The sequence below is a fragment of the Momordica charantia genome, assembly GCF_013281855.1.
Source record: "Momordica charantia cultivar OHB3-1 chromosome 7 unlocalized genomic scaffold, Mcharantia_2.0 BLBB01000007.1, whole genome shotgun sequence".
NCBI lineage: Eukaryota > Viridiplantae > Streptophyta > Magnoliopsida > Cucurbitales > Cucurbitaceae > Momordica > Momordica charantia.
In genome coordinates, this window is record NW_028275165.1 from 17724181 (window position 1) to 17868359 (window position 144179).

Here is a 144179-nt window from a genome sequence, read left to right on the forward strand (position 1 = left end):
ATAAATGATTTTTGTATGGTAGCAAATGCAAAAGTTAGTAAATTCATGATAGAAAGAGAGAGAGATTTTAATAAACATAAATTTGAAAAGTATGAGGCTGATAAATAAAATCATTAATTTAAGGTTTAAAAATTATTATCCATCTACTTTTGGTTTTGACTTCATTTTCATTTTATTCTATTTTTATCGTTTTACTTTCCAATTTTTTTTTCATGTTAGTCCATGTATAATTTTGAAACGTTTATTTTTGTCTTTATAGTTTTAAAAGGGGACAATTTTAGTTCATTTATTTTATTTTTATCTCATTTTTTTCTATTAAAATTGTAACACGTTTCATTCTCTAAATTTTTTAAAATGTAGTCATAAATTACGTTCACTATGTTAAAATTTTATAAAATAGAGATTAAATTTGTCACTTTTAAAAAGTACATAAATAAAAATGAACCACGTGAGCTAAAATAAATAAAATTTAAAAATATAGAAATTAAAATAAATCTAAATTAAAAAATACAGAAACCGAAATAATATTTAAAATGGGTACAAATGTGAACAATTAGACTGACAAAAAACCAGATCATGTGGGGAAAGAAAAATCTATAAAAAAAAATTTTAAAGAAGAAAAAAATATAATTAAACATTATAAAAAGCAGCTGATTCAGAGCCACTGACCTTGAACTGTGGCCTTTTTCTTCCTTTATGTCTGCTTCCTAAAGCAAATCTCTCTCTTTGTACTACATTTATTTTATTTTCATTTTTTTACTTTTTTTTTTCATTTTTAAACAGTTATTGATGTATTTTTTTCATGAAAATTTTAGGTCACTTGATCTTAAATTTCATGCTAATGAAACTTAGTAGATGCAACATATGAATTGAAGCAATATCACACAAAAATTATTTTAAATGTAGCTCTTCATGCAACATAGTATTAGAGGAATAGGCTCAACAACAAAATTGTAAAAATCGATAAGTGATTTGAATATAACCAATTTAATTCATCGACTAGCACATCAACTAAATTTGTTGATACAATATAAGAGGGCTAATGTTCTTGACATTGCCATCGATTTTACCTCAATTATCTCCTTCGTACATATCGGTCAAGTAAATAGTTATGTACGTTGGTCAGTAAAGGAAAGCTAGTCATTATGACATTTCTATTTCATGACTTAACTATTTTCTTCGATGACTCTCTAGGAGACGGCATACCAAATGTCATCACGTGGCAGTTTCTCTCTCAGACAAGACTAAAATCGACCACAATTTAAAGTATTTGAAACTCGAAAGACGAGGATAAAAATAAATAAGTGGGAATTGGGTATTTGAAGATATAAACTTTTTGAATTAAAGGTAAGAATACAGCTATAAAAAGCAAAGTCACAAGCATCAATCAAATCCTCAATCAGTGCTTTTGGATTTCTGATGAGGTTGTGGAAATGGAGAAGCTTTGTCTCTAAGATCCCATGCATGGAGTCCCCACCTAATTTCCCTCTTGCAACATTTCTTCTCTATTAAAAAAAAGTTCTAATCACAATAATATTTTTTTTTCTTTTCTTTCTCATTCATTATGAAATAAAAAATACAACATAATTTAAGGTTGATTTTGTTGCTAGTCACCCTTTTTCTTTTCAAAAATCTATTATATTATATTTTAGTTCATAACGACATGCTTGATAAAGTTCTTGTTTATTATTTCCTCATTTTCAATAGAGAAAAATACAATTACCTTTAGGTAACTTTTTTTTCTTTTTTTATTAAATAAAAGATAGAAACATGTCTTATTTTTTGTTCTTTAAAATTTTAAAATAAAAAAAAAGATAAAAATTATATTAAATATTAAATATTCAAAATTTTTATATTATGCCATTTATTTATTATGCACATCGCTTTTATCCATGTTTTGAAAGATAAAAACAAAACAAGAGAAAACAATAAACTTAATTTTGTTAAATTCTAAAATTTTTGCACAATTTTGAAAAATTTTCTTAAAAATGATAAACGAGAAATATGAACCATTACCGAATGCTTATGTTTATCAAAATTTTCATATATTCTATTTTAGCCCCCCACTATTTTAATTTTGCATAAATGCATTGGTAACTTTTAGAATGATAAGCAATAGAGTGAAATTAATGTTAAACTATAGGGATTAAATTGATAGTTTAATTAACTTACTTTTTGGTGCATGGCTGAAATCACTTTGACGGCTAATGATGAAAAAAGTTGAGATTAATTTTGGAGAAAAGTGGAAAATTAAAATGTTGATTTTTCTCCTTTTCTTGGCATGATAATGAACAGTTACATGAAAAGTCCAAGTTACAATTGATAAGTGGGTTTGATAAGTAAACACAACAGTTTAAAGTATATGCATTAATAATATTATTTATTTAATTAGATCATTGATCATAATTCATAATAAAGTTTTCAGAGTTTTTCTATTTATAAAGCTATAGTTGATTTATTGACTTTAAACTTCTAAATTGTTAGCTTGTTTTCCCTTTCTAAATAGTACTTTACTTTCTATGTATATGGTTATTTTTATTTGTAATAATTTTCTATTTATATTGAATTTGAATATGGTTATGAAATTTAGGAATCCAAATATTAAAAATAAAATTCCTAAATTGATTCAACATGTGGAAGCGGGGAATGGAACTCGCAGTCTCTTAATTGGAGATATATGCCAATTACCGTCTAACCATGCTCATTTTGTCAAGTTATTACAAGAAGTAAATATAATAAAATTGACTAAAGTTTGTTAATAAAACCGTAGATAAATCGGACGATGGTAAGAATTTAAAAAAAAAATGTAAAGTGTTGAATTTAATTTGTGTTTGCAAGTTGAGAAATCAAACGCTTTGAGATAAAATTTTCCGTTTCCACTCTCACAAGTAGGAGACAAGTAAATTTGACACCTTCCAAATGTTGATATTATCCAAGTAGGTCCAAATTAAATTCACGAAGACAAAATATATCTTGACTTAAAAAATTTCCGTTGAATGTCAATATGAAATCTTTGAGTAAGGCAGTTGATTTCAACGTTTATAATTGAGACAAATTTAGCGAAACGTAATAGGAAACCAATAATTAAGGGGACAAAAAAGAGAGAAAAAAAACAATAAGTTAGAAAGAGGGAGAGAGATTGTGATCAAACATGATAGTGATATAAAGATTTTTTGCTATGGATAGACCAGATGAGATACAAAGGCATGCTTGGAGGAGAAGCTTTTTGACAAACTTGCAACCATTCTTGCACTCAATAGCTTCATAAAGATCATATTGGAAACATCACCACTTTTTTGTCTCTTAATTATTTTTTACCATTTTGAGGTTGTCACTGTAAATGAACTCGTAAACTCGTAAAGTATTAATAACCTCTCGTATAAGATGTAGGTTTCGTTGGGTTAAATTTGTGAAATACACGAATCATACTCCAATTTTCTAAAAATGATCGAGTGAACACTTTTTGAGAGACCCGTTTTTTTATTCGTTTTATACTCTATGTCAATTCGGACTGTTAATTTTAATTACATTGAGACATAGGGAAAACTATTGAATTAAAAGAAAAGTGTAGCTTTGAGCATGTTTTTTTACCGAACTATACTATTTTTATGGATTCTTTGCTATTCTAATTATGTTAGATAGTTTTTAATTGAGATTGAAAATTTTATTAACAAGTCCAAACATTTTTTACCTACTTCAGGAAGGAAGTGAAAAACAAGAATTAAAAGAATACATTTTTGCAGTCAAAATGAGTACAAAGTGCAAGGCTAAATTACAAAAATATACTCTTTATTTAAAAAATACTCCTATTCTTCCAAAAGTTTCAATACTACAATTGACCTTTCGTAAACATTTTAAAAATACCCTTTAAAGATGTCTAATATATTGAACGAAAAAGTTGACGCGATACAATTTGAAACAACATGACAATCAACATGAAAACTTGCTTGGGACAGTTATAGCCGACACTATTAAAGTGCCAAAGAATGCAAACAAAGTCACCAAGGAAGGAAGTGATTTATGGTATAGACAATTATCCTAATTGAGACATTTTGGATGAAATCAAACCAAAACGAAATATACCGAATCAGGCATCTACAATAAGATACTTGGAGGTACCTCGGTACCATACTAGCTAATGGTTCCCTTCCATATTAATTATGGTGCATTCAAGATTTTATCACGCCAACTTTCCTATCAACGAAAACGTTTGCTCAAAATGTATTTCTAAAACGTTTATTGAAAAGATAAGGATATTTTTGAAATAAAGTATATGAGTATTTTTTTGTAATTACCCGTCTTTGAAAACAAAAATCTTAAAACGAAAAACATTACCAACCGTGCTTCAAATTTATTGCCGAACGGAATCATCCCAAGTAGATAATATGACCGAATTAATGATAGAAGAGAAAAATGTGACGAAAGCAAGAATATAATTAGTAGCCGAAGATGGGACATAAAACAGGGTAAAGAAAAGTGTACGGTAAAAAAGATGAGAATCTGCAAAAATGTATTCTTTTAATTCTTGTTTCTCTCTTTTTCCAAAAGCTTCAGCCTTTTTTTCCCGCTGCAAAATTGCATTGTTGTGGCTGTAACTTTCTTGCCTTTTACTTTCAAAAAGATAATAATTTTACTATTCAACGGTTTGGAATTTTCAATTTTACCTTTGATCGTTGGACTTCTTTAAAATGTGGAATATGCTTATTTGTAATTTTCATAAAATGTCTACCGACCTCCTACTTTGATAATTGTTTTATCTTTGATTCTCTGTTTTTTAAAAAATAAACTTATAAATACTATTCTTTGCTTTTTCATCTATCGAAGAAATATATATTTATATATAATATTAAAATACCATTTTGCTCTATAATTCATTTTGGTTCCTCTATTTTTAAAAAATGACCATTTTAATCTTTGTTTGCAAAATTTTAACACAAATTCTATACATAATCCTTTGAAGTTATTATGGCTACATCTCAAAATATACAGCGAACTGTCGTGTTAAAACTGTGATTGAAAAAATTAGAAAAAAAATGAAGAAACTTTTAAAAGTCCAAGAACGGTTTCAAAAGTATAAGGATTAAAATAGATAGAAATTGAAAGTATAAAGATCAAAATAAGAATTTTAAGAACATATATACCAAAATAAACAAAAGTTGAAACCATCAGAACCAACCTAACAAATTCAGAAACAAAAGTGAAATAAGTTGGGGCCAGGAGGGTTAATCGGAGAAACATATATAGCAAATTGGAAAAAGTATGCCAATATTATCATCCTTTTTTTGGCTCCGATTTCCATTTTCTGTATCTCACAGAGAATAACTTGATTTGGTCACAAAATTGAGGTCTCAACTGTTGTCTAATGGGGGCTCTGTTTCACCAAAGACAAGGAATTCCCAGGTTTTTCTTTCCCTCTCTCATTCCCAACATTTTGTTCTATTTGTAGCACCAAGTCTATAGAGAGGTAGAGGATGATGGAGAAGGTTAAGAAAGAATTATTCATTATTATTATTTTTCATTTTTTATAACTGAGAGTCGGAGCTTTTGCTCCTCTATACCTAAGGATACTCGGGTCCAGACCTTGTCCCGCGCTTGTCCCAAGGTCCGGACCTAGGAGACATCAAGAATTTTTGGTATTAAGCTTACCAGAGGGTTCGAACTCAAGACTTCTAAGCCAATATGACCAAGAGACCTCAAGTCCTCGTCAACTGGACTGTCCACTGGGGGCGTTAAGAAAGCTTTATTAGCCATAAAATCAATCCTAATAGTTACGATGTGCCAGCTAGAACATGACTCGAAATAGTGAAACCAGACGTCAGAACTCTCTTTACGAGTCGTAAATGTGAATCTAAATGCACTGGATAACCCAGCCAACACAACTGAGCCTCAATGGCAATATTTTCTGTTCCAATATTTCAGACCAAGAATCTTGCAGGAATATTAAAAAAAGATGAATAATAATAAATTATGGCACGAGATTCTCTATATAAACATTTTACTAGACAGAAGGAAGAAGCAGCCGAGAGAATAAGCTTATCCAGGCTTTGACCCGCCCCATGTATTACCTCCACCATGACTTACCCAACTCTACAATCATGCTTTCCCCAAACCTACCCTCAGTATTTTACTTTTCAACTGCCGGAGAGGTTTGAGGCAGCACATGAACATCGCTCAGCAAAGACAACTTTATAAGGACTAATGAAAAAAAAATAGGCACTAGCATGCACAATTGAAAACAGAATCACCAAAACACTTAGCTTTTGTGGCGATCCTTCTGACACCGGTTTCGTGGCGAAAGAACCTTGTGTTGGCAGGGGAGACTTGGATTCTGTCCATTATGTTGACTTCCGGGGCCTCGAGTATTGCCTTTGGTAGGGATAGCGCCCACTGCATGCTCCAGATAGCCAGTGGTCTCATATATATCAGGGATCTGAAGTGCCCATCCGTGGTCCATGCCTCTGGGGTCTGGAACCAGTACCTGTGAGCAGCAGAAAAGGAAATAAGGTCAAATGAATGGAATTTGATGAAAGAATAATGGAAAGATATGATGTTATGATGGGAAAATGTTAGAATGTCGTAGTCAGAAATTGAAAAGATTTCACACATGATCTGAAAGCGCACAACTTTGAATCTAGAAGAAATATAAACCAGTGACTGATCAAATGTTAGTATAACTTGATAGACAAATGTGTCTCCAGTTCAACCCTTCTGGTTCGTAAGCTTAAAATTAAAAGCCCTTTGGCGTCCCCCGAGACCTAAACATTAGGTGATTAGTTGCCAGATGCCTCATTGAGTTCAAAAAAGTTCAAAATTCGAGGGGGCATGAGATGAGTTTCTACTGCATATGGAACTGATCTAATATGATTCCTTCAGGTATGTTTACAAAGTGTTGAGGTGTAGTAGCAGGCGTTTAATAAAATTCTTTACAAGTTCAAAAGTATAGTTTTCAATGAATAGTATGTAGTTGAGGGAGGGGGCCCAGGCGGAACATAAGAGAACAGTGATAACAATCTAAGGTGCCACGAATTTGGTCAAAAGAGAGACGAGAGAGATAAAAAAAAAAGAAACTAGTTAGGATTTGAAGTTTTAACTTACCCAAATCCCTCTTCCGACCAGCCAGCAAGGAAAATGCCCTCTGCAGTTTTAAATGCTTCCTCCTCCATACCAGAAAGGATCATCGTAGCTGCAACAGCATAGGTAACACCAGTCCATATTTCACGAGACTGCATGCAGGTCTCATCCACCTTTCCATTAGGATACATTCCATTTACAGCGCCCATCCTGCCTCCTCTAATTTTCATCACGTTGTAGTCGTAGATTTTCTTCAGAGAACTTCTGATTTTGAAGTCATCAAACAGAGGAGGCAAACCAGAGGATGCTGTATACCATTGCCCTGCTAGTTGATCAGCTTGTATAGATTTACTGTTACTACTTGATCCACTGTCATAGTTAAAATAAGAACCATTCCACAGTTTCGCTACCAAAACGGATTTGGCTTTCAGATATTTGCCCTTGCAAGTTTCAGCAAAATCTCGGTCGCCCAGCTGATGGGCCATTGCTGCTGCTGCCTGTAAAGCAGCAACCCACAAACCACCACAGTATGCACTAATACCATGAACAGTCCAAGTATCATAGGTCTGGTCTGGAAACCCATCGTTCTCAATAACACCATCACCATCTCTATCAAATTGTTCGAGGTATTCTATCGCAGCACGAACAGAAGGCCAAACATCAACTCCAAATGACATGTCACGAGTTGCAGCAAAATCTCTATAAACCTGAAGCACGAACTTTGTGTTCAAATCCTTCCACCTGCTCGTATCATGGATGTTGTAAGCGTTCATTTCATTCCAAGGATCATGTGTCCCGAGGTCATGTGGAACAGCACCCCTAACTTTACGGATTCCATATCTTCCGTCAGCAAGAAACTTTACTTTTCTTCCATCCTCTGATAAGACTGCTTTTGCAAAGTCCCGTTGAATATTGAGTTCAATCTTGGGAAATAGCTCGAGAAGGGCAAAGGATGCATAAAAATGCACGTCATATGTGCACCACATCACATACTCTACTCCTTCCAAGTAAAGAAACCTACCAACATCTTCCTCAGGATTTTCCGGGTCCAATACTTTGTATCTTTGACAAGAGTGGTCGTTATAGCCCCTTTTCAATGGAACAATTGACTCATCTTCACTTACATGGGAACTAGAAGTAGAATTTTCATCACCATCAAATTCGATATCAGCAAAACCGTTAAGAGTAGTGGTGGTCGTAGTCTTGGAGACTTCTTCTCCCTTACCACTAACTTTAGCTTCTGTTGCTTTTATATCATCCTTTTTCATTCCAGCTAGTTCATCTTGATCATTTGGCTTTTGTATATCCACCAAGGGAGAATCTATAGATATCATAGAAGTAACACTGTTATATAATAGCCATAAGAAAGATAAGTAGTTACATATTTCAAAATACAAAAGTTAATACGGATGAGTACCAATCCAGACTGTGCCACCAGCAACCAGAAAATAAAGCTCGTTAAACAATGTGAACTTATACCTGCAGAAATTAGATGTCGCACATAAGGTTAAACAATCGATCATGTTCAAAAAGTGGCTCGTGCCCTTACACCACTATGGAATACTGGACCAAAGTATTAGTGACAATAATGTATCGACAGAATTCTAAATAATACATGTTTCTAAATTGATTTCTGGAGTTTCTATCTTGTTTGTGGGTGAAAAAGAAGAAACTAAACCATACTTGATTAATTTTTGGGCACATCGCTACTTCAACATGAATGTTGTTATGAACCCCAATTGAGAAATATAACTTTCCATGGTCTAAACAATAGCCAGCTAAAAATTGATAGCAATCTTTAATCAGCCACAAGACTGACATTTTTTTTCTTATCAATGCAGAAAATTTCAAACATCACCCGTTCCAAAAATAACCTTACATCATTCCTGCCATATCTATAATGACTGAGATTCTAGAAATTTTACAGGCATGAATTAGAGGGAGTTTGTATTGAAGTTCCTCCCTTAAGCAACCAGACAAGAAGAAACAAACTCCACAAGAGACTAAAGTAGTTAACAATGGTATAAATATTACCATTCAGGTAGCCTTTCGTCCATGAGGATAGGCCTCTGCCATTTCTCAATCTCCTCTTCCCATCTTTTATAATCTGTTGATGATTTGAGAAGGATATTAGGTATAAAAAATTTTTAAACGATCCTGCTTGGTTCATTAAATTCACAGCAGCATTAAATATGAAAATTACACGTATGTCAAGAGAATAACAATGTACTGGTTGTCCTGAGCAAAATAATGTTCTAAATGATTATCCAATAAAAAAATATATAAGTCAGAGATGCTAACTTGTAAGTGCATCATGTGCCAAAATTTGAGCAGCCTTTTCAGAAGTACCATAAAACTTTGTGTACCTCCTGAAACACACATACAGCAAGATGAGACTTAACATTGTCCAACATTGGCCAAACATAATTCCATACAGCATTTTGTCATGGCAACACATTTCCTTCATTAATAAGAAAAAAATTCTTATCCCCAGACTACAGAAATGAGAATATACACGAGATATAAATATGGTGAAAAGAGTTCAATGAAATTAGCAGACAGATCATGCCATACATATTTCCTGATGATTCATAACCAAAAACAAAGGTTCTATTCAGTAATTGACCAAATACTTGTGAAAATAAAAATGAAGGAAAATATGCATCTTCCTAATATCTACCTAATATAGACTTCTATTTTTGTATAGCCTCATTCATCTTAATGAAAGTTTGGCTTATCAAAAATACCTACCTATGATATGAGAATCCCTTCAAAAACTTGACTTTTGGAGATGACCATGACAGAGAAAATGCGACAGTGCATTTTCCATGAGGTTCCACCCATGCAGAGGCTGCAACCGCAGCACAAAGTGTCTCCCCAGGTGAGGAAGGCATGCTTGGTCCCGAGCTGAAGTTATCACGATCAAATTCCCCATCCTTTCAACAATATAAGGTGTTTTGAAATACACATTTATTTAGAAGGGTCATGAGATGGTCAATAGAAAGTTAGGAACAAAAACTCATCGGACTGTTTCTAATCACCACACAAGACTACAAATAGAATAAGTTTCTCACCTGCACCATTTTATCCCACATGTCCTTTGCTGTGATGCAACTTCCTTCAGAGAGTCCAAAAGATGGCAAAACTGTAACGCTAACATTTTGCGTCTCACATGCAGCTATGGCAAAGGTAACTGGAGGATTCCCCTTTGCAGTTCTGAAAGAATTGCACAAATCTTTTTAGGCCTATTATACCCACATGTAGACCAACAGGGAACAAAAAGCAGCATTTAAGTTTCACGTTTTAAGAAACAGAATTGGACAAATTGCATTCTTCCTACAATAGGTCAGTGCACAAACTCTTGGTTTTTTTCAAACATTATAGATAATAGTGCAAAGTGAAGTTGTCTTAAATCGTCAAAAATAGGTTTCAATATAATATCTATGAACAACATTGACGTTCTCTGAATGCCTACTTGATTTATATCAGCCAACTTCTAGAAATTTTTTTCAGAATTTTCTTGATACAGTATAGTCCATTGATCAAGAAACTTTAGTTCGAATATAGCACATCACAACAACTCTCAAAGGTACTTCGGAGAACTCTCATTTTTCTTACAATGACAATGACGTTAGCACCCCCCCACCAATTCTTTGCCTGTGTTAAAATACATGGATCAATGAACCAAGATATTGCAAACCAACCGCAAAATAGAGTATAAGGTTTGGTGACTTGCTTGTGATGTAGAAGCACTCCAGCTACTCCATCTTCACCTCTATCGAAGAAAAATGCATCCAAATATATGACGTTAGACAAGATACAGGGAAGAAAGGGATCACAAATTATTGGAATATGTACTCACATAAATGGCTCATTCACATGATCGCCAGATAAATGTGAGATTCCTCCTATTGAATTCTGCAGATACAAGATAATGGTGGGTCATTTAAGGAAACATAGGAAATAGCACACTGCTTTATGGATAAGGAAAAACTCTTACCGCCCAAGTAAAAAGAAGGCTCACTTTTGCCCTTTCACGTCCAGTATTTACCAACTGAAAAATAAATACATAAATAAATATTAAGGCGAAGAAATCAATACTTAGTAAGCCTAACGGTCCAAAAAATTGACCACCATAATTGAGAAGTAAAGCTTAATACCAGAATGCTGCAGTATTTAAACGAGTAACATACAAAACACAACAAATATAACATAAAATGCGCACCATTTCTTACTTTTAAAATCAAAGAACTAGAAAAACAAAAATAAATTGTTAAATAACTATTTCATCCAACATAGAACAACTAACAAAAGAATTCCATATTTAAGTGTAACAAAGAGAATTAAAAGTGATAGAATTATAATACTACAGTTAACCATTTATACTACAATAACCAGCTTTAGCAGGATCGTGAAAAGAGAGTACCCAACATAAATAATTTATAGCAATCAAATCAACGTCAGTTATCTTTAAGACATTCGATGTACAAATGCAGCATTTAATTAGAAGGATCGTGTTAAGAACAATATAAATTCCAATTGCCAGCTTGTAGGATAACAATCTAACTGCAACATTTCACATTGGGTTTGCCTTCTCATAATAAAGGTTCCTAGCCACCTTTGAGCTCAAGGAACTAAACTTATTTTCATTTATAACTAGAAGCATAACTTGTTAAAAGAACTGCATGAGATTATTAATCAAAAACATACTGTATATACAAAAACAGCAGTGGGAAGACTGCTATCTCTATAATTATGTGGTACAAATGGTGATATTTGCCTACAAGAAACTTTAAGTTCTGGATCTGGTTCACCTGAAAGCAATGAGCCATATATCAGTGATAATTCAGGTAGAGCACAGAAACATATGTATACCAGAATAGAATGATACCATCGTATACTGTCCATGCCCTAGGGAACAAAGCATGATATGTGGAATGCTGACCATCAAGATTCCATCCCCACGATGATATTCCTGAGTCCCCAGCTTTCCTACAATAGTGAAAAATGTTCAGAATCTTCCCGATTTTTAATTAGAGAATAAACATGGGCTAAAATTGGAAACAAGTGGTTCCATGATTTGCCAACGTCCAAAAATTTCCCATTGTGATGTAAATGATAGTAGTAACCGAATGAGAACATCAATCTTGCTTTTATCATTTTAGAGATAAAAAAATTTAAGATTTTTCTAGCTCTATAACACCAACAGCCTATGGCCAAAAATTGCTCCTGAATTTCAAGACCAAACAGTGACTCCAAATGTACTAGTATTTTTGTTTCACTCTTGACTACTATTGTAGATACATCATGGGATTACTTGGTAGGTAACTAGGTAAATTACAGTTAGCTCTTCTTTAACTCATGTAAAGAGATCCTGGAAGAATAAATAGTGTCTTCATATATAACATAACATGATGTGCATTGAAAGCTTGGCGTGCAGCTAATAAATAAAGCTGCTAAGAGTGAAGCATTTTACAGAAGTGGACTAGCTGATAGCCTCACCCTAAGCCTTCATGTTGACCAGGAGCCAGAACTGATGCATATTTTTTACTTCCTCCATCTCTTGAAATAAATATCTGCATAACCATAAGGTTTAGAACATATAACCACATTGAAAATAAATACGTGGGTGTAATACAAGTTACTTGGGAAAGAAAACATCGGAATTTTCCTGTTCTTATATTTCTTTTTAGATATTTTCTTAAATACAAATTCAGACATTCTCAAGTTCTCAAAACAATCAATTGTAATTTGTATCCTAAAATACAGTCAGAGGACAGGGCTTTACAGAAAATTGATTGGCCATGACAGGAGAGGCTTCACATGTACCAGGAACAATTTGCCATTGCCTGAACTCGCCTCGAAAACCTCTGGATATACTGCCACTTCTGCATTACATTTTAGAAAATCCCCAAGAGATTAAGAATGTATTATTTGAACATTGGACAGAGAACTATCATGTATCATGCCTGAACATCCAGTACATACCCCATTCCTCCAAGTGGAACCCCTTGAGATGCTGAAGGTTTGCAACTTTCTCGGGTGAATGGATCAATAGGTGCTTTCTGCACAAATTAAACTTTGTTCTCAGTTTAGTCTTTAACTAGGGGTTACTCGCACACACAGAATTAGTATAGAGATTTAACACTGGTTTGGAAGGGATGTTGAAAGAAGCTGTTTTAAGTTACAGAAGATTACCCTTCCATGAGAAGCCTCTTCCCTTACGTAGGACCACAAGCGAATGCCAAGTCGAACCTACAGCAGTAGGATTGCACACCGATCAAAATAAAGAACCATAAAAGAAGATAATGAACTTATAAAAGCTGCACGCACATTCATCAACGAGACATGTGATCTCGCGCAGCAACAAGAAATGTCGAGAAGGCTCATTTACCATTTTAATTGCTTCAATAAATGTGACACTAAATTCTTTAAGAATATTCGCATGGCCATTTAATTTCCTTCTCCAGGCTTGTTCAGGTGGTGCAGCACTATCAAAATCAAACTGAAAGAAAAGAAGATCCAATGTGAACAAATAGCTCCATAAAAAGGACACGGATCAGTCTGCTAATAAAAATGTTCTCTACGGTAGCTATTTAACCAAAAATCGAGTCAAAAATAAATTGTACCGGAAAAAAAATGAAATCATACATGAGTTTCACAAATATTCATGATATTATCACAAAATCAGATAAAACCAATAAGCTTACCAGCTGCAAAGTCGACTTGCTGATATACTCGTCGGGCGGCCATGAGTTCTTTCTACAGTGAAACAAATTCCCAGAAACCATTGTAGATGAGATGCGGGAATATCGCCCAAAACGAAACAGAGGCCCGAATATAAAAAATGCTGAAACTAACGTGACGTAATTCCTCTCGAAATCAAATACTTCTTCCAAGCTAATTGAAGCCACGGAGCTACCTTCAACTCCAATCAAGGACAAGAAAAGCGACAACTACCCGCTCCAAATTGGAGTGTAGAATAGACTTGAAATCAAAACAAAGCCGAAGCAATCACTTCCTTCCTTCCAAATACCTCAATTCGCAATCCTACCGAGCTCCACAGCTCCAAATCCAAATCCGAAACCAAAACATCAGAGGACTGTTGTCCGATTCCACCAACAACACGCCGTTCGAGAAACCGAATTGAATTTCAGTCCACGGGATCAGTAAAATGGAACCGAACCTCTCGGGATTCGCATCAAATTGAGCTTTGAAAAACGAAAGTAAATAATAACACAACGGCTTCGATTGATTGGCGTATGGGTGCGAGATACTAGGAAGAAACGTGAAGGCGTGGCGTGTCGCCGGCGAGGCACCTGTCACCGGAGTCTCAACGGTGGCTGGTTGATCGCCAGGTGGTGCTCAGGCAGGATTCTGATGGGCTGAGTCGGAATACGAACGGAGCAGCTCCGCCTTTTATATTTTCCACTTCCGAAATACTTTTACCGCGTTTGCCGCTGTTTTATTTTTCCTTTTTCGGAGAAAAAGCAGGGAAAGAGAGCGCATGAAAAATAAATAAATAATAAAATAGATAAATAAGTCGGCGTCGGCTATTTTCTTTTTTTTTTTTTTATCCAGTATTTGTTCGTTGTTTACTTGTTTAACGATCAGAATTATTATTTTAAAATATATATATATATATATATATAAGTTTTTTCTTTCGGATATGGATGAGAGGATAAATTTATCGAACACTTGTTTAGTAGTGCAATTCAAAATTAATAATTAAACATAAACTATTAAAAAAAATTAAATACTATTTATTTAGATGTTTTCAATCTACTTTCGACTTTGATTGCATGATAGAAAAGATCAGTCAACCAAAAAATTTAAGCTAAATGAATTACGGTGAATTTAATCATTTATATGAAATGTCTAATACTTCTCATTGTTTTTCAACTTAAAAAATTACACAAGATCCAACAAAACAAAAGATGCGTTCGTTTTTGTTTTTATATTTTCAACTTTTACCTTGACTGGGTCCGATAATGCTCATATAGCATATATTTATTGAATTTTTTAGTACAGCATATGGAGGTGAGGGATCGAACTCACAACCTTTTGATTGAAGATATATATCAATTACCGCTAAATTATACTAACTCTGGCAATATATTCAATGAATTATTTGATTGAGTTGAAAAATACGATAAACCAACTCAATAGTTTTTTTTAGTACAACATGCAGAGGTGGGAGATCGAATTCACAACCAACCAACTCTATAGTTTAATATGTCACACTAACATTTCATTAATTATATTTAAAATTTGAAGACTACAATAAATACAATACTAAAAACTCATAAATTAAAATTAGAAAATGAAATTATATTATTTGAATTTTGAAGTAGTTTAAAATTATAAATAAATCTCATTACTTTGTTGTGGTCCCGTCAAAAAGACAAAAACTGTAAATACCACATATGGCTTCTTTTTTTTTCTTTTCCTTTTTTTTTTAATACCACATATGCCTTGTTTCCTTTTATTTTTAGGGTCGCCTGGTGGGCCTCTTTTTTCCTTTCATTTTTCGTTTTTCCTATTTCCTATATTAGTTTTTCTGTTTTTTAAGCTTTTCTTCTTCAATATCTACCAATCAAATTCAAGTTATTTGCTTTCTGAAAAAAAAAATGTGGATATATTTTTCATGCCATGTGGATATATATAATTATTTTTCTTAAAAATGCGAATTTATATAATTATTTTTAAAAAATCCGGATGTATATAGAAGTATATTTTCTATAAATTTGCAATTCCATTGATGAAAAATTATATTTTTCAAATTATACAAAACTTATAATTTGAAGTTTCTCGAGAAATCTTATAAAAGCTAACATGAGCATACTTCATTTGACTAAGATAGACCAAAAACCTATCTATTCTGCTTCGTATTATATTGAATATAAATTATTTAAAATTTAAAAGGCTATACTACAATAATATTTAAAAAAAATTATCTTACAATATTTTAAAATTTGATAATGAAATTATATTAGTTTTTTTAGTACAAGAGAGGAGGGATCGAACCCACAACCTCACTAAGCTACGTTTAATTTGACATAAATTATATTAGGTTATCCAATATGGTAATAAATTTTAAACAATAAAACATATCTAGGGTTAGATAAATATGTGCATTCATATTCAATAGAATTGAAACTCATAAATTACCACTATTTAAAAAAATTCCTTATATTCATATGATTACTTTCACAAATCAACTTCAAGATTGTAAATTTTTTATCCACCAATATTTTAGTTATAGTCTAACTTGAACACAACTCAATCATCTGAAGTTCGAATTCCGATACTTTAACTAAAAAAAATCATGCACGGCTCGAATTTGAAATAATTATCAACTTTTATTAATTATTTATAAAAAAAACTTTTATTAATTAGCACTTTAGCTTGCCATTAATTTAAGTCCATACTGCAATTAATTTAAGTCCATACTGTCAATCACAAAGCCCTATGTGATCCATTGTCATTAAAATAAAATAAAACTATATTACCAAAGTAAATTATTTAAATTTTCAATTACTAGTTATATTTTAGTTTTTTTTAGCAACTAGTTATATTTTGGTTGCTTCGTAAATTAAGGATTGATGATTAAAAATTAAAAGACAATTAACTATATGACATCCCAAAAATTAATAAATGATTGAAAAGATATGACCATGGAAGTGGTTCAATGAGAAATAAATACCATATCTAATAAATAAATAAATAAATATATATATATATATATATATATATCGTTTATCAACAGAGATAGTAAAAAAACGTTTCCTCTTTACAATTTATAATTAGAATTCATTTTTAAGAAATAACAAGATAATCTAATATTTCCTCAAAAAAAAAAACTAATAATAAAGTTGCATATCATCAACCTTTTGTATAAATGCATTATTTAAATACATATGCACGTATAACGTGAATAAAAAATTTAAATTAAATAAATCGGTGAAATGTCTTTAGAGGTAGAATTTTATAAAAATTTTATTTTTATATGCTTAAATGAGTTAAAAATTAGTTTAAAATCCTATAATCATCTTTTCAAACACTTTTTCCGTTTTTTAAATATGTCGTTACTTTTTAAATTAGCTAGAAATTCAAATTTTATTTTTAATTGTGGAAAAATTTTTAATTCCAAGCTTAAGGTGAATTGACAAGCTTTTATTGCCACACACCCAAAGAGAGAGGAAAAAAAAGTTTTTTCAATTTTGTAAGGCCATTCGAAATTCAGTTTTTTTTTTTTTAAGCACAAAATTCAGGTACTTTATTGAGGGAAAAAAATGATGACGTCAACGACAGGCGCATGCTCCAATAATCTTTCTGAAATTCAACTAAATAGTTGAATTTTTTCTTTTTTCCCAAAAGAAAAAAAGTTGAACTTTTTGTAAAGCCAATAAAATATTGGTGGGTGGGTCACTTTGAACTTTTCTCAAAATTTTTTGCCTCAATAATTTATTCATATATAAATTCCAACTCGTCATAATATTTGAAAAAGTATTTTGTTAAAAGATTGAAAAAAATAATATGGGTCATTTACTCCCTATAAATCGAAATTATCAATTGAAGTGAATGGATAACGTTATTAGAATCTCAATGATCAAAATAAGAATAAGATATATTACAACTATTATACTATTTTCTTATTTATATTTTTTTATTTATAAAAAGATCATAACTGCATGCCTGGTAAATTTACTTGTCTCTGCCTAATCAAAAAATAAAATATCAATTGATTGACAATAATATTCTTAAATGGTATGAAACTACATTTTTTTTAACTTCAGCTGGGACGCTCATGCTCCTCAAATAAATTCCTTGTATTTCTGTTTTTACCACCATTTTTCGTTCGTACATGGACAACACGATTTCCTCCTCATTTAAGTAACGATTTAATTGAGGAAAATTGATGAGACAATTGATGAATTTTTCAAATGATGAGCTCTACCTCTGCATAATAAATATTTTACCAAAGTAGCATAGCGGGAACTCTAATTGAGTCAGTTTCCACCTCTATTGAGTTAAAACCAACTTCAGCAGCTAGGATCAAACTTTCACGTACGACTATACTTTCAACCACATCTACGTTGATGACATGCGAAATCATCAATATTAAGGTCTACATAATTTCACTCGTATAATTTTGAAAAATAACCTCTATTCTATTTCTTCTTTAGATAATATGGATCACAACATCGTATTAATTTTAATTTTCTCACTTTTTTTTCTCTTTTTAGTTTCAACAATGACATTTTTTTCCAAGGGTAAAGTTTCTATAATGTTGTTGAAATCATGTATCATAAACCTAACACTAATTTCAAAGTCTATTCCAATCCTTTATTTTTCCACGTTTATTTAATAATCCATGAATTTTGCACAAGAAACTACTTCGGCCTTTATTGTAAATTTTCGATTATCATTTAACAAAAGTTTAATTTAAACATGTTTAAAGAATGCGACATAACCTGCTACATCTGCCTTCAACCAATTACTTGTGTAGAAATGTATTGATCAAATTATAACAAAAAATATATATATATATGGTTATATTAAGATTATGTAAAATATTATTTTTAAAACATTAATAACGACCACTACGATAAAGAATAAAAACGTAAGAGCATAACTATTTCAATTTCAATTTTTGGTTTTTTTTTCTTTTTAACTTTTAATTTTTTGGAAACAAACTTATTTGGTAAGAAATTTAATTTTCTATTTCTTTAAAAAACAGATTTTTATTTTTCAAAATCACATCTTTGCCTTTTAATGCTCGAACTTTTTTTTTCTTTTAACGTATTTCTTACTCTAATTTTTTTTTTCCAAATTTCCATATCTAAAATATTTACTATTACTTTTTCTATTTTAAAAATTTTCGTTTCTATATATTTTTATTTATTCTTTTTCTAACATGTCACCCCCATTTTCTCTCTCCCAAAAATTAATAGTTTTTAAAACTTTCTACCTTCTCAAAATTTATTTCACGACTTTTCTTTATCATTCTACTAATCTATTTTTATATGAAATATATTTCCAACTTTTATCCATTTGAATCTTTTTGAATTATCTCTCTTTTTATTCATTTTCTCACTATAATTGGTATTTTTTTCATTTTTTTTCCTTTCTCTGACATGCCTTTTACTCTTACATTTTCTCTCTCTAAAAACTTTTTATTTTTGTCTTTAAATTTTCTCACTATTTTTTCTCTTAACTTTTATTTTTTTGAATTTTTTCTTTATCTCTAAATTTACTTCCTCCAAAATTTCTCTTTAAAATAATTCTTTGTATTTCTATAAACTTTTATTTTCACGTCACTACATTAAATGAGGACAAAAATTCTTGTAGGGTCGAGTTTTCGCTCCAAGAAGAGGAAATGCATTTCTGACCATGTCCCGATTCATTTTATTTTTTAATTATTAACATATATTTTAATAGATGTTTTACTAAATAAAATATTAAATTTTCAAGACTAATTAAGTAAATAATAAATTTTCAGTAAAAATATATAAATTATATAAATTATTTATTTTTTAAATTCTTAATATAATTAAAATTCATTACTAAACTGTTAATTTTCCATGAAAATCTACGTCCTGAAATGAAGATTCCTCGACCTGGATCTCTCTTCTCGAAATATGAGAATGGAGTGGGACATAGACTAAAAATTTCGACGAGGTGAGGACAATAATAGGGGAGAGTATCTCCGACTCTCAACCCACCTCGTTGTCATCTCTATTTTACATAGATTTTTCTCTCTAGTATAGCTTTTCAACTTTCTAAATTTTTAAAAACAGAAAATTAAAATGGTTATCAAATATTTTGTTTTTAAAAAAACTAAAAACTAAAAAAGAAATCGTTTTCAAACGGATCTTAAAGGTTTAAGTTGAGATAGTGCAAAATAATTTGAAGTTAAATTATAAGTTTTGATCATAAACAACTTCCAACTTTTTAATTTTGTATATAATAGATTATGGAACTTAGAAAAAAAGTTATCTAATAGGTACAGATGGTCAAATATAAAATAAAAAGATTGAATGAATACCTATTAATAAAAAAAATTAAATGACATATTAAACTATGAAAAATAATTTCTAAAATTTATAAACCATTTAATCAAACTATTTGATAATTTAAGAACCGAACTTATGGTTTAACTTGGGAGCCGTAATTACTAAAAAAGTTATGAGTTCGATCATTACCTCTACATGTGGTACTAAAAGAAAAACTTGAAACCCGTACTTGGACTAAATGGAGGGCAGGGCGTCGACGGATCACCTGGTCCTCAATCTTAGGGCGTGGCGTGGGCCGAGTGCCGACAGCGACGGCTCCTAAAACTGGACCCAATCAGCCGCCGACCACAATAATTTTGAAGGACAGAAGTAGTCAAGACGGCATAATTTTAAATCCTGCAATTGCCCGCGAGGTGTTTGACAAAATGCGCCAACCAAAAAATAGCCTCCATAAGCTATTCCATGCCATTGGACGCCCTCAATTTTTAGCATCCAACAAACTAGTTTTTATAGTTTAAACTTGATAATAAATTAGTTTCTACTGTAGAAAATATCATCTAATCACGTAGTATCAAGAGGTGAAATATTTATTTCTATTAATTAACATAGATGGTAAACACATTTAGTCTTTGTTTATCGATCTACATAGATAAGAGAAATGAAGAAACAGATTAATCTTAACAGGATTTTACATAGTAGGGACGAAATCGTTAAAAAATTTAGAACGTAAACATATTAAATTGTTACGGATTAAGTTTATAGACTAAATTATTACAAATTTAAAAATATATGGATTAGATGATTAGATAAAGTTTAATGAAACTATACATGTCAAGAGTTGGTTTTTAACGTCTCTTTCACCTATTATAATTGTTAATTTCCTTTTGGCTAAATATATAATTTGTCTCTTTATATTTTAAAATTTCCGATTTTATTATTAATGCATTAAAGATTATTAGGTTAAGTCGTATTCTAAAAAAACTATTAAAATTACTTGGGGTAATTCTTATGTTTTAGATTTGTTTTGTTTTTCAAATATTATGGATTTTTGCCAATCATTTGTTTACCTCGGAAAAAAAGACCCATTTGAAATCTTAACCCAATTTCCAAGAGATATGAAGAAGATAAATCTTTTTTGTTTGGTTTTTAAATTTAGCTCAAAATATTTAATTTTTTAAATAAGATAAAGTAGATTACTAAAATAAAAAATGGAAAGAAAAATAGTTTTTTAGTTGGATAATTGTTGGAATAAGACACTAAATCTTCCACTTTATTTAGTACACTAAATCTTAAACTTAAAAAAGTAATAATAAATGTCTTCTTCTCTTGGTTGAATATATATATAACCAACTATTTTTCGTTTTTAATTTTTTATATTTAAAAAAATCAAACGGCTATTATAGTAGTTCAATCCCTTTGATGCAGTAGTTTTAGCGACTTAGACCTAATAGATAATGGGTTGGTAGCATCAATATATAACATAAAAAGAAAACAATTTGATAAAAGATATAAATAGTATTTTTGGTGTGAATTAATTGTAGCTGTGCCGACATGTCACCTGATCCCACTTTATGCACAAGATTCCTACTTTTAATTTGAGGAAAAAAAAAAAAAGAAAGAAAGAAAGAAAGGCCAAAGAAATAAAAGCCAAAAGAGACTAAAAATAAAAAAGCAAACATTTTTACTTTATCCCACAAATAAAAAATTAAAGTGGTTGCCTGCCGTGGAGGTATAAATTAAAATTATAATGTCCATTCAGTATTTCCAATAAATTATCACCCGCTACTTTTTTTAGTTGAATAAAAGTAAAATTTAAAATTTTGATTTTTTTATTTAAGATATATGTTTTAACCGATTCAACTTCGTTTAGATGGATTAATTTAAAATATTAATATTTAAATAATTAATGATATATATACTTTTTAGTATAGGCGGATAATTTAGAGGAAATTAAAACTATAAAAAATATATTGGTTCTTCGCATAGAGAGGTACTGAGTGCACTTCATTTAGCCATAAGATGAACATGTTTTGAACTCAGGCCACGTTTACTTAACCGCGATCGTAATAGAAAATAATCGTAATGAAATCAATCGGAATCGTAATGTTATTCCATTGATGTTGTTTATTAAAACTGTCTGGAGCCGGAATCGGAATAAGATATATGACAATTACTAATATACCCCTTCCTCCTTTTTAGCCAATTACAAATATATTATTGTGCTAATCTTTTTTAAATTACAATAATAATAAATTTTAATTTAATTTATTAATGATAGTAAATATTTCTTATTATAACAATTTATCTACTGTTAATACATAATGAATAATTAAAATAAAATTACATTAAATAAAATATTTTTTATTAGAACAAAACTTTAATAAAACATATTATTAATTTTTATTATTCTAATATTTAAAAATAATAATATCTATTTAAAAAATATATATTAATTAATATTAATATTATATAATAAAATAACATCAACTAATAAAAATTGGAATATAAATAGAGAAGAAATTATAAAAATATAAAAAAATTAATTAAAAATTATATGGATCTAATCTATAGATGGAGAGAATGAGTAAAAGTGGTACATTAATTATAATATATATGTGGGGTCTATGGAATAACAAATGAGAATGAGATTGATGGAGTTGTAGTAGTGTAATGAAATTACAGAGTTTGAGGTGGGTCAACATTTAATAAGGGAATCAAAGTTTTTATTACGACTGATTAATTACCGGTAAGTAAATGGGCTTTAAATACAATTAAACTAATCACCTAATGACCACAAATTGACTTTTCTGCTCTCCAAGAAAAAGTGACACGTGTCAGGTGTTACAGCTGAATGGAAGTGGATAGCCACGTTGGATGCTCTCTTGGCTGACACGTAGCAGCCATGCCAATGTCCTGTAAAGCGCAAAAATGTGGTGGAAAACATCAAGTCGGCACATATTTGAATTTTAAATGTTTGTGGTGTCAAATGGACCGAATGATATATCAAAACGGTTCAAATGCGGTACAAATTATAAAATTGTTTTGTATCTACTCTCAATTCTTTTTCTAATAATTAATAATTTATGAAATAAATTTTAAAATTTATAATATTTATTCGAAACAAAATTAATAGTTTAAAAATCTATTAAAATAATTTTTAAGTACTAGATGGAAATTCGAATCCAAAATATTTTAATTAAAAATAATTGTTAATTATACTGAACTATTGTGTATTTTGACTATTAAAATATTTGAAAGCTGAATCTATTATATTTATAGAATTATTGAATATTTTTGAAAGTCTACAGATTTATTAACTACAAAAATCTTAATACAATATTTTATTTTATAGATTTAATATTGTGATTGGAGTGTGAAGATTTTATTATTTAGGTTTTAACTTAATGTGTTATATTTGGTTAAAAATATCGATGAAAACTACTATTTTAAATAAATGTGACATAAATAAACTAATAGGTCACATGAAAAATAAGTTTTATTTTTTAATAATTATATTCAACTTCTTCCATCCATACCATTTCTATTTCTAATTCCGCCAAGTTTTCTGGTTAAAAAATGGAAAATCCCATTTTTGACCTTTGAAACCAACAAAAATAATTTCTGTCCGTGTGGGATTTGATTTTTACATAAGGCCAATTCAACACCAAGATAATGGGCCCAGCCCATCTTCATATATCCAATAATTTATACCTTCTATTTAAAGCGAATTTGAACTAGGTTAACTATCTATCTTCGCTTGATCCTATATTCAAAATTTCATTTAAAATATTCTTATATAATATAAAATTATTTAAAGATGTATTAAATTTAATAATGAATTCATCAAATTATACTATAAAAATTATAATCATTTTTCTCAAAAAAAAAAAAAAATATTTATAATCATGGGTAAATTTTTATAACAAAAAATTAATTATAACTGTAATTATCATAGGCTCGCTGGTCTAAATGGACGAGTTCAAATTCCAATGACCACTAGTTTTGTATACTTCAATCTAATAGATTGATCAAAATGTTAATAAGGAAGTAATGTGCATGAATCTAAGATTATTATATTTGTGATCATTATTGTATTTTAAAAAAATAATTGCTGCTAACGAATTTAGGTTGACGGTTAAAACATCTGGCTCTGTATTGCATTTTCTATTTAAAAAATCTAATTGTATATTCACAATTTATTTTAAATTATATAATATTTTCAATCAAATAACAAATTGGGGTGGTGGCGCAGTTGGCTAGCGCGTAGGTCTCATAGCAATCGAGTAATCCTGAGGTCGAGAGTTCGAGCCTCTCTCACCCCAAAAAGGTTTTTTTCTTCCTTTTATGAAAATTCCTCAAAATACTTGTTTAATATTATAATTCATAACTTGTAATTCTAATTAAAATAATTAAATAATAATTAGGTGAAAAGGTTTTAGAAGCGTCGGAAGAAAATCGGGGCAGAGACCGAGTCCGCTTCAAATTTAAATTTTCAAAAATTTCCGTAGAACGGACTCCGTAATTTAACGCGCAAGCAAAAAACATTATTCAACGCCCCCTTCGCCATTGACTTCCAATTCCCCTTCAATATCTCTACTCTCCTCATTTCAGCGCAACGCAAAAGCGATACAGAATCCAGAAATCTCCATCGTTGTTTTGTTCTTGAAGCTGCTGATCGCCGATTGTTCTGTTTTTTTTTTTTCTGAATCATGGCGCAACAATCTTTGATCTACAGCTTCGTCGCTCGAGGAACGGTGATTCTCGCCGAGTACTCCGATTTCTCCGGAAATTTTCCCAGCATCGCAGTTCAGTGCCTCCAGAGGCTTCCTGCTGGTAACAACAGGTTCACGTACACCTGCGATGGTCATACCTTCAACTACCTTGTCGACAATGGATTCAGTATGTGGAAATTTCTGCTGTAGATTCTGATATTTCAATCTCTATCTACTGTTGTTGTTATTTGTTTTCGAGATTGTTTTTTTTTAGTGGTTTATTTGATGGCTGGAATTGAGCATTGAGCAATTTATCTTGTGGCGATTTGGTCAACTTGAGGACGACCTCTGATTTTATTGGTGTGATCATAATGAATACAGAGGGCTCTGTTTATAATGACCTATCTAGAGCCAATTAACTATAGTAATATGTATATTACTCCTAATCATGTATAGGTAATATCTAATGTGTAACGTTTGATTTTATTTTTTAGTTTCAATTAGGGAATTTTCTTGATACATGAAGTGAGAAGTTTTGAGAATATGGTGTCTGTTAACAAAATAATGTGATGTGTTGTGATGTGTTGGTTTGGTTTCACGAGGACTATTAATTTAATATTTATGAGATGATTCCCGAGTTAAAGTAAGAAACAGTTAGATTTTTTCTTTAATTCTTAGTTCTGAACATTGATGCTCTGAATTGTGTTCGAAAATTTAAAACCCGTTCTGTGTTTCCCATTGTTTGAGCGGGCAATTTTAACGTTTCCATTTCTTGTTTAATGTTATAGCGTATTTATGCAGTTCCAATTGAGGCTGTGTAGTTCAACCTCATTGTGTTTCTTTTTGCATCGTGCAAAGAACTTGGTAGCTCCAATTTTTCTTTCCCGTGTACAGTTTTAACGTTTTCGTTTCTCGTTTGATGCTGCAGCCTATTGCATAGTTGCAGTTGAGGCTGCAGGAAGACATGTTCCAATGGAGTTTCTTGAGCGGATAAAGGACGACTTCAACAAGAGATATGGCGGAGGAAAAGCTGCAACTGCTGTTGCCAAGAGTCTGAGCAAGGAATTTGGGTAACATATTGTTGTTCACTTGCTTATATCAGGTGTGCTTTTGGTTCCTGATGGAAGTTACATAATGCCTTGGTGAACAATGTTGCAGACCCAAAATGAAGGATCATATGCAATACTGTGGAGATCATCCTGAAGAGAGCAGTAAGCACATGCAAGTGAAGGCTCAGGTTTCTGAAGTTAAAGCTGTAATGATTGAGAACATTGACAAGGTAAAAAGGAGCTGCAGATTTTCAGTCTTAAGACATTTTTAAGCTTTAAGAGCTGGGTGTTATTTTGATTTCTTAATTTTTGATGTGTTCATTCTCCTGCTGATGTTTGACTGCTCCTCCTTCATACTGATTATTCTTATTTTTGAAATTTGTATATGATACAAGTATCTGGTGGGTTGCTGCATTTGTTCTACAGGTTATGGAACGAGGTACAAAGGTGGAGGAATTGGTAGACAAAACCGACAATCTTCGTTCACAGGTTAGCCTTTTAAATGTTTCCGACGTGGTCAGAACTTTCCAAAGTTTAAGTGGGGTGAAGTTGTTGTTTTATTAACATATTTGAACATATCAGCATATTACTTGAATGTTACTTTACGTGCGAGATTCAACTCATTCACTCTTAAAACGAGATAATTCACATGTCTCAATACATTAATAAAATAATAATTTAAGGAGAATACCCTTTTTTTTTTAACAAATTTTAACAAAATATTTTTGAAATTACCTATTTGAGAATTTTCAATACATTAAAAGTGAAATTGAGAACTTTAAAAATATTGGTGATCAAATTGAAAGTTTCCTGGAAGATTAGGGAAATTTTAATATATTTAACGAAAAAATAACTATGCTCTAGCCTATTTATCTAAATTTGTAGGTTTAGAAGTGATTCAATCGTTTGATATTTTAAGTTGTCAAGTTACTTTTATGATTGAAGCTGAAACTTACTATTTGATGCTTGGTTTTGAAGGCTCAAGATTTCAAGAGGGGTGGAACTCAACTAAAGAGGAAGATGTGGTACCAAAATATGAAGATAAAATTGGTTGTGTTCGCCATCCTCATTATCTTGATTTTGATCATAGTTTTGTCCGTTTGTCGTGGTTTTAACTGCTAGAAAAACGAAAAAAATATTTAGATGTTGACTAATTAGTACCTATCTTCATTCTGACCACCACTTAAAATCTGACAGCTCTTTTATTTTTTGAGAAACAATAAAGTCAATCCTTTTATATTTTTCTCTCCTACTTGTAAAAATTTTAATGGTGGTCAGTAGAAAATAGATGGTGACTCGTTAGCATGTAAGTATTATTAAAAAAAAAAAACATTGTAGAGAGCATTTTGATGCTCTATTAGCCTTGTGTCCCTTTATTAGTCATTAAGGCTTTTGCCTTTTCAGTGCATTGTATAGTTACTACGGTTTGATGTATGGTTTTGTGTTTTTTAATTAAAGTATAGCCATTTTTAGATTGTTTTTTCAGTCTCAATTTTTTTTCACAATATCTATGTAAAAGATTAAAAGAATAGCAGGTTTTGTTATTATTATTTTTTTTTGAGAGCTGTTTTGTATAATTTAATTGGCTAAATATATTACAAAATTCCAATCTCGAGAGAAACAAAATAGTTTCGTCCATATGGACCTTCATAACCGAAGCCGATGGATCTGTAATATAATCATAAGGGCCCATTAATTGGGCCTACAGATAACTTCTCAAACCTCAACGTTCTTTGATAGGCCCAGTTACATCATTGAGGAGGTGAAACGTAGGCCCAACTTCACGTAGATGATAATAGTTTGGGCCCCCAGAGATCGTTTCAAACATGGGCCTCTCATGCCCGGTATTGGATCCGACTCCACAATTATCGTCGCCGAACAGGGCCTGGCAGAGGAGGCTATAGTAATAGAGTATTTATGCAAAGTTTAGGGAATAAGAAATAGGTATAAGTCGAGAGTTCTAAGATTCGTTAGATAAAAAGATTGAAAATCAAAAAACGACACAAATAAAAAAATGTATTAAATACAAAATTAACTGCTTTATTAAATACATTGATTTTTTTTAGATATTTCAAAATTAAATTGGAAGCAGTTGATGTTTTTAGATGGATATTTGAAAAAAATTAGTAATAGAGAAATAAACTTCATTTTTATTTTTGAGAAATGCAAACATTGTCGACCATCAAGAAAGAAGGTTTTTACAACATTATGTAAACAATCTAAACTTTTGTAGTCAAAACGAAGTGTTTCTGAGTTCGAATCTACGTTGTTTTGAAAAAAGAACAGAGTTTTATTATTGTTATAATAATTCAGCCGTAACAAATTGAAAACGGTTTTTTTTGTTATGAAAAGTTTCACTGCAGGGAAAACTGGTTCCCCGATCCAAATGACGCCACGTGTCACTTCCGAGACCAGACGGTCTCCCGGCCCTTATTTCTCAATGCACAATAGCAATTAGCCAACCAAACCACCACCACTGACATCAGAAAGTCAATTCAGTCCTTTCTCTTCCTTCTTCCAATTCTCTACTCCACTGCTTACCAGAAGAAGAACAAGAACAACAAGAAGAAGGTTCCGCCATGGACGCAGCAGCACCACAGCTCGTCTCCTGCGGAATCGACACCATTCGCCGCGCATTTCCATCGTGCCTTCCGTTTCCGAGAACAACCGTCAAGTCCCGCAGGCGTGCCGGTAAGGTTCTTGCGGTTGCGACTGAGCCGAAACCGACGCGGACCGATTCGTCCAATTCTTCGCCGAAAAGGTCTAACAATGGATCGGCCAGGTCTCCTCCGGCTCCAAAAGCAGTCAACGGAGTTTCCACTGTAATTACTCCTCGATGAGCCTTTCTTTTTAGTGGTTTTGAGTTTTTCTGGAGCTGGTTTGTTCCTACTTTTTTAGTTCGGAATTGAATTTTATTAGGATTCTAATGACAGAAATGTGGAGTAGAATGATAGTTGAATTTGCATATTTTCTTAGAATTTGAATTATTGCTTAAAGAACACTGAGATTGAACAATTGTCCTGAATATTTGACGAAATATTAAGTAAAATGTAAACAAAACTTCCTAGTGTGCATAGTTGTCCAGAGTCCAGAGCTTACTGGTCTAGAAGAAGTTAAGAGTGGCGAACTAGTCCGTAGACTTGATGGTTCTAATATTTTCTACCGTTCACGTTGAGATAGAATAGTTTGTAGTTGTTAGATACCAATTACCCAAATATTTCCTTTTTATCATCCAACGTTAAATGGATAAATTATCATTTAATTTTTAACTAGAATAGTTTCATTGCGACTCCTTGTCTGTCAAGGAGTACTTCTCATCAAGAGTTTATGTGCATATCGATGTGCCTCAAAATTGATTAAACATGCTTCAAGTCTTTTATTTTTCGTGGAGCGCTGCTCTGATATTAGCAATGGCAGAAAATTGGAGACGTTTCAAAGGAAATTAAAAGAGTCAGAGCCCAGATGGAAGAAAATGAAGAGTTGGCAATACTCATGAGAGGACTACGGGGACAGAATTTAAAAGATTCCCTTTTTGCAGAGGATAATGTTCAGCTCCGTCTTGTTGAGGTATGAATGCGTGGTTCTTTTATTTTATTTTTGAGGCAATACTCTTGTTGAGGTATAGGTGTGGGGATTAACGTACAAATTTTTTCTCTCTCATATATTGTGCAACATAGTTTTGTGGTCAACTCATGTTTGATGTGTCTATGAAATTAAAATGAAAAGACCTCAAGACCTGAAGTGTAGGTTTGAAATATGGAAGCGAGATATATACAATTAATTATTCAGATGCAAAGGGAGTAAAATCAATATTGGTAACCAAGATTGACTTTAATCTTGTTGTATATGCACAAAATTGTTGTCCATCTGCTCCCGAACTCATGAGTTTGTTTTAATTGCTCATTTATTTATTTATTTTTTGCATGCACCTAGAATATATACAAGGTCTTCACTTTCTTTTTGAACTTCTAGAGACTGTTTTTGGGAATTTGGTCTGATCTGATTACACAAGCTTTTCATCTAGGCATGGTAGGAACCCTTTTCTGATAACTTTTAGTTTGTTTGCTTTAGCTAGTGAATGATTAGTTACTTTGTTCCTGCTTGGACAGTTGAGTTTGTAACTGCCTTACAGGCATCTATACTTGAGCTATTGATTAGCTAATTGGCAAAAAATTGTTAGTTCCATCAGTCGGAACCACAAGGAATCCTGAGCTGAGGCAATATTGGCTTGATGAAGAAAACCAAAGGCCTTTGATAGTGAAGTTTGCACTGGAGAGTTTGGAGCTGCTATTCTTGACCAACAAAAATGGTCTTCAATTGGGAGTTTTTAATGAAACGATTCCTCCTAGTTGAGAATATTATGAATCGGATTCATTGATCAGTGGTGAAAAGCAATAAAGCATTAGACATTACAATTAATATTTTAAAGATGACGTGGATTAGATCTTGATGAGGTAGAACCATTGGGCAAGTGTCATGACCAAGAGAGAGGAAAGTTTGGGTGCAGTGCAAGAGAACTTGAGGGATGAAGTGGGAGCTAGTACTTCTCCTTTGTCATTTGGGCATGGAATCCTTTCTAGGTATTGATTTGAACTACTTTAAAGAAGAAGGAATAGAAGGTGGAGAAATCTCAAGAACTGAAAGAATGTCTAAGTTTTTAAGACTTCGGCAATGTCAAGAACTCTTGAGATTTGAAAATGAAGACAGACCTTCCCATATTCCATGGGCAACCAATAATGGAAGTGTTTGTTTGTATTTTTTTTTTGATAAAAAAATTATATCTATATTGTGGGACTTGAATTCCAGCACAAACTGAGTTTACCTATAATATTCTGATTGACTGTCGTACCGGCATATATCTTTAATTGTGAAAAGTTCACTTAGGAAGAGGTAAAATCTGCTATTCTAAACTCTGATATATTTTCGTGACTATTGTATCCATCATGTCGGAGTTGATTGTCTTTGTTACAATAGACTTGGAAGATTATGGATATGAATTAATGTATTATCATTTTGATGTTTTGTTTGGTCCAAATAGAGATGTGGAAGTTGATAGTCAATCTTTCCTTCTTAGGAATAATTTCCCATTAGGGGAGAAGCTGCTATGGGGCTAAACACCTTTTCATGGAAGTTGTAGTGTGAAAAAAATTAAATTGGTATGGCATGAAACTCATATACTTCTCTTTGAAAAAGCTTTAGCAAGCTCATTTTTCAAGGTGATTTTTTTCCCTTTCCTATTGTATGTGTTTAAATATTTAATTTATTCTACTTTAGGTAGATGAGAGCAGTGAGTTTTTGCCCTTGGCTTATGATCCTGCTAGCATATCTGCATATTGGGGGAAAAGACCGCGTGCTGTTGCAACAAGAATCGTTCAGTTGCTTTCTGTAGCTGGAGGCTTTCTCTCACATATTGCATGGGATATCATAAACAAGAAAATTAAGGAGGTATATCTTCATTTCTCTGATTTTCTCAATTATTATTTCATTATATTATATTCAGGTGTGTGCAATGATTATGTATAGTGATTAGTGAAGCTTGGGAATGAGAATATGGGCTATTGGCATGATGGGAGTGTCTGAATGTGGTTACTGGTTAGTAGAGGCAACTATCATACTAGATGGAAGGATTTAAGAAAACTAGAACATCGAGTACCATGACCTATGAAGCTTGAGAGTGATAATATGGCCTCTTGTTTCCCTTTGAATGTTTAGATAGGAGTGATGATTGGTTATATCAGAATTATTAATGATTAAAAATAAAATAGTTATTAGACCATACTACAATTGAGGTTAAAAAAGATAAGTAGCACTTTTCCCATTTTTATTGTTGTCTTGATCTGCATACCCTACGCAATATTTTATGTTACAATTTCAGAACGATCTTTACCATTCTTTGAATGCTATCCAAAACTAATGGTAATTGATCAAACTCCCTGGTAGTAAAAGTAAACTAGTATCACCTCCACATTACTAAAATTTGTATGCTTCAATAGGATGCAAGTGGAGCTTTCCAATTCTGAATTATTTTATGATGTACCCATGGTTGATAGTGACACAGTATGCACCATCTGTATTGTGTGTTCCCATCGATTGAAATACTTCATGATTCTATATGTTGTTCGAATCACAAATGTAATGTATAGGTCGTTTTAGTTCATGAACCACTTATACTGTGGAAAACAAAATCTCTTGATCTGGAAAAAGAACATGAAATTTTTAGATTTTTGCTTACCTAAGTCTAATATTGGAATCTGCTTATATTGAAGTTAAAGAGGTAGGAGACTCAGGTATATTGGAATCTGCTTGTATTTTGTTATTATTGGTAGAACTCACTATTATTCATAAGAGCGAAGTGATACATATCCAGGGGAAAGAGTTGAGGGCTCCCCGTACTCTACTAGCTCCTAGATCACCCACCTAGGTAGTACAGACACAGGCATTTGACACGACATGTCCTATATGACTCCACACCTACACACTGCATTCCCATGTTTACACCACGACTAGCTAGTTACATGGTTCCCACAATAACAAAATTCTCATCTAACTTATGACTTGCCCCCTTCGCTCTCTGCCTACAGTTTAAGTTAATGGTATGCGGTCTATCAATCATCTATAATTAATGTAAAACAATTAAATATAAGATTGAATCTTGTGATACACGATCACTATTTAGAAAAATACATATTTTACTTGATCTAACAACCATGAATATACCGCATATGTTTATCTTTATATTTAATCATACCAATAACCTCTTTTTACGTTTTGATTCCTTTTGCAAATGAAACATTTTATTTCAGAATGAAGTTGAAAGGGCCATTGAGTTGAGGGAAATTGTGACCTCTTTGGGTCCAGCATATATTAAGCTAGGTCAAGCTCTGAGCATTCGACCAGATATACTGTCACCTGTTGCAATGACTGAGCTGCAAAAGCTTTGTGATAAGGTATGTAAAATAAAGATGGTATAGTTTAGATCATCTGAATTTCCTTGTTAGAATTAACTAATTAAGCGCAGTAAATTGAAATTGACAAACATAATTCAAAACACAAATTTAATCTTTTGTTCGTTATTACATGGGAGGATAAATTCTAGTCTTTGATCAATATACTTTATACTGCAACATAATTATTTTACTGAAATAATATGGGACTCGTTAGCTAACACAATATTCTAAGGGATTTAGGGGTGCTGACCAAATCTCCGTAACGTCAAAGCGCATACTTAGCTTATGATATCAGAAACAAAAAATTGATATTGATAAACTTTTAATATGCTTCTTATCAAAAAAAAAAAAAAAAACGTTTACTGTGCTGCATCCTTTCCATGTTCTCGGTGAAATGTATTCTAAGTCCACTTTCTAGACATCTCCACTTGCCTTTTAGTCCTTGCAGTGAACATTGGCTATAGTATTCCTGTGTTGTTAATTAACGTAATTCATGTGAAACAAAATTATTCCTTGAAGTTCTTATAAAAAAAAAATCCTTGAAGCATAACTACATTGGTATCCGTTTGAAACTTTCTCTGCGATATAGATGACAATTCTTATGACACTAAAATCTTATTTCGTACTTGGTAAACTAAGATTAATGAGTAACTAATTTCTAGTATGATGCCATTCAGCAAACAGACTGTATGTGTCTAGCTGTTCAGATATTTCTGTTCTTTTAATCCAAATATGGCATGGAGACTGCACTTTTAATGTTATATTGTCAATTGTCATTAAGTTAGAAAGGAACGTATTCAATTACTGTCTGTTCTTTTCCCCTTATTTGAAGGTCCCTTCATTTCCCGATGATGTTGCTATGGCTCTCATTGAAGAGGAGCTTGGTCAACCATGGCAGAACATCTATTCTGAACTTTCTCCTTCCCCAATTGCTGCTGGTACGGACACTTCTGATCAGACATTTGCTAGTATCAATTATTCCGTCTTTCCATTGTGAGATAGTGATCACTCCTGTTTTTTTCATCAATAAAATGGCAGCTTCTTTAGGACAAGTATATAAGGGTCGTTTAATAGAAAATGGAGACTTGGTGGCCGTTAAAGTTCAGAGGCCTTTCGTTCTAGAGACTGTAACTATTGATTTGTTTATCATACGGAATTTGGGCTTGGTTCTTCGAAGGTTTCCTCAGGTACTATTTTCAATGAGAATGAAGGGGGAAATAACTAAGTAATCTCTTAGTTCTAAATGATGGAAATAATTTCAATAATGCCTTTTGATTTCTCTTTTCAGATCTCTCTTGATGTGGTTGGCTTGGTAGATGAATGGGCAGCTCGCTTTTTTGAGGAGCTAGATTATGTGAATGAGGGTGAAAACGGTACACGCTTTGCTGAGATGATGAGGAAGGACCTTCCACAGGTAAACCTAGCAACCTGTTTACTGTGATTCTCTTACACGCAGACATGTACAGTATTGATACTTTAGATTTTATACACTTGTAATTTTTAGACCGCGCAACATAACATTTTAAGAGAAGTCCAGTACTTCTATTTATTTTTAGTATTCGTGAGTGTCGAGGCCAGACCTAACTCTATTGTATTTTGGTTGCCATGGAAACTTGTAAGATATCAAATCCTAGGTAGGTGATACTCCTCCCCTCTAATCCCTTTACTATTTACATTGGCCCTTATTGACCGCTAGGTCAACCCACGATGGTCGAGAAGTCTAGTATTATTTATACCGAAGGAAATTTTATAATAATATTACCGTATATTACATGTGTTGTGTCAATTAAGATTTTACATCTTGTGAATAACAATAACATAAATAAACATCATATCTTGTGTATGCAATATATACATTCAATATTAAATATTAATGTTATTACAATCATAGTTTTCTAGTATCTTCATATCATTTTATATAATTAAAAATAAAAAAAATTTCATTTGATTTTAGAAAAAAAAGACCAAACTTATGATTTCTGGAGCAATATAATTCTTGATTTTCTTATGAAGCAAATGCCATATTATTTTTAGAATATGGGAAAATCCGAAATTCTGTGTCAATGTGTCTGCCAAACAAAGACTCCATAAGGTGAAATTGCATGGTCAGCTTTATTATTTTCTCCATTAGGTACAAACTTCATACGGATGGCCTAGAAGTATGATCCTTTCGCTGTTCTTATTTGGTCCTCTTTTCACTTAAGCAGTGCTTGCTTGCCGTAAGCTTTTGTGAATTTTACCGTCTTGTCTGAATCTGAAAGCAAGCTTGGAAGACGGGAGGTTTGTTAGAAATGTTTTCTAAGTTCTGTAGGTTGAAGGAGGTTTACTAATATTGTTGTTTTATTTGGTACTAATCTTTTTATTTTTTTAATTTTATTTATTTATTATTATTACTTTTTTTAACGAGAAATCAAGCTGTCATGGCAAAACATGAAAGAAAATGTAAGGACGTACAAAAACCAGCTCCTAAAAAAGAGTGAGCCTCTCTTTGATTTTACAAAATTGGAGAGTTTTTTTTGTGATTAGTTTCCTTTTTGGGAGGGGCTGCCTTGACCCCTGTGCGTAGGCTGTTTTGTTCTTTTATTCTTTCTAATGAACTGTTTCTTATCAAAAAAAAAAGAAAACAAAAAGAGTCCAAACTAACAAACAGACTCCAATCCAAAATAGTTAAAGTCTAATTGATAATTACCTGGTTTAGTAACTGAAGCCCACAAAGAGGTATTAAATCTAAAACCTCACAAGCCTCTTCCCAAGACTCTCCATCCGTCCAAAAATTCTACCATTCCTCTCAAGCCATAAATCCCACGAAATAGCAAAAGAACAAACCTGCCAAAGAACTTTCCCCTTATCACGAAAGGGATGCAAATGGAGAACCTTCTCTATCATAGAACAACAATTCCTATTACGCACTCACAAGATCTCAAAATCCAAAGCAAAGCGACTTCCAAAGAAAGGTGAAAGAAGGGGCATCAGAAGGAGACAGAAAATACATAAAATCTGGAAACAGTTTACTTTTTAACAGTGGATTAAGGTAGCTGACTATGTCATTTGGTAACTGGTTAACTAAAAAATTGTATTGACTAAATTACAAATCTATATCTGGAACTTTTATTTACATTCCAAATCAGCGCTTAGATGAACCTGGTTAGATCAAGAATGAAATACTATAATAATTAGTTTCCTTTTTTGTGACAGAGAGGCTTTTAAATCACAAATTATGAAATATCCAATACCATTTATATACTTATTTTCTAATAGTTCAGTGTTGATAATTAATTTTTCTCATGGTTTTAGGTGGTGGTTCCAAAAACATACCAAAAATATACTTCAAGGAAGGTCCTCACTACAGGATGGATAGATGGAGAGAAGCTGTCCCAAAGTACGGAAAGTGATGTTGGGGAACTTGTGAATGTGGGAGTCATATGCTACCTAAAGCAGGTAATTTACTAGATCTATAAGTTTGTGCATACCAATTCCTTTGTGACGACCATTTCAAGTAAAAGAAGGTTCTTGGGTACAAACTTTTGTGCTATTCTTTGAAAGCTTAGATTGGTCGAAATAGAAGTCTTTTTATGTACTGAAAGAAGTTTTGATGTTATTTGGGATCTTATTCGTTTTATTTCATCTTCCGGGAGTTCCTTGAAAATATTGTGGTAAGTACTCCATTTCTTTGTTCATACTAAGGAGGTTCTCTCCGACCATTAAAGAAAAAAAAACCTTCTCCTTTCAGGAACGGATACAAACACTTTTTACACCTCACATAAACATAGGCTTAGTTTGGGATTATTGTAGCTTCTTAAATAATTGGTGTCAGCTGTGCTTTTAAAAATTAGCTTTAATATGAAGTAAATTATTGTTTGGTAAATCTTAGTTTTGAAAATAAAAATGTAGGTCATAGTATTTGGTAAATTAATATTAAATTGTTACGATTTAGCTATAATGACCAAATCAATCATACATTATTGTGTTGATATTTAATCTTCAAAATCTTTTATAAGATAATTATTCAAAATTTTATATGTAAATTACAGATTATATTTTGTTTATTTTAAATTATTTGATTGTTTCAGAAAAATATTTTAAATCATTTGACAGAAGATTAAGGTAAAAACAATTGTATCAAACAAAATGTTAAAAAAATTTAAGTACAAAGAAGTAAGATAAGAATGTTAAATTAAATAAGATGGTAGAAGCAACAAATTATTTTTTTATAAAAAATTGATGAGATAAATAGAATAATAATATTTAAAAGCCTGTTGGTAAATACACCTGATTCTTAGGAAAGTAAATTTCAAAAGTGGCTCTTAACTGGATTTAAAATATCAACAAAAAATGATTCTATTTAAATTATGAAACGATCATTTTTACCAAATACCAAAAACAGTTAAAATTATTCAACAATCACTTCTAAGGCCTGAAAAATCAATTCTAAACGGAGCCATAGGGTCAAATTGAAATTTTTGAAGTCTCGAATCAATAAATATCCTCATAAGTGACTAATATTCTTTTTCCTTCTTTTCATGGTAACCTTCTTGGAATGAAGTATTTAGTAGTTGGTGATGTAGTGTAGTAGTCTCTACTAGGATAATCTAGATCTGGTTTAGCGTTTCTCCAGCAACACTAGTATATTTGTGTACTGTGCCTCCTGGCTCTCTGTCAATTTGGTGTGGACTTCATAGTCCATTCCATGTTTTCATGTCCTAATACTCCATTTACTATCCATATTTGAATTTAGAAAAAAAAAAGAGGAAGAAGACTTAATAAACTGGTAGGTGCCATGTTTATGATGTCTTAGTACAATATACTGGCATACTTATTAGTGGTTAGATTAAAATCAAGAAACTCTGGAATGTATCAGTCATATACAAGAAGATTTCGCTTTGGCTTTGTTAGTCCTGGCTTTTTTTTTGACATCTTTAGTTGGGCTATCTTTTTAGACCCTTTTGTAATATTTTCATTTCTTCTCAATGAAAGCTTGGTCTTCTATATATATATATATATATATTCTTTTTTTTTCCTTTGTGTGCGTCAGAATATACTGCTGCTGTTTGATCTTTCCTTCAATTTTCTAACTCGATAAAATTTACTTATAGTTACTTGACACTGGATTCTTCCATGCCGATCCTCATCCTGGGAATTTGATTCGCACTCCAGATGGAAAGTTAGCCATACTTGACTTCGGTAACAAACTAAAGAACACAAAAAGACTTATTTATTTTCTTGTTAAAAAAGACTTATTTATTTAATACATATAAAGTTCAGTATACATGTGCTCTTCCAATCAACTGCAACTTAGATATCTCAGCATCGTTTTATGCACCTCCTTCGTGTATGAAATATATCTGATAATTAGTTTCTTTATCATGAACATTTTCATGGTTCTGAAGTGACTTGATTCTTATTTGCTGTTTCAGGTTTAGTTACAAAATTAACTGATGATCAGAAGTATGGAATGATTGAAGCAATTGCACATCTCATTCATCGAGATTATTCAGCTATAGTCAAAGACTTTGTTAAGCTAGGCTTTATCCCAGAGGGTGTTAATTTGGAACCAATCTTGCCAGTTCTAGCAAAGGTTTTTGATCAGGCTCTTGAAGGTGGAGGTGCAAAAAATATCAACTTCCAGGAGCTGGCTTCAGATTTAGCTCAGATAACATTTGATTATCCATTCCGGATACCTCCATACTTTGCTCTTATAATTAGGGCGATTGGGGTTCTTGAAGGAATAGCTTTAGTGGGAAACCCTGATTTTGCCATTGTCGACGAGGCATATCCTTATATTGCACAGGTACTTTGTGTGTGTGTGTGTTGTTAATGATGATGATGCAAATTAGATATCTATTATCTTTTGTCCTACAGAAATAAATGTTGTGTGCTCATGGTAGTGGCGGTATTCTTTTGTGGTTGATCTACTATTAGATGACTTTTAGTAGTGGAATGCAAATATATCTATAACAAGGATAGAAGGGCTGTTTCATGGTGTACGTTTGTTGTTTTGCTGAAAATAGTGAAGCTGAAAGGATAACTGCATATTTTTCTTGCAGATGATGTTTTGGAACCTCCACTTTAAATGTTAATTAGGCTTTTTCCATACATACAATGAGTTTCAGTGCCTCTGCACTTGGAGAAAAGGTCTATTTTCAAGGATGCTGTAATAAATTTTGTGCGTAAAAATACAGTAGTTGTTGAAGATACCATTTGAAGTGGCCTTTTCGTCTTTATCTAGTTTGATTACAGGCTCATGGAAACTAGAAACATATTTGGACCACCATTATTAACCACTTGTTCCTAGCCAAAATATTTATGGCAAGGTCTTGACTGAACTCTTAACTCAATTCCATTTGGGTCTCTTTCTTCTCCTTTCTTTCAGAGACTTCTGACTGATGAGTCCCCAAGGTTGAGGAGTGCTTTACGATACACAATCTATGGGAAGTCTGGAGTATTTGATGCTGAGAGATTCATTGATGTTATGCAAGCCTTCGAGAATTTCATAACTGCTGCTAAAAGTGGTGGTGGAGAGGATCTAAATGGAGATATGGCTGAGCTTGGTGGTCTGAAAAGCCAAACAGCATCTGCCTTTCGGCCGTTTCCTCAATTTCTTCCCGCCCCCCGCGAATTCCAGCAAAAGCAACCAATTGAAACAAGGGCATCCTTAGCCTTTCTGCTGTCTGAGAGAGGGAACTTCTTTCGAGAATTTCTTCTTGACGAGGTATTCTCTAGAATCCTTTTCAATTAATTTAGATATCAGCTGACGTTTTTGGATTAAGTAGTGATTTATTCATCTTTAACATGGTATCAGAGCGGGAGGTTCTGTGTTCAAACTCATTCATTGTTGTTTCATTCCCATTTATAATGATTCCACTTGTTGGGTCTTGTGTAATTATCAAGTGAGAAATGAATTAAATTTACCCGGCCCATCATCTTAACCCAACTTTTGGGTTAAGTGGTAGTTTATTCATCCTTAACCTTGTTACTTTTTTTGGCCCTAGAAATGCTACTGCTGAAGTGTATTTTTCTATCCAATGTTTTGGGTCTAACAAGTAAACTGTCAGCCTATTTAGAAAACTAGACTTCTGAGCTTTACAGAGTTTTGCTTTGTCACTTTCCTATTTTGAGGTCTAAACAAGCAATGTCAACCTTTTTCTTGACAGTGAAAATGTTTCTATTTTACTATGCAGATTGTGAAGGGCATTGATGCAGTCACAAGGGAGCAGTTGGTACGTTTAATGTCAATCTTTGGACTTGGAAATGCTACACTAACACCAGTTTTTAATATGGTTCCTTCCATTGGACCATTCAAACCCGTCGCATTTCTACCCACAATAACAGAAGAAGACAGAGTCATACTAAATAATGTTCAAAAGATTCTCGAGTTCTTAACAGCGGGAAGTTCAATTTCAGCAACACCTAAGGAGGTACTTGAAAACTCGAGTCAAAAGTGAATAACATATAGTTAAAAGAGTTTTGATCTTTCTTTTAGCTGAGTGTATACTTAATGTTTTTCTTGTTCATCCTTGCGGGTACAAACAGGGTGCAGATGTTGTTCGAGTTTTTCAAGAGCTTCTTCCAGTTTTGCCCGGCATCTCAGCTACTGTTCTTCCTGAGGTGCTCAGTCGATTATCTTCCCGGGTATTTGCCCGGTTGATTCGTGATGCAATGTTGTGAGGAACTTGCACGATTCTACGGCTGCAAATCATATGAATTTACCACACATATTATAGATATATAGATATATCTGTATATATATAATATATATATATATATACAGGTGACTTACGTAGCCTAACCTGATCATCTTTCAGGCATTTTCAATGCTTAAATGCTTTGAGAAATTTTCTTTCTTTTTTATATTCCATGTACAGCGTTCACTAACATGAAATGTAGTTGGCACTTCTGTTGAAAGCCAAATACTATATATGATGAAATAGAAATTTATTTTGACAGAGTCACAAAGACACTGTTTTTTTTTTTTGATACACACAGAGACACTGTTTAATGCCTACTTAATCTGCTAACTTTTATTCCTAGGAGGATCCTCTTTAAAATTGCGTTATTTTTGGTGCTTGTAATTGTCAATGAAGCTCACTTCTGATCTTATTTGAAGGCCAAATGTCTACAGGTTTCGATGATAGTAATGTGGGGACAACTGAAACGAAATAAGGCTGAAAGGGCAGACAAACAGGGGAGACATATCAACAATTGACTAGGCATCAAATTATATGTACGAGTTTCTTGAAAATAGATTAAGACTGTTGAAAGAATCAGTTTTAAGTATATCCAAATTCTCTTGTGCCACTTTTTTTATGAAATAAGTCAAGTTTGTAGGTTTGGAAACTACACACAAAAAAGATACGTCAAGTATGTAGGTTCGAAAACTACACAGCTCAAGCTTCTCTCAGCATGCAAGAAGAAAAAGATGCTATTTTATATGGTCAGAAGATTCTACCCTTGGAGGTTAGAGATTTGTTTTCTTTTTTGAAATGGAGGTTAGAGATTACTTTTTCAAAAGATCAATAATCTTATAATATCTCTTTTCTCGAAACTTTATTATAAAACTTTTGAGTTTTTATCATTCTTACACTCCAAGTATATGAAAATTATGTTTCATCTAGACTTAGTAAATACACATGGTTCCATAAGCACACAGTTCAGTTGGTTCAAAATTTTTATTCATGAAAATCTTAATCAATGGAATTGGCAATCCACCCCCTGCTTTTCTGTACTTTATGTTTATGCATTCATCATCTACTAAAAACATGCACGTGAAGAAAGCAAAGCCAAAACAGCGTGGAGAAGGAAACGACAAAATGCCCATCTTGCTATTTGAAACGAACAAACAATCAATGACTTCACCCAATAAAATAGCCAACCAAAACCAAAAGATGACAAAAGGAAGCCCATTTTCTCTTGATTTCAGCCTTTCACCACACCAATAATCAGTGCTGCGCTAAAGCGAAAGAAAACAACTTGTAGTGGAGGCATGATCATGATTGTGCTTCCCCCTGTGTCAAAAGGAGGCCAAAAAACACCTCATTTCAGACTTTCCCCACTCTGTTTAAGTGCACAGCAAACTGTAATCATTATGATAAAAACTCCACATTACTTTTTGTGGGAAATCCCATTTCCAGCATGCCATCTGTTTGATCAAATGCCTGACTACTGCTCTGACCATATTCATCCACAGGGCTCCGACTCTGGTCATGGTTTCAGCGGATCGGACCAGCGAAGAGCGGCGTTACCTTGTTGATTGCACTCCTGGCGGCGTCGGCGGCGCGGAGCAGGTGCACCGCCGTAGTGTGCTCTTGCTATGCACCCTCCGGTAGCTTCAACAACAAAGGCGAAGGAAGCAAGACGAGCACTTTTTACAAGACGCGTTCTTTTGCAGAAAAGAGAGATGGGGTCGGGCAAAACTTCCGTAATCATGAACTACAAGATGGGAGTGGAAATGGGTCTAATGGGGTTCGTGTTGAATTCCCAAATCTCAAGAGCAATCTGAAGAAGAAGACAAACGAGGAGGAGGAGGAGGAGAAAATTTTCGCTACAGAAACAAGGAAAGTGAACTGGCCAGATGCCCATGGCAAAGATATTGCTCATATCCAAGAGTTTGAACCGAGGTATGGGTTTGTTTATGTCTGGATGATTGATTTGTCATAATATAATCATTAGCAAAAAATTGGAGATTTTTGGTCATAGACAGGAAATTTGAGGCCTAATGTAATGGGGCATAGCATGTTGGTAAGAGTTGGAATGTGGGGGCAGAAAATAGAAATATAATGGCCTGTCTTTTACGATTAAGCTTCATGTTGCATTTGAAAACCATAACTCATGATCAAAATCTGTCTCTGAGAATTAAAAACTTGTATGTGTCTGTGCTAATTCTGCAAGTTTCTGTATTTGGGTTCTGTAACAGTGTGTCAGGAGATGGGGAGCTTGAGGGAGTAAGAAACTCTTGTGTGTGCACAATTCAATAAAACAAGAAAAGAAAAAGGTATGTTTTCCTTTCCTTTCATGCATCTTTCTTTCAATAACGAGTGCAACCTGATGCAATGACTGAAGGAAGTGTCCCTCATGTTCTAGTTTGTCAAGCCATAACCTGACACAGAGATTTTAGGCCGTAGGATAGATGATACAAGGGCCATATTTAAAGCCTGAAGGTTCCAAAAGAAGGGAAATCGGCAACATTAAAATTACCTTCTGGGGAGGTCTGTTTGGTTGCTTCAAAGAATAATATGGCTATGGTCCTAACCAATAAGTACTACATTTTGCTTGTAGGGATACCGAGAAACTGATGTTATAACCTCCATTAAAGCCTTCTAAACAATACAAGAATTTTAAATGTATTCTACTCGAATAATTGGGATATGTTTGATTTGATATCATGTACATTTCGAGGGGCAAAGTTACTCTTTGGACACTATTATTTAAAAGGGTTATTCTCCTCGTTTAACAAACTGGGTAGAGAAATACTATGGATGCAGTTCTTTGACGAGTTCTTTCATTTGTTTGACTAACTGCCGTACAAAATTCATCTATCGAACGATCACCGGGTTGACCTAGTGGTCAATAAGGGCTAAATAATAAAGAGCTACAAGAAATGGGTTGAAACTATGGTTGTCACCTATCTAGGATTTAATTTCTTATGAATTACCTTGACAACTAAATGTAGTCATAGGATTAGATTGTTGTCCCGTGAGATTAGTTGAAGTGCGGGCAAGTTGGTCCACATATTAAAAAAAAAATTTCCAACTGTGGATGTATTTGGATTTAACCATCTGACATAATCCTACAACTTGTTTATAGTTTGAACTGATAGTACCTAAACATAGGTCGGATCCCTTTTTTCTCTTTTTTTTTTTTAGTACAACCACACATGGAGGTAGGAGTTTGAATTTTCGACCTTTTAATCGAGGATTTATGCATTAACTACATACTAATTGGATCTTTTAGATATTACTGTTTGTTCCATATAATGAGGTTGCTTTTTCTGATCCCAATACTATCTGCCTTTTCCTTATCTTGTCCCCTTGTTGGATCTCCCGCAACGATTCAATTAGCCATGATTTGATTCATGAGAAGGTTTTAAAATGAAACCAACTCTGACCCACTATACTACTATAGAATAGTTTTATTTCTCTCTCTTTTTTTCCTTTTTTCTCTCTCTTTAAAGTAAAATTACATATTTGGTCCCTATATTTTCACATATATGTCAATTTTGATTCTTGTACTTTAATTTATTAATTTCAATTGTCTCTACTGTTTTCTTTTAATACCTATTATAGTAACAAGGACCAGTAATATTAATAAATTAAAATGGCAGGATGAAATTGAAAAACCCTAAACCTTAAGTCTACCATTTTTACATTGTCTTGAGGTCCGTACATGACTCTAAAATATTCAACAGAAATAGGTTTTGTATATTTGCTTCACATTCCACATCTTTTGTTAAAGTTAGAATGTAACAAGAATCCAGCGAGCTATAACTTTTAAGAGTATAGCTTCTAAAAAAATCCCAAGATAACTAAAACACTCTTATGGCTACAGAAATGATTTTCATCGATACAATGAGGACGTTGACAGATATACGATCACAAAATGTTCAGAGGTTTTTCTATTCAACTCTATCCTTATATTTGTTGCTTCAGTCACACATATCTTCTCTTTTACTTCTAGAGCCTATAATTAATGAGTTTCAGGTGAATTCTTTTTACCTATACTATTGAGGTATCTATCTCTGATTAAAAAGTCATGAGTTTGAAAACAAATGTGATTGTTCATTGTGGTCCCTTGCAATAGCTCTCAGGAAATTGAACAATTTTATTCACTGATCCCAAGTTTTCTGGTGTTGTCTTTGGCTCGTCTCCTTCTGCGATACGCACTTGGTAGTTGCCCCAGGTTGAAAGATGATCTATTTTTAAAACTAATTGGCATTTGAATCTTATTTTTAAAACTATACATATTTGCAAATATTTTACAAAACGAAACATCAATTCACATCTACCTCGCTTTAATAAAATTGCTGAATCATCACCACGCTGGAGTGTCACGGCACAGTTTATTATTATTTTTTTTTAAAACGAAGTAGAATTTGAAATTAGAACTTCTTAAATATTATGTTAAATTACTATTTTATATATATTTTTCAAATGGTAACTATATAATATATATACAAAGTCCTCAAATATAATATAAAGTTCCAATCTAGATAAAGAAAGTCCCATCACCAATGGCAAACGGACCTCCAACGAAACGGAAAGCCCATTTAATCATAAGGCCCATGATTTGGGCCTCTAAAAAGCCACACTACGAAGCACCACAGTTTCAACAGTGAGCCCAGGCCCAAATCCAAACAACACTCCCCACTCGAGCCCTTCCCCTGTGGTCCTAAGCCCATCTTCATTGGACTTCTTCCTCATCTCATCCAAAATAAACAACACGCACGCGCTCGACATGTTCCCGTACTCCCTAAGCACGTGCCTCGATGACCTCAACTTATCGGGCCCAAGGCCCAATTTCGCCTCAATTTGGTCCAAAATCGCCGGCCCACCGGGATGCGCGATCCAAAAAACCGAGTTCCAATCCGAAAGACCCAACGGCCCAAAGGCCTCGACGAGAATTCTCTCGATGTTACTGGACACAAGCCCAGGAACGTCCTTGAGGAGGTGAAACGTAAGCCCAACTTCACGCAAATGGCCATCGATGGCCCCATCGCTATCGGGCAAAATCGTTTGGGCCGCAGAGATGATTTCGAATATGGGCCTCTCGAGCCCAGGAACTGGATCCGAGCCCGCAATGATCGCAGCGGCGCCGTCGCCGAACAGGGCTTGGCCGACGAGGCTGTCGAGATGGGAATCGCTCGGCCCGCGGAAGGTGACGGCGGTGATTTCGGAGCAGACGGCGAGAATCCGGGCGGAGCGGTTGTTTTCGGCGAGGTCTTTGAGGAGGCGGAGGACGGTGGCGCCGGCGAAGCAGCCCTGTTGGTAGATCATGAGGCGCTTGACGGAGGGGCGGAGGCCGAGGAGCTTGGTGAGGCGGTAGTCGGCGCCAGGCATATCGACGCCGCTGCTGGTGCAGAAGATCAGGTGGGTGATGTCGGAGACCGGCCGGCCCCATTCCGCGACGGCGTTGACGGCGGCTTGTTTTCCGAGCTTCGGGACTTCGGCCACCGTAATGTTTTGTCTGGCGTCGAGAGACGGCGCTTCGAAAGCGCAGATTTTAGGGTTTTGTTTTAGGAGCTCTTCTGTTAAGTGCATATAGCGCTTCTGGATCGTTGATTTTTCACCTGTTTTTGTACACAGCCCCAGTTAGTTCACTTTACTCTATAATTAAAAATTCAATATTTTCTTTTACTTCTCACTTATTTATTTATTTTTAATATGAGTTAACAATACATGGGTGAGATTTGATCTTCCACATATATATATATAATTTGAAACTATAATGTTTTAAGCAGTTGAGATATGCTAAGTAGTAAAGCAAATATATTACGTGTAATATAATTTTTCTGTTTGACAAATACACAAATGACTTAGTTTGTATGAATAAAAGTTGCATAATATACAAACAAACATCACTCGAAAGGAATGATTGGCTTATGAGAATTTGAGTTTGTATAACTTAGGTTAAACTTTGTAATATATGCTTGCTAGGTGTGGAAGAGTGAGCCTTGGTCTATAGAGTCTTGTGGGAGAAGCTCTTAAATTAATCCTATGGTTCAAGGAGGCATTTTTTTTTACAGTTATTTAATATTCCAACTCCCTTAATTTCAAGATGGAGCGAAATTACATGTAATATGACGTGTTTCATGTAGTTTGAGTTTAGCGTGTGAAATTAGCAAACTCATAATTTTGGATAAAAAGCAAAATTTAAATATCACTAATAGCTTTGGACTTATAACTTCATACTCTAAAAACTTAAATGGTAAGTTAAGAGTTACGTGAAAACAAAAGAGAGAAGATGGTGGTATGTCTTACACATGCGTTCGAACTTCTGTTTGAGTTCAGTTTTATGTTCATTGTTCGTGATACGGAAGTAGTAATCAGGATACATGCTTTGTTGCAGACAGTTAGGTGGAACTGCTGTTCCTATAGCCATGATAGTTGTAGGCCCCTTCGCCTTTTGAGCCTTCAAAATCTCGTTCACCGCTGCCATCTTCTCTGCTGCTCCGATAGCCGGTGGCGGCGACATTGGTGGTGGAAGTGTGTTATTTCACAGTTTTATGGGGACAAAAGAGTTTGGTGTGAGATTTATACTTGTAGTACAGAGTTTTTGGTAGACTATGGCATGTGCTTCGCTCGTGACTTTTACATGTTGTGCTCTTCTAGAAGGTTTGTTTATTTTAGTTTGTATGGAGAGGCAAAGAGGCCAAAAAAAAACAATAATAATAATAATAATAATTGTGTAAAAGGGTGTGACCTATAAATATGAAGATTGGGTGGCAGACATAAAACTTGGATGATTTATTTTTTTATTTTTATTTTTTAAGGGAAACAAGTAAAAACCTTTGAGGTTTCTCAAAATGGGCTATTGGGCTGCAATGTTTGGTAATTGGCTCATAGACTAAATGAATAGACTCATAATGACGAATTTTGATTTGATTGGTAGCAATACAAATTTTCTTTTTCATTTTAATAAAGATCATAATTTGATATCATATATAAATTTCAAATTAAACAAATGTTTTTGTTGTTTCTTGATACAAACAACATGTGAGGTCAAGAATGACCTCACAATCGTTTGATCAGAAATATGTAAGTTGAACGAAACGGATCTGTAACCAAACTCTATTAGTTTCTTCAACACTTATATGTGATTTTTGAGCTTTTCAAACGATTTTTTTTTATTTTCAAATCTGTATTAGATCTTACTAATTGATTTATTTTTGTATTGCATGAGTGGGAGATTTTAGAGGGTATTATGTGCCCGAGCTATACTTCGATTTGGCATTTCATTTCTACATTTTATTAAAACAACATCAAAGCATTCCTATTATTTCATTTCGATTATTGGAAAGTAAACGGTTATGTGTTATAAGTGTAAACACAAATCATCTTTCTTGTTATTTCTTTATTTTTAATTGCATTATTATAACCTCTAAAAATTCAAATATGATAATTTTTTTTAAAGTTTTGGAACAAATTAAAAATGAAAAAATTTGTTTTTGTTGTGACAAAAATTTAATACATTTGTAAGAATGTTCTTAAAAAAATAGAAACAAGAAACAAGTCAGTTGTAAAATACTTAAATTTCTTAAGAAAATATGAAACGAGGAACAAGAAACGTTACCAAACGGGTCTTAAGATTTTAAATATGAACGGGCTTATAGCCCATTGTTCCTATAAAGGATAGGTGGGGCTGAAAGCCCATTGTCAACTAAAGCTCAATAAGATTTACTTTCCATTTTCTTTTGATGTTACTTTTGCATAAAATTTTAAAAAATAATCACATAATCGAGTATGTACTTATACAGTTTCTTTTCATTTGAAATTTTATTAACACCCTTATATTTAACCATCACACAATATTGTTATAGTTAAAAAAAAAAAAAAAAAATTAAACTGAAACTTTTGAAAAAGGCATAAAAAATCCTGTGCCATCTGTAACACTATTTACTTACTTTTCAATCTTCATTTTGACAGAAAAGCTAATAGAAGAATAATTTGGAAAGAAATGTAAAGTTTTAACAGTAAAAATATCAAAATGTTAAGAATTTTGAGATTATAACATTTTGAATATGTCATAACCCTATCAAAAATAAAAATTTTAAAAGTTTAGGAATATTATTAAAATCTATCCCAAAATTCAAGAGTATTTTGTATAATTTAACCGCTTTTAATAAATTACCGACCTAGACCTAGCCAACATTTTAAAGAATTCACTTATTAAATACAAAGTTTAATTTTCTAGTAGACCAAAAAAAAGTCTTATTTTTTTAAAAAATTAACTTTATACCTATTATAAACATTTTGAATATGTCATAACACAAAATTGAACTGTTGAAAGTTCATGATTTTAACCTTTATAATTTTGATCGAGAAAGAAATTATTATCAAATAGAAACCAAATATTTTCTCAGTTTTACTGAAACCTATTCCCAAGTGAAAGCTCAAACGCTTGAACAGATCAAATTGTTTTAGGACCTAACACGTTCATGAACAAATATATAATCACTTCAATTATTAACTAAAAAATTCACCAATTCATATGATCATAGGTCCTTAAACAACACTACGACCTTTGACACCATCGCTTCTGAGACATTATTGGGAGGAATAACAACATTTAGGTGTAGTGAAAAGTACATTACAGTCTTCTCTTATCGAGCATCCTTCGACATCAGATTCTGGTGCTCGACTTTTCGAGCATTGCACAACTCATCAACTGCATCGCCCCTCTCGAAAACAGCTGCTGCGCCCATTCCCGTCCCTGCATTTTAGTTGATACGATAACTTGTCAGCCTCAGCAGCAAATGACTGCAATTAACCTAAAAAAATGCATAAAAGTACCTATGCACATCGAAATAACTCCGAAGCGGCAGTCCTTGCCACGGCGCTTCATCTCGTGCAACAGAGTAGCGACACAGCGGGCACCTATAAAATTAACCAACCAAGTTAGTAAAACAAAAAGATGAAACTTGAGATATTGATAGACATCCCACAATATAGATGACCATCACAGTTGTTTCATTTAACCATGCTTGCTCCCTTGCAATACGTCCAGGTATATGATGCTGAAGTGTTAATCACACTCAATAATTAGAAAAAAAACAATAGACTTGTCTCATAACTATTTCGTTTTAAGTTTATAATGTTTCAAAAATATGTTGTTTCTTCCTAATCCTAATTTTTTGGTATGTTATCACATCTCTTCAAATCACATTTAAATTCTTAACTAAAGTTTAAGAAAAATAAGTTCTTTAAAAGTGGTCAAAACTTAAAGTACCTGTTGCACCCAATGGGTGCCCAATGGCCATTGCACCTCCATTAACGTTAACCTTCTCTGGATCAATTTCCAGCTTATTACGGCAGTACACAAATTGTGATGCGAATGCCTGCACAGTAGTTCATTTACAAAGTTTGAGCGTATTCAATTGTCTGAAACCCAGAAAACCCTCACAGTATAATACCTCGTTTATCTCAAAAAGGTCGATGTCATCAAGCTCAAGACCGGCAGCCTTGACTGCAGCTGGGATAGCAACAGCTGGACCTACACCCATGATGGCCGGATCGACACCAACAGCAGCAAAAGTCCTTGATTGGTTAAGAAAATGCAACTTTTAAGTACGGGAAATGTTCTTTCCGCAGGACTTGGCTGAGATTCTACTAAAAATGCAGAAATCCAAAGGCTCGATTTTCAATGTAAATACAACTTTCATTCAACAAATTGAATCACAATCAATAAGTACCATTTAGTCTTTTGTTTTGAAACAGAAGCAAGGAAATTCTCAAGAAAAGCCAACATGGAAATATGCCACTAACGCAAGGGGGAACCGGACATCAGAGAAAGCATAAACTCAGAAGATATGATGCGAGAAATACAAAACTCCCTCAGCCCTAAAAAGAGGTTAATGACAAGGAAGCACAAAAACGATGTCTTTGGCCTATAATTTCCGGAGGGAATGTCCGTACCTAAAGATGCCAAGAATGGGTAGTCCTTTTTGCATTGCTACACTTCTCTTCATGAGGAGCACGGCCCCAGCACCATCACTCACTTGACTAGAATTGCCTACAGAATTACAGGCAACAAAATATCAATTTAACATGTCAAACTAAGTTTACCAACATAATTTAAATTGCTATCTGATAGAATAAAACACCTGCAGTGGTGGTTCCATCTTTTTTAAATACAGGCTTCAGCTTTCCCAAATCTGCCAATGAGGCATTGGGCCGAATTCCATCATCAATAGAGATTGTAACAGGTTTCTCTTCACCAGTTTTAGGGTCAACGATCTGTTTGAATTAAACAAATACCAGGGCGCAAAAAGATGAATCAAATTCTTCCCAACATGTGCATGAGTGTAAAATGATGCCAAAACCATATTAATATTTTAAATACCTTTGTGCTCACAGGGATAATTTCATCTTTAAACCTACCAGAGGCAGTAGCAGCAGCAGCCTTTCTATGAGACTCAACCTGAGCACATAAATAAGAAAATCCTTACAGAAGGCCACTAAATAACATTAAAAGAAAAATGAGAAAACTATTTTAACATACTGCAGCCTGATCTTGTTGTTCTCTAGTGACACCAAAACGATGAGCAACATTCTCGGAGGTTATGCCCATGGGAAGCAGGCAATTCTTAGCTTGTTCAAAGATCTTTACCTGCCATGATTAAAGATAAATTGTAGCCACTATACACGAATAAAGAATAATTTCAAAGACACTTAATGAATTAGGAAATACAAAAATTGGGGAGGAGGGCGGGGTCAGGAATATACTTTTGGATTGACTGCTCCATCCCATGACATTGGATTGACAGTCATGGACTCCAAACCAGCACCAATGCCTGCACAAATAATTGCATAAATGTTAAGTTCTTGATGTCTATGGAACATTCTAAAACACAAAATAATTGCTATTTAATGATACTAGCAGTAGATTAACGTCTTACCAATATCGTAAAACCCCGCTCTAATAGCAGCAGCTACATCTGCAACAGCTTGCAACCCAGATGAGCATTGCCTATTGACAGTTCTCACGGGCACAGTTTCTGCACAGCACAATCACATGCCCAATAACAAATGAAAAACCAAGCGTCAAATGCTTGTAAACAATAATTGACAGGACAACATACCAGGGAAACCAGCATAAAATGCAGCCATCCTGCATTCGCTCGCTCTTTGGGACCCGGGTGCCAAAACACTACCCACGATAATGTCCCCAACTTCACTTGGGTCGAGATTGGTTTTGTCAATCAATGCCTGCACAAGACCAGCATAAGAGAAGTAATAAACTAAGCATGCCAAGTGTAAAGAAGAAAATCACTAAATAAGAAGAAAAACAAGTTGCATAAATTTCTGTGACAGTAAATCACTCCATAAACTTCAAAGACCAAAAAAACAAACCTTCAAAACAGGTGCAAGAAGATCATCGGCGTGAGTATCCTTGAAGCCACCACGTTTTGATTTGCAAAGAGCAGTCCGATACGCTCTATTGAAAATAATGTGCACAAATGTAGAATTGAAGTAAGTAGATATTTCAATCATTTCAAGTTCATCAGCTCAACCAATCCAAACAACGAAAACCCATGATTAAACTTGTAATTTGTGAAAATCAATAAATCAACCAGCGATAAGAAGCAACTTACGCGACGATCACCACGTCATCCCCAAAAACTGAACTCCTCTGATACGCAGCACTGTCCCCAGCTAAACACGCAGATGCCTAATTTAATTAAAGAGAAAACTCCATTAAAATCCTTAATTCAACCTCAAGAGCAATGACTCCTAAACATTCACCATTAATTGCATCATTACAGATCTCCGCACTTAACTAACACATCCAATCGATCAAATTCTAATATCCTAATTTGTTCTCCGCGACCATTTCTAAGGCATACTAGCAGATCCAAAACAAGCTAAACAACACAACAGAAGCACCAAATCGACAAATTACAGTCCATCATACCGATAACAAAGAATCATGAGCCGGAACGGAAGAAGATGGCCGGAGATGCTGCAGCAAAACCTTCTGCCTGTTGATTGCCTTCTCCATCTTTGCCCTTTCCTCTGGATTTTTACCTCAGACGGAGCGATCGAGAAGAAGAAAAATCGAAATCAATGATCTGTTGTTTCTGTAACCGTCTCTGGATATATAGATTTTAATAAATAGAAAAAAAAGTGATAATTAATAATAATAATTAATTAAAAGCGAGAGAAATGGATGAGATGAGTTTGAACAAAATTTGTTCGAGTCAGCAGCTAGCCAAGGAGACGGATGATTTTACTCTTTCTCTTTCCCCACTCTCACTCAGCGCGCGTGTATCTCAAATAACAAGTTACCTTTATTTTTTCCTCTCTCTATTTGGACAAAACTTATAAACGAGAAAAATAAGAAAATTATCTTTAAATTATTGAAATTTCAATAATGGTACACCACTACATTTGTAGAATTGTGTTGCAATTATGTTGTTATAATCAATGTTTTATACGTGGATCGGGATGAAATCATTTAATTTTATGAAAATATCGATAAAATATCTAAGTTGGATATTATTGAAAAAATAAAAATAAATAAAAAAATCAAAATAAATATTTGAATGACCAAATTAATCTTTTACTATTTTTAAATAAGTTAAAAATGAGTAATGTTAAAATTATGTTCATGTTAACATTATTTTGTTGATAATTTTTATATTTTACTGATTTTTTGCGATATTATGAAAATGTCGATTCACCCTTCATGTCGACGTCGAATCCACATATATGATAAAAATACCGACGTGTGGACCAAAATTTAATATCCTTGTTATAATTTAATTTGTTGAGGGTATAATGGTAAGAAATTTTGTTTTTCAAGAGTGGTCTTCGAACTTTTTGCTTTATAATCTATTTATAAAATTTAAGATAATTAAAATTTGTTCTTGGTACATTACTCTTTTACAAATTATTAAATTGTAATTTAAAAAGAGGTTAGGAATAAAATTAAAACGCTAAATATACCATATAGTCTATAATCTTTTAAAATTTTCAAATTTATCTCGAAATTCTTAATATATTAAAATTTCTTTTTAGATCATTTTCCTATCATTAAAAAAATGTCATTCTATTAAAATATTGTTAAATTTTATTCAAAAAGAGTTATCTTATGATTGAATTATTGTCATATGAATATATTTGACCGAGTGGGCTGTGAGCAGATAATTCGAATACTTTTTAACATATGAAACTCAACGGCCCAACAACAAAATTTATCTTCTAAGTGGTGTCCTATCTAAATATCTTAATAAAATAATAATATAATGACTTTTAATATGTTTTCTTATATAAAATGATTTAATTTGAGAATTTATAAAATATATAAGATCTTTAAAAAAAGAATTAAAGATTAAATTGAGAATTACCTAAAATAACAAGCACCATTTAGCGAAATAAAAAATACATTTATGATGACTTTTCAACGCAACTTATTTCAAAGGGGAGATGTTTGAAATGGACGCGAATGATGGAGCGCGTGGAGGTGACTGACGATGACGGGTATGGAGATGCGTGCCCGTATAGGATAAATCGGGTGGACATTACTGGTATTTTAGCTTTTATGAATGGATATTAATCACTAAGTATTAAATTTACCTCAACATCTCATATAATTTTATGGTATTAAAAAAAAATCAATTATCATGAACTATGGTTATAAATGTACATTTCCATCGATATATCCATGTTTCCATGGTTCAACATGGACATGAGGAGTAAATCCACATTTTCGTCATAGTATAAGAAAATCGACAAAATATGAAAAATATCAATAAAATGTCACTAATATATATAATATTAATATTAATTATTTTTAACTAATTTAGAAATAGAAAAATATTTATTTTGTTAATTTAAATATTTTTTAAGATTTTTTAATTTGTCTAACTTTTGCATAATATCCATTGATATTGACATTTTATTGATATTTCCATGAAATTGAGACCTCAACATTTCCATCGACTCGACGTTTAAAATCTTGTCATGAAGATAATATTAATATTAATAATTTTTTAAATTATTTAAAATAATAAAATGTAAAATGTTGTCAAGTTAGTATAATTCAGTGGTAATTGACGATTATTGGTAATTATACATAAGTATTTGGTGTTAAAATTGATTGTATAATCTAGTTGCTAAAATCAATTTTCTTTTTCAAAAAAATAAACAATTCAATTAAAGGTTCATAAATGTACTAAATTATAACTTTTGATCCTTGATTGGTACTATTTCTTTTTAACGTTAATTTGTTCTCCAAAAGTAGAAAATTTTCAAATTAAAAAAAAAATTAAATTTCAAGTCTTTAACTATTTTTCTAAAGAATAAAATAAGTTTTTCATGCTTCTTCTGGATAGGTAGGTTGAATTTAGACTCAGATAAGTATTGCATTTTTTTCATTTTATATTAAATTTTGATTATAAACCATAAAAGAAGGTAAAAATATGATGGAACTCACTAATTTGAACAAAAATCAATACTCTACAAAATTATGTTTCATTAACGTCGTGAGATCAACCCTTCAATAAATCTTTCGAAAATCATAAATTTCAACAAAAATTCATCTTTGTTGTACAATATATGAGTTTTATAATTGAATGCATGTGATAATATTTTTCTTTTAACGATTCAAATGAAAACCTATTAAGAAATCTATTTTTTAAACGAACTTTAAATAAAATTTAACTAAAAAAAATCTAACCAAATATTAAACAAATGGATTATAAAAAGATCGATTAAAAAGAACTTTAAATTAAATTTAACTAAAAAAAATATTAAAAACACACCAATAAAAAAAATAAATTTAACTAATTATTATTAAATATTTAAAATTTAAATCTATGGTACTTTGGATTCTACTATCGCGTTTCGAACAACTTTGGCTAAAATTCATATCCTACTTCATGTAGACTTGAGTTCTACGAATCAACCTAAACAGTTAGTTGCTTTTCAGGAATATTTATGGAAAGGTACCATTTGTACTTTGGATATTTGGTTAGTTAAAAAAAAACAAATTTATATTCCATCTTTATTAACTCTTGAAAAATTAATTACGAATGGAAAAAAATCTTAACTCAAATAATTAATTAAAATTTAATTATGGAAAAAATAAATTAAAAAAAAAGTTGAAATTACAAAATGAAATGTTAAATATTCAATTGTTTAATTTATTATGAAAAATTGAATTTACATAATTATATAAGATTTGTCCGATCAAATCTCCGGCCAATATTGTATTAAATGCCCGAGATTTAATTGACAACCAGAAGAATAAGATGGGAGAGAAGGAAAAAAAAGGCCCAAGAAAAAAAATTTGGACCGGTGTGGATCCCAATCCTAGCACAAATCCGGATCGAGCTGGTATGGATACTGACCCGGTCCGAGATGTTGAATAGAAATATGAAAAGGTCAAAAATCTCAATTTTCCAAAGAAAATGCAGGTAGGGTATTTAAACGAGAAATTTGAATATATGACCCCTCTCATTAATCATTTTGGATTCATGACTCCCTTTTGAAAAAAATTAATTTGCAGTCTCCCTTCATTCCCAAATTACGTAAAGTTAAAGAGACAAAAGAACCAAGTTAACAGACAAAAGAACATATTGTTTCCTCGTAGGATTGAAAGTTTACTACCCGAAGAAAATTACAACCATTACTAAGCATTTGAGGAGTTTAGTTCGCTTGGCTTTAAACCACTAAACTCTTTAGTAAATGACTAACGGCAACGGTTAGATCGGGGTTGTTTTAGTCTACTCCCTTTGCTACGGTTGTGTTTTTTTTACCCTTTTTCGTAATTTTTAAATGTAAAATTACTCTAGTGATGAACAATTCCTCTTTTCTCATTCTTAAAAAAAAAAACAAATTTATATTCAATCTTTACTAACTTTTGAAAAATCAATTACGAATAGAAAAAAATCTAACTCAAATAATTAATTAAAATTTAATTATGAAAAAATAAATTAAAAAAAGTTGAAATTACAAATATATGAAATATGAAATTGTTTAATTTATTATGGAAAATCTAATTTACATAATTAGATAATATTTATCAAATTTAATTAAAAAAATCAAGATTAAATCTCCGGTCAATATTGTATTAAATCTCCGAGATTTAATTGACAACAAAAAGGCTAAGATTGGAGAGAAGGGAAAAAAAAGAGGTCCCAAGGAAAAAAAAATTGGACTGGTGTGGATTCCGATCGGGATAGCACAAATCTGGATTGGGATTGCAAAATTACAGACCGGGTCAGTATCCATACCAGCCCGGTTCGGATTTGTGCTATCCCGGTCCGGGATCACACCATTCCAGATTTTTTTTTTCTTCCTACCGGAAACGTATTATTCTCCCTCGCCTTCTTCTTTCCTCCCGGAAATATCTTCATAGGGAAGCAACATTTTCAATGGCTCTTTATTAGAGATTTTGTAGAACCGAAGAAACAGAAAATTTCCCATGTTCGTTTATTTATTCCTTGGTGGGAATATATTAGGAAGATTTTGTCAAAGTGTGGAAGTATTTTTTGAAGAGAGATTGGTAGGAGTATATTAGGAAGGTTTTATTAAGTTATGAGAGGATTTTTTAGGGAGAGATTGGTGGGAGGATATTAGGTATCAGAGAATTTTTTTATAGATTTATGTTGGTTGTCAAGAAGTTAGATTTTTGAGGTTTAAGAGGAGATATTGATGGGAGGATATTTTTGTAATTTTACCCGAACAAAAATTGAAAATGAGTAAAAAATGATAATGAAGGGGTCACAAATAAGGTTTAAAAATGGGTAAAAATCCGAATGCATAATAAAATTGGGTCAACCATCATAGGTGGCTCGAGGCTTGGGTAATTAGGAGGAATGTGTTCAAATCCCATGATGACCTGTGGAGTTTATCTATCGACAATATCAAATAATTAAAATATATTAAAAGTGTCGATTTGAGATGAACAATATAACCTTAGGCAAAGGTAGGAGGATTTCCTTCATGTAGACCAAAAAGCAGCATTTAAGTTAGCACGAAACAGAATTTGCTCCAATTTTTATATCACACAAAAGGGTTTTCTTCTTTATTTATGATGGGCTAATGCTAAAAGTTAATGGGTAAAGCCCATTCAGATCTGTGGGCCTAGAATAAAGATTGGGCCCAATAACAAATCTATAGCCCAACCCATAAACTTAGTTCCTTAGATCAAATTTTAAAGCAAAATCATGTTAGATTGAAATTTTGGATTCTTTAAGAATTCTTAAGGAAGAACTTTTTCAAGACAGAATAAATTATCTTTTAAAAATAAAATTTCAGTTTTATAGTTAGAACATATATATATATACTAATGTCTCTTAACCCCTATACTTTATGATTTAATTCATATTTAATCCATGACGTTTTAAAATAAAATAAATGTAAAGAAATTCCTCAAGATAAAAAAATGTGAAAGAAGTGAAAGTAAATTATACGAATTTGAAAAATGTTTGAAAACACTAAACTACTAATTGTATATTGAAAAAGAGCCATATTTGTTAGGAATTGATTAAAAAAATCATATTAAAAATAATACAATGTATTTATGGCAGTTTTTTTGAGGAAAATTATGAAAATAGTAATTTTATATTAATAGTATAGTTATGGTTAAATTTTCGTGTTTATTTTATTTTGATTCATGAATTTTTAAATATTTTGTTTTAGTCGTGGAGCTTTGAAAACTGTTTTTGTTATTCCTATTTTTTTAAAAAAAATATTTAGTAAAAATTTGGCATAAACTTATCTATACATGGCTAATTTTAAATCTAAAATTAAAAAATGGTTATGACAACAGATAAGAAAAAGTACACGTGTAGGGTAGGGATAGTATCAACATCAAAGTAGAGGATGGGATGCATTTCCTTCCATAGAAATAAAATCACAAAAGATTTATGATTATAATAATTAGCAATTATCATTTTACTTTATATAATTCAATTATTGTTATTATTATTTTTATCTGCGTTAGGGAACAAATATTTAAATTTTAATATGTTAGTTGTATTTCTTTTATAGGTGCCATAAAAATAAATATGATTTACAGTTCAAACTGAATTTTTTCCTCAAACTTTTTGGGATTGAATTTTTTACCCATTTTTAAATTGCAAGTTTCTTTTTTTATCCCTTTTTAAGTTTTGGTGGATGTGTGATTACCCTTTTACTTCTAAAGATAATTTAGAGGTTAAATTGAATTATTTTTATTGTTCATACTCAAAAAAATTATAATAAATAAACAAAAAGGAAACTCCTATATTCTACTGGCAATATGTCAAAGAATTAAAATATATTAAAAGTCATTGGTGCATTTGATTACATGAACAACATAATGTTAAATGTTTTATTCAATTTTAGAAGCCTTTCTAGGTGTCAGCTCAGCTTATTAATCCACTCTTAATAAATATATCTTTGACTTTCTTTGAGTGGAAATCTCTCTCCTGTGGGTGCTTAGAGAGGATTAAAAAAATAATAATAATAAAAAACACACTTTAAAGGTTTTATATTTAAAATAATGTTTTAAACTTTGTTTTCAACTATTTTGTCCTTAAAAAAATTCATTTAATTATTTATAGATATTTTAGAAAGCCCAAAAAGAATATGCAATTGCACTTTTAGTACTCTAGATACTCTTAAAAAGTTCACAATGGATGATATTTCCATCCGTAAAATAGAGATTCTCAACATTTTCGTCGACATCAAGTTTTAATACATTGAACGGAAGGAGTTCACTCATAAAGTTGTGTGATCACATACAATATTGCAGGCTTGACTTCATCCAACGATTTCACACTTTTGCTTGAAGGTATGAATAGTCAGGCATTGCCCCTGCCTATTGTGAGCATAAACGTGCACAAATATATTCAAGTCGACAAGTTAGGTGCTCCAACATCGAACTCTTCCTCAGTGACGTGCCCTAAAGTATTTCAAGTGGCCATGATGGATCACCACTGTTACAAAACAACACAGACATATAATAATCACAACTTTTCTACCAGTTTGGATCTGTCCATCCAGTTGTCTCTTCAATCACTCACTCATTCATCAACACTTGTTTAAAGCATTACAAACTCACCAAAAAGGAAAATGAGGGACACGGTCCCTTTTTTTCCTTTTCTAATAATTAGGAGTCAGAATTTTGCTCCCGTATACTTAGAGGCATCTGTGTCCACTTCAAGGTTCGGATTCGAAATATATTAAAGATTTTTTGGTATTAAGTTCACCTCGAACTCTTACCAATTAATCTGTGTTTTGGGGCTTCCTCGCAACTGAGAATTAATGTAAAATAATAGATAAAAAGAAAGAGAAAGGGAAAAAAGAATTGTCTCATGTTTTAGTACAATATGATGTCAGAAATTCCCATCATGTCCCCCTTCCAAAAATGTACAATAAAGAATAAATTAGTATTATCACACCATTATTGGTGGTTTTTGTGTTCTCTCTTTTTTCCCATTGAAGTGAAAGTGAAAGTGAAAGTCCCACAACATGCACTTCTTTCATTCTCATTTGTTTATTTTATTTTTTCTTTTCCAAAATGGCTTTGCTTTTTCTTGTCTACACCCCTTTTTTGGTTATTGGTAACATGATCAAGAACAAGGGTAGAACTAGAGACCAGGAAGAAAAACACAAACTCAAAGCAATTTTCATTGGACCATCTACTAACCACACACGATCCAATCTCCAGTGATGCTCCAAATGAGCCATCCGATGTGCCACCATTACCATTACCTTCGCGAGGGGAAAAAAGAAAACTAACCATATTGAACTGGCCACAACATCGTTGAATGTCATGAAGTAGACACCCGACCTTCGAAGGGTCATCACACTCATTTTTCAAGATCCGAATGCATCGTTGAGAACCAGTTTCAATTTGAACGGGATGGATCGATCCCCGCATCACGAGCCAACATCAAACCCACCCGGATAGTCAAAGCCTCATGAGAAGGGACACACACTCATTCTTCTTCTGGCACAGACATGCATGAGAATGGACGTGTTCATTCTTCTTCAAGTGATCTCAAATGCAAGTTCTTTCTACACTCGAAATAAAATTCAGTTACTTTTTTTTCTTTGAAATTCTTTCAAAAGATTGAGTTTTAGTTTTAGAATATTAGATGTACATAAGAAATAAAGAGTTCAAATTTTAGCATGGATAAAATAAATTACTCATATCTTACGTGTTAAGCTATATTTTTAGAATGGATACGTGTAGTTATCGATGGAAATCAAAATATATAAAAACACATTTGTATATTTGATTACATGAATAATTAATGTTATAATGTTAGGCGATCAAAATAGCATTATATTAAATTTAAACTAAAAAAGTCAATTAAGATGAGATATTTTATTAAAGTTGAATGTTTTATCCGATTCTAGAAGCCTTTCTAGGTGTCAGCTCAACTTATTAGTCCACTCTTAAATATATCTTTGACTTTCTTGAGTGGAAATCTCTCTCCTATGGGTGCTTGGAGAGAAGATTAAAAAATAATAATAAAAGAAAAAAAAATGCAAACTTTAAAGGCTTGATATTTAAAATAATATTTTAAACTGTTTTCCAATTTTTCCCCCTAAATAGTATGATATGAAAAACAAGTTAATATATTTTTTATATCGATAAAAAGTTATATATAAAAATATGTATGTATTTTCATTTCTTCCAACACCGTTAAAAATCTATTATAACTTAACATAAATATGATGTGTGATGTCAAGTAGGATCGATGGATTAAAGTCATATATGAATTTGGCATTTAAAAGTTCAGGGACTACATCGTTATTAAAAGTTCAGAGACTAAATCGTTACTTTTGAAACTTTAGGGACTAAATTGTTACTTTAACCAAAGTTCAAGGACCAAATATGTCTTTTAACCTAATTTATCATTTTTTGTATGATTTTCAGAATTATCTATCAACATCGACAATTATCAATATTTCCATTTAACATTTTTCGTAAAATTGAGACACGTCAACATTTTTGTCAACAACTACTTTTAAAACGTTGGACAGAAGCGGTCACTCATAAAGTCGTTGTTCGACCATATATATACAACATTGCAGGCTTGGCTTCGTCCAACGATTTCGCACTCTTACTTGGAGTATGAGTAGTAGACATTTTGCCCCCGCCTATTGTGAGCATACAATGTGCACAAATTTATTCAGGTTGACAGACTGGGTATTCGGACATCGAACTCTTCCTCGTGACACGTCTCAAAGTATTTCAAGTGGTCACGATGGAACAACATTGTTTGGGTTGGACAAACAAACACACCCATAATAAACACACAACTTTTGAGCCAGTTTGGATCTGTCCATCCAATTGTCTTCTCAATCACTCACCGATTTATCAACACTTGTCTAAAGCATTACAAACTCACCAAAAAGAAAAATGACGACACAACCCTTATTCCCCCACCAACACCACACAATTTTAACTTTTTTATTTTATTTTATTATAACTAGCAACTCCTAGAGTTTTGATCTCCTGAACCTAGAAACACTTGCACCTACCCTAAGACTCGGACTTGGAAGATTCAAAGATTTTTGGTATTTAACTTATCTGAACTTGAGTATTCTAAACCAGTATGACCTGCAAATCCCTGGTATTAGACCATCCCCACCACGAAACTGACAAATAAAGGTAAAATAATAAGTAAACAAAAATTGTCCCATGTTTTAGTACAATATGATGTCAGAAATTCCCATCATGTCCCCCCTTCTCAAAATGAAAAAATATATATATATTATCTCACCATTATTGGTGGTTTTTGTGTTATCTCTTTTTTCCCATTCAAGTGATCCCACAACATGCACTTCTTTCGTTCTCATTTGTTTAGTTTCCTTTTTTCTTTTCCAAAATGGCTTTGCTTTTTCTTGTGTACCCCACTTTTTTGGTTTCACACGTAATGTGATGGGTAAAATGATCGATAACAAAGGTAGAACTATATTTTTAAAGGGAGGGAAAAAAAAAAAAGAGATGGATATTTGGACTTGAACTATAGACATGTTATTAATACGTTATTATTAATTGAGTTATATTTAAGTAAGCGAAAATATAATATTTATAAACTATTGACGATAAAAATTGACAAGTATTATTTGTCATCTGAATATATAGGTTAGGATTACCTCTAGCTATTTCAAAATATTGGTAAAAATAGAATAAAAAATACAAATAACACACAAAACAAATTGAGACTATCTAAAAATGGTATGTTACCAAAAAAAAAAAAATAAAGTAAATAAAGTAAAATATATTATATCAACATTTGCTATATATATATATGTTTTAGCAAATCTTGATATAATATATTTAACTTTACAACAAGATTGGGTCGGGTCTCGGGTTCAATCCCTAAAAATTCGGGACAACCCAATCCGAATTTATTCATATATATATGTTTTTTTAATTATAAATAATATGATAATATCTTTATAAATATATAATAATTTTTTATCTTTAATCTCAATCCTCCATTATTTTTAATCCTGGCCCTTCACTCCATTTTAGGTCAGGGTTTTATCATCTTTTCATTTGGAATTTCACTCTCTCTCCAGCCTCTCTCCTTCATTTTCTTCCCTCTCTCAAACCTCTCTCTTCCATTTTTCTTCCTTCTCTCAATCCTCTTTCCTCTATTTTCTTTCCACTCTCAAGCGTTTCTCCTCTATTTTCTTTCTCATTCTAGCTCCCATTGTCGCTGTTATTTGCAACTCCTGTCGTCGTCCGCCTTCGCAACTCCCGTCGCCACCCACCTTCGCAACTCCCATCGTCGCCAGCTTTCGCAACCCGCCATCGCTATCACCGTCGCAGTCCGCCATCGCTATCGCCGCAGCCCGTCATCGTCATCAGCCGGCCTTCTTCCCTCATTTATGAGATTTTGATTTTCGACGTGAACTATTTTGTACATTTGAGTTTAGAAAAATATGAGAGAGAAAAAAAAAGTAATAAACCGACAATAAACTTGGGTTGGGTTAGCCATCGATTTTAGACCTGTCGATTCCCACATATGGCCAACCCAAAAATTCGGGTTGGTCCAAAAAATACCCCTAACCCGACTCAACCGAATCCGTGAACACCTATTGATATTTTCAGTCCAACTTTCTCCACCTTAATAGTTAAAGGTCAATGCATGTTAGGAATAACTCTCAAATTATTTAAAATCATCTGCTCAAGATTACTTTTTTTTTCAAACTTTAAATTAACTAAAAAAACTAAATAAATCAAAAAGTATGTACAAATTTAATCGTACAATAATACATGGTGGTGAGAATTCAACCCCACTCTTTTGGTAATTTTCGTGATAGGTCCTTCACCCGACCTCATGACCCTTTTGGTAATTTTTGTGATAGGTCCCTACATTTATGGTCCACCGTATAATCTTTAATCAAGACGTGCTATATACTACACCAACAATACCAAATATATTTAGAGGATTTTTTTTAACTTCAATGGAAATAGATATTTAAAATAAAAATATACCCTTTTAACAGATTAAATGGTTAAACTATATTCAAATTGAATAAAACAAACCAACAAAATTTTTAAGAACTTTTTAAATACGACTCAATAATTTATTAGAAAAAATTTGGAACAGTGAGTCTAAGTTTATGATTTAAACATAAAATTTTTAGAAAAAAATATACTTTTGGTGTCTGAGGTTTGGGTAGGTGTTAATTTAGTCTTTGAAGTTTTAAAATGAATACTTTTGATCCCTGACATTTAGAGTAGATGTCAATTTGATACTTTAAGTTTCAAAATAAATAATTTTGGTCCCTAAAGTTTGAAAAAACTTTCTAAATGGTCCTTAAGGATTCTTTGACTGTTAGATAGATGACTTAACGAAAAAATGACGTGACCATTAATAAGTGACTGGACATTTTTAAATAACTTTCTTTAAATGATAGGTAAGAAAATATTAATTTTTACATAATTTTGTTATGTGAGGTGATATTTTTTAATTTATTTTATTCTTTTGGTCTCTTCATCTCTTGCTACATCACATTGTCCACCGCTGTTGTTGTCGCTCATCGTTGTCCGTTACCGCCCACTGCCATGCTCCTCTCTCCTTTGTTCCAGATCTGTAACGAGGGAGAGAGGGAGAGCTCTTCCCTCTATTTGGCGACACCACTCCTCCCTCTTTCTCTCTTTCCATATTTGGAATAGGGAGAGGGGCTTGATGGATGGCGATGGCGAGCGACGATGATGGTCGTAGGCGATGGCTGGCGCAATGGTCAACGACAACGATTTCAATGACAGCAAGAAGATGGAAGGATAAAAAAAATGAGGGAAGGAATAAAAAATAACAAAATTGTCTAAAAATTAATATTTTTTTTATGTAAATTTAAAAAGTCCAGTTGCTACGTCATTTTTTCGGTTAAATTGTTTATTTTAAAATTTAAGGATGAAATTGACAATTACTCTAAATCTCAAAGATAAAATTCATTTTAAAACTAATCCCAAATTTTGAGGACCAAAAATATATTTTTCTCAATTATTCAAGAAAAACTCAAAAAGAAAAAAAAAAAAAACTCTTGCATCAGTCAATTCTCGGTTTAATGTTATGCCTTGCTTAGGTTTTATATTTACTATTTTACACAATCTCCCAAAACCACTAATTATTACACATCATTTCCACACCAAAAAAAAAAGAACAAAAAAAAAAACAAATTAACAAACTGATTAATTTACAGAAAACAAGCAGAAAAAGGAAAACGAAAAATTCTAGCTCGGAGCTTGCCCCTTCAAATCTTCTTCACTAACAAATGTGCCGTGAAATCCGTACGGAACCCTCGCCGGCAGCCTCACTGCCGCCACTTCCTTCATCTCCGCCGCCTCCACCACCACCAGCTCCGACGTCTCCCTCTTCTCATCCCTCACAAACCCCACCACAAACCCTCCGTCCTCATGATCTCCGCCGCCGCTCCCATTTTCCGCCACAAAAAACGGTTCGCCGCCGTACCGGCCGTCGCCGTACAAAAACTTCTCCACCTTCCCGGTTTTCAGATCCACCTTCGCAATGCCGGAGCACTTCGGCCACGGCTCCGCTATAGCCAAATACACGAAACGGGTTCTCCGCCCAATAAACCGCCGGTTTACCTGACCCGCTTCCAAATTCAAACCAGACCCGAACACCCGCCGGGTCACCTCCCGGGTCCTAATGTTCATCCGAATCTCCGTGAGCTCAATCGTCAACGCCCGGTCCCGGTCGTTGAAAATCGAATCGGGCGGGTTCATACAAGACCCGATAACGACGACGGTTGTCTCACCGTCGCCAGCGGTCTCCTCCCACGCATTCCACAAATGGAAGCAGAAGCAATCCGGAACGTCGATCCAAACGATCTCCTCCTCATCCACGTCGGATTTCGGCAAGATTCCGAACCGGGAAGTTTTATTCGGGTCGAAAACAACGGGCGACCCGCCCCGAACCATTTCGGACAATTTAAAAACCACTTGATGGTCCGGTATCACCACGTGGTTCTCCGTTATCGCGAAGTCGTGAATCATAGTCGCCTCCCGCAGCGTGATGGCCACGTCACGCGATTTTTTACCGTCGCGGTCAAACCGTAAATATTTCAAATATGGTTTTTTTACCATGTTGTAGCTCAGACCGTGGAGATCGCCCAAAATGGGGTCCACTTTCGGGTGAGCAATCATTGGACAGTTAAGCTGATCGTTGAAGCTGAACCGTCCGATCGTTTCCAGATCTCCATCGTCCATGATTTTTACGTGATACGGAAGATCGTCTTCGGACAAAGCCAATAATCTACCGTTGAAATAAACCAAACCGGCGTTGGCCACGCCGGTCCCTTTAGAGCCGTCGATTAACCCGATCCCGGATCGAGCGAGAAAAACCCCGAGCCGTGCCAGCCCCTGGTGACCATGCAGCTCGCCGATCGGCTTGGGGAATACGGCTCGCCCCAAAGCCGCCTCCTGCTCGAGCCGGCTCGTGCGAGTGAACCGGCAGCTGTAGCTGGCTTTGTTCCCGGCTTCTAATTTAACGGCATGGACCATTCCGTCACCGTCAAACAAGTGGTGCCCACTTAAGGGTGCATGCATGGGATTAGCGCCGTTTCTCAAGTAGACGCCACGTAAGCATGCAGGAAATTCTCCGACGACTTCGAGGTCGTGGCGAACCGGGAATTCGGGAACCGGGGAGAAGTTGCCGGAAATATGAACCGCCGGGTCGACCGTTTTTGGCAGTTTTTCAACTACCAGCAACGCCTCCACGGCGTCCAGCAGCGATTCCGCCAATTTCTGAAACGGGTTCAGCTGACGTGGTAGAATCGGTAAGGGAAAAGACGACACCGTTTCGGGCGGAGGTGGCGATAATTCGAGTTTTCTTATCGGGAGGGTTCCAATGGTGGGGTCCACCAGCACTTTGGAGGAAGAGCTCCGGAAAAGTGGCGGCGGCGGCGGCGACTGTAAACAGATTTGCATGGCTGTATAACTGTAAATTAAAAGAAGAAGAAGAGGAAAATTGTGGGTTGAAGAGAGATTTGAAGTTGGATTTTATACAAAAACAAAATGAAGAATGGAGGCTCAAGGTGGTGGGGGTAGAGAGATATTTGAAGGTGTGGCACGTGGAAGGACCGACACGTGGGAGATTGAGATGGTGATGATAATTGGAGGCATAGAAGAGAAATTATATGGGAAGAAACCGTCACAACATTCGAGTGATTTTACATGTCCAATTTTACATACACGTTAAATATACGAAAGAGAAAGTATAAAAATATTTCAAATTTTATGTCCTAGGGTTATTAGCACGTGAAGATTTTTAAATTCATATCAATTATAGAGAACATATAGAATGGAAATTCCAACTCATATCTTTAGATGTCTTAATCCATTGTTTGCCTAGGAGATAGTTAGAAAGGAGATAAAATAAAATTATTTAATATATAATCTCACTCTAATCATTCTTTATAAGCTTAATGGGAACCTCAAAGAATATCTTTAAAGTCTTGGATTTAAATTAGGTAGAACACAACTTGAAGAGTATAGGAATAGTATGTAGGCAAATAAAGTCCAAAGGACCACTCCTGGATTTAAATATATATATATGTTTGTAAGCTTAAATTTATTTATTATTATTATTAATTGTATAAAGTTTGAATTTAGGAATTAAAGTCAGCAATTGCTGGGTGGAATTGAATTGAATTCATATGGGAGGCACGTGATTCTATGTAGAGATGACATTGGAGCGGATGAGGTTGGAGTTAACTATTTTTTCTTTTGTATGGTTGAAAATAGATGGAATTAATTTATTGGTTTTAAATTGATATTTTATTAAAATATTCAATATTTGTACGGATAGGACACGTATATGAGATGTAACAGGAACTCCATTCATCACAATGGTAACCTAGAATCCTATCAAATTATAGTTCAAATTGGAGCTAGCTCTATAATTATTGAAGAATTGAGTAGCTACAAAAACCACATATTAAAATAAGTGTGACAAATTTTTGTCTTATTATATAATATAGATTCTCAAAATAGCTAGTGATTCAAATGAAGAATGCATTCATTAATTTCTAGATCATGACTTTCACCATATAACCTATACGGATGTTAAAAAAATTGAATGTGTTAGATTACTTCTGTTGATGTAAAATTTTGATTTGGGTTCCGACGTCGAACGCTTCGTTCTAATACATGTACAAACAAAAGATCAACACACAGATTAGGTGTTAAGCCTTAACACACATCAAACAAAAGGTTTAGTTTAAAATAGCAAAAAATATGGTTATAAAGCATACTTTGCAGTCTAAGTCTCTCCTATTATAATTTATAGATCAGAAGTTTATTCGAGTGGATCGAATCAACTGGATCGAGTTTAGCCAGGTAGTTTGACTCATATCGCTCCCTTATCTTAATAATAATATAGGAAAAGAAGCTAGGTAGCTAGTTGCGAAGAATCTCTCTAATTAGTTATTCGACGAGTGAATCAACATTGTTTTTGGCCAAAGCTGTGAAAACAAAACAAAAAGGGGATCAAGTACCAACACAAATAGGTTCCTAAAGAGAGATGATGGATACGGTTGCAAAATTTTGCATTGGAAATGAGAGGGTTTTGGAAATGTTCCTAAATATCTAGAGATATTTATTTTAATTGTGTTCTAGCCCATACTTGATAGATTCAATGTGTATTTTAATTTTTAATGTTGGACATTATTTTTAGTATAAAATAATATGGTATCATACTTGGCGAGTTTGACAGATTTTTGGAGAAAGAATAAAATCACTTACGTAAGTTTTTAATTCATCTTTCAGAAATTTCGACTTTTCATCTTTGAGAATATAACCTAATTTTCATCATTATCCTATTTATAGAAGTAGTTCTACTTTTCTCGACCGTGAATAAATTGTGGAGTTATCATATTGAATTATCATATGTCTGCAACCTTAGTTTTGAGTGGATCAATTCGACAGGATCATGTTTGGTATGATTTGGTTAACTTGAAACCAGGCCATTTCAAGTGAACTTAGTACGGTAAGTTCACTTATAATACCATCAATCAATTTTAATATCCACAAATAGAAAGAATATAATTAAAATTTATTACAATATAAAGATTGAAAATTTTTAAAAAATAGAAACTAAATTAAAAGAACATATTACACCATTAAATAATTAGATGTCATACTTAACCACCTCGTCCAAATTTTAATATCTAACAGAGTATATATATTGCATCATCATCCCATCAAATCAATATATTAATAAAATAAAAGTAAACATAAACAAATATATCCATGATTAAAATATTTTTAAAACATTTTTTTATTACGATTCGAATAATTATAAAGTTGAGAGATTGATAATATCTACTAAACAAAACCCAATCCGCAACCAGAGATTTAGTTAAACATATAATTTAATCAAACATTTAATTTTGGATCTTTTTTAAATTGAAATTTTTTTCATTTTTTAATAAAATGAAATAAACCCTGAATATATATTCCAATGTTTTGGAAACAAATGTTGGAAGTGGAAGTGCGGCATGCAAAAGGACAGTGGCGCGTGGCGCGTGGCAGCTTTGTTTCTTAGTGTCCACGTGGGCCCCACGAGTGGGCAGTCCGGGCAGCCATTTGACCCCGGCTAACAACTGCCCGGCTGCCCCCAACTCAAACTCTTTTGACTTCAGGTGGGGGGCACGAGAGTTTCCAACACGTGCCTATAACGCCAATTCTTTTCCCACGTGTCACTCTGCCACCCTCTCTCCCACGTGCGCTTTCACTCTCCGTGGGTCCCTCTAACCAACCACTAGTTCTTTTGTCCGTATTAGCGTCAGCAGTTTTCAGATTTGCTGATCTTATTACGTCATCATCCGGGACAAAATACGATTCCTCTCTGTTGCACCACGTGTCTTCGAATTTAATTTACATCTGCTTTTCTTTTTCTTATTTATTTATTTATTCTAATTCGATGATCGTGGGTCATTTCGACTTGCGAGGCCCATTTGGAAGTTCGATAGGTGGGCCGGGAGTCCAATACGGCCCAATATTATTAAGCTATAGGCCTTCTTGATGCTCTTGAGAGGGAAAGAGAGTGTACCTCATGTCTGAGACAACTCCTATTCGTAGAAGAAGTCCTAATGATTATTATGCGGATCTGATACGCTGCCTAATGTGCTGTGTAGCAAGAATAACAAGTGGTCCACTGAATTTATGAACCAGCAAGTATTTATTAGTTGCAATACCTTTCTCTTTTTTTATTCTTCCTCCACTTAGACCTCCACAGACGAATGGAGTCTAGTATATTCTTTCTCTTTTCGTCTTGGATTGTATTTCGATGCGTCTATAGAAGAGCAAATAGCAATGCATCTTGCTCAAATCTAATATACGCCAGAGAAAGCCAGGTGCGGGAGGTAAGATCTATTTGACCTGGAGCATTGATTCCCCGTAACAAATAGGCTAGCTTGAGATCTCAATTGTCTATCCTGTGCTTGAGAAGGCCCTTGAGTTCCTCAATAGCACCTCGAATGGCATTTTGTTGTCTAATTACATGAGACTTGAGATATTTTCCTCACTCCATGGCATGGCATCCATTCTACCCACTCGTCTGGAGTATTTAGAATCTTTGGTGGCGTAGTAATTCTCCCAATTCGATTCGTAGTTAGTTGTCCCGCACCGGCTCTCCTACTCGGGTCGGGCTTGGGCTTTGGCTTGGCTCTTCACCTTGACACCTCGTTGTGAGGTGATGAGCAGGTCTCCTATTAGTCGATTGGGCCGTGACATCCTACCCTAATTAATGCTGGGCAAGATTAAGTGAGGCCCAAAAGTTTGCCTGGTTTGAGATTGAGAGACAATTTTTTAAATTATTATTTTTAGAAGGAAATGATTGAATGGATTTTAAAAATTAATGCGAATCATGCGTACTTATGATTATTTAGAAGGAGTAAACAATAATGATAATAAAAACATGGTTAAATTATAAGTTTTTTTTTTCTTTATAACATCTGGGGTGAGGGATCGAACTCTCAACTTAATTGTTATGCTCACTTTGACATTGTTAAATTATAAGTTTGTTATAAACTTAAAAAAATTTAATAGGCTTATGAATTTTTAAGAGTGTATCTATTTTGTCCATATATTTTAAAAGAAAATCTAATCCATCCATACTTTTAACTTCATTTGTTAACATTAACGCCACAAAACGTCTGTGAACCTACTCAATATCATCTCGTCACATAAACCTTAAGTGACATATATAGTCAGCATGCCGCATAAATATACTTAAATTTAACTTAGAAAAACAGTATACTTGTCATTAATGTAAAGGGATCCTTTCATCAAATATACTTAAATTAATGTAAAGGCCGCCACGATATAGCTAACTATCTATATACCGACTAATAATAATCATAAGAATATAGAGATATATTTGAGGTACTTTTGTGATTTCTCTCTCATAAATTCAATAGGGTAAAACTGTCATCATATTGTGACAGTCTCCTTCAATAAATTTTAGTAATACCGAAAATCGCATGTGCATTAATTTGACAAAAATGGAAGGGGTTTTCAATTTTCAGTTGCAGCTGCATGCTGTTTAATAATGAAGTGAGCTGAATTTAATGAACACACACAGCCCCTTAACTCATAATTACACTTCAAAAATCTTAAGTTCCAAGTAAATTATAAAGTTAGTTATTGCTCCCCATAGTACCCCTTGTGGTTGTAAACTTCAATTCTAGCTCAAAAGTCAATGCTCTCCCTACTCCTTAATAATAATGATGATTCAATTGATAAAATTTAATGGTTAATTAAATTACAACATTAGTCTTTTCAATTTTAATGGTTTGTGCATGTTTATGTTTAGTACCTAAACTATAAAAAGTTCAAATTACACTAATTTCAGAATTTTTAAATTTTGATTATATGTAGTTTTTTTTGTAGTTAACACCAGTAGCATGTTTATTGAACCAAGTTGACAAATTTGGCATTTTTTTGTTTATAGTTAATTTAAAAAAAAAAGTTAATAAATACATGCTAACTATTTAAAAACATGGAATTAGGGACGGGGGCACGGAGTGAATTTATCATTCTCGTCCTCGACCATTAGCCTGTTTTAAATGGGGATGTATTCTCCCGGTTAGAGTAGGACCTCGACCTCACAAAGATTTTCTTTGTCTATCTCTAATCCTTTGTTAAGAGAGTCTTTTTGCCATCGTTTTGAAAATAAAAGGATATATAATTTGAAAATTTATGTATGATTTGTAATTACCCTATCAATTAATAATCCTCTTTACAATGAGTATAGGTGGTGGTTTGACATGGTTTTGCCTTTTGAGTGGGGACATAGCATATATGAGGTAAGATAAGAAAAAAAGGGGTAGAATTAAAGAGTATATTAATAGTGAAGGATGAAAGGAGAGGATATGTAGAGAGAAGAATATGGGAATAGATTGAAAAGGCAAGGGAGAATAATAATAGTAAGAAGTAAGAAATCTTGTTTAAAAAATAAAATAGTAAGAAATAATCTAGAGAGGGCTGAGAAGAGAAATTAGTATGGATATAAAGGGTTTAAAGTGATAAACAACTATAAACTAACTAAAAGGAAAGAAAGAAAAAAAAAACACCAAAAACTACTTGAGTTTGTTAAGTCTGTATTTTCAATTTTGTTAGACTGGCTTAACTTGTGTTTGGTTGGTTGAATTTTAATTTTCTTGTTTTAAAAAATATCCTATAAATTAATTATTTAATTAAACTAAAATAAAAGTAAGTTTTCTTATGAAATTAGGAAATACTATTTTAATGATATATAAAAGATTTTTAATACATTTGTCCATCCAATTTTTTTCAATGATTAATTTTTAAAATAAATACTAAATTATCTATCAAAATAATTTTTTTAGTATTTATCTAAGTCTAAACAAGAGGTTACAAATTCACTCAACATAAATTTTACCATAGAGAAAATGTTATTAACAATTTATTTAATTTTTCGCTATTTACTATCTTAAATAAATTTGATTACTTAATTATTCTAAAAATATTGATTACTTAATTATCATCAACATTACTATTAAATTTCACTTATTTTTATTTGACAGTTACATTTTATTACAAAGTGAAAACGTTTTAAATAATACTTGTTTAAAAACTAATAACTTGATATAAAATTAAAATAAATAATTATACAAAATTATAACGTCTTTTACAAACGTGATAGTGATAACAAAAAGTAAATAAAATGGTAGAAACAAAATGAACAACTATATAAAATTGAAAAACACCTAGAAATAGATAAAAAAAAAAAGTTTTTCTTGGATCATTTTAAAAAAAAAAGATAAAAATTATCGATATATGAATTAATTATTTATTACATATAACTTTTAATTAAATTGATTTACTTGTTTATAAGTAAAATTATAATTAATTAATTTCCTCATTTATTTAATATATTTGATTAAAAAAATTAATGTATTTTAGAAGAGGGAAGAAAGACAAAATATATACAGGAGTAACATGGGATGTATGGGTAAAGTATTGTAGCAACTTAGAGAGTGAAATAGTATTGGGGTGAAATAGTATTTACTGTAATAAACCCGATTTATAAAACTGTGAAACAAATATGAGTTTGTCTTAATAAACCCTACTCCTCGTTTTGAAAATGAGGAACCAAACACCGCCTAAGATCCTACAAGGTGTTTGGGTGAAGTTTGAGTTTTGAGTTTAACTTAAAATAGTGGACACGTTTTTAACCAATGAGTTTGTCAAGTTTGGAGTTCGTTAGCCAATTTAGACAATTTTATAAATCCAAGTTTTGTACACATCCACAACACTAGGTTTAAGATGTTGAACCTTAGACGCTCCTCCGAATTTTTTAACAACTAAATATTATAGTTCTCCTGTGAGATTAAGTTGATAACAATTTAGCTTAGGTAAAATAATGTTAATTAAATTGACTATTTTTAGTATAATAAAAGGGGATAGAAATTCAAACTCATATAGTAATATAAAATTTAAACTTTTAAAATAATTAACTAAAATTTGATTGGAATTGCACGTTAGATTCCTGAGTGGTGTAGTGGAACGCATGACCTAAGATTCAAATCTAGGACAGAAGAGATATGGAGCAACAGTACATCCACTACACTACTCAAGAATTTTTTGAGTTAAAGCTACTAAATAATATATAATATAAAATATTATACATTTTTTTTTTCAGAAATAAACCGATCGGGTGGTCGTCACTTAAAGAGACGACCATCCCACATGGTCGTCAAGAGACGACCAACATTCAAATTTTTTTAAAAAATTTACGTGGCGCCCACATGGCGCCACGTCTAAATGGTCGTCTCTTCAAGAGACGATCAACTTTCAGTTTTTTAAAACTACGATATTTTTAAAATAAGTTTCAAAATCTACAATATTTTTAATATTTTTAATTAAACAACTATATTTTTAAAATAAGTTTCACTTAGAACAATATTATAAAAAAAAACCTTAATAATTGGCACAGAACAAGAATATTCTTTCCGTTAGGTTAATTCCGTTGCTACAGTAGGTCCCACTTAATGCCACGTCATCTTTCTCTCCGTAAAATATCGTATAATCTGGATTTTAGTTAACGGCTCTGACAACGACAAGAACGTTCCGTTCCTCGAAATTATGTATTTAATTATATATATATATATTTTTTAAATGAGTTTTATATATTTCCTTTTCCTTTTTGTGCCTCTTCCTGCGTTTTAGATATTTTTAATTTTTTTATTTAGAAAATATCATAAATCTTTTTTTATGGTAAAAATTTATATATGTGAGCGTGTGACAGAATTTTATATTGGAAGTTCGTATACTTTTCAATTTAAAATCAACTACGTATTAAGCTATGAAGGTTGTTTGACTCACGATTGTTTATGTGTTCATATAATAAGGTTGTTTAAATTTGTGTAGTTAAATTTGACGGGTGAGTAAATTGTAGAAATCAAAATTTAGATGTTCTATATTGAGTTTTTGAGTTTAAATATTAAACATAAAAACATAGTTGGAGAGAATAATTCCAGAAACTTAAACCGTTAAGATGACTAATTTAAACGTAAATAAATTTTTATCATATGGCAAAATTACTTTCAACACTAAAAAATAATTTCAAATTTTTACACTTTTCATGTGCTTGAAAACATAAGTTAAAGTCATAAATTTTGTCTAAACTAGCTAGAAGAAGAAATATTTAGAAAAAAAAAACATATCAAATGATGAGATTATTTTATGAGTAATTATTAAATATTATGAAAATACCATATACAATTTTTTTTCCTTCTGGTACAAAGGCATTATTTCTCTTAAAAAGTGTCTGGTAGAGACAAATAATGCTTAAAAATTCAATTCAATTTTGTTATAATTTTTAATACCTAACTTAATTTTCTAACCAATCAATGAGTACATAACTAAAACTTGCTCTCAATGTTACCAAATGTTTGTATCAAACGGACAATCAGTAACATTTTGAATCCACAACAAGATTTACATCTAACCTAAAAAACGAAAATTTACAAAAATAATATAATAAAAACACTATCTTACGACTATTTTCGTATGTTGTTCTATTTTTGTTCCTAAATTTTCAAAATATATATTCTACTTCGAGAAACGAAGTGAGAGGCCGGGAGGCAGAGAAAAGAGTCGAGTATCCTGGAAATACAGCATCCCACTTTTTTTTACTACCCAAGGCTTCGATACATTTCGAAATCGAGAAATTTCTACCGGAGCAGGTGTTATACAAGAACAATTAGCTGATCTGGATTTGCGACTTATTATAGATTATTCGTTGGTAGAATGGAAAGAATTAGGGGAAGAAGGACGGACCCGACCTATGCATCCGGTATTTACACACTCTACTTCGAGGTGTAAATCACTGAAACTCTTTACCCTAAAATGAAAGAATACAATTTTTTACTTTGACCTTGCGAGCACCCACTCAAAATAGGGAGGGCGCACTACCGCGAGAGAAAGAGCTCCTAACTACCGTACAATCAATATCTCGTTACCCCCATGCATACAATAGCTACGAGCTGCCGTAAGCGCTCGGCTTGCTTCTCCCCCACCTTTTAGCGTTCTGGGCCCCTGAAAAAAGAAAGAAACCCGAAAGAGGGTCAGCTACCCAACTAATCTTCATAATTAAATACCGTTACTGTATAGGTGGATCTCGTTGTGAAAGACCGATTACTAGTTAATTCATGGGTAGAGCCAAAGAGGGTGAAGTGTACAAGTTAACAATAACATTGATGAAATAAAAAAAGGAGCTTGGATGTATAGAGAGGACCCCACCGTTTAAGAAGTAACCATAGAAACGAAGGAACCCACTATATTTGAAATTAACTATTTTAGTTCATAAACTTTTAAAATGTCTAATTTAATTCTTAGACTTTCAAAAGAAATAACTATGTGTGTCTTCTACTAAATATTTAACTCATCGAATACATGCTTCAACCAACTACATACGTAACATTAGCATCACATTGTCAAAAGTCATATTCTTATTATTTGTAAAAGCAAAAAAGTTAAATAAATATAATGAGCAAACGACCAAATTTTTTTATTTTTTATTTTTTGAATTCAGAGATTAAAATAGACCTTTTCTAAAGTTTATATATCAAAATAAAACTTAAACCTTAGGACAATCATTATAAAGTCCATTTAAAAAGTTCAGAGTTGAAATTTTGGAGAGTTCTATTGAAAAGAGAAAGAAGGTATGATGGTAATAATATGGAGGGAGTAAAATTCAATATATGTTGGGTTTAAATTGATTCAAAACTAGTTAGCATGATAACAAATGTGCAAACGTCAAAACTTTTATGTTACTTTTATGTTGCTTCAAAACTTGCACATCCAATCAAAGTGTTGAGCAAAAGAGATGAGTTTGACTTGAATTAGAACGGATCGAGATCAGGAACTAAATTATATACTAAAGGTCCATTTGACAACGTTTATATTTTTTTTTCCCTCTTTTTTACTAAAGAAAAGCAGTTACATGGACTTCAACACTCATAGATTCAAGAATAATAAAACAAGATTTTTATTTATGTTTGGAACATATTAGAAACGAGGAATAAGAAATAAGAACTTGTTTGTATAGTATCTAAATTTCTATACAATTTTAAGATATTTCTAAAAAAAATAATGAGAAACAACGGATTACATAAATAGTTGTCAATAAAATTGAAAATAAAAAACAAGAAATGTCATCAAACGATTCCTTAAAAGTCTAAACTGGGTTAATTGAGGGTGAGTGGCTTTTTTTACCAATGCTTAAGTGTTTATCGCTCAACGCTTATCGTTTACTAATTACATTAAATTTTTTACACAGAAAAATGCAAAAAAAAAAAAAAAAAGAAGATATTTTTCTTCAAAAAGAGCTATCAAATCTTTATTGATGGTCAATACATGAATACATGACATCACCTAATTTTTATTATTATTATTATTTTGTTTAGTAATTAGCTCCGATGAAGTTTCACGGTGGCCCACGGTGGTCCAATTAAAGGAAGCTTGTTGAAGACACAAGGTGGCTTTTGGTCAAAGGCAGTAAAAAAGTGATGGTGAGACATGGTAGGGTAATTTTTTTTTTCACTTTTTCCGGCAAAAGAAACTTGTGAGAAATTTTTGGACTTCCACACCCGCCAAAATTTCGGTAACTAATCTTTGCCCAACACCATAATCTAATCTTTTTCCCTTTTCCATTTATATCTAAAATCTTCTCCCTCTCTCTTTTAAGGTTAGTCTTTCAAGAGAAATTATTCAATATGGTTGGTCTTATTTTTAGTCAGTGAGTTTAAAAAACCGTCACTTTTGATCTTTGAGATCTAAATTTAGTTTCTATTACATCCTTGAGTTTAAAGAATGATATGGTTTCTAAAATTTGAATTTAGTTTTTAATTGGTTTTTAGATTTAAGTTTGGTTTCTAATTGGTCTGTGAGTTGAGATGATTGTTAATTGGCCTAATGAATGGATGATGTGATAGTGTGTATATATGTTGAGTGGACGAGAGGTCCCTCAAATGACTCATTGTAGATTAGAATTTAGTCATTATTTGAATGTTAAACTGGAGATGAATGAATAGGAAGGGTCGTGGTGCTGTTGGAAGAGTGAAGAGAAAGTTAGGAGAAGAAAATACAGCAAGGAAGAGGAGGAGAGAAAATTTTCACTTATGCAAAAGAGAACGAAGAATAATAAATTTGCTGACTCATTCAAAAAAATACACATCATTAAAGTCTAGTTGATTAAGATATATGTTAGCTACTACATCATCCTTCCGTTAAGTCAATTAACAATCAACTCAACTCAACGATCAATTAGAAACTAAACTCAAACTTTAACGTCCAATTAAAAGCTAAATTCGAACTTTAGGGACCAAGCATGTCGCTTTTGAAACTTCAAGGATCGAACAAAAACTAAATTTAAATTTGGACAAAAAAATTATGATTTTATAAACTCTAGGACCAAGTAGAAGCTAAGTTATAATCTTTGAATCAAGTACCCTATATTTTAAGCTATGCATTCATTTTGGATGATCTTATTGAGATGGAAGAATTGAATTGATGTTGATGGGAGGAGATGAATTATTTAGACGGGATAAATTTATTTTTGATCCTTTTTTTAATTGTAAGTTTTACATTTATGGAAATGCAATATTAAATTATATCGACTTGAGTTAATACTATGTTTAAAGATATTGTCACTTGAATAACTTAAGATAGTAAGGGAAAACAAAGTGAAAAAAGATATTATTAATCATACCATCAATGTCTTCCTTTTTTTTTTTCCTTTTTGAGAAATATCAATGCCTTTAGGTTTGTTTAGTAAGCACATATCTCTGCTTAAAATTCTCACTCTTTAAAGATATTTATTAAAAAAATAGACTAGAAAATAAAAATATACAATATATAAACAAAAATATACTTTGTAATAATTTAAAAGATACATGTATCGCTCCTTAAATGTTGTTGAACTAAAATAAAGAATTCTAAAAAATTGAATGGAATAGTCACAGAATTTTCTTATACTTATGACAAGGCAGTTACGATATTTAGGATATTAAAGTCTCGCCCAGTAATGTTCCAATTTTTTGTTCTCATTTCCAATTTTATTAAGAACCCTAAATATTTGACAGTTATTTATATTTGTTCTTTCTCATATTTTTTAGAAATATTTTCAAAATTGTATAAAAATTGAACAAATTTATTGTTTTTTTACTGTTTCTAATTTGTTCCAAAACATAAATAATATTATTATTGAATCTATGAGCGTTTGTGACCATGCAATCTTCCGTCGCTTCTGCACCAAGGAATGAAATTTGGTTTTGACAGTTTTTCTGTGGGCCCCGCTCCTAAACCCAACCAATCAAAATCCAAAGACAGTTAAAAAGGAGGTTGAACGACGGAGGCCATAATCCCCTGCAAATGAGTTACGCGGCCACGGTGGAGCAGCGGACTCCCGACCGTCCGATGAGATGACTCCATGAGTATTGGTCCAATGGAAAAGTCAACTGGGGGAGGTGGGGCCCAGGGCAATCGAATGGTCCAGGGATGAAGCGCATGATGATGTTGGGTGGACCTTTTTGTAGAGGATGATGAGGGTAAAACCGTAAATAGGTGACAGTTGGTTAATGGAGGCGTGAGAATATCGCTATGATGGGGGGCACTTGGTTGTTGCATGGGAACATTATCGTGCCCCCGCAAAAAACAAAATTATAAAATTAAAAATTAAAAATCTTTTTTTAAATTACATTTTGGCTCCTAGTCTAATATATATTTGGGTTCTTAAACTTTAAGATTTATTCATTCGAGAACCATAAACCTTTCAAAATGTCTATTGTAGCCATTGAATATTTTTAAAAATAATTATTTTAGCTTTATCGTTAGTTATCTAACACGTTAATATAGTGGTTTCAGATATATGTATTGATGTGTGCGTGTATTTTTCTTTTTCTGATTAGGATGTATGCCTGTATGATTATTAATAGAGCGGAGTAACTTGGATAGATATTTTCGTACAAAAACTAAAAAAAAACAACCTTGAAAGTTAAATGGAAATAAATGAGATTTCAACTCCATTTTTCCAATCAAGATTTTAATTTTATTTTTACTTTTTTATTAGAAAAACATAAATAAACCCTTAATAAAGGGATAGATTTTATCCAAAAATAATTTAACGCTCATTCTATCATTATTCCGATTTGAAATTTATATTTCCAAAAAGCAGCAATATTTATCTATATTGCAATAAAAGTTTACATACTAACCACTCTTTTTTAATTTCATACTCGAAAACAATTTAAAAATTCTAGCTAAGTTTCAAAATGTTCTTAAATTCTTTGGCTAAATTTTAAAAATCAAAATTATTTTTCTCATCTTATCCACAACTACAAGTTGTATCAAACAAATCTTTCATTAATTAGCCATTGATCACACAATGATTACTACTTGCAAATTGTCAAAATCTATTCATTCTAAAAATGCCAAAAAAAAACCTTAAGCTAATGTCTTAATTATTTCTATATGGACAAAACTCTTATAATGGAACCCATCTGATTTCTCTACTAATTTAAGTTTTAGTCACGAGAGAAATCATTTTGCAAATTAAATTATTTATATTGGAGAGAGAGAAATAAATATTTTCAATGTTCTACCAAATCAATTCATTTGAGAGCTCCTTGATTAATTGGCTGGAAATGATTTGCTAAAATATAATTTAATTTAGAAAATTTAGATTATTTATTTTCATTTGAATTGATCTCGTTTATTTTAGTTTATTCGTTAGAGGGATTATAAAAGATTTGAGAAATATCATCTCACGAAGAATTAATTTCATGCAACCGTCATCTTTGTTTATTATATAATCAAATAATTAATATAATATAAATAGATTAAATTACTAAGTTTATTTCTTGAACTTTGAAAATCAGGTCTAAATAAATTTCCTTTCAAATTTTTTGTTTGACCTATTAGATTTTTTAAAAAAAATTTACTATCTGTAAAACACAAAACTGAAAGATTGAGAATATATTGGACATTTTATGTCTAATAAGTCAATGAATTTTTAAATAATGTAGATTAGATTAAGAATTTGTTTGATCAAGAAATGACCAAGTCTCCAAACTTCGGATCGGTTAGGACGAGCTAGACAGAGAGCTCCGGATGCCATGCAGAAGACCTGCAATACAGAGTAGAAACTCTGATGCTAAAGTCAGTAAGCATTCAAGTCAACTCGAGAGAGAGAATTGGTTTGATTGCGTACCTTGGAACGAAGCAAAATGATTCTATTTATAGGCGACGTACCCGATAAGGTTCTCGACAAGGTCTCAAGGGCTCTTTAAGGTTGTCGTGAAGTGCGGAGTGATGTCGCGGAGTTTGTCGGTGAATGGGCTGAGCCAAAGTGGTCCAAGTCATACATTTGGTCAGCTCGGTCGGTATACATGGTCGGCTCGACATGAGGACTCATGGCTGATGTAAAAACACTTCGCGCAGGACAACATGTGCACTATTGGATGACCAAGACTTGCCACGTGTAGGTTGAGAATTATCTCCATCAGAACCTACTAAAAACAAAATGAGTTCATGAACTTATTAGACACTCATGAACCTAATACACATTAAACATGAATCTTTAAAGTTCGGTGATGTTAATTTATATATTTTCTTTATGTATTTATATAACCAAATTGTGTAGTTTAAAAAAAAAAAAAAAGAAGAAGAAGAGAAGTTGAGTGTATCATTGTTTGATGAAAGGAAAAATTTGTCCGCCAATAAAAACTATAAAAAAAATTCCATATTTAGCCTGATTTAGAAAATATTTATAAAAATCAATTCTTTAACTGAGTTGATTAAGATATAACCTCCAACCAAAAAATCGTGGATGTGATAATCATAAAATCATTCTGATATTATCATGAACCCATCCACAAAAAAGAAATAAATTTTTTTCCTGACAATTAAAAACAAAAATGGCGATCGAATTTAGTTAAACAGCAGAATAAAAAATAAAATATATTTAATTAAAGGGCTAAATTTATATCATTTTAAATTATAATAGATGTACAATTTCATGTAATTCGGCCACTTTTTACAACCTATGATTTAAAATGTAATATAATGTTTTTATTATGCTATTTTTTGTAATTTCCTAAAAGATGTCTGCAGAGAAAAATCTAATTTATCTATTTCTAAGTTTAAATAGAGAGGATGATGAAAATGGAATAAGAATGTCACTTTCATCAATCCCGTCTCTAATTTTGAACTCTTTGATAGATTTGTTAAATAACAAAATTTACAGTGTAGTTTCTTTTTATTTGACAATTCAAAATTTTTAAAACTCTTATCGTCGTCCGTAGTTTAAAACATTTGTATTTTAATTTGTGTACTTTCATAAAGTTTACCACACAAGTTCTGGTACACCGCAAAATTAAGTTTAATGGTAAAAATCCAAAAAGATATTTATTAAAATTTCAATCACCAACATGAAATAAACATAAAAATTTCAATATAAATATGAACTAATAAAAACAAAAATGGTCATAGAAAAATAAAAACCAAATAACTGGGGAAGTTTTCATGAGATTTTTCTTAATAAAAAAAATTCCACATTAAAAGATGAATGATTAAGCTTAAAAAACACTCACCTTTTCCACTATCATAGCCAGAATTGAGGAATGAGATTATGGAACTAAATTTATTTTTACATAGGAGCTAAAAAAAGGGAAAAAGGAAAAAAGGTTAAGTTAACAGCCTGTAACCAAATGTTGGACACCCACCAATGGCTGAGTCAGCAATCAAGAGCCGTGATTGGTGCCTGTGACTGTGACTGTGATTCACACGTCCAAGCAACCCCCAAATTTAATTAAATATTTAATTATTTCTTGACCGCAAAATCAGCTGAAAACCGTGACATCGGTCTCCGGCGACCGTATTCCTTACATTCCACGTCTTCCTCGAGGTCCCGTCCAACGTGGCAGCAGGTCAAAGAATCTCCCCCGTTAAAAAGTTAAAATTTTCGCTCAGGGGTCGTAAATGTATATTTACAGTCACGGTAAATCGCGAATCCGTTATTTTCCGTTAAGGCAGGTAGTGTGAAGTAGAGGGTTTCGTAAAGCGTCAATGCAATAAAAAGAGGAGAAAAAAGAACTTTAAATTATAATTTGAAAAGACCGATTTATTTAAAAAATTTCTCATCAATTCTCAATCTTGGACTTCTTTTAGTAAACACGGGAGTGAGGTGTTCAAAGGGTTAAATTAGTCATTTCTGTATTTATCAAGTTGATTTATTTGGATTTCATTTTTTTTCTTCATATTTGTAAAAAATAAACATGATTAAGGGTAAATTTCCACATCCATGTATAAGTTGTAAAGTGGTCAAAGGTCGAAGTTTCCGAACCACTTAAACGTCTAAAGTATAGATTATGTGACCGAACTAAAATCGAAATGGTCAAATAATAGGTACGTCTGATTGATAACTGTCGAGTGACACTGATAATCACACCTGCAGATTCAGTGTCAGATATCTCGATTAACGGCTGCATGAATTCCGAGCTAATATAATCGCGAATCTCCTATGAATATTTTAGATAACGTTAAATTCAAGTACGTGCAAGTATGATTACAAATTCAAACTTGAGAAAGAATAATTTGAGATTGATTTTAGTTTTTGGAGTGTTCACCCTATCTAAATTCTTTCGTATTTTCTCAGATTGTCCAAGTATTCAGATTTCAACTGAAACAAAACATATTTTTTAATTAAATTATAATTTGGTCTTTTGTAGTTGTATCTTTTTTTTCTTTTATGAATTTAAAAAAAATGTATAATAGATCTAATTTCAAAGTTTTTAATAGATTTATAAGGTTCCAGTTTAATAGTTTTATTTTTAATTCTATGATTTTAAAAATTATATTTGATTTTTCACAATTTATTTTGATATATTTTTCACCCTTCCTTTAAAACACGTTTGAATCCTTGACCAAATTCCAAATTCCAAAAACAAGTTTTATAAAACATTTTTTTTTAAATGTGACTTAAAGTTTAAAATCATTTTGAAAAAACATATAACAAAACAATGAAACACAAGATAGTAGTGTTTCATGTCTATTGGGTCTTTACTATTAAGTATGTCAATTCTTTTTGAAGAATTATTAAGTACGTTAATTTATCATTCATGTGACGAAATAACTATATCGTTGTTGTAACAACTAGTACTTATTAGAAACAAAATTAATAGTCAAAGAGTTTGTTAAAATCTTTTTAAAATATAATTATCAAAGAGAAACAATATTAAAAGTTGAAAAATATGTTAAAAATTAAATAGACATTGTTTTAGAAAAGAACAGTACTTATATGCAAGATTTTAAATGGCAATGTCTATAGAAATGTCGATGTCTCAATTTCATAGAAAATATCGATGTTAATAAATAATTATGTAAAAATTAGAGCAATAAAAAGATCGTAAAAAATATTTAAACTAACAAATAAATATTTTTATATTTTTAAATAAATTAAAATAATTAATATTAATATTATGTATATTAATAATATTTTGTTGACATTTTTTTTATTGTTTTTGTACTATGATGGAAATGTTGAATGATCCTTGATGTCGATGTTGAACCATGAATACATGGACATGTCGATGTGTTGATGTGTCGACAGATATTTAATACCATGTTTATTTGATTTCGGGTCGGTATCCATTTTTCTACTCACCATCAATAACAATTTGACTTTAAAAGATAGAAAAATATCTATTTTCTACTTTTCTCTTTCGTATCTGTAAAAATTTTAACGAAATATTATTCCGAGACTCCATTTATGATATATAGTTTTTTTTTTAATTTAAAAATTTTCATGCAATTTAATGAATGAAAAAGTGTAAAAGGTTTCCGGATTTTACTCATATTTTCTTGTATTAAAATATAAATAAATAAAGAGAACGTAAAATATAGAAGTTAGAGAGAGAAATAGAGGGAGAAAAAAATAACGTTGAAGTTAGTTGACGGCGTTAACGTCGGTTGAATGTTTGGATTTTGTTATCCTTTTTTTTTCTTTTCCGTTGGGGTCTGTCTATAAAAGGTCCGTTTTGTCCAATGCTTTCACTGACATCACCACTGCTCGTTTTCCTCTGTTCTTCTTCTTCCTTTTTTCTCTCCATTTCTTCTTCTCCATAATCTCTCTCTCTCTCTGCTCGCTCTGGTTTTTCTCAGTACTGTGGAAGAGAGAGAGAGACACATTGAGGATACAGAGCTTTAATGGCGGCACTCAGTAGATGGTCGTCTCTGTCGTTGGTCGCGCTTGCAATGGTGTTCTTCGTAACAATGGCTCTGGTTCGCAGAGAACAGACCTCCGAAATTAGGCAAGTTTTCTCTCCATTTCTATGTTTGATTTCTAAATTCTAGCGACATTGTGTTAGTTTCTGGTGAGAAGCAGATTCACGTTCTATTTCTTTTCAATTTCAATAGATTTCTGTAATTTCTTTCGAGATTTCCGGAGATTTAGGTTTATTTCGATTTGGAGACTCTTGAGCGTTCAATGTGGATATATGGCTTTAGAATTTATCGGATCAATTTCGCGGCCTCTCTGTTATCGGAATGTAGAAATGTAAAAAAGTAAACTACGAATCCGGAGCGTCTTTCAAATCAAAATTACTTTAGAAAAAGGGATAAGGAACAGAAAAGGAATCTCTGAATTCCAAACGAACTGTAGCTGTTTTGTGTTCTAATTCCTCTTTGTCTTTTGTAAATACTTTCTTCTTACAGGACTGAGTTAGCGGCAGAGTTTCAGAGCTCTAGCAACTCATCAATGGCGGCGAGGTTAGTGCTTGTTTCATTAACTCAAGTAAGAATAATAGAACGCGAAAATCTGTACCTAACAAAACGATTTCAGCCGTGCTTTCTACTCATATTGCATTTCACAGCGTTGGATATTCTCTTCGGATCCGTGTGATCAAACTGTAGCTAACGATCTCAACCGTTGAGATCCAGATCCTCGATCTGGACCGTTTGTTTCGTTACCAGTTTTCTTCTCTTCCGATTCCTTCGCTCCAGTAAATTATTTCCTCCGATTGCTTGATAAAACTCCGGGGTAGTCCAGTCATTTCACTCACAAGAATAAAAGGACAATTTCTTTCTCCTTTATTTTTTTGGGGTTTCTGTTTTTCGCTCGCCCCATTCTCTCTCTCGCTTTTTCAAACGGTTTATTTTTTCACTTTTGCCGGACTGTGACTGACGACAATACGGCAGGGTGCGTAAGAGATCTCCCGCACCCACCTTGAGCGTCGAGCCGTAACTTCATTTTTACTTTCATTCCTCACTCGCGCTCCCCATCTCCACGCGCTGTTTATTCTTCTACTTTTACCAATTTCTCTTATTATGTTAAACCAAACAAAAAAGTAGTGATAAATATAATTGGGTGGTGTTCTGTTTTCAGGGTGGAGAATGATGATGTGGAGAAACTAAAAAATGAGCATGCTGTGGATAATCCTGATGAGATTGCTGCCTCTGTTGAGATGTGGGTCTTCTTTTTCTTACATTGCTTCAGTTTTTGTTACTGTTCGATTTACAAAATACGTAATTAATTGTTAGAGAGATTGGTTTTGTAAGATTTGGGTGGAATAGGATTTTTTTTTTTGCTCTTTTAATTACTAAATGGTTCTTGTCTGCTTCCTTTCTGTCTGTATGCTAGAATTAATAATAGGATGAGAATTTCTAGACGTTAAAATGAAAAGAGTCGTTGTGGGGTCAAAATGCCAGCGTGGTTTTTGTCTTGTTCTGTACTCAGTAGTATGCATTTTCATGTGGCCGTTGGGATGGACAATTAGCACTGCCGAGACAAATTTTTAGTTATTCTCGAGATTTGTACATGTAGATTGTGATGATTTCATCAATATGTTTGGTTTTTGGTTGAACAAGAGCATTTTTCTGTCGCTAAAATGTCAAGAGAGGGTTCATATGAATGTTGTTTGATATGGCAGGAGCATCCGTAATAGCACTGAAAGGAGGAAGTTGGGGTTCTTCTCCTGTGGAACTGGGAATCCCATTGATGACTGCTGGCGTTGCGACTCCAACTGGCACCGCAACCGTAAGCGCCTTGCCGAATGCGGCATTGGGTTCGGTCGGAATGCAATCGGTGGTCGTGATGGACGTTTCTACGTCGTCACTGATTCGAGCGACAACGATCCGGTGAACCCGAAGCCAGGGACACTGCGTCATGCTGTGATCCAAGAGAAACCTCTATGGATTGTGTTCAAAAGGGACATGGTGATTCAATTGAAGCAGGAACTCATCATGAACAGTTTTAAAACCATTGACGCTCGTGGGGTCAATGTACACATAGCTAATGGCGCTTGCATCACAATCCAGTTTGTGACCAATATCATCATCCATGGTCTTCACATCCATGATTGCAAGCCCACAGGGAACGCCATGGTGAGAAGCTCTCCAACTCATTTTGGGTGGAGGACCATGGCTGATGGAGATGCCATTTCCATCTTTGGGTCAAGTCATATTTGGATCGATCACAATTCACTCTCTAATTGTGCTGATGGCCTTGTTGATGCTGTTATGGGCTCAACTGCAATCACAATCTCCAACAATCACTTCACCCACCACAATGAGGTACACTTTTGATTGCATTTCTCATATGAAATCAAGTCAAACAAATAAATTTTCTCATAGATCTTTATGTTATTGCCATTTCCTCAGGTGATGCTTCTAGGCCATAGTGATTCCTACACAAAGGACAAGCAAATGCAAGTCACCATTGCTTATAACCACTTTGGAGAGGGACTCATCCAAAGAATGCCAAGGTAATAATAGTAATAGACAACTCACGTTTTATACTTGAAGAAGAAGAAGAAGAATATTTTTCACTCACATAAATTTCTCTCTGATTCAGATGTAGGCATGGCTATTTCCATGTGGTGAACAATGACTACACACACTGGGAGATGTATGCCATTGGTGGGAGTGCAAACCCCACCATCAATAGTCAAGGCAATAGATATGCTGCTCCAACCAACCCTTTTGCCAAAGAGGTACAACAACCCATCCCCACCCCAAATATCATTCCAACTCGAACAATATTTAGGTGCTAACGAATCGGGTCGGTGAGATATGCAGGTGACTAAGCGAGTCGAAACAGCGGAGAGCGAATGGAAGGGATGGAACTGGAGATCAGAAGGAGACATGTTGCTGAATGGAGCTTATTTCACCCCATCAGGTGCTGGAGCTTCTGCAAGCTACGCCAGAGCCTCCAGCCTAGGAGCCAAGTCTGCTTCCATGGTTGGATCCATCACATCTTCTGCAGGTTCGCTCCCGTGCCGCCGAGGCCATCCCTGCTAGTCCTCATTCCCCATCATTTTAACTCCCAACACCACCAAATGTTCAAAAGCCATAGACAAAAAAGCCGCTCCTCTTTCCTCTTTTTGATTTTAGACAAAAACTCCATGATTTCTCATTATAGCCTTTCAACAAGTTACACTTTTTTTTTTCCTCTCAAAACTTGTTTTAAAACCAAATTTACCTCATTTCCTTCCACCATTATTGTTGTTGTTCATCTGTTGGGTTGCTCAACCTCGGCCTGCTTCAGCTGAAAAGAGAATGCCATTTTAGAAGCAGGTGCAGAAGCGTTGTCCTTTCTCCATTTTTTTAAAATTTTTTTTTACCATTTTCTCATCATTCATCATCATCATCATCAAACTTAACCCCATCCATCCATATCTCTCATTTTGTGATGCAATATTGTTGGTCATTACACTATGCTTTACCTCTGGGTTTTGTAATCTTCCCCCCCCCCCCCCCCCCCCCCCCCCCCCCCCCTTTTTGAGTTCATGAGAGAGACAGCTTAAAGAAGATTTATAATAGTTAAAAACAAAAGTAGTGATGTTGTTATGTTTTTGTTTTGTTTTGTTTTGCTTTTACTTAGTGCGCAATGTAAGTTTTTGGTTCTTCTAGTGGTTTGTTTATATACTCATTATTATGGCCTCTCAAATTGTTTGTGATCTGCCAGCATTTTAATTACAGCATGTGCTCTGTGGGGCCTAAATTCATGTCTGAGATATGACATATTTTTATCAAATATCTCACCAGACATCCCATAATGATAACCCTTACTCCAAATTAATTCTTTTTTCACACCCATATTATTAAAAATTTTAGCCATGGGTTAGGTCGGGTTGAGTCGATTTCGAATGTAAGAGATAGAATCAGATCAGTTCAGTAAAGTGGAGAAGAAAACTGAACCGACTCGACTTGGTTTAGGATATCATTGAGTCTGCCAATAAAATTAGTAAAAAACTAATGATTGAAGTCTGATGAACTCTAAATTAAGTTTACAATTCAAAAATAGTTTTAAATTAAATCAACTCGACTTGGTTTAGGATATCATTTTCACACCCATTTCATGCATTAAAAGTTTTAGCCATGTGTGTAACTAGGGTGGGTCGAGTTGATTTCGAATAAAAGAGAGAGATCAAATCGGATCAGTCGAATGGAGGAGAAAACCAAACCAATACGAATTGGTTTAGGATATCATCGAGTCAACCAATTAAAAAACTAATGATCAAAGTTATATGAACCCTAGAGATTCTCCCCTGTTAAAATGGTGATGAAAATGGTTCAAATCTCACACATTTGTACTTATTTTGTTCTGGTCAACTTTTAAAGTTTGGGCTGTGGCTCTTCCATTTTCAAATATTTTATTTTATTCATGCTTTTCATAAAAGACTATTTTAGTCATTTTTTTAGTACAATATGCGGGGTGAAAGATCGAACTCACAACGTCTTGGATAGAGATATATGTTAATTACCGCTGATGCTCGCACTGACCGTCTATTTTAGTCATTGAAGTTTAAAAAGATAACCATTTTTATACTTTCAAATTAAGAAATTAATAACATTATGTGTATCAATGTGTTAACACAAGCATGTATTAAAACAATCTAGCGTAGTTCAACCGGTCAATATACCCACCTTTGAATTCCCACTCACATATATCGTTGTATTCTAGAAAAAAAATAATAATAATAATAAAAAAATTAGGTTGAATCGAGTATTGGGCAAGTGTTTTTTTTATTACCTAGGAGTCGGTGGCCCTTTGGCCTTTATGCCCCCCCCCCCCCCCCCCCCATATATGGGGTATACGCACTATCTCGATACCCTTGCGTATGTCGGTGGCCCTTTGGCCTTTATACCTCCCCTATATATGGGGTATACGCACTATCTCCATACCCGTACATACGCAAGGATCATTACTTGATTAAGTGAATTTTAGATAGAAAATCATTTAATTAAGACCAAAATGGTTTTTTTTTTCTTTTAAAAAGTTTAGAGACCAAAAATGATTATTTTTTAATTAGACACTCAAATTATTTTACAACCTTAGAAATTAAAATGAAATAAAGTAAAAAATTAACAATTAAAATAAAATTTTAAACCATAGCAACCCTATTTATGTTGGAAAAAAACAAGTCATCTATGAGAATAAACTAAAAAAAGAACTTATAAAAATAGTTATTATATCTAAATAAAATTTTATAGATCTTTTTTTTTTTTTGAAATGGACACCAAACAACTTCTTAAAACACTCCAAGCAGCCCATGACCAGCAACAGTGGCAGCAGAAGGAAGTGGTTAATTAAAAAAAAAAAAAAACTTAAATGAATGAATCACAATGTCACGTGTTTCGTGATACAAAGATGAATGCTTTGGCACGTGAAATATGATGCTTCATCCTGAATTTTTGCCTTCCCCATTCCTTTATCTATGAAAATAAACTATTTTTTGTTTCTTAGAAGTTAGAACTATTTTCATATGTAATATCGAAGCCATAAAATGGCAGAATTCTTCGAGTTTGATTTTACTTTTCAAAACTATTCCAAAGAGTTGTGATCCAATGATTTGTAAAAGTTGATATTATTATAATACTGTTTAGGCTCATGATTTTGTCAATCATAATTTTATATATAACATATGTGAAAATACAATAGGGAAAAAAAAACTTAGCAAAATCACGAACCAAGTTTCTTTACCATATTTTCCAACTCTAGACTTAAATCAAGACTTATTAAAATCGTGTGAATCTTCTAAATGTTAGATCATAATTTGAAATAAAGAGAATAATATAGAAAAAGAAATCTAAGTTAGTAAAAATATTAAATGATTTGTGTTTAATATCTCCCTGGACTTTTAATTTTGTATCTAATAAGTCCTAGAAATTTAAGTTTCTAAAAAATCTTTATAGATCAAGAACATATTTAACATTTAAAATTAATAGATTAGAACTTTAATTTTTCAATTTTGTGTTTGATAAATTCGTGAATTAAAAAAAGTTTATTAGATGAATAATCTATTACAAATTCAAGGGCCTATTAAACACAAATTTAAAAGTTTAGAATTTCTTAGACTTTTTTAAATCACACATATTATATAACTAAAAAATTTAGGAACTAAACTTGTAATTTAACTTAAAAGATTACGTAATCACGCCTTCATTGTTATGTATCATGTCTAACCAGTTTTGATACAATGATTTCAAAGATTGAATCAAACCATTTCTAATTCGAGCATTATGAAACTTAGAAACTAAATAGAATCTCGACCGCAAACTTGAAAGAACCAAAAATATATATATAAACAAAAGTTACAAATATTTAAGCCATATAATTCCTTTTTCAAAAGTTATATTTTTGGTGTTTAGTTTCGTGCTAACGGGCATAAGATTTGGGTCGGGTAGGCCAGCTAAAGCGACTTTGGTGGAATGCAATGGGCCGGCCCATGTTTCTGTCCAGTGGGCCGCAGCCTTTTGACTGGGCCGTCTTTTTGGACATCTTAAAAACGGGCATAAGATTTGGGTCGGGTAGGCCCAATAATTTAAGAAAACGTTGGCACACCAATCTGAAAATCATGTATAATTGTTCTTTTTTCTTTTTCTTTTCTTTAAATTCACCCGATGAAGGTTCAAAGTTCAAACCTCCGACCTTGGATATATACCTACATTTTTGTCTTAAAAACAAGGTCGATATTGGAGCCTAGATCAATATTGAGGTTTAGATAAACGGTAATAAAATACTAAAACTAAGGTTAATAATTTTCAAATAATTAAAAAAATCGATAGAATTTTTTTTTCTCACGAATAAACAAGATAAAAAATCAACGAATCCAACAATAAAAAAGAAACAAATGCTAGGGGCAACTAAATATTAATTATTCATTGACAGTAATTTTTATGGTTTTATTCATAACAAATATCCAATATTCAATCAAATTCAATCATGAAAGACTAACAGACTGTCCATAAAAAAAAGAACTAACTATTGTTCACAAAAAAAAAAGGAAAAAAAGAGATGGATAAAAAAAAGTGTTTGATAATTATTTTCTTTTTGGTTTTCTGTTTCTAAATAGTGGCCTGTTTTTTTTACAATTTCATTAGTAAATCTTTTACCTCTATTGAAAATATATTTGAACCAAATTTCAAAAAAAAAAAAAAAAATCTTTAAAACTACTTTTTTATTTTTAAAATTTAGCTAAGATTTTGAAAATGTTTACGAAAGTTATATAATAAAATAAAGGAACACATGCGTAAAAGTAATGTTTTTAAGTTTAATTTTCAAAAATAGAAAAGCAACAACAAAATAGTTATCAAATGGTATATTTATGATAATGTTTTTTTTTTTACATTTTTAAATTTACTTCTTCAACAATGGTAAATATTAAAATGGATAATGATAGACTTATAAAACATAATACTTCATAAAATTTTAGAAGAGAAAAAAAAATACATTTAAGAGAGGAAACCTTCCAACTTTTCATCCAAATTTCTAAGAAATACAAACTTATGATATTTTTTCTTTTCTAAATTTATGCCAATTCACTCACTATATTATGCAATCTGAATTTATCATCAATCGATTTTAACATTCACAATGGTGAGAAACTATATTAATTAAAAATATTAAAATATAAGAGATTAAAGTGAAGCTTTTAAATAGAATTCTAACTCTAAGAATCGGAATTGATCGATATATTTCTGAGTGGTATTTTCACGGATGGTTCGAGCACTCGGCTACGACGAGAGTAAAAAACTTGGTAGCGGGTTCAGAAAAATCAACTATGACGAGACTAAAATGAAAAAAAAAAATCAAACATATATTTAGAAAAGAAAAGAAAAGGAAAAAAAATGATGTGATGTGAGTGTGGAGAGCAAGTGGGTGGGGTTAGTAAGAGGAGGGCGCAGAAAAGAACGTGGAGAAGATTCCAGCCGAGGAGGCGGAGCCTTTTCCAACGTCACCAAACCCTGAATTCCAGGCGGGGCCCGCCAAAACTGCGCCGTTTTGGCCTCCATCCCTTTTTTTTTTTTTTTTTAACTTTGTTTTTTTCTCTTTTATTTTTCCCTTCCTATATACCCTCAAATCAAATTAATAAAATATAAATTATCTTTTTAACGCATTCACATTTTAAATTCTAAACATTGTATAACAATGTATTATTAATATACACTTTTTAAACATTAATCTAAATAAAAATACACTATATTTTATGTATTTCAAAAAGTTGATGGGGAATATATATTTTCATATTTATGCTTTTTAACTTTAGTTTTAATTTAGTTGTTTATTTTTCTTATATTTTTTTTACCCGATATGTCTAATGTTAACTGAAAAGTGACATAAACTCGACATGTCAAATTGTTTATGGTTAATTGTACATGAAAAAAAGTCGTGGAAATCCAACATTTTAAAATTGATGATAGTCCTAATTGATCTCTTTCTATTTTTGGTCAAAATAATAACATCCTAAAGTTTAATCCTAGATTCTATATTCTTTTAACTATAATGTGTCTTTTTTTACGGAACGAATTGAAATAAAACAATAAAACTTCAATGGTAAATAGCGAAAAATGCTCTAGATCCACGCTTAATACCACAACCATAGCTTTCTGGGACTTCCTCCAACCACATCCACAAAATCTTCGTCATCTAGTTGAAAGGCCACACAATTACCTTTTCTCTAGGACAGAAAGTAAACGTTACCTCATTTAAAACTTTCGACAATTCAATGATTTCTTTCACTCACAATCATTCTCATATATGAAACGATTTTCCTTGTTTGACTGAATTAGGGAGAAGATTTACCATGAATCAGTTTCTATAATCATCTAGTTGAAACAACGTTATAAAGCTGTCTCTAACTGCCATTTCTTATGCTTCTTCCACTTCATATATCACACCTCACCAAAACAAAACATCATATTATGAAATTCATGTCCCATACATATCCATAAATTAGTAGCCAAAAACCAGATATCTTGGGTCTAATTCATTAATGACAAGAAGTGACCAATAAACTAATTTAACATATCATAAAAAGAAAAGAAAAGAAAAGAAAAAAGAAGATGACAAAGAATAAAAGAGATTATGGCCCTCATACAATAAACTTTCAAACCAAAAAATTATTATTATAATTTGTTTTCCTAAAAGAGGATTCTCTTGGTCACGTGGTTGGCCTCAAAATCTGGGATGTGTTGTTCTTGTTGTCCAAAGCCAAGCTACCACCACTACTCTCATAATTTTATTCAATAATCTTCTCTCTCTTTTGTTTGTGTTTGGTCATTTGCTTTTTCTTCTTTTGATATTGTTTAATATTGTATAGCCCATGTAGAGCAAATGATTCTTCCCTAACATCACTTCTTTTCTCCATTTGGCCCAAATTTTCCAACCCATAGGATTGCCCCTATTCCTCTTTTTTCAAATTTTGATTCTTCAGGTTTGAATTTAGTGTCTATTTGATTCTGAAGTTTCAAAAGATATAAAGATATAGAAGGTTTAATGGATGAGAATGAAGGTAGATGAGTAAAACCATTGTTTGTTACACAGATTTGAAGACTAAAATAGTTCATTCTCGGACATCCTTTATTCTCATGGACAAGGATTTTCTTTGCTCTTCCATTTTAATGGATTTTGTTTATGGGTTTTGATCTCTTTTAAGTTTCAAAAAATACACTTTAATCTTGTAAGGTTTGGAAAATACATGATGTTTGAAACTTTTGTGACGAAATGGATACTTAAGTTCGAACATCATAGATCAAAAATATATTTTTTCTTTAATCATAACTTACTCCAACTTTATTTTATCTGGTTCCATCTGGTAATGTCAAGGTTAATTTGGAGAGAATTAATCTGGTCATAAATATTAGTGAGAGAATGAAGGATGCAACACTAACTATACTTTCATCCACGTGTGCTAAAAGAAACTAATCTTCATTCTTTTGGCTAAAAAAAAATTAATATATATATGTAACTTTTATAAATTATGATTTGGTGGTGTATCTTTTGGATCGTTTATGTATTTACTTGACAATTTGAACGTAACTTTAAGTGAGTTTCTATGCAAGGAAACATAAATGGATGCAATGATAATGTTTAGTGTAATTTTCAAAGATTATGATTTGACGTAACTTTAGTATCTCATTATGAATGATATTAGGTTCATTAGATGCACTGTTAAATGATATTTCTAAATATAAACTCGAGTGATTAAACATTTGAATATATGGGTTGTAGATTTAAATATATAATTTCTTTCTCTGTTTATATATTTATAAGATAATATTCTTTGGAAAAAAATTGTATTTACATTGAAATAACAAGAAGCCTTCCTCTTTCGCTTACTTTCATTTTAATTAAAATGTTGTTATTTTTATGAATAATTATGGGGTCTTTATGATCTTAAAACCATCTTCTTACCGTAATTAATAGTAAATAGCACAGTTCCAGAGCGAGCATAACTCAACGGTGATTAACATATGCCTCCAACTAAGAGTTTTGTAAGTTCGATCCCTACCCCCACATATTGTACTAAAAAAAATAAATATCACAATATTAATTAATAGTCACTTCTTACTACATTGATACTAGATTTTTTATTATTTTTTTTGGTACTATATGATACTAGTTTGTAAATATTTCCAATGAACATAAAATTGGACTTAATTAAATTTTCGTTTTTTGGTTTGGATGCTTAGGAATTTAATTTTCATCACTTATTTATTTATTTATTATTATTTTGTTATTTTGTATTATTAGGGACTTTTACTAACATTTAGTGATTTTTACTCGAATATTATTAGTATTAGTATAACATGTGGGAGGAATTCGACGGCCTTCCAACGGGATATAAGTACCTTAACCCGCTGAACAAGTTGGTTAGGTGTACTGAAATTTATAATTAGATAGGTTTTACCATTTAATTTTGTTAGCAAAAATTATTATTATTTTTAATATTAACATAATAATTATTTTTATTGCTATTATTATTATTAATTTAATATTTTGTGTTATTTAGGGTTTAGTTTAATTTATATAAATATTGTATTTTATTGTTTATTCTTTATGTTAATAAAGTAATATTCCCTAAATTTTCTCTCTACTTATTCAAATTTAATAAGTTTTATACTATTAATTTTTGGTCGACAATAATTGACTTTGACCTTGCTTGTACAATTTTTTTATAATTGTCATTTGATAATAACTAGGATTTGTATTATGTTACGAGTGTTCTAATTATATACTTGTTTATTTTTTTTTTCATTTTAAAAAAAATTATATCTAATAATTTTCATAATTTGGCAATTTTAGAAAAGTTTAGAAAAATAGATTATATCATAAATAAAAAAGAATATTAACAAATAAGTACACTTTCAAAAGATAAAAAACTAAAAACTAAAATAATTATTGAATCAAATTCTAAATTATATACAAAACTCATAAAATATTTGACAATCTAAACATAGCTCAATTGATAAGGAATATAAAAGGTTTGAATCTCTACCAGTTGGAAAAAAAGAAAAAACTCACAAAATGTTCATTAGAAATATGATGGATTTTTAATTTAATCCAAAAATGGCCAAAGTCTACACAATATCACATATTATACATTCACTAATAGAACTCTACACAATTTCAAAATTTTCATTGATTAAATTGGAGGACAGACATAAATTTTTCAAAAAGTTTCTTGGGAAAACCCAACCCTTTACCCTTTACAACAATATTGCATATAATGAACAAGTGGAAGGGTTAAAAAAGGAATAGAGAAAAAAAAAACATTTTTGTTTCTTAATTTTTTTTAAGTGAAGAAAGAGAGAGTTCTTCCCAAATTGAATGCTGGCTATGACTCACATAGTACAATATAATATTTTATTATAAACTAGAGCAATTAAAAAAGTACATATAATATAAAGAAAGAAGGACACCAAGACTTTGGTATATTATAAATAATAGGGATTCCTCCAAAAGTCTTAATTCTTCTTAGACTTCAATACATAAACAAAGTTTTGGATTAAATAATTAAAAAAAAAAATCTTTGAATAAAACATTACTAGATCTAGTGGGTGACAAATGCATATGAAGCTTATCTCTTCCCAATGTTTGCCTATGCATTTTTTTTAATTTCTAAAACATTAATTATAACGACTTAAAATATTGCTGGTGCAGACAATAAAATTATTACATTTAACTTTCATCCTGCTTTTTGTCTCTATTTTTTAAATCATACTCTTGAATTTTAAAATGACTTCGAACATTACTTAGATCAGTTAATCTATATATATTTGTTATTTGTTTTAATCAAATCATATATATGTCTATATATAAATGAGTTTTTTTTTTAAGTTTAATATAATACGTGGAGGTGAAGAATTGAATCTCTAACATTTTGGTCGATGATATATGTATTAACTAATTGAACTATATTCAAATATATATAAATCGAATTATGTGTAAGCTAGTTCCATTAAAATTAATGGCTAAGATTTAATAGAGAGATGTTATTAAATTTTGCAAACCTAAAATATATGTTTGGATCGACCAATTCAATAATGTTGGTTGAATATTTAAAACTAAAATCATGAATAAATCATATTAAACATAAATATTATTTGGATTAATAAATAAAAGTTTAACCCTTCTTAATTAGGTAATTTATAAACAGACCTAGTTAATATGTAGAATCATATTACCAACATTTTTTTTTTATGTCCATCGATCTGTCTGAAAATTTTATGACATCTTCACTAAATTTTTGAAAGAAAAGAAAAGGTATATTATTGCTTATTGATTTGATGCTAAGCCTTCTGATTGGGACGAAAAATTTAGGGGTATCTGAAAGTAACTAAAATATAATTTTATTAATATTTTTTTTTTCATGTAGAAAACTTGTCTGTAGAACAACTTTTTGAAAACAATTTCCAAAAACAAAATACAACATTTTACTTATTTTATATATTTTATAAATTAACAATTCATATATAATTATTAATCATCTTTCAAAATAAAAATCAGTTCAATCCTGTTATATTTCTGAACTAATATGTTAAAGAAATAAAATGAAATACCCCGAAGAAAAGAATACTTTTACAATAGAAAACAATTTCTAATTAAAAAAAAAAAAGCCTACAAACAGATTTTACAAAATACATCAAACAACCCCGGAATATTTTATTCTAAAAAAATCAATAAAAACACGCATAGTCCACTAATTCACATTGTTGATGTAGGATTCTGAACGAGGTGAAAGGTTGTCTACTCTGAAGTAAATTTCCAATCGGCCCAGACGATGACTTGCCAACAGAACCTTACACCAGTGTGGTGCTCGGTCATGAACCCCTAAAGTTTAAGTTAATACTTTGTCCAAATTGGTATCGAACCGAATTTAGTCAGATTGAGTAAAAATTGTACTACCTTTACTAGGAATGGTCTATTTTATAAGAGAACTTTGAGAAATGTTGCCGTGCTTGTTCCGGCCCTTCGTATATCGTGTTCATCAACGGATTTTACGCTATTGACATTAGTGTTTTCAAGTTGGTGTTAAGCTAGACTTTTGGCGGGTCAGAGTAGCTTTGGGCTTAGCTCGTCTCATCATCGATTTGTCTCAATTGATGTTTGGACATATTTTTCCTAACGAGATGAGAGCTTTCGTTGGTTTAGTCAAAGATAGTTTGGCCTAGCTCGTCTCGTCATCGATTTATCAGAGCCGATGCCAGAACATGTATTTCCAGACGAGAGGGCTACCCATGACATTTATAGATCAAGCAGCAAAAACTTTGCTTAATTAGCAATCTATCATATATGTTTATTAATTATGGATTCAGGTGTGTTTCTTTGAAAGTAAGCTAATATGATTATTGACACAACAAAATTCACTTTATGGTTTTATTGAACAGTTTATTTACTGTTGGTAAAAGCTAAAAGAGCAGAAGGCTAAAAAGCTGGACAATTTAAGGATTAAGGAAAGTTGATAATAAAATGTTCTCAGAGGTGGTTGGTCTGATAAAGACATGTTCTGAATCTTATGTCTAAATCACAATTATATTTTCACTGTTTGGAAATTGACAAATCCTCCCTTTATTTCACTCTCACTCTCACATCATAGAATTTTCTGATTGTTCCCTCTGGATTTACCTATCAAGAATTTACCACATATACTGTTCATATTATTTAATGCTACAATATTTATTTATTATTTTTTATATATTAGGGTGTAGGGCTCTACTCTTTTAGAATTTATTACTATTTCATTCATGCTACAATGTTGTATGGTTTAGGGTATTGATTGTGTTTTGAATGCAACCACACATATTATTATATTGTATTTTTATTATTGTTTAATTTATATGTTTTTGTTGTTTTCTTCTTTTATATATTTGCCATCTATTGTTGTTGTTTTCAAAATATACAAATAATTATATAATATTGGTCCATGTTGGTAATAATTCATGGAAAAAAAAAGTTTTAGGGGATATGTAGTTTTTGTAAAGAAATGAAAAAAATGAATAATTGAGCTAATGAATTATATAATTGTTTGAAAAAAATCAATAATCATTTGCATTTTATAATTGTAATCTCTATTATTATTTATGTTAGTGAATTACGTGGCAGTGATTTACAAAAGTTCATCGGACTTAAAGGCTTCATCTATTCTAATTCAAAATCTTTTATTTACTTTTTTTTTTATCCGTGAGTGTCCGGATCAGTTTATACGCACCTCGATTAATTTTACAGGGCAACCGCATAACCTAAAAATTACTAATTCTAAGGTAGGTAGTCCTAATGAGATTTTATTACTTCCTATTAACAGCAAACTTTAAATTTTCCTAAGGGAAAAAGTTGTACGTTATAACTTTTTATGTATATAATATTTCAATTCTAAAAATTTAGAGAGGGCAAATTTATATACTTCTTAAAATATTATATTAGATAAAACTAATTAGCGAGTCATATTTTTCTTTTTATTTTGCTCTTATGGACTTCGACTTGTAACCTTTTTGAAAAAGAACACAACAAATTATTTTTTTAATTATTTCTTTGTAACAAGAAACGAAATCGACTCTCGAATATTTGAACCAGAAAGCACCAGAATTAACCTTATGACGATGATGGAAATATAGGATGCACCCGATAATTTGACTCTTCCCCTAGAGTTACATTTTGCAACCATGGCTTCATGTGAGTTGCAAGAAATTGAAAGGGATTCATCTATATTTAATCAATCATTTGGGAATTTCCCTTTTTAGGGCAAAGTAAAAGACCTCTTTTTTCCAAGCCTAGTTTTGTATAGGAAATGAGAGCCCCCTTTGTCCTTTGCAATTGCACCATTATCTTAGAGCTTAAATATTTGAAACTCAAGTCCCTCTCTCCACTATGAATAGTGAAGAAAAAATAGGTTTTGCTCTTCTACCCATTTTTGAACCCAATAAAGAGACAATGAAGATGAAATGACATTTTCAATTCTCTTTTTATCTGTCCTTTGGCTGACAGCACATGAAATAATGGCCAAAGTATAAATGGAGAAGAAAAACAAGTCAATCTAAACTCAAAAAAACCCTTTTAACCTCAAGAAAAACAACCCCTTTAATTTGTGGGGGCAGCCAAAAGAGTCACTCCACACAGTTGCTATCATCTTGTATTGAAATATAACCAAACAAAATGGTCAAAAACCCTAATCTTGGTCTCTCGATATATTTTTCACCGCACATAAAATTTTGGTTAAATTACAACCTCAAGGGATAGCTTGTGTGACTTGGGACCTTAAGAAATATCTTTGACGTCTTAGGTTCAAGTTACATGGAACCCAACTCCACAAAGCAATGACCCATTGTGAATGTACGTGTACGGGGACAGTGCGTATACCCTAGGTATAGGGACAAATTGTGTCTCTGTTTGATCCCGGAACTTGAAAAAGTGTCATATGATCTAATTGGTTATCCAGAACTTAAGAAATTATCTAGTGGGTTTTTAAACTTTTAAATTTGTGTCTAATACGTTCCTAACCTTTCAATTATATATCTAAATAGGCCCCTCAAATTAAAAAAGAAAAAAAGTCTAATAGATCATTGATAAGATCAATCATTTGAGGAGACTGGAACAATACGTTTGACAGTTTTATACCGTCGACTACAGAAAAGAGAAACTAAAAGTCATATAACTTAACCGTTGTATTCAAGAGTTTAGAGAGGGACAACTACATTGAATAGTTTTCCGAGGATCGACGCGTAAGTTACCGGAGAGAATAGCAATATTGAGATAGGGTTTTTAAGACATCCTCCATAGATTATAGTTGTTGCTTGGCTTTTTTACCAAATTAAATTCTCTCTGAAATCTGATGGAGGTTAAAAAGTTAACACTGTAAATATAATTTAACGTTAAAGGTGAGAGTTTTCACCGTCTTTGTCACGTGGGTTCTGCAGAGGCCGCGTGAACCAATCTACCAAACCATTTTATGAAATACGAAAGTTTTTGTGTACTAATTAATTAATTTTTCTGAAATGGGAGATTTTTTTAATCAAAAGAGGCAATTTTCTAAGCTAAAAACTTTATTTTAATTATTTGTTTATTTCGTACTTTTTTCTTTCTGATAATATATATGAAAGAGGGTGGTGGAGAGGGTGGTGGCTGGTGCTGCAGGTTCGCCGATCTCAAGACATTGGAGTTCTAAAAAATTTGGTTTTATTAATTCTGTCGAGTCTTAATTAAATATATTTTGGTTATTTAATTTAATTATTTATTTAAGTTTCGTGTGTTCTTCTTCTTCTTCTTTTTTTTAGGGGGTTGCTTTGTATGGCATTATTGTTTTCTTTTTGAGTTTTGGTAAATGTATATATTTTAGTCCCCTATCTTTTGTGTTTTTTATGATTAGGCCCCTAGCTAATCTCTTGAATTTTTCAATTTCATCTTCCGTCTATAGATATTTTTATATTTTCATGAGTTACAACACAAAAGATGAATTGATATTTTAATTGTATAAAAAATTGATAAAATATAAAAAATGTCAAACTGATTACTAATATAGACATACTATTGATAATTTATAACTTAAATATTTATTTATTAATTTAAATATAATTTGTTATAAATTTTTGATTTTTATAACTTTTCTAGAAATATTAACCCATGTGAAATCTTTAGATATATAGGTTTTATACGTGGAATTATTTTCAATTATGTCCTAGGATTTAAAAAAAAATTGGCTAAATATATATTTAGTGTCAATCATTAGTTCCCTTTTCAATTTTGTTACTTAATCTTTTAAAAATTTTCGCTTTTACGTGGGATGTGTATTAAATTGTGTCGAGGACAACCGTACCCCAAGTATTTTTATGCTTTGCTTTTAGTTTCACCCAAAAGCCTCGTACCAATGAATATAATTGAACTCTCTTCTGTAGTTATGATTATTACCTTTCCTAATCAATGTGAGATTTTGTTTGCACTGCCTTACAAACCCAACAAATTCTTTTTCGATTAAGTTAGATTGATGCCACTAAATGTTTAAAAGAATGTCGATATATATCATATTTTCTATTATAACGAGCAATTTTGCGTGTTATAAGTAAGTTTATTATTATTAGTATTTATCTGTTTCAGATTACAGTAGTACAAGTATGGGGTAAGGACTTGTACCTTCAATCTACAATGTCGTTGGTGCCTTAATAGTTAAGTTATGCTTGTAGTAAAAAAAAGTTGTTCTTTTAAACAGAAAAAAGAAAAATTTTTAAGCTATGCATCCTGTACAGTAAGTTTGACCGTGAGTTTTAAATTTTATGGGGGAGTGGTATTATTATCAAATTGAAACCTAAAAAGTTAAAAAATATATTTGGTCTTTATACTTTTCGTTAAAGTAATGATCAAGTCCACGAACCTTTGTTTGTAACGATTTAATTCCTTACCCTTTTAAATTGGTAATAGTTTAGTCCTTTAGTATGTAACAATTTGTTTTCCTGTAATTTAAAATTTGCAATAATTTAATTCCTACCATGAAAAATCGCATTAAAATTAAGTATCTATTTCTATCATGAAACAATTTAGTCTTCGTAATTTATAAGCATATTTAGTCACTCATTGATTCATCGATCTACAAATTTTAAACTTTTTAAATATAGAGACTAAACTGTTACAAACTTTAAACTACATTAACTAAATCGTTAGCAAACCAAAGTTTAGGAGACTAAATTGTTACAATTTGAAAATATAAATACTAAATCGTTATAAACTAAAGTTTGTAGTGTAAATTATTACTTCAACAAAAATACACAAACTAAAAGAATTTTTTAACCAACATAAAATGATTTCAACTCAATTAATAAAACCTATATAACATTACATCATCTTTTTGTCGGTTAATTTTACTATTCTGTGACAATAAAACTTACCCAAAAGGGAAAATCACTACATGGGAGATGAAATAGAAATTAGTAAAAGAAGAAGGACCAAAAGGAAAAGAGAGAATCCAAACATTAACTTAAAATACGTCAAGTTTTTGTGTGTGTTTCTTTGGTGGGTTTGGTTTGCTATGTATGGCATTATCATTGTCTTGTTTTCTTTTTGAAATTTTTAAAGAAACAAATCCTAGGTATTTGTACTCCCTCTTCCCTTGAGCTTGAGTTCATGGCAAGGAAGAGCAAACACTCTCAAAAACTCACACTCCCATAACAAGAGAGAAAAGAGAGAGTTTTCCAAACCCCAAAATTATGCAAACCCAAGAAGAAAAGTTTGGAATTTGAGGCAAATGTCCATCCAATCCCTCCCCTTCATCATCATCATCTTCTTCTTCTTCTTTAATTCCTCATTTTCTGCACCAAACCATGAAGCTTCAATCCTCCTCTCATGGCTTCACACCAGTTCTTCCCCTGTTTTCTCAAATTGGAATGTCCTTGACTCAACCCCCTGTAACTGGACCTCCATTGTTTGCTCTCCCCAAGGATTTGTCACTGAAATCAACATTGTTTCAATCCCTCTTCAGCTCCCTTTGCCCTCGAATCTATCCTCTTTTCAGTTCCTTCAAAGGCTGGTGATTTCTGATGCTAATCTCACAGGCCCCATTCCCTCTGACATTGGTGACTGCTCTGAACTCGCTCTCATTGACCTCTCCTTCAACACCCTCGTGGGAACAATCCCCACAACCTTTGGAAAGCTCGAGAACCTTGAGGATTTGGTCTTGAACTCCAACCAGCTGACAGGGAAAATCCCAGTGGAGCTCACCAATTGCAGAGCCCTCAAGAATCTGCTGCTGTATGACAATAGGCTGAGTGGGGGAATCCCTTCTGGGGTGGGAAAAATGGGGAGTCTTGAGATTCTCCGGGCCGGAGGAAACAGAGACATGGCCGGAGAAATCCCAGAGGAGATCGGAAGTTGCAGGAATTTGACCATTTTGGGGCTTGCTGACACTCGAATTTCAGGCCCTTTGCCTGGTTCTTTGGGCAGACTGCAAAAGCTTCAAACTTTGTCCATTTACACCACGATGGTCTCCGGCGAGATCCCGCCGGAGTTAGGTAAATGTTCTGAGCTTGTGAACTTATTTCTTTATGAAAACAGCCTCTCTGGCTCTATCCCACCGGAGATTGGGAAGCTGCAGAAACTTGAGCAGCTGTTTCTATGGCAGAATGAGTTGATTGGAGCAATCCCACCTGAAATTGGTGGGTGTGTGAGCTTGAGAAAGATTGATCTTTCTTTGAATTCTCTTTCTGGGGCTATTCCTTTGACAATTGGGGGGCTTTCTTTGCTTGAGGAGTTCATGATTAGTAGCAATAATGTTTCTGGTTCGATTCCTTCAAATCTTTCCAATGCCACAAATCTTTTGCAGTTGCAGCTTGATAGTAATGAGATTTCTGGTTTGATCCCACCAGAGTTGGGGATGTTGTGGAAGTTGAATGTGTTCTTTGCTTGGCAGAATCAGCTTGAAGGAAGCATTCCTTCAAGTTTGTCGAATTGTTCGAATCTTCAAGCGCTCGATTTGTCGCACAACTCGTTAACGGGCAGCATTCCTTCTGGATTGTTTCACCTCCAAAACTTGACTAAGCTTCTTTTGATTTCCAATGATATCTCTGGGACATTGCCACCTGATGTTGGTAACTGCAGCTCTCTTGTGAGGATGAGGCTCGGGAGCAATCGGATTGCGGGGGAGATTCCCAAGTCGATGGGGGCGCTTAAGAGCTTGGATTTCCTTGATTTGTCAGGAAATCATCTTTCAGGGTCTCTGCCTGATGAGATTGGGAATTGTAGAGCTTTGGAAATGATTGATCTCAGCTACAATGGACTGAAAGGTCCATTGCCCGAGTCAGTTTCTTCTCTTTCTCAGCTTCAAGTTTTGGATTTTTCATCTAATCAATTTGATGGTCAAATTTCAGCTACTTTGGGACATCTTGTTTCTTTGAATAAGCTCATTCTAGCAAGAAACTCTTTTTCAGGAACAATTCCCACATCACTGAAACTCTGTTCAAGTCTGCAACTACTTGATCTCAGTAGCAATCAGCTGACCGGGAACGTACCGATCGAGTTAGGTTTGATCGAATCACTTGAGATTGCTCTCAACCTTAGTTTTAATGGCTTGACTGGCTCATTGCCTTCTCAAATGTCTGGACTTACTAAGCTCTCTGTTCTAGACCTTTCACATAACAGGCTTGAGGGTGATTTGAAGGCACTTGCCGGGCTCGATAATCTCGTCTCGCTTAACATTTCTTTCAATAACTTCACTGGTTATCTCCCGGACAACAAACTTTTCAGACAACTATCGCCAACTGACTTGGCTGGCAACAATGGTCTCTGTTCTTCGATTCGGGATTCGTGCTTCTTGACAGATTCGGGCAAGGGAGGACTTGCGAGAGACGGGGATGATACGGGGAGATCAAGAAAGCTTAAGCTAGCAATTGCGTTGCTCATTGTCCTGACGGTTGTGATGATAGTAATGGGGGTGATCGCTGTGATTCGGGCTCGAACAATGGTTCGAGACGATGATTCGGAGCTGGGAGACACATGGCCATGGCAATTCACACCATTCCAGAAGCTGAATTTCTCTGTTGAGGAAGTGTTGAGGTGCCTTGTGGATGCTAATGCGATCGGAAAAGGGTGTTCGGGGGTGGTTTATCGAGCGGAAATGGACAACGGAGAAGTGATTGCAGTGAAGAAGCTGTGGCCAACATTGATGGCAACAGATAATAGCTACAACGACGACAAGTGTGGGGTTCGAGATTCGTTTTCTGCAGAAGTTAAGACTCTAGGCTCGATTCGCCACAAGAACATCGTCAGGTTCTTAGGCTGTTGTTCGAATCGAAGCACGAGGCTCCTAATGTACGATTATATGCCGAATGGTAGCTTGGGAAGTCTCCTACATGAGAGAAATGGAAATGCCTTGGAATGGGATCTTAGGTACCAAATCTTACTAGGTGCAGCACAAGGCCTTGCCTATTTACACCATGATTGTGTCCCTCCGATTGTTCATAGGGACATTAAGGCCAACAACATTCTCATCGGTCTTGAATTCGAGGCTTATATCGCAGATTTCGGCCTCGCCAAGCTTATCGACAATGGAGATTTCGGCAGGTCATCCAACACGGTTGCAGGTTCTTATGGTTACATCGCTCCTGGTAAGCATTTTTATTCAGTCACTTGAAAACAATCGCCTTTTACGAAAGCTAAGTTAAACCAATTCCTTGAATACCCTGTTTTGCTAAATCAACCAATCTCGAACATGTCAAGTTCAATTGAACTTGCAAGATCAAGATCATGTAGACCTAGCGAAACAAGACCGGTATTGGTACGAGATGAACAAATATTTCTGATCTAATTAACTTCCACTTTGTACACTTCAGAGTATGGCTACATGATGAAGATAACCGAGAAGAGCGATGTCTACAGCTACGGCGTTGTCATAATCGAAGTCTTAACAGGAAAACAACCGATCGACCCGACGATACCGGATGGACTACACGTGGTAGATTGGGTGAGAAGAAAGAGAGGGAATGAAGTCCTTGACCCAAGTTTGCAATCAAGGCCAGAGACAGAAACAGAGGAGATGATGCGAGTTTTAGGCATAGCCTTATTGTGCGTAAACCCGACACCGGACGAGCGACCGACGATGAAAGACGTGGCGGCGATGCTCAAAGAGATCAAACATGAAAGAGAAGAGTATGCAAAAGTTGATGTGCTGCTAAAATCTGGCTCCTCCCCTGCAAATAATGGAGGGCAAGAGAACAACAACAACAAGAGCTCAAACATCAATGGAGTTACAATTTCAGCAGCAACATCTTCTTCAAAAATGGCAACCAGAAGTTTGCTGCCTAAAAGCAATAACACAAGCTTTTCTGCTTCCTCATTGCTCTATTCATCATCATCCTCTAATGGCAGAAAGAGTTGAATTTTTTGTAAAATAGATTGATTATGCTAAGCCAAAAATTGGGAAGTTTGTTTATTTGTAAGCTTCTTTATCAACCAAAAAAAAAAAAATTAAAAGAATTTAAAAACATTGCTGGCTTTTCAATGGTGTAAAAAAGAAGGAAAAAAAGGATTGATATTTCATGACTTGAAACTAATGTAGACCAATGTTTGTGATCCATCCAGCCAGTTTATTCAATAATGAAGGAACTATATTTGAGTATTTTTCTTTCTTTTAAAAAATATTAGACAAATCATTTGCTGTAATTCTTTTTCATGGTGTAAAATAGCGTCAAACCAAAATACACAGACGACCATAAACTCTTCCATTTAAGGTGATCCTATCGCACCTTTCAATATGGTTATATCTTTGTTGTGACTTCACTATAATCATTGATCTTGCTTGATAATGACTTCAAGTATACATCCAAATCTAAAAACTCCCTAACGTTTTATTGACTAGGTGATCTTTACACATGAATTCATACTATCTAATTATGATTTTCGACATGTTATTCTCTTACCACTATTCTTTTCGATTATGTTGAGATTGCGACCAAAGTCCCACAACAGTTAGATAAGGGGAAGACCATTGGTATTTGACCATGTCCCTGACTTAGCCGTGTTAGTAGAATCTGCAGATGCCAAACAAAGAATGGTAGTCATGCTATGATTTGTGGTCGAGCTCTATTGGACACATGGTGTATTCCAAAGAAGAAGAGTTGACTTGGATAAAAGTTGGATGAATGAATGATTATTTGAGAGGAGACTCAGTGATATTTTATTCGAGGGGAGGATTGTTAGGATTGCAACCACAATCCCACCTTAACTAGATAAGGGGAGATTATGAGTATATAAGTGAGGGACAACGTCTCTGATTTTTTGGGTGAAAAACCAAAAGTAAAATCGATCATTATGCCAAAATTGGATCGGGTTGACCGTGTCATATTTTTCTCTTTTGAGAGAAAACGAGTATACATTATCAAATAAAAATCTCAAAACTATCTCAACCTAGATTAAGGCATAATAACCAAATTATCTCCTCTTACGAAAAATATCCAACAAGAATTCGTCGAAGAATCTTCCCTTCACTTGAATTAGAGGCATGTTCTCAACTTCTGTCAGATCTTATATGTTCGTATATAATTATTACACATAAAAAAACAACAAGAAATCTTCAACAAAGACAACAACCAAATTTGCAATCATTAAACTCCACAAACTCACATTCCGACCCACAAGGAGAAATCAAAAGACCAAGATTCTCCCCATCCAATGGACTGATTTTCTTCCCCCATTTGGATAAAACTACACAAACAATTTAAAACCAAAAAAAAAACAAAAAAATCCCTTTTTTTCCTTCAGATCGAGAGAAGAGAATCAAATCGATCTGGCTTTATATTTTTTTAAACACAATGCAGAATCATGGAATCCTCACCAAAATTTCTTCTTTATTTCATAGACACGACCTTTGAAAAAACAGTGTGGAAATTGGAGGGCAGAATTTTGATTCCAGATTTGTTGTTTGTTTGCAGCCATGGCAGCGAGCTTTCTTTCGCTGTCTCATTAAAGTAGTGTACTGTTTAGGGTTTTTGAGAAATGGGGAGAAAGATGCTCCCAAAAACCTAATGGCCAAAAGAGACAATCCAATCTCAATTCATCAGTCATTCTCTCACTCTCTTTTTCTTTTCCTTCCCAAAGACTTCTAACTAATTTCCATATACATATACATTTGTTCCTTGGATGAGTGTTTCGAACAATCTTAGTACATATGCCGTAAAATGATTTTGTGTAATCGAGGTTGGAATGAGATAAGATATTTTTAGAGGACCAAATATATGTTTTAGTTCTTAATATTGGGTGTTTTTCTTTACTTAATTTTCATTATTAAAAAATGTTTCAATTTAGTATTTTATGTTTCAATATTGAAAGATTGGTAAGCTTTTTATGTGCGTGACACTGGAATTAAGCGACCAAATTGAGCGGAAATGTTGAAACTTCTGCCGTGGCCTAATTTATTTTCTAAATTTATGCCAACTAATTACTGAATATCATGTCCTCAATCATCAACCATATTACATTACATGACATGAATTTTCCTTTTCGCCGACGAAACTTTTGGCGATGACTTTATTTTCATCGCTATAGGGTATTTTTGATGACGAAGTGTAACTGTCGTCGCCATAAGTATCCTATAACGACAAATTTGAAATTTGTTGCCACAAGTTTCGTCATTTTCGTTGTCAAAAGTATCCTACGCGACAAAAATAAAGTCATCGCCAAAAAGTTTTGCATAATATTGGATTTTCTCGACAAAATCTGATTCGTTGCTATAGCTTTTTTAGCGACGAAATCCTAATATCATCTCCAAAGACCTTTCGTTACGGGGTTATGTTGACGATCGGAAAAAAATCGTCAGGAATATATTTTACTGACGAAATATGTATCTATTGCGACAATTTTGTAAGCTGCGAAGTTCAAATTTCTTGTAGTGTTAAAATATTTACTTATGCAAAAGAGTATGGTTGAAAAAAGGTTAAAATGCAAAGGATTACGTATTGAAACTTCTTGAATAATAAAGACTGAATTGAAAAATCTACGAAATATTAGAGGTTGAAACATATGCTTACCAACCAATGTTATAAGTATCAACATTTATGCTTTTGTAACTTATTCATAAGGACTTAGGTTTTTGTTTATTAATTTGATTAATAAGGAATTAGGTTTTTGTTTCTAGAAGTTAGCAAACAAAAATCGTGAAAGCCTAAAAATATACCCACCCAATTAAATTGTGATAATGATTGCATCGCAATATCTAAATACATCATCTAATAGATCGTTGTAGCTCGCAGTTGGACTTTAAAAAAACCTCTTTTGGAAATAGGTTGATGAAGACATTACTTACCTTTTTAACCCTCCATTTGGCATTAACAAAGTCTAATGATTTAAAGCATAGCGATTTTTTTTTCCGAAATGAATGTAATTAGATTTCTTTACTTGAATCATCCTTATAAAGGAAAATAAAATAAAACATCTATGAAATCTTGCAAATTCCCATTGTTTTTTTAAACATGAAAACACGATTTGAAATCTTTTCGAATCATTCTCTGGTAATAAAATAATAAAATTCATTTGAAATCACTCCAACCAAAACTAGACCATAAATTAAAACTTCAACATTATTCCTACCAAAGGTAATTTGTTAGAAATTTGGATGCTCTGCTAAAATACACCCATTTTCATATAATTTATCTGAACTGTCTCATCAAGCTTCCAATCAATTACATTACTGACCTTGAGAGTTCCCAAAGCAAACAAAGATGAACACATGTTTCAAAAACATCAACAAAACTACCAAAAAAAAAAAAAAACTTTCATTTTTTCAGACACTCTTATTTGTACTACAAATTGTCTTTTGCATTCCATTTCCAAAAAAGTCCTCAATACCCCAAATTTGCATTTCTCTTTTACTATTGATTGGAGGGACATAATTTATTAGGGTTTCCCTGTGTCAATTAATTTTGGCATCCCCAACAACTCACCACACATGTTCTTTGGGGAGAGCTCCTCTTTGTTTCTATTTTAATCATGAATTGAAGTGATTTGAAAAAAAAAAAAAATCCAAAACAACATAGACTGTTCGTAAAAATCCAATCCCTTTGACTTAAACCCGTGTTCTCAAAATGGTCCCGATCTTTTGAACGGTCAAAATATTGATCGGTGACCATTTTGTATATTTAACTTTGTATTATTTGATTCTCACTCCGATGGAGAGAAAATGAACATCCAATCCAACTTGATTAGGGGTGTAAAATAAATACTTTTTACCATTCTTAAGCTAGGACAAGACCATTTTTATAAGTTTGGTTAAAAAACGTACCAAAAAGAGTTATAGAATTTTTCTTTTTTAAAATAAAAATACCATGTTAACCTTAAACCCTAATCAAATTTCAAACCAAGTAACTTTTTTACCTTGTCTGGAGCAATTCCACAACCACCATCAATATAAACAACGTCAAAGAAATAACATTTTTGTTCTGATTGCTTATTATATTCCAATCTTTGGTAAGTAAACGGGGCCTAAATACAATCAAATTTCAATCCTACAAAATCTTGTATTGTATATAACATAATAAATATATTCAAATAAAGTATCATTTATAGCTAACACGAGCATAGCTCAACCATAATAAGTAGCATAATAGAGTTCGGGCTAGAGTTACTATTTATCAATGAAGTCCTTGATAATTCCAGTAGTGTTCTTTGCAGTTCCCCATGCTCCTGAGACAGTGTCCTTTGCTTTCTCTGTTATGTTCTCTGCTGTTTTTGTTATCTTCTCTGCTGTTTCACTCACCTTTCCTGTCACTTCCTTTGTCATTTTTGATACCTGTTTCATCAAATCATTCATCAAAAAACAAAACGAAAAAAAAAAAAACCCCACCAAAATCAAATCACTAATAGTTAATTCCTAAAGTTTGTATCAAAATATCGAGATCGAATGTTGATTAATTCAGTCAATGAATTTGACCGATTAATCACGTATCGTTGGAGCTTCTGATCTGTACGTCCATTTGGCCCCCTTGATAGTTGATAACGGTTAAAACGATGATCTAGGTTTTGGAAGAATTTGAACGGTTCAAATTGTTGCGTTTTTTAGGATCTCCTCTAAGTTTCTTGAGGCGCTTGAGAAGCTTCTCCATCCCTGTCTCTTCAATATTAGTAAGGATCTCAAAGATGGAGATGTTTGTTGGAGTGTAACGTTGATAAGGTCCTCTTTGGCTAGAACCCGAATCTGACCTTCTATAATCGGGTCAGTCTTGGGAGGGTTGAGATGACGATCCCTTGTTCTTAGCAACTACTACAACAAAACGAAGTAGTAGAGTCCTACAGTGTAACAATTCCATATAACAACTACTAGTAAAGGACAATAGGAAAGAACAATATTTCCATATAGGAAACTGATGGGAAGTGATCACAAATTGGGATTGAAAATTAAGTTATTTAGACACCATGAGATAACCATTGTGATTTCTATTTTTAATTTTTGAGAAGACAAAGTCGTTTCTTTTTCAAATCCTCATTTTTCTTTCTTGACCCTCTATGTACACCTCCAGACAGATCGCACCGAAACAACTACCACATACAAAAATAGTCTTGTCTTAGCTTAAGAATCAAATATGTAACCTTAAATATACAAAATAGTCTCTAATCTTTAGTCTGAAAATCTTTTGTAAAAATGTTTGTTGGCAAAATATTACACCTCACCAAATCAAACCACTAATACGTTTCTAAACTTTGCCCACAAATCTTAAGACCCAACCTCTTTTATTTTGATATCCATGAGTTTTCGGACTAGTTTTCGCACACCTCGACTAATCTCACAGTCTTTACTCTACAACATTTTGTACTAGGAAACACATATGAATTATTAATTTCTAAGACAGGGGTCATCATGAGTTTGAACCAATCTTCTCCTAATTAACCCTATAATGGTTGAAGTTATAGGTTCAAATTCCTACCCGCTACCTCTCACCACAAATCTTGAAACAAATGACCTGATTTTTATTTTTTTTGGGTCATTAATGAAGTTGGATTTTGATTTTATGTAGAGGGGAAGAATGATAAAATTAAAATGAATTAAGGGGGAAGATTGGGTTTTAGAATGAATTGGCTTACACATTTGGCAGTGGAGGCCACAGTGTCTTTAAGGAATTCACTTGTTTCTCTGACTTCTCTTGCACTTTCTTTCACTGCTTCTGCTGCTTCTTTAGTCTTCACACATGCATCCACAGTCTCTTCATCCGTCGTCTTCGACTGCAATTTCCCAACACTTTACTTTTCAATTACAAAACTTCAATACATCCCAACAATTTAAACACATAATCATGTGTATATGTTTCTTGGTGGGGAATTTTCTTTCAATTTAATCGGCGCTCGTCGTTAGTGGATGTTAAAATTGATCACCGATGCTGAACTTACATTGCATCACCGATGCTGGCGTAAGCAACACGACACATTGGGTTAATTATAAGACAAAAAAAAAAAACGAAACAGATATATTTAGCCTATTTTTTTTTATTAAACAAATCATCTTTGATTAAGAAGAATGAAAATATAAATAAAGGAAACATAACTTAATTAATTAACAAATAAACAACAGTTAGATTTTGCCGACAAGAACATATCTCAGTGGGTTAAGGCATATGCATTCAACCATGAGATTGAGAGTTTGAATCCCCACCTCCGACGCTAGAAAAACAATTATATTACCTTCAATTATTAAGAAATAATGCATTCTCACAACCAAATAAACATAAAATGAAAATTCTCTAATCTAGCTCACAGAGCAGGAATTGGGCCTTTTTTCATTAATTGTATGGTTTAGATATAATAATAGGAGAAACAAGTCACCATTATAGTCGCCAAAATCAAGGAAAAGCATCTAAAAACAAACCCAATCACACAATAAGAAATTCAATTAAAAGAGATCATAAACTCCCACTATAATTATAATTAATCAGAAATCTAAAAGCATAATAATTTGTAAGAAGAAGAAGAAGAAAAAGAAGCAAAAATATGGAAAATTACTGACTTTTGAAAGTGTTGGGTAAGAGGAGATGAAGGCTTTATGACCAAAAGAAGCATTGGATTTTGGTGTAAACAAATATTTAGAAAGCTTTGCAGTGTGTTTCAAAGTTGACATTCTCATCTGATCTTCTTGGCTCTCTTCTTCTTCGGAAACTTAAATAGAAATTAAAGTTTGAAATTTTTTTTTTATTTTTTTTTTAAAAAAGCACTTTAAAAGGAAGCTATTTCTGTGGGTTTTGGTGTTGGGAAAATGGAGTAATAAGTGGAGGATGGGACATTATCTTCTCTACTTTCATGGCTAAACTGCCACCTTTTTGGGTCAGCCCTAATTTCAGGAATATATTTGATCTTTTCAGAAGCAGTTTTACAGTAGTTTTCCATTTCCCTAAACTCTCCATTAATGTAATGAAAAATACAAGAAGTATATCTTTTTTTCGATTACAAGTACTGGTTCATTAAATTTTTTTATCGATATGTCTGTATTTCTGTATGTCTATGCTTCATATATATCTAGATGAAGAGTAAATTGACATTTCATAGGTATTGAAAAAAATTGACAAAATGTAAAAAATATTACTAATATAAACATATTAATAATATTGATATTAAAAAAAGTTAAATATTTATTTGTTATTTTAAATATTTATTATGAATTTTTAGAAATATTTTCGACATGAATATTGCTATGAGACTAATATTTCCATCAGACCTAACATTTAAAACCGGGATAAAATCGCACGAATTTTCAATACAATCAACTCAAGAAATCCTGTAGTTTTATTTTTAAGGTATCAGGAACCTTATTTCTATTTCTATTATTTTATTATTTTTAATTTTTAGATATAATATTGCAAATGTGAAGGTGGGAAACTGATAGGATATTGGCACAAGATATGAATGAGGAAAATTAAATTATTTTAAGATTGTGAATTTATTTTGGTAATATGTTAAATTATCATAAAATTTGTTGACAATATTTAATGAAAAATTGTATAAACTACTCTTTAATTTTCGGAATTATTACCATGACTTTCTCCCTCTAAGTACTAAATTGTTGTAATTATGTAATTAAACTCTTAAATATTGTTAACTACACACAAATCACCAATAAATTATATAAGTAGGGTTACAATCAAACCATTGTTACCATAAAACCCAAAATTTTAATTCAATTTTTGTTTCCTGAAAATAAAAATTTTTAATGATTACTTTCTTTTGAAGAGAAAAATGTTGTTAATGGTTAATATTATTTTTTAAATTTTATATAATTTAAAAAAACTTGGGTTAAATAAATTGTCACAATCGCTATAAAAAATTAATAAATAAATTGTAATTAATAATCTATATTTGAAGGTTTGATGGTAATTAACAATCTTCATGTGCATTTTACCATATTTAAGGGTTTAATTGTAATGATTTCATAAGTTCACAAAAATGATCGATTAAACTGAAAGTTTGAGAGTATGATTATAACAACGCCTATGATTTCTGGATGGATTTTACCATTTTTCTCAAAATTTAATCAGTATATTCTTAACAGAAACCTATTAATCAATATCAAACATACAACTCATTAGAAAAAAAAAACACTAAAATTTAGAACCCATTTTTATTCCATATGATCAAGAAAAGGTTGATATTGTAATTTTATGTAAGTGTGTGGCATGCAAATTTGGGTTCAATAAAGAGAGAATTAGCATAATTTATATTATTTTGATTAGGTTTGGCAGCAACAAAAATTGAGTTGAGGAGAGCATCTTCCTCGATTGTAACCAGCTCTTCTGCAGTACTCATCACAAACTTGCACATCATCACAGTTAGTTTGGCACACATATTCACCCATTATTTCTGCAAATATCACGACATAATTATTTCAAATGCTTATCAAACAAGACCAAGGAAACGTAGTTTTGGAAAATGAAAAATTGTTATGAAACGATATCGAGAAAATATATCATACCAATGCAAGACGAGAGGAAGACGATGAGGATGAAGAGAATCAATCTCTTAGAAACAAAGCTAGGGGCCATTTTTTATTTACTGATTGTTCTTGAGAGAAATAATAGGGCAATATAAAGATAGTGAAATGGGATATGTATTTATAAGGATTAGGTAGGGTTAATTATCCAAATTAATCTTAGAGATTATGGAAGGTTATTGATATATATTACACTAATTTCACAGTTAATTAGGTTCAGTGATTGTGGAAATTATGTGTCCTTTATTTCTCAAAGCATTTATTTGTTAGTCTTTTTTTTTAATTAGAATTTTAATTCTTGGTTTTCGTTTTTGTCCGGGTTAGATTTTTACTTATTTTTTTAGTACAACAATATATGAGGTGAGAATTTGAACTAATAACCATTTGGTTGGAGATATATGTATGTTTTTTTATCAATTGAGGTATGTTCAAGTTGACGAGTTTCTGTAAAGTTTAGTGAGGAGTTGAGTTGTTGTAATTTAATCTTTGATATATATTTTTTTTCTTCTCTTACTTATTTACTTATTTATTTTAATTTTTAATTGTGGCCTTAATGGCCCCTTGACTGGAAATCTTGCTTATGGATTGAAAAGGTAGGTTGAGGTCAGTATTGCTATAGAAATCAGTACGAGCGTTTATGGGTTGGGTTGAGGTATGTTTTAGATCAATTTTTGGATCGTAAATTTATTAAATCCAAACAACATTTATTAAATAGTTGGGTTCGGATTATTTAGGTCACTTATTCAAAGTATTGTATAACAAAAATAAAAAAAAAGTAAATGATAATATTTTAAAGAACTATTTATATAACATTGAATCTTGTAATAATCCTATTGTCTAAGATTGAATCAAGATATGTAAGTCTATGTTTATTTATATGATAAAAATGTACCTATTAAAAACTTAAAATTAAATATAGTTAAATTTAGAAGTCGGTGAATAAATAATCCAAAAAGAATTATTAATGAAATAAAATTAAAATAAATGTAACCATATCTAATTTTTATGATTGAGTAAAAGAGATAATCTTAAAATTAATAATAAGTTTGAGTTCGTCATATTTAATTTAGGTGAATCCTACCAACAATCAAATTCATAGAATTTCCATTTATTTGAACCGAATTCGACCCAAACAAATTTCAAACTGTGGGTTGGGTTATTCTGTATTTTTCGAATTATCGATTTTTTAAAACACTCCTAAGGATGGGTGAATAGTTTAAAGGTTAAAAAAGAAAAAAAGAAAAAAGTTTGATTTTCACCTTGTGTCATATCTTGGGGTGGGGGATCGAACTCACAATCTCTTGGTTGGAGGTATATGTCAATTAATTACCGTCAACTTAGAGTCTTGAATGGCATTAGGATTTTTAACATTTATGATTAATATGAGAACTTATTTGGGTCTCAATTTTATGAAATTTGCATTAATTAGTCATCCTAAAATCGAGCTTGATTCACTAATTGCTATTGAAACATCACGGGAGGAATAAACTACTGTCAGTTTCAAGTCTATCGTAGTCTTTTTCGTAAATGAATGTATTTGAGTATAGTCTTTTTTCTTTTTTACTTATTATATTTATAAATCTAAAATGTTGCTGCTATATAATTGCTATCAATTGTGATTGTTTTGCCATATATATACGTGCTCCTTAAATCAATATCAAATGTAGAATAACACATTTTTATTTTCCATATTATTAGAAGGGAAACAACTTGAAAAAGGGAGAAGAGAAAGAAAAGTTGATATTGAAATTTCAGAGCCATGCTTTTGGTCGTTCAAAGAGAGAAGCATTTTATTTCAAATCACTTTTGGCAGCAACAAAATTGATAGAATGGAGGAAAGCATTTTCCTCCCCAAAAGCCAATTCTTCTGCAGAACTCATCACAATTTGGCTGGTCTTCACACTTGCTCCGACACTGGATTTCAGCCATTCCTACAAAATAAACATTTACATCAAAGCCCTGTTTTCACTTGTAAATAAAAACTGTAAACAAAATTGTTATCAAACAGGTCTGGAACAGGAGGTTGACGAGTTGAAAAACTATTATACTGAGTGAAGAGAAGAGTAAAATAACAAAGGACGAAGAGAATAAATCTTAGAGCAATGGAAGATGCACAGCCATGGGCCATTTTTTTGCCAATTGTTTTGAGAATAAGTGCAATGGAAAGATATTGAAATGGAAGATATACATATAAAGAATATGTAGGGCTAAGTATCCATAGAGATCTTGAAGATTATAGAAGGTTATTAATGTTATTTCTGAAGGCAAAATTTATTAGGTAAATAAAGTGATGATTTTTCTTGGGACAGATGTGACAGGTTGGAAATGAAGTGTTTTTTAACCCTAAATGGAGATATAAAATTATTAAAATTTTCCTTGTTAAATTATCATTAGTAGGTTAATAAAGTTGTACTAAAAAAAATAGTAGGTTAATAAAAGGTGGTGATATGGGCTAGGACCAAGCCGATGGACGTTTGGTCCAAGGAGGGCTCGAACCCCAACTTTAGACAATATTGAATAAATATAGAAATTGTGCAAAAATTGTAGAAGAATTATTTCGGTAGGTCATATTAGAAATTATATTTCACAAATGACCGTGTTTTCAAATTTTACATATTTAAATTTTGAGATTTGAAATTTTTTATTAATAATTTACCTTAAAATTTTATGAGATTTTGTTAAATGACATTATGATTTCAAAGAATTCTATATTTCACATGATAAACAAACAACTAAATTTTATTAAATAAAACAAATAAATTTATTTAAAATCCATCCAGACCTATTAGAGTGAGTTCAATTACGTTAATATTCTTTAATAAAATGTTTCATCATGTTCAACCATATAGCCATAAATTCACTATAAGAATTAGACCCACTGAAATTGTAGAGTGTGCTCTATAGATATTTAAATAATCAGTTGTAGTCAATGATCCATGTTTGAAAAGAAAAAGAATTTTACAAAAGTTTATAATAGACCATGGTATTAAATATCCATTGACGTATCGATATTTCCATGTATCAATGAGTTCGACATCGATAGGACTAAATCAACACTTCCATCATATTATAAAAATTGAACAAATATGAAAAATATCAACAAAATGTCACTAATATATACCTAGTATATTAATATTAATCATTTTAAACTTTTTTTAGTACAACATGTAGGGTGGGGGATTGAACTCAGAGGCTCTTGGAGATATATGTCAATTATAGTTGAGCTATGCTCACTCTACCAATCATTTTTAACTCATTTAGAAATAGAAAATGTTATTTTGGTAATTAATTTTTTTTTTTACGATTTTTTAATTTCTCTGACTTGTATAGAAATATCCATCAACATCGACATTTTATCGGTATTTCCATCGACATTTCCATGAAATTAAGATTTTGATATTTTCATCGACATCGACATTTAAAACTTTGTAATAGACATGAATTACTCCTCTTATTGCTAACTAGTTTTGATATGGAACGTCCATGAATATTAATAGTACTAACATATTATTTAAGTATTTCATATAAAGATGTTATATATTTCATTGTTTTTGAGTTCATTAACACGTGGGTGGAGATTGGAATGCCTCTAATTTTTTTATTGATGATATGTCTTAAACCGGTTAATACTATTTACTAAATAAAGTGGTTCCCATTTCCCAAAAATTGTTTTAACGAGTTGAAATATATGTTCAGGTTAACTAAGAAGGCTATTATTATACCTAAACGTAGTTGAAAATCAACCATGGGAGTGGATTATACACATGCTAAGATTTAGCAAGTTCGCTGGTATCAAAATAGCCTCAAACTATGTCAATACAACAAAAACATTGGACTAGCAAATTTAATACCAATAAATTGAAGAAGGGCCACTCAACAACTTGTTTCCATTAGAACAAAGATTCTCATGCAGAAATCCATTCATATTTTTACTCAAAAAGGTCCACTAAATTTTCCTTTCTAGATATAAATTTGGAGGTCTTCAAAAGTATTTTCATTCCTACTATAAAATAACTTTTTAGAGTAATAAGGTATTGTAGAGTGTACGTATATACTTTAAGAAACGGGACCACTCTTCATTTTCATTTTTATCTTATTTAGTTTCATCGTAATTTTAGAGTATGACAAATTTTTTGAACTGTAGCTATAAATTTGCATTAAAGAGTTTTCATCTTATAAAATTTGTATTAAAATTTTACAAATAAAGACCAAATTAGTTACTTATTAAAAGAGAAGTGACCAAGAGGTACAACACTATGACTTCCTAAGTGATCATCTAATTTAGTACTATTCTCACGTAGAATTTCGATAGAAATCGATACATTATTGTTGATATGATATTGCACCAAAAAGAGATAACCGACTGTTAAAAGTAGGATAAAGGTCAAAGTGAATGTCGTCAAAGTAAGTATAACCAAAATCAAATTTTAAAGTCGATCAAAAGAGTATTTAAATCTGGTTTAATAACTATGCCACACAGGAAGCTCTACTTAGGCCAAATGATCCCTCTGAAAGGCTCAGTAGGATTATTAACTGCAGATAGAGATGAATGAGAGTCACGTGAAGCTCACGTGCCATACGCTATTCCCCATCAAACAGTTATATCTGAGAAAAATAATGAATGCAAATCAAACAAAAACTAGAGTTCTTCTAACTCTTTGAGACCAAAATTTAAAGAAATTTGTCTGTTCGAGGTTGGTGTTTCCTGTTAGAGATGAACTGTCTTACAAAACCCATTTACTATGAAACCCTAATTTATTACTCTCAACTGCCTCCCCCTCCTCAATTTTCTCTATAAATTCCACCCCCATGCATCAAAATACTTCAGGTACCCACAAAAAATCGAGAGAGAGAGAGAAATGGTGAAGATTTACGTCTTCGTCGTCCTTGCAGCGTTTGTTCTACTGGTCGTACATGCAAGCGGCCGCCACGTTCCAGGTCGTTAAAACTACTACTAAACTCAAAAGTTTGTCAACTATAATCTATTTAGTATTTTTGTTAATAGTCCTCCAACATTCTCCTTTACTTTTTTTTTAATATTATGTAAAAGATATATGAGGTCAAAATTTAAACTTGCTATCGTATATATATTTGGAAATTAGCTCAAGGGGCAAAATGAGTGAATTTTTGTACATTTTTATTTATATAATTTTACTTCCAAATTGTTTTTCAAAAGTTACACATGATCAATTACAAATAATACATGGTTAACTACCACTGAATTTAAAAGTTTGTTTTATCAATATGAGGATATAGGTCATGACCGCAGCGACGACAAAGACCAAACCCTAGAACTGGCACCGACACCGGTGGCAGACCCGCCGAGCAGCGGTGGTGTCCGCGAGCAAAAGCAAATCATCTTTGGTGGGGTTGGAGGTTTTGCAGGGATGGGTGGCTTTGTTGGAGGGTTGTTTCCACATCTTGGCTTTGGCGGGGTTGGTGGCATCGGCAAGTTCGGCGGAATTGGTGGTGGAACCGGGATCATCCCCGGCGGCGTCGGCGGCATAGGCGGCGTAGGTGGCGGAGCTGGCGGCGTCGGCGGCGGAGTTGGCGGTGTAGGCGGCGGCCTGCCATTTCCTTGAGCACTTGTTTCCGTTATTGGAATACATCGATCCGCCGCCGTGTGATTCCATAATGTGATCTATGTTATTGTGTATTTTGTCATGTCTGGTTTCTTAAAATTCATGCAGAAAAATAGTTTTTCCTAAAATTTTTGCAGCAATTTCAATTTCTTTTTATGGTTTGGTTTGTGTGTGGAGTGATCTAAAATTTGTTATAACTACGTGCAGCTCACGGATCTAGAATTCTTATTTAGGAAATTTTATATAAAGTTCAGTAAATATGTTCAGTCAGTGATGGATACATCGTTTTTGTTCGGGGAGATTTTTTACTAACTATTATATATGTTTTTTAAGTACACTATTATATACAAAATAACCTTAAATTCATAGTAAATATGAAGTAAAGTTAAAAGAAAAACTAACATTTAGATAATTAATCTTCCAATTGTGACTTCTTTAGAATTTGTAAAACTTAAATTAAAAATTATATATAATATAAAAACAATCGAATCTAAAAAATTTGATGATTTATAGAGAGTAAATAAAAGATATAGATACTATAATTTATAAAAAAAAAATACTCATATACATAATATTACTTATATACAAATGAATTAAAAATAAAATAAGTTTTGAAATTGCTAATTAACAATAATTATATCAAAAAATTAAAAGTAATTTACTTACATTCAAAATAGTAGAGGCCCGGTCCTACATTTGGTATATTAGAGTCATCAATACATTCCAAATACCATAAATTATGGATAAAAATATATAAAATAAAAATAAAAATATCACCTAAATTAAAGTTTTAAAGTTTTTGCAAAATATTAAAAGAGAAAAATCTCACCTAAGGTACCAAAGTACTCCAAGTATTAAAAGGGCTCATGACTTTAGATATTATGCATCCCAATAGAAAATATTTTAAAGTTTGGTATATTAATTCTAGTTGTGCGAGTAATATAAAGCTTGAGATAGTGTTTTTTTTTTATTTTTTTAATTTAGTTTTTTCTAATCTATATCATTATTGTTAATGTTTTTTCGCATAAAAAAATAAAATAAAGTTTTTTTTTCTCCTTTTGATATGAAAAATATACTTTCATTAGACGTATGCAAGTAACATACAAAAGAAAGGTGCCTAAATGAAAGCACTCCCGTTCATAGAAATGAATACAATATTATAATTACAAAAGAGGGAGATTTGGAAGACCAAGTAGATGCAGTGATTTTGATGTCGTCCAATAGGTTAGCAGAGGGTTTAGAAACGCCCGTTAAGATGCTATAAAAAATAAAGTCAAATCTTAGAAATTTAATTTTTATTTTTTGAGTGTATTTTACCAAGAAATAATCAGTAGACTTAGACATGCCTATTTCTTTTAAATAAAAAAGTTATTAAAACAAAAATTTTAAATAAATAGGCCACTTGTGGAGTTTTCACCATTTGATCAAATGGGTAATATATTATTATACATATATATATAGGGGCTTGCAGCTGTTTTTGCTTTATTACACCAATTGGGGTTTAGTGAAGAAAAGAGAAGAAAAAGTTGGGTTTGGATCTCATTAACCTCCAAATCAAACTTATGTTTTGTTGTCAAAGTGCAATTATTTGCCATCTACTTAAATCATTAGCACTAATCCCTTTATAAAGTTTGATGCCAATCTTCTAACCAAAATCATCAATAAAATATAAATTTGTGAAAAAAAGTTCTAAAGTTTGATAATCATTGAGGTCGATGTAGTGACCCATTATTACATGTCAAATTTTTGTCAAATAATTTTTATAAAAAATTAATGGTACTAATAAAAATTATTTTTCATATAAAGTTTAGTTCAGCTGATTGTTAAAACGTATATTCCTTACCAAAAGATGGCGGGTTCGAGACTCCGTTTGTACTAATATATATATCTCGAGTTAAACATTGAAAGTTAAAAAAATAATAATAAATGAAGCTTATCAAGATTGGAAAAAAGTTGATTAGATATGCTGCATGCTTCATTTTTATTTAATGTTATCTTGACAAGGCTAGTACATAAAAAGGATATATTGGTGGCATTTGCCAGCTGCATTTTTCCACTTTTTTTTAATCTCTCTTAAACTACAAGTTTTTCTTTGATTATAATTAATTTTGTTAGAATTATTCAAAATCTCAAAGTTTTAATATTTGGCATCAATAGAAAAATACATGTTACCATAGAAGGAGAGTATAAGTTATATGAAATATTACATCTTTTAAGTAAGTTTTTCTAAAAAAACATTTCTTCAAAAAATTCAAGGGCTATTTGGAAATCATTTTTTAAATATAGTTATCTCTGTCTTTAGAAAAACAAAAAATAGTTTTTGATGAAAATATTTTTTTTGATTTTCATGAGTTCGATTGGGTTGGATTGAGATATACTTTTTAGACCTAATACAATTGTACTCCTGGTTGTAAATTTATTCAACCAAACAATTCTTATTAAATAATAAACTCAACTCAACTCAGCTATAAAATATTTGGATCCGATTGGTTCGAATTATTCAAGTCATTCATTCAAATTAACATTGTAGAGTATAAAAATTATAATATCTTATACATTTATTTTACATATTTTCTAACATCCGTAGGTCAATGTTTATTATATGGTGAAAAATTACATTCCAAAACTTACCAAGTATTTTAAAGTGATGGTAGAATAAGTAATCTATAAAGAATTATTAAATTGAATAAATTAAAATAATATATCCATATATAATTTTATAGCAGGGGAAAGAAATAGTTTTAAAATTAATACTAAGTTTGAGGTTGTTCGGTTCAACCCAACTTATAGAATTTTAATTTATTTTAACCGAACCAAAATTGTATAAATTGGGTCGGGGTGATTGATTTTTTCAGATCATTAAATTTTTTTAACACCTCTACCCATGTTTAAAAATTACACATTGACATGTTTAAATTATTTACTTAACTAAGGCTCATTTCGTGACTTTTTTTTTTAAACTTATTTTCTTTAAAAATTAATTCTGTTTATAAAAATAATCAAATTTTAATTAAAAATATTATAAAAATTAGCTAATATTTTAATGATATTTTCAAAAATAAAAACAAAAAATAAACAAAGAAATTACTAATAAGCAAGTTTATTAGTATAATTTATCATATTACGTCCTAAAACACCAATTATTTTCCATTTTGTAAAATACCATATAAGGCCGCCTCTAACATACCATGTAAAGAAATATTCCACATATGGAAAGAAAATAATTAAAAAGGGTCAATAATTCACATTAAAAATAAAAGAATACCATATTCTCATATTTCATCTATTTATAATTTTTAAACACTCGACACTTTTTGACGATCAACTTTTTGATGACTCAATCAAATCACGGCCCTTTTTTTTATTATAAAAACGATTTGAAATTATATGAACTAAATTGTTACAAATTTACTAAAATAAAATTTTTACTTAAATTTTAAAACATATATATATATATTAATTAATTAATAATATTTTTATATTGAACTAAATATTTAGTTGTTGTCTAGTATTAATCTACAAATATATTATTAAACACACCTTCAATAACTTCAATAAGTTTTAAATTGAAATTCAATTTTCAAATCTTCTATTAGAAATACATTAAAAAATACTGAAAACACTAACTAACACTTTGTTTTTCGCACCCACTATTTTTAAATTTATATATTTAGATTACAAACCAAACAAAAAAACGGACAAAAGTAAGCATAGCACAGTGATAATTGATATATATCTAAGAGATTGTGAGTGCAATCCCACTTTCTTATTGAATAAAAAAAATTTAGAATTTTGGACACTAGTTTTGAAGGGCCGTTTGTTTCTTGTTTTTTTGTTTGTTTCCTCGTTTTTAACAAAGAAAACCACAATTATATTTGGTAACAACTTATTATTCTAAAAATAAAAATAAAAAGAAAACTTGATTTTGTTGAAAAATAAAAAGAAAACTTGATTTTGTTGAAAAAAAACAAGAAACAATTTTTTTTTTTTTTAAAATGTTCCTAACAATAAACAAAAATCAAAATCAAAAGAGAATAGAGAGGAAACAATAAACAAAAATCAATTGTTAAATATTTAGAAAACAGAAACAAGAAACTCCAAACGTGTGAATGAAATTTACTCCATCCTCCTTTTTCAGAGCACTAAATTCTTATCTCTTTCAAGAGAGGAAAAACAAAAGCAATAGAGAGAATAGAGATGACATTTGAGAATTTTGCTCATTAAATATCCAAATCAAAGTACAAAAACTCCCTCAATTCCATCATTTTTCCTCCCCTCCCCAAAATCCCAAAATGAAGAAGAATAAGAAGGTCGCAAGCACCATGATCTCCCTCCTCTTCCTCCTCTCATCATTCTCCTTCATCATCTTCGCAATCTTCATTCTCTTCCTACACAGCGTCGTTTTCGAGGTCCGAGTCATCAATGGCTTCCAAAACAACTCGTCGCTGCCGCTGGTCATATGGTGCTCCTCCAAACACAGCGACCTGGGCGGTAGGGCGCTGCAGGAGCACGACGACTTCGGCTGGCGCGTCACCACCACGCTCTGGAACGCCGACCACCACCGCTTCTCTTGTACCATCAAATGGGACTCCAAGAGAAAGTCCTTCGATGCGTTTAAGGTTCCAAGAGATTTCTACCGATGTCGGGTTTTCAACAAGTGTTCTTGGCTTGTCACGGAACATGGCTTCTACTTTAGCCCTGATGAGGTTAATTGGAAAAAGGATTTTCAGTGGTGATTTTTGTATGTGTATGTTTGGAAGTTTTGTTTTTTGTTTGTGTTTTGTAAGTTTTGTTTTTCGTTTTTGATCATGGGATGGAATGAGATACTATGAATAATAACTGGCGTTGAGTCACCTCTTTTGTTTTCGTTTTTACTTATAATGTTTGTTTTTGTTTCGACGATGTTTGCTTCTTATCGGTGAGGACTAATCTTATTATTAATACCATTATTTTTTTTACACTTAAGAGAGAGAAATACAAAAAAAGATATTTTCTAAAATTTAATGAATTATCTAACATTTCATGGGGGTAGGGACAAGATTTGGTCGTCACCGGTAAAGACCTAAGTATATTTTCCATCTTTTTAAAAGACTTAGTCTTTTAGTTCATTGAGTACTAACATTTTTCAATAATACATTTTTTTATGTTAAATATATTTTTTTTTACATAATTGTTATATATAGTTATATACTTCGTGAGTTGACATAAATTTAGATGAATAAGAAGTTATAATCTCCAAAAGTATATGTGGATGTGGGGGCAAAGGTTTGAACTAATGACATAAATTTAGATGAATAAGACGTCTTAATCAGTGAAGCTAAACTCAGGTTAACAATGAATAAGGTTATCTATAAGAAGACAAGATTTCTAATTTCTCGAGATCTGTACAAAGTTGGAGTTTTATTTAATTATTTTTTTCTCTCGTAGCTTTAATTAATATTTGAAATTTTTTCCAATTCACAATAGAAAATGATATTCTAGTTGACTATAACTAAGTGGATCTATTCGAAAAGTCGATGGTTCAATCTCTACCGTTAATTGTTGAACTAAACAAATGAAAACTAAGGTAATAAATGGAAAAAATACTAAAATAATGAGACTTCTAACAACATAGTGTTTTCTTTTCGTTTTCTTTTGTCGTACTCCCATCCATACAGAAGAAGTTTCATATTTTAGTTATCAACTTTAATTTGTTTATTGTTTATTGAGTTTATCAATTAACTTTAGTTTTTTTTTTAAAAAATTGTTTACAGATCTCTCTCTACCTCTCTCCACCACACACAAAGAAAGAAATGTGACATTGAACAAAAAGGACCACTTACTGTAAATGAACATATTGCAATTATTGTAAACTTCATCATAAAATTTTGTTACATATGCACTTTTTTCTTTTTTCTTTTTCTTTTTTTCTTTTGAAATTTTAAATAAAATTTTGTATTTTTAGTTCAATAAATTGGAAGATGGAACACTCTTGGACCAAAATCTTGTATAAGTGCCTTGATCTAGGTTATAATTTTATTTTTTTTTAATTTTTTTTGCAGTGAATTGATTTTCTTCATTTTTCTGTTTTTAAAGGAGTTTGATATGGAATTTAAAAATATGATTTAAATTTTATGTTGAATGTAATAAAAATTTAATGAAAAAATAAAAGTTTTAGGAACATTATTGGGGAATATAAATTGAAGCTTATAATTAAAAGGCTTAGGACATGTGTGCATTTGAATAGAGTGTCAGCTCACATTGACAACGTCAGGATTTTCAATGGTTCGTATGTTGGATGTTTTTTTTCCCATTATAAATGGTTGGGGACAGAAATTTACCATATTGGGAAGCAACTACGTAGTGACAAATTAGGTGCAAGTGTAAAGGGAGTGATGAAATTATTTATATGCAACTCTTAAAAAAATTTTCAAATCTAGATTCGTGATATCAACCGTTCAAGACATATGTCATTAACTAAAAGGTCAGAATTTGAAATATTATCTACTTTAGACATAATCTTTATAACTCTGCTTTTGATTAGAGCGTCTTCATGCATACTTATCAGCTCTTGTTGGTGCCATCTTTGCAAAGCGACTTCATAAAGAGCGGGACTTTGGATCAGACTTTTTGGCTCCTTCCAAACCAACTTTGTCCTCCCAAATCAAATTGATCGATTCATAATTGAAAGCCTTTCCATCCCGCTCACGAACTAGCTAGAAAAACATTTTATGGAGCAATGCCATTGGCACACTTGGTTAGAGCGGAAACAACATAACATTCTCCAAAACTTTGAAATTGACTACTAGTCTCTGGGAGGATATTATGGTTACTGCTTCTATTTGGTCTGCAAGATCTTCTCTCCTTTGTAACTATGGTTCCACGACAATTTCTCTTAATTGGAATGCTTTTATTTAGGCCTCATTTTTTGTCCATGTTTCTCACCTACATCAATAATTAGTATTCCTTTTCTAAAAAATAAAAAATAAAAAATAAAAATTTTACTTTTGATTTTATCAATGGAGAAAGTTATCGTTATATATTTATATATATAACCTTACTCTCTAGATTCGATATTAATATCCTTACATTTATTTAACTAAAAAAATATCAATTTAAAGACAAGATACGATAGATGTGGCCATCATGGTAAACTAAGATATTAATAAAGAATTATGACAACAAGCACTACGTTTTGATAAAGGATGATGCGATGTGACACTAGTTTAGATAGAAGATTTATGGCATGTGAAATCTTACCATTCAAAGGGAAACGGAATAAAGGGAATATATTTTGTGGTAGAAGAGACGTTGTCTCCAATTAAAAAGATATAAGTTCGAACCTCACCCTTATATGTTGTACGGAAATTTTTTTTTTCATCTTTTCAAGGAAATGTGTGATTTCTATATATATGGTGTAATAAAGAATGAGGTGAGAGAAAATCGAGAGGAAAAAAGATGTTCTAGTGACATAAAGTTTGAAATGTTAGATATTAATTTCCAAACTTTACTATTGAAATCGACTTGTATTATAAATGGTTATGAGATTAATAACCGTTAAAGAGGTCACCCACTAAGTTATTTGTTTCTTAAAAAGAAATTTACAATATATAATATATTATTGATCTCGACCATTCAGCTAAAATAATACTTCGAGAATATTCCTGTAAAATCTGTCCAAATCCGACAACTTGGAAACTATTTGCACAGTGTCCATTAACTACAAGTTACTGTTCTATCACATTCAAGAAGATACATATGTGTTAGATATCTCAAGTTAAGCTTTTGAGTTATATGGGTAATTTATTGATGTTTAATATGAGTTCAAATTGTTTGTATTTTTATTTTCTCTCCATTTATGTTCATTTCTATTCGTTGGACTTTTTATACATTTTCGAACCCATAAATGAGGAGAGTTTTGAGATATCGATATAAAATTTGAATTTATCCAACCTTTTAGCTTAAATTCATGAATTCGTTCACTGGTTTATTCATATTTGATGCTTGGATCTCATGCCTCCCAGAACACAAAGAAAAATCGGAAGAAAAAAAAAAAAGTTGAAACGCACTCTATGATCTCACATGTTGTTCATAAGTTGGAGACTAATCACCAAAACACCAATATAATAAGCCCAAGCTCAAGTCATTTTTCCATCTATAGTGAACTTGATTTTTCGTTTCGAGATATTCGTTCGCGTGTTTTCCTACCTCCTCCATCACCTTATTTATTGTCATCTTCTCTCTCGTTTGAAGGGTTTAGAGGTATCAGGATATCCGATTTTATCCTTGCGAAGATATATCAAATGATAAACATTTAGAAAATTAACCCATCAATTTAAGTTTTTAGATACAGTAATGATTTAACGTGTTATTAAACAAAAAGATTCTAAAGTTTATTTTATCGTAACTTCACTAGTTCGAATCTCCCCACCCCACTTGTTGTTAAAAAAGAACGATTGTATGTTAATATGCTAATATATGTTAGCAAGAAAATATGCGATCTTTATTTTTTCTTACTGTTTTCCCCATCTTATCGTTTGCAATAAATAGGGTTGAAAATCTTATCTCCATAAAATCTCTCTTTACTTTAGAAAACCTTAGCATCTCACAATCTTATGGTTTCCCATTCACAAAACACAAAATTGAATGGTTGGGTGCCTTCAACCACATAATTCATGGTTGGGTGCTTCCTGCTGGTATGGTCTCTTTCACACAAACAATAATATTCTTGTAAACCAAACTCAGGTTTGAGTATTTTTTAGTTTCCTAATGTGCGCGACACATTGTTTTGCTCGAGAAATTATTGGAGGAGAGACCGTCAGAACGTGGCTGATAATTTTATACCTATTATTTATAGATGTATGAGAGAGAAATTACAAACGTGTTTCGTTATCCAGAGGCATACAAATCTCGAATTTGCCTCCAATAATTATTAGGGCAGCCACATTCTTCAATAAGAATATTTTTATTTTTTGGTATGGAAAATTAGACTAATTAGTTTAAAAGCATGAATTCCAGTTAGATTTTTAAGACAAGGTTGAAAAACATAAAAGGGACTAGAATTAATCTCATATGCTGGTTAAATTCTGTCACTAATTTGCATTATTATACTTTAATTTGTCTATACTAACATACCAAATATACTTAGTAAGTTTTAATTAAAAAGTAGAGACGATATAAAGGAATTTTAAAAGTATGTTAGAACCAAACTTAAACTAAAGTTAAAGCATATAGAGAGAGGTTGGCTGAAATATTATCCCACTTAATTTCGTTTTTATATTTTTGTTTAAGAAATAATTTTTTTAATGTATCCAAATTGGCTACTTGTAATCTACTACCAAGCAACCAAAATGGGACATATTGGAAGACACTTGCAAGAATAATGTTCTTCAAAATTGGTGGATATTATTTGTGGGGTACTAGCTAGTATCTTGCATATGACTAATATTTAATGGGTGCAGCACCAACAACAATAGAGAATAATGAAAAATAAATTTTAAAAGATAAAATAAAATTCTAGCTCATACAAAAAGAAAAATAATAATAATAAAAAATTAAGTTGATGATGGGGAATTAATTCCGTAAGTCCTAACAAATCCATTTTAAATAGGACGAAGCAGATCATAGTTTAACAATAATATATGGAAGATAAGATAAAGAATGGAAAGAAGTAGCACCAGAGTTGTTCATACTAGTTCGGCCTAAACCCGCAACTATGTCAAGTATTCTCCAATTTCATATTCTACATAACATGAAAATTATAATGAGATTTCTCCACAACAATAGCTACGCCTAGTATTCTATGAGATTTGCCATATATCTCTCTCATGCCTTAAAAGAGAACGGTTGTCGTGCTTCACATAAAAGAAAGAGGAACCTTCCTTTAAATAGGAAATGTGACTCTTGCTGGCTGTGCAAACTAGCAACATAGGCCTAGAAGTGGGCGTCATGGTACTTCGAAATCAGAAGATGCTTCAAGTCATATCGCCTAGGCTCCATCTTCTCAACGTCTTTGACTAGCTCGATCATGTGCTGAAGTGCTATCATTCGCTCCCCTTTCTCCATTGCCTTCGGTCCAAGCTTCGAAAATAGCCTTCCAACGAGTCTTCTTTACGAGACTTTATAAGTATAACACACAACAAATACCTAGAATACCTAATTAAGAACGTCAAATTAAACCTGTGAGCCCTTTCTTATCATTATCTATAGTGCACAAATCTGATCCTTTAAATTTCTAATGGTACATTATAGCGTTCTCGAGCAAAAAAGAATTGAGACCTTGACATCTTAACGTAGATAAGATATGATCCATCTCAATAAAGTGTGAAGCTATTCTGAAACAGAACTCAAATGAGGTTATTTGGTGCCACTATATACACAGACATATGGTTGGGAATTGACGCCCATCTTCAATCTCTTTTTATTTCTATAGTGCATTTTCATTGTAGCTTCCAAAATTTTCCTGTTTGAAGAATGATTTATACAGACCTATTAATAAATAAAGCTGCTTAGATTTGAGAGGAGAGTGAGAAATATAGGACCCGTTTGGTAACGACGTTCTCGTTTCTTGTGTCTGGTTTTCAAATTTTATTAAGAAACAAACATTTTGTTTTCTTGTTTATCATTTTTTGGAAACATTCTCAAAATTATATAGAAATTTTGCAAACAATCAAAACAAGGTTTCTTGATTCTTATTTCCGTTTCCAATTTGTTACAAAATATACATATATATGGTGCTTGGTCATCTTTGAATTCAAAGTTGCTGGGGACATGTAATCTTATTTTTCTTTATTAAAAAAGAAGAAACAGAAAAGTAAAAAAAAACAAAAATGTTATCAAACGAGTTCATGTTATCTTAGATATTTTGTTTCTTTTGTCACATCACGCTTTTTTATTTCTAATTTTTCATTAATCATTTGGAAAAGAGAGAGAGAAAAAATCCCATATGAGGAGTTACAAGCTATTAATTTTTTCGTATAAGTTTTTAGTTTTTTTTTGGGAGATCATAGCAATATTGGAAATATTCAACAAAAAATTATATAATAAAAACACATAAGTTTTGGGGTTTTCCCAAAATCATTGCAAGATTGGAAAGCTTGAAGAGAAAATATTAAATAGTGGATTTTTTTTCCCTTTAATCAAATCTGATGTTGTATCAATCTTCCAAGTTCATATAAGTAGATTATCTATTTTAATTTCTGAAACGTTTGAACCGAATAAATGCCAAGAACAACATCCATTCAAACATTAAAACACGTTTGATAACTATTTTTATTTTTCTATTTTCTAATTTAAAAAAGAAAACAAAAACAATATATATTTTATGAGTGTTTTTATTTTATTGTTTTATGAAAAACTTGATAAAGTTTTGGTTTTATGTTTTTAGAAAGTTAAAATTTAAAATATATGTTAGAGAGAAAAAAATTTATGTCAGATGGATATCATAACGGGAGTCGGGATGCTCTCCTCCACAAAAATTTTTAATTCTCATCTACACTCTGTTCACCGATTCTGAAAATTGAGGACTAGGTTTAGGAATCTCCATTTGGGGATGAGGATCTTCACCAGAAAGATGATTGGTTTAATAAATAATTTTATTATTTTTAGATTTTAAAAGATAAAAAGTAATCAAGATATAGAATTTATACCTATTTTAATCAAAAATTATTATTTACTAAAAATATTAAATATTCATTCATAATTTAGTAAAATAGTTAATAAAATATGTATTAATTATTTTTAAAAATGGTATCGGCGACTGAGACATGGTGGGAAATGCATTATCTAGTCTTAGACAGCAAAACACATATTAGAGAAAGAAAAATTATAGTTAGAACAACACATTTAGACAAGAAAAACTTCATGTTACGGAAAATAAATAAGTAAAAAGAGAAATAAAAGTTATAAGTGAAAGAAAATTGAAAAATTTAGATGGAGAAAAGTTGAAGATATATTTTTTAGAGAAAAATAGACTATAAAAGGAAACAAAAGTTATAAAATACAAAATTTGAAAATGAGACACTAGGAAAAATATTAAATTTTTACAAAGAAAAATAAAAGTGATAGATTAGAATCAAAAGAAAGAAATATAAATATATAAAGATGAAATTTTTGTAGAGAGATAAATAATAGTAAATATTTCAAAGATAAAATTTTTTAAAAAATAAATTATTGTAGGAAAAATAGTTTGAGAGAGATATTTGTTTGAGAGAAATATGTCAAGAAAAAACAGTTTAGCATTATAACAAAATAATAATAATAATAATAATGAGATTTTGAAAAATAGAAATTTGTGGATTGTGGACAAAAAGGACTAAATCATTATCATCAAATTTAGAAGTTGAGAAACTAAGTAGTTGTTTTTAAAAATTAGGGACTAAATCATTACTTTGACGATAGTACATGAACTAAATATAGTTTTTAATCGAGAGCAAATTAAGAAATTAAGAATACCATATTAGATGGTGTAATTTATCATACAATAACAACCGAATATTTTTTTTAATAAAATACCATATAAGGATAGTACCAACCCTACCATATAAAGACATTTCACAAACCTACCATAAATGAAAAAGAAAATAATTGAGTGATTTATGAAATGGATCCAATTTTCTCATATTTCCTTGTACTACAACTTTTCTTAATAATATTGGAGACCGAGACTAACTTATCGATCCAAAAACATTTAAAAGAAAAGACTTACAAAATTTTAGTGCTCGATAGTCATTTGAGAAGTTAAATAGATACTTTTTACTGCAACAATGTGATTGAAGATTCGAATTCATAAACTTTGTGATCTAAATTGAAGATAGGTATCTAAATCAATTATTGAACTATGCTTTCGAATTTCGATATTGAAAAAATTCAAATACTAAATAAGATAAAAAGTTTGTGAAATAGAAAATTAAAATTTACACTCATTTATGTAAAGTTTTACTTTTTAAACTTAAAATAGCACTAATTTATGGCAAGGATAAAAATGAAATTCTTTTAATAATAATAATATACATATATATACATATACATATCACCATATAGCTCTCCTAATATATTATACATGTATGTATGATGATTGAAGCCTTTCCATTGCATTTAACAAAAAAAAAAAAAAATCCTCTAGAAAAATAACACAAAATATTGCTCTTTTAAGTAAGGTTAAAGTGGTGATAAAAAAAAATATGGTTAAAGTAACTAATTTTGATTAAAAGGCGGTGAGTTCAAATTTCCACACCCGCAATTCAAATTTCTTGAATGAGAACATCAGCGATTTTAGGTTGTAGAATACCTAGTGTGGCCTAAAAAAATTCTACCACCGACAAACCTAATTCCAGTTGATGTTTTTTTTGCTGTTTATTTATTATTATTATTTAGAGTTCACAACCATATTGATACTTTATCACATTGATTTTTTATCAATCGTCGATTTTGAGTTCAAATCGATATTGATATACCAATATGAAATTAGTTATATACTTTATCAATTATACAAAAATGATGTGTTAGTGATAGTGTTGGATTTCCAAAGTAAATGCAAATAAAGTCTCACATTGGCAAGTGAAAAACATGATTCATAATATATTGATAAGGACAATTATCTCCATTGATATGAGATCTTTTGGGTGAAATCAAAAGTAAAGAAAGTTATGCACATAGCAGACAATACCATTGTGGAGATACTTGGGAGGTAAAGGGTATCGTTGTCCTTAACAAGTGGTACTAAAGTTATGATCTAAACCTAGCTATGTCGGTGAAATCCTCAAGTGTCGAACAAAGAAGAAGTGGTGAGCCTCGAAAGGTGTAGTCAAGGTGTAATATGTGGGTGTGCTCTATCAAGGTGCGGTGGAAGCCTTGAATAGGAACAAGCTCTCGTTCGGATCCGAGAGTAAACGGATGAGTGACTACTTGGGGGGAGACTTGATGGTATTTTGTTCGAGGGGAGAATTGTTAGGTTTGTAAGATGAATGAGAACAAAATAAGCATGATCCATAAAATATAGATGAAATAAAAAACAAAGTTACAGACAATATCATACCATTGTTGGAGATATTGGGAATGGATAGACAAGAAACAAACGATCATATATTTAAAAATTGTTTTTAAGGTAAAACATTTAATAGCCATTACAATTTTCCATAATTGTTCTTCTCCCTCCCTATATATGAAACTACCCCATGGTCCCTTTCATTCAACAAAAAAAAGAGAGAAGAAAACCTCGAATTACGCTAGATTTTATTACAGACAGCAATGGCAGCAGCTCCCTCAACTTCCTTGGTACTGTCTTTGTCTTTCCTTGTACTGTTCTCAACAATTTGTGTCAATGTAGAAGCATTGTCTGCTCGAGCTTCAGTGAACATAACAAATATTTTGGAAAGTCACCAACAGCTCACCGTTCACTGTAAATCGAAGGACGACGATCTCGGGTTCCATCAGCTGCCTCCTTTGATCAGCTACGCCTTCGATTTTCGACCGAACGTCTGGATTTCGACGCTGTTCTTCTGCAGCTTCCAGTGGCCTGGCTCCTTCCACTACTTTGAGATTTACAACCAAAAGAGAGATGAAGATCTTTGCACTCTTTGTTTGTGGATTGTGGGCGAAAAGGGTCTCTGTTTGTACAATAGCAAGACCCTCAAGTACGATATTTGCTATACTTGGCCATCCCAAAGAATTTTAAAAAATTGATATATTGGTTCGCTCGAGATTTATTTTCTTAAATAAATTGTTTTGTCTTGGCTTGTTTGTGAGCTATGTGGTGTTTCTTTAGCTGTATTTGTCTGTTTTTGTTGCGTCGTAGACTCTTTGTTCCATTTATGTCATGATCTCATGTTGTGAGATTAGTCTGTTTCCTTGCAATAATATAGTTAATCGATTTTTTTTAATAATATCTTACTTTGTTTTATGAAAAGTTATCTATTGTATGGTACATCGAGCTAACATTTATTATATATAATTCTCTCTCTATAAAAATTTAGGAGAGAAAATTGAAATAAAAATCTTAAAATCGTTTAGTTTTTTTTAATATAATTCTTTTAAGTTATGCTTTATTATTGATTCTTGGTTTGAGCGACGTATATTGACGAACACGATTCTTTTGGTTTCATTCAATGACTCTTTTGGTATTGAGGGAAAATAATCAATATTTCATGAATTTGAAAGGAATGATTTGTTAAATTCTTGAAAAGTTTTGAAAATAATCAATATTGGATTAGTTTGAAGGTTTAGTTTGAAGGTTTAAAAGCTTTTTCTCTTTTTTTTTTTTCATATTTTGCGACAAGAAAATTGCCAAGAGACCTTCTACAATGAAACCTGGGGGATTGGCCAATCATTCCATCTAGAGGCATAATCCACATAAAAATTTTATATAAAAATTTTTAAAATGTTCAATTAGCATATAAATGAACTAATTGAATAACATCACAATTGTTATCTACCACTTTTGATGTTCTGAGATGGATTCATTTTTTGGAAAAGGATATCCACTTTATTAAAAAAGTAGGTGAGAAACATACACAAAAAGATGGTGGCTAAGAGAAAGACCTCCAATTTAGCAAATTGGTAGATATATCATAATTACAAAAGGGGAAAGATGTCAAACACCAAGAGGATACTAATTATATTCTGAGATCGATTCATGATGACGTTATTATTTAACTTATCAAATAAATCTTTATCAATATATATTATGGGACTATCTTTTTTTCATTGATCTTCCATTCGATTACGCAATCGAGTCTTCACATGTTCTCTCAACGATAGTTGTGCAACAGGTAAATCAATGCCAATGTGAGCAATTAATAAACTAATGGATATATCTTATCTTTATTTGTCATAACCATTTTTACTACAAGATCACTCATACTTCTTGGATCACGAAACTCATATTTGAGCACACATAAATAATGTAATCTTGAATTAGTTGATCATCAAACACGGAGAGTTCGAATGGCTGAAAAAATCTCATAAATAAAATTGATCAAGACGATTAAGTTTTTGTCCATCAGAAGCAACAAATGTATCAACTCAGGTTCAAACATGTCTACTGAATACTTGTTTTAATAAAATGGTTACTCAACTATTGAAGCTGCATATCAATGCTTGCATAAAAAACTTTAATACAATAATGATGCATATTTATAATTGGTTGAGATTTTTGCCCCTCATCGTTCTCTAATACAAAACACATCATCTCGACTTCAGTTCAAATTTCTTGAATGGAATAATATATGATTTCGTGACTAACAAGGACATTTTTCCAAATAAGCTCTACGAATTTGGTCTTGAATATTATAATAGTAATCAGAAGTGAGTGGAAAAAAAATTAGTGGGGCGATGTCGGTAAACGACTGAATATGCACTAGAAAGGTCAATCGCTCCCCTCTACGACACCAAAAAGAAAAATCGGGCCGAACTTATAACTTCTCTCTCGCTTCTCTTTAGTCTACAACAAATAAATGGAAGAGGCAGGATTCAAATCTACGTAGAGAAACTTTAATAGATTCACAGTATGTGTTGCTTTTGAGGATGTCATGCCTCTGGTCTAAAGTTTTAGTCTAATATTGGACAAAGATCAAGGATGATATGTTAGGTCTTAGAACAAGATCTTTAATTCTCCTAAATCAACGTCTATGTTGGACCTATTAGAATTAGTATTACTTTTCTTTTTGGAGATGATGACTCAATTGTTATTTTTGTTTTATAATATCTCTATTTCAAGTTAAATCCACAAAAATATTAATAGAAAATATACAAGAACTAAATCATAAATAAATTTAATAATTCTAAGAACTAAAACTTAAAATCTAAAAGAAATTGGAAGCGTGCCCCTCAATTGTATATTTTGAACGGGGAGTGAATAGGTTTAAAAGATAATAGGTTTCAACTATTTTATTTTAAAATTAGATAAGATTTTGAAAATATTGTTAGAGAGTAAAAGAAAAAAAATCAAAGAAATGGATACTAACAAAAACAAAATTAGTTTTCTTTTCCTTTTAAAAAAATCAAATTAAGAAATTAGTACTAAAAAAACAAATTAAGAAATTAAGAACAGAAACGTTGCCATATTTGGTGGTGCAATTTACCATATACTAACAATAACAACCAAATATTATCTTTCTTTTTTTAAAAAAAAAAAAAACACCATGTTTGGGGATAAACGTACCCTAAACACATGGAGGACGCTCATTGGTGTTCGGGAAATAAAAAGAAGTATCCCGGGTCCACCTCGAACCTGCCGAGGAGACTGGGTTTGCCCATAAACGAGGCTAAGTGTAAAAAGTCCTGATTCGACCTGAACGGGTTCGATCTACTCAAACCCGACAGGTTCGATATAAAAAAGACAAAGGTAACCGCCGGTCGTGCTCACTGTCGGACCCGCCACCTATAAATAGAGGGCCTCATTTCATAGGCAGGTATCGAATCTCACCTCGAACTTAATATTGAGTCCAACTACTTGAGTGTCGGAGAGTTTGCCCTCTTGTGCAGGTTCACTCTTGAGTTCAGGTCAAGTCGGGTGTCGGGTTCGAGCTTGGTTCATAAAACAGCGTTATGCAATTCTTTGCATAAACACACCATATAAAGTTAGTACCAACCCCACCATATAAAGGCATTTCACAAGTCACCAAAATAAAATAATTGAATGATTTATGAAATCGATCCAATTTTCTTATATTTCGTTTTACTACAACTTTTTTTAATTACCAGAGACTAACTTATCACTTAGACACTCTTTTTGACTAGTAAGCTAAATCATAACCAAGTTTTTTTCTTCCATAAATTAGAAAATTGCATATCAATTTTACACCATCTTGAAATGTTTTATAATTGTCAACATGAACTTCGCGAAGCGATAATTGATACATGTTCCTGACCTTTGGTCAGAGTTCAAGTTTTCCACCCAACTTGTTTTAGTAAAAAAAAAATGTTTTATAATTGTTCTTATTTTCCAAGAAATTAAAAGTTATATATTTTTTCAAATTAAAAAAACATTATTTCCTCGATAATCATGAATTTGTAAATCATTATATATATATATATATATATATATCCAAAGAAATTAAAATAAAAGACTGACAAAATATTAGTGGGATGGGAGATGGAGTCATTTAAGAAAAATAAATTTTAGGTCTTTTATTTTCTTATTACAACAAGTGGGATGTGAATTCGAACTCAGAATCTCGTACTTGAAGATAGGTGTCTAAACTAATTGAACTATACTCAGATTAACAATAGAATTCTACGTCTAACTTTCAACTCTCACGAGGAGGAGAAAAAAAAAACTAATATGATAAAAGATTTGTAAAATAAAAAATTAAAATTTAAACACATTTATGGAAAGCTTCGGTTTTAAAACTTAAAATTGCACTCATTTATGGCAAAGGATAAAAATGAAATTCATTTAATAATAATATATCGCCCCATAGCTCTACTTGTGTCTATGATAATCGAAGCGTTTCCATTGCATTTAAGGGGAAAAAAAGCCTTGTGGCTGGGAGAACATCAGCCTTTTAAGGTTTTACGTTCAAGAGTTACCTAATTAATGTCATAAAAAAAATTCTTCGACCTAATTCGAGTTGATATTTTTTGTTATTTATTTATACTAACAAAAAATAACGCAATAGAATTGACGACACATCAATTATTATTATTATTATTATTTTTTTAGAGTTCACATCCATATTGATATACCAATATAATTAGGTTATATACTTTATCAATCATATAAAAAATTGATGTATTAGTGAACTTTATATTTAGAGATATATTTTATCACATAATAATTTCTATATATTTTATATTAAACATGCCAGTAATTAAAAGTGATATATTAAAGATATAGGAAAAAAAACGGTCATATTTAAAATTTATTTTTCCGGTGAAACATTTAATAGCCATTATAATTTTCCATAACTGTTCTCCTCTTTCCCTATATATAAAACTTCCTCGAGTCCCTTCCATTAAACACACACAAAAGGAAAAAGAAAACCTCGGATTAAGCAATGGCAGCAGCTCCCTCAGCTTCCTTGGTGCTCTCTTTGTCTTTCCTCGTATTGTTCTCAACAATATGTTTAAATGTGGAGGCATCTCCTCAAGTGTCAGTGAACATAACAAATGTTTTGGAAAGTCATCAGCAGCTCACCGTTCACTGCAAATCGAAGGACGACGATCTCGGATTCCATCAGCTGCCTTCTCTGATCAGCTACGCCTTCGATTTCCAACCGAACATCTTGAGTTCGACGCTGTTCTTCTGCAGCTTCCAGTGGCCTGGCTCCTTTCACTACTTTGAGATCTACAACCAAAAGAGAGACCAAGATGTTTGCAACTTTTGTTTGTGGATTGTGGGCGAAAAGGGTCTCTGTTTGCACAACAGCAGAACCCTCAAGTACGATATTTGCTATACATGGCCATCCAAAAGAATTTTAAAAAATTGATTCATCGATCCGCTCGATATTTATTTTCTTAAATGATCGTCCTTGTTTTTGTCTTGTCTTGTCTGTGAGGTATATGTGGTGTTTTTTCAGTTGTGTTTGTCTTCGTTGCGTTGTGGACTCTTTGTTCCATTTACGTTGCGATCTCATGTTGTCATATTCATCTTTTTCCTTGCAATAATAAGACTTCTACTTGCACTTTATTTTTATTTTTATTTTATTACTGTCTTGCTTTGCTTTTGGAAACTTTATCTATTGGCGCTAGCATTGCTTATATATATAAGTCTTCCCTTTAAAATTCAGGGGAGAAAATGGAGAGAAATCTTTAAATCTTTTAATTTTTTTAATATAATTTTTAAGGTAAGATAAACTCATTCTCAAAAATTAAGATAAATTAAGAGGACAAATTGCATGTCTCTCACTTCATTCATTAATAGATTAGGAACATGATTATATTGGTTTCATTCAATAACTCTTGTCAAGAGAAAATAATAAAGATTTTACGAATTTGGAAGAATTTTAAAGGAAAATAATAAACTTTATCATGAATGAGTGCAATTTTAATGTTTGAGGATAAATTGGGTGATAAATTGCATTAGTTTGAGGATTTTTTTTTTTTCTTTTTGGTCAAAGTTTTGCAACAAGAAACCGAAATAAAGATAAAAACTGTTTTTCTAATTTTTAAGATAAAAATTGTAGTTTTTTCATATTTCATCTTTTGTGTCAATTTTGCATAAATCTTCTTTTTTAGTACAATACGTGGGGAGGGGATTCCAACTCGCAATATCTTGGTTGGAGTTATATGCCAATTACCGCTGAGTTATATTCCCTTGACAATTTTGCAAGAATCTTGAGGCTAACTCTTTTAACTATGAGGTCAAATTACAACTGTTTTTCTTCTCAATCAAATTAATAGATTTCATGTTGTACTCAAAAAAATTAATAATAGATTGCATCATTTTACATTCATAAAAGTTTTTTTTAGAGAAAAGAAAAGTTATAAAATGTGAAAATTTAAGAATGAGAAACATTTGTATAAATACTAAATTTCTATATAAAGAAAAAAAAAGAAAGTGATAGGTTAGAAAAAAAGAAATAAATATAAATATACCCAAATGTAAATTTTGGAGAGGGCGAGAAATATTTCAAACATGAAAATTTGAGAGAGAGATAAATTTTTCAGAGAGATAAAATTTAGGTAGAAAAATATTTTAGAGCTAGAAAAAAATTATTGGAAATATGTGAGAAAAAAATAGTTGAAAAGGAGAAGAAAAAATGATATTTCGAAAAAAACATAAACCTGTTTTTTAAAAACTTTTTTTTCTTTGAAATTTACTAAGTATTTCAAAGATGGTTTTTTTAAAAACAGCAAACAGAAAATTGTTAGTTGTTTATCAAATAAACCTCTTTTTCAAAAATTAAAAACCAAACAAAAAAAAACAAAATGATTATCACATTTATCAAATTTAAAATGGATGTGTTTAACTTTTCGTAAAGGTATTGAATAGTTATAGATAATTGATTTGCAAAGTAATCCTAAAACTTTGACCAATGTACCTTGTACTATTTGTTGACCATAATTCATAAACCCAATTACCATAGAAAACATATTGTAATATCTCTAAAGAATTTTATGCCTCCCAGCAATCCTATTATTTTACATTTCAAAATAGGTTTTTTATTTTTAAGATAATTAAGAAATGATCTAATTTTCTCCTATTTCATCTTTTATGTCGATTTTTTATGAATCTTGAGGCTAAATCTTTAACTATAAGGTCAAATTACCACGGTATTCTTTTTATTGAAATTAATAAATTACATAATTTTGCAACAATAAATATTTTTAAGAAAAAACATAAAATAATGTGGGTGAATAATATTGGTTTTAAAAAATGCAATTTCTCTTTTTACTGTGTTGTCCACATATTGGACTATAAAAATTTTTGAACTACCATTATTTTAAACTTACAAATCTTTTAATAGTAATGTCAAATTGTAAAAAAATTTGCCCCCAAATTTATTGGCAAGGACATGAAGTTTTATTGGCATAATATACTACAACGCATTGGAACGTAGTTTTGTCTAGGTTTAATAGAAAAAATATATGATGGGGCAGGTACAGGTGCCCTGGCCTATAAGAATAAGTAGTCAACGGGCTATTTATTCCGGGATTAAAAAATATAAAAAATCAAACTATCTCAATATGCATGCATATACAAATCTATTTCATTATTTGCATGTTATCTTGAGAAAAAATAAAGATCATATTTCATACCTTCCTTTTAAACCTTAAATTCATTCCACCTCAAAAAAAGAAAAGAAAAAGTCTTTTAAGATCATTGACTAACAAAATCTTTACTTTTAACCTATTTTCAAAATTCCAATCAAAATTTCAAATTGAATAGAAATATTTCAACATTTTATTTCAAATTAAACTCAGGTTAAAAAAAAATTAACAATAAAGAAAATAAAAAAAATGAAATGGATACTAAAAGAAATGAGAAAAAAAATTATTTTCTTTCGAAACATATCATATTAGGGACGAGGGCGAAACAAAACATACCATATACAAATATCCTTAAAAAAAACATACCATACAAAGATATATTTAACAAACTATGGTATATGTAGATAATAATTTAAAACATTATTATGAAACTGATCTAGATTTTTTATGTTTCTTCCAGTAATTAATTTTTTTTATTAATTATGTTGATGTGCGTTTTTTCTTTTTATCGAAATTAGGAAATTGTGTAATTTCACATTCAAAGTAGTTTTCAAATATTAAAAGATAAAAAACTTCTTTTTTATTGATTGTACATGAATCTAATTTACATTTATGATTGATACCCTTTTAAACTCTCCTCAAATCACCATTGAATTCCTCCATATATATGGGCCAAGGTTCAACTTATATATCCCTACATCTACAATCAAAAAGAAGACAGACAGAAC

General features: G+C 31.9%; 12 protein-coding genes, 1 long non-coding RNA gene and 1 other non-coding gene across 17 annotated transcripts; 9 read left to right on the forward strand and 5 right to left on the reverse strand.

The window, feature by feature from the left end:
• Positions 1-5940: 5940 nt before the first annotated feature.
• LOC111009663 (Beta-glucosidase, GBA2 type family protein) lies at positions 5941-14530 on the reverse strand. Of its 2 annotated transcripts, XM_088126558.1 has the most exons (19): positions 13782-14530; positions 13466-13576; positions 13270-13326; positions 13060-13136; positions 12860-12959; positions 12574-12647; positions 11963-12063; positions 11782-11885; positions 11072-11125; positions 10934-10989; positions 10808-10846; positions 10690-10728; positions 10146-10287; positions 9823-10007; positions 9373-9440; positions 9106-9178; positions 8489-8550; positions 7096-8392; positions 5941-6478 (listed from the first exon to the last, which is right to left on the reverse strand). In XM_088126558.1, the coding sequence occupies exons 1-19, from the start codon at positions 13860-13862 to the stop codon at positions 6217-6219; spliced, it is 2982 nt and encodes a 993-aa protein (XP_087982684.1). In that variant the 5' UTR covers positions 13863-14530; the 3' UTR covers positions 5941-6216. The 2 variants fall into 2 exon arrangements, with proteins under 2 accessions (XP_087982684.1, XP_022138512.1); XM_022282820.2 differs by lacking the exon at positions 10690-10728 and having other exon boundaries at positions 13782-14529.
• A 9797-nt stretch (positions 14531-24327) lies between these two features.
• Positions 24328-24412, forward strand: TRNAM-CAU (transfer RNA methionine (anticodon CAU)). The gene is given in 2 exon segments: positions 24328-24365; positions 24377-24412. It is a non-coding gene; the product is annotated as a tRNA-Met (tRNA).
• A 194-nt stretch (positions 24413-24606) lies between these two features.
• On the forward strand, positions 24607-27327 carry LOC111009770 (vesicle-associated membrane protein 722). Its single transcript, XM_022282974.2, has 5 exons — positions 24607-24989; positions 25731-25872; positions 25961-26081; positions 26278-26340; positions 26830-27327. The coding sequence occupies exons 1-5, from the start codon at positions 24800-24802 to the stop codon at positions 26971-26973; spliced, it is 660 nt and encodes a 219-aa protein (XP_022138666.1). The 5' UTR covers positions 24607-24799; the 3' UTR covers positions 26974-27327.
• Positions 27328-28311: 984 nt separating this feature from the next.
• On the forward strand, positions 28312-40751 carry LOC111009639 (Protein kinase superfamily protein). Its single transcript, XM_022282782.2, has 13 exons — positions 28312-28673; positions 29269-29418; positions 31126-31296; positions 32655-32798; positions 33631-33736; positions 33837-33985; positions 34087-34212; positions 36093-36236; positions 37892-37979; positions 38213-38586; positions 39169-39507; positions 39977-40213; positions 40329-40751. The coding sequence occupies exons 1-13, from the start codon at positions 28431-28433 to the stop codon at positions 40461-40463; spliced, it is 2406 nt and encodes an 801-aa protein (XP_022138474.1). The 5' UTR covers positions 28312-28430; the 3' UTR covers positions 40464-40751.
• Positions 40752-41035: 284 nt separating this feature from the next.
• LOC111009642 (uncharacterized) lies at positions 41036-43284 on the forward strand. Of its 2 annotated transcripts, none has more exons than XR_002601246.2 (3): positions 41036-41252; positions 41983-42412; positions 42709-43284. It is a non-coding gene; the product is annotated as an uncharacterized LOC111009642 (long non-coding RNA). The 2 variants fall into 2 exon arrangements; XR_002601247.2 differs by lacking the exon at positions 41036-41252 and adding an exon at positions 41348-41871.
• A 1695-nt stretch (positions 43285-44979) lies between these two features.
• Positions 44980-47405, reverse strand: LOC111009641 (chalcone synthase). Its single transcript, XM_022282784.2, has 2 exons — positions 46769-47405; positions 44980-46077 (listed from the first exon to the last, which is right to left on the reverse strand). Exons 1-2 carry the CDS (start codon positions 46980-46982, stop codon positions 45086-45088), a joined length of 1206 nt encoding a protein of 401 aa, XP_022138476.2. The 5' UTR covers positions 46983-47405; the 3' UTR covers positions 44980-45085.
• Positions 47406-48946: 1541 nt separating this feature from the next.
• On the reverse strand, positions 48947-52620 carry LOC111009640 (3-ketoacyl-CoA thiolase 2, peroxisomal). 2 transcript variants are annotated; one of them, XM_022282783.2, is made up of 14 exons: positions 52422-52617; positions 52102-52178; positions 51860-51944; positions 51589-51715; positions 51406-51504; positions 51233-51300; positions 51009-51116; positions 50850-50927; positions 50611-50743; positions 50423-50519; positions 49921-50044; positions 49737-49845; positions 49301-49384; positions 48947-49220 (listed from the first exon to the last, which is right to left on the reverse strand). In XM_022282783.2, exons 1-14 carry the CDS (start codon positions 52506-52508, stop codon positions 49111-49113), a joined length of 1386 nt encoding a protein of 461 aa, XP_022138475.1. In that variant the 5' UTR covers positions 52509-52617; the 3' UTR covers positions 48947-49110. The 2 variants fall into 2 exon arrangements, with proteins under 2 accessions (XP_022138475.1, XP_087982933.1); XM_088126807.1 differs by lacking the exon at positions 48947-49220 and having other exon boundaries at positions 49297-49524; positions 52422-52620.
• A 12410-nt stretch (positions 52621-65030) lies between these two features.
• Positions 65031-66988, reverse strand: NCED6 (nine-cis-epoxycarotenoid dioxygenase 6). The gene has a single exon (XM_088126814.1). It carries the CDS (start codon positions 66921-66923, stop codon positions 65208-65210), a length of 1716 nt encoding a protein of 571 aa, XP_087982940.1. The 5' UTR covers positions 66924-66988; the 3' UTR covers positions 65031-65207.
• An 18096-nt stretch (positions 66989-85084) lies between these two features.
• LOC111009920 (putative pectate lyase 8) lies at positions 85085-88997 on the forward strand. The gene is made up of 7 exons (XM_022283157.2): positions 85085-85333; positions 85737-85790; positions 86407-86487; positions 86951-87593; positions 87681-87784; positions 87874-88012; positions 88098-88997. The coding sequence occupies exons 1-7, from the start codon at positions 85230-85232 to the stop codon at positions 88317-88319; spliced, it is 1347 nt and encodes a 448-aa protein (XP_022138849.1). The 5' UTR covers positions 85085-85229; the 3' UTR covers positions 88320-88997.
• A 14839-nt stretch (positions 88998-103836) lies between these two features.
• LOC111009914 (Leucine-rich repeat receptor-like protein kinase family protein) lies at positions 103837-107710 on the forward strand. Its single transcript, XM_022283151.2, has 2 exons — positions 103837-106886; positions 107112-107710. Exons 1-2 carry the CDS (start codon positions 104033-104035, stop codon positions 107654-107656), a joined length of 3399 nt encoding a protein of 1132 aa, XP_022138843.2. The 5' UTR covers positions 103837-104032; the 3' UTR covers positions 107657-107710.
• A 4003-nt stretch (positions 107711-111713) lies between these two features.
• Positions 111714-114387, reverse strand: LOC111009748 (uncharacterized). The gene is made up of 3 exons (XM_022282940.2): positions 114266-114387; positions 113350-113487; positions 111714-112060 (listed from the first exon to the last, which is right to left on the reverse strand). Exons 1-3 carry the CDS (start codon positions 114380-114382, stop codon positions 111896-111898), a joined length of 420 nt encoding a protein of 139 aa, XP_022138632.2. The 5' UTR covers positions 114383-114387; the 3' UTR covers positions 111714-111895.
• A 6677-nt stretch (positions 114388-121064) lies between these two features.
• Positions 121065-121988, forward strand: LOC111009813 (glycine-rich protein). The gene is made up of 2 exons (XM_022283021.2): positions 121065-121177; positions 121496-121988. The coding sequence occupies exons 1-2, from the start codon at positions 121099-121101 to the stop codon at positions 121819-121821; spliced, it is 405 nt and encodes a 134-aa protein (XP_022138713.1). The 5' UTR covers positions 121065-121098; the 3' UTR covers positions 121822-121988.
• A 4066-nt stretch (positions 121989-126054) lies between these two features.
• Positions 126055-126665, forward strand: LOC111009830 (Plant self-incompatibility protein S1 family). Its single transcript, XM_022283045.2, has one exon. It carries the CDS (start codon positions 126114-126116, stop codon positions 126555-126557), a length of 444 nt encoding a protein of 147 aa, XP_022138737.1. The 5' UTR covers positions 126055-126113; the 3' UTR covers positions 126558-126665.
• A 9382-nt stretch (positions 126666-136047) lies between these two features.
• On the forward strand, positions 136048-136619 carry LOC111009858 (Plant self-incompatibility protein S1 family). Its single transcript, XM_022283087.2, has 2 exons — positions 136048-136433; positions 136595-136619. The coding sequence occupies exons 1-2, from the start codon at positions 136048-136050 to the stop codon at positions 136617-136619; spliced, it is 411 nt and encodes a 136-aa protein (XP_022138779.2).
• The last annotated feature ends 7560 nt before the right edge of the window (positions 136620-144179 follow it).

Bases quoted from the DNA above. Each gene is read 5' to 3' on its own strand.
- LOC111009663 (XM_088126558.1), bottom strand. From the start codon at position 13,862: ATGGTTTCTGGGAATTTGTTTCACTGTAGAAAGAACTCATGGCCGCCC. The intron at 9,441-9,822 runs GTAGGTATTTTT...TGTGTGTTTCAG, and splicing joins AAGGGATTCTCATATCATAG to GAGGTACACAAAGTTTTATG. The intron at 6,479-7,095 runs GTAAGTTAAAAC...TGCTGCTCACAG, and splicing joins TGGTCGGAAGAGGGATTTGG to GTACTGGTTCCAGACCCCAG.
- LOC111009770 (XM_022282974.2), top strand. From the start codon at position 24,800: ATGGCGCAACAATCTTTGATCTACAGCTTCGTCGCTCGAGGAACGGTG. The intron at 24,990-25,730 runs GTATGTGGAAAT...TTGATGCTGCAG, and splicing joins CCTTGTCGACAATGGATTCA to CCTATTGCATAGTTGCAGTT. The intron at 25,873-25,960 runs GTAACATATTGT...ACAATGTTGCAG, and splicing joins AGTCTGAGCAAGGAATTTGG to ACCCAAAATGAAGGATCATA.
- LOC111009639 (XM_022282782.2), top strand. From the start codon at position 28,431: ATGGACGCAGCAGCACCACAGCTCGTCTCCTGCGGAATCGACACCATT. The intron at 32,799-33,630 runs GTATGTAAAATA...CCTTATTTGAAG, and splicing joins TGCAAAAGCTTTGTGATAAG to GTCCCTTCATTTCCCGATGA. The intron at 33,986-34,086 runs GTACTATTTTCA...TTCTCTTTTCAG, and splicing joins TTCTTCGAAGGTTTCCTCAG to ATCTCTCTTGATGTGGTTGG.
- LOC111009641 (XM_022282784.2), bottom strand. From the start codon at position 46,982: ATGTCGCCGCCACCGGCTATCGGAGCAGCAGAGAAGATGGCAGCGGTG. The intron at 46,078-46,768 runs GTAAGACATACC...GTACAAAAACAG, and splicing joins ACAGAAGTTCGAACGCATGT to GTGAAAAATCAACGATCCAG.
- LOC111009640 (XM_022282783.2), bottom strand. From the start codon at position 52,508: ATGGAGAAGGCAATCAACAGGCAGAAGGTTTTGCTGCAGCATCTCCGG. The intron at 51,301-51,405 runs GTAAGACGTTAA...TTATTTGTGCAG, and splicing joins AGCGGGGTTTTACGATATTG to GCATTGGTGCTGGTTTGGAG. The intron at 51,117-51,232 runs GTATATTCCTGA...TAATCATGGCAG, and splicing joins ATGGAGCAGTCAATCCAAAA to GTAAAGATCTTTGAACAAGC.
- NCED6 (XM_088126814.1), bottom strand. From the start codon at position 66,923: ATGCAAATCTGTTTACAGTCGCCGCCGCCGCCGCCACTTTTCCGGAGC.
- LOC111009920 (XM_022283157.2), top strand. From the start codon at position 85,230: ATGGCGGCACTCAGTAGATGGTCGTCTCTGTCGTTGGTCGCGCTTGCA. The intron at 86,488-86,950 runs GTGGGTCTTCTT...TTGATATGGCAG, and splicing joins ATTGCTGCCTCTGTTGAGAT to GAGCATCCGTAATAGCACTG. The intron at 88,013-88,097 runs GTACAACAACCC...TGAGATATGCAG, and splicing joins CCAACCCTTTTGCCAAAGAG to GTGACTAAGCGAGTCGAAAC.
- LOC111009914 (XM_022283151.2), top strand. From the start codon at position 104,033: ATGTCCATCCAATCCCTCCCCTTCATCATCATCATCTTCTTCTTCTTC. The intron at 106,887-107,111 runs GTAAGCATTTTT...TGTACACTTCAG, and splicing joins TTATGGTTACATCGCTCCTG to AGTATGGCTACATGATGAAG.
- LOC111009748 (XM_022282940.2), bottom strand. From the start codon at position 114,382: ATGAGAATGTCAACTTTGAAACACACTGCAAAGCTTTCTAAATATTTG. The intron at 113,488-114,265 runs GTCAGTAATTTT...GGGAAATTGCAG, and splicing joins CTTACCCAACACTTTCAAAA to TCGAAGACGACGGATGAAGA. The intron at 112,061-113,349 runs GTAAGCCAATTC...TTGATGAAACAG, and splicing joins TGGCCTCCACTGCCAAATGT to GTATCAAAAATGACAAAGGA.
- LOC111009813 (XM_022283021.2), top strand. From the start codon at position 121,099: ATGGTGAAGATTTACGTCTTCGTCGTCCTTGCAGCGTTTGTTCTACTG. The intron at 121,178-121,495 runs GTCGTTAAAACT...ATGAGGATATAG, and splicing joins AAGCGGCCGCCACGTTCCAG to GTCATGACCGCAGCGACGAC.
- LOC111009830 (XM_022283045.2), top strand. From the start codon at position 126,114: ATGAAGAAGAATAAGAAGGTCGCAAGCACCATGATCTCCCTCCTCTTC.
- LOC111009858 (XM_022283087.2), top strand. From the start codon at position 136,048: ATGGCAGCAGCTCCCTCAACTTCCTTGGTACTGTCTTTGTCTTTCCTT. The intron at 136,434-136,594 runs GTACGATATTTG...GTTGCGTCGTAG, and splicing joins TACAATAGCAAGACCCTCAA to ACTCTTTGTTCCATTTATGT.